Source organism: Gymnoscopelus microlampas, assembly GCF_963454915.1.
Source record: "Gymnoscopelus microlampas genome assembly, chromosome: 12".
Taxonomy (NCBI): domain Eukaryota; kingdom Metazoa; phylum Chordata; class Actinopteri; order Myctophiformes; family Myctophidae; genus Gymnoscopelus; species Gymnoscopelus microlampas.
The window spans coordinates 20,926,320-21,070,498 of NC_139949.1; the positions used below are offsets into that span (position 1 = coordinate 20,926,320).

The 144,179-nt window shown below is 42.0% G+C and overlaps 5 protein-coding genes across 9 annotated transcripts; all 5 read left to right on the forward strand.

Moving 5' to 3' along the window:
• Positions 1–11,906: 11,906 nt before the first annotated feature.
• myo7ab (myosin VIIAb) lies at positions 11,907–57,980 on the forward strand (the record flags this gene model as incomplete). The annotated part of the gene is made up of 47 exons (XM_084074213.1): positions 11,907–11,924; positions 12,354–12,467; positions 13,298–13,450; positions 16,185–16,369; positions 16,593–16,714; positions 17,192–17,334; positions 17,597–17,710; positions 18,862–19,015; positions 21,125–21,201; positions 21,507–21,626; positions 21,734–21,876; positions 22,470–22,680; positions 22,995–23,130; positions 23,667–23,773; positions 25,985–26,122; positions 26,348–26,506; positions 26,631–26,723; positions 27,420–27,514; positions 27,960–27,975; positions 28,515–28,733; positions 29,350–29,667; positions 30,180–30,383; positions 30,560–30,736; positions 30,853–30,942; positions 31,067–31,194; positions 32,091–32,217; positions 32,950–33,069; positions 33,554–33,727; positions 34,546–34,773; positions 35,122–35,292; positions 35,716–35,833; positions 36,366–36,492; positions 36,712–36,881; positions 38,392–38,579; positions 43,732–43,856; positions 44,299–44,476; positions 44,813–44,955; positions 45,535–45,690; positions 46,264–46,369; positions 52,610–52,723; positions 53,461–53,548; positions 53,725–53,831; positions 54,238–54,420; positions 54,824–54,940; positions 55,157–55,240; positions 55,836–55,955; positions 57,888–57,980. 47 exons carry the CDS (start codon positions 11,907–11,909, stop codon positions 57,978–57,980), a joined length of 6,471 nt encoding a protein of 2,156 aa, XP_083930339.1.
• Positions 57,981–60,704: 2,724 nt separating this feature from the next.
• LOC311056818 (UDP-glucuronosyltransferase 2C1-like) lies at positions 60,705–71,472 on the forward strand. 2 transcript variants are annotated; one of them, XM_084073641.1, is made up of 3 exons: positions 60,718–60,768; positions 62,002–62,091; positions 69,423–71,471. In XM_084073641.1, exon 3 carries the CDS (start codon positions 69,434–69,436, stop codon positions 71,018–71,020), a length of 1,587 nt encoding a protein of 528 aa, XP_083929767.1. In that variant the 5' UTR covers positions 60,718–60,768; positions 62,002–62,091; positions 69,423–69,433; the 3' UTR covers positions 71,021–71,471. The 2 variants fall into 2 exon arrangements, with proteins under 2 accessions (XP_083929768.1, XP_083929767.1); XM_084073642.1 differs by lacking the exon at positions 62,002–62,091 and having other exon boundaries at positions 60,705–60,768; positions 69,423–71,472.
• Positions 60,730–68,454, forward strand: LOC311056819 (UDP-glucuronosyltransferase 2A1-like). 4 transcript variants are annotated; one of them, XM_084073646.1, is made up of 2 exons: positions 60,730–60,768; positions 66,468–68,454. In XM_084073646.1, exon 2 carries the CDS (start codon positions 66,485–66,487, stop codon positions 68,063–68,065), a length of 1,581 nt encoding a protein of 526 aa, XP_083929772.1. In that variant the 5' UTR covers positions 60,730–60,768; positions 66,468–66,484; the 3' UTR covers positions 68,066–68,454. The 4 variants fall into 4 exon arrangements, with proteins under 4 accessions (XP_083929772.1, XP_083929770.1, XP_083929769.1 ...); XM_084073644.1 differs by lacking the exon at positions 60,730–60,768 and adding an exon at positions 62,030–62,091; XM_084073643.1 differs by lacking the exon at positions 60,730–60,768 and adding an exon at positions 62,048–62,091 and having other exon boundaries at positions 66,460–68,454.
• Positions 71,473–74,513: 3,041 nt separating the features above from the next.
• LOC311056665 (centromere/kinetochore protein zw10 homolog) lies at positions 74,514–89,807 on the forward strand. The gene is made up of 16 exons (XM_084073460.1): positions 74,514–74,719; positions 76,032–76,166; positions 77,332–77,433; positions 78,239–78,316; positions 78,485–78,644; positions 78,944–79,099; positions 79,262–79,459; positions 79,989–80,125; positions 81,490–81,672; positions 82,191–82,423; positions 82,921–82,992; positions 83,086–83,252; positions 84,731–84,861; positions 85,977–86,108; positions 86,501–86,703; positions 88,982–89,807. The coding sequence occupies exons 1-16, from the start codon at positions 74,615–74,617 to the stop codon at positions 89,100–89,102; spliced, it is 2,313 nt and encodes a 770-aa protein (XP_083929586.1). The 5' UTR covers positions 74,514–74,614; the 3' UTR covers positions 89,103–89,807.
• Positions 89,808–93,784: 3,977 nt separating this feature from the next.
• On the forward strand, positions 93,785–96,104 carry LOC311057263 (G protein-activated inward rectifier potassium channel 3-like; the record flags this gene model as incomplete). The annotated part of the gene is made up of 3 exons (XM_084074214.1): positions 93,785–93,955; positions 94,162–95,356; positions 95,902–96,104. 3 exons carry the CDS (start codon positions 93,785–93,787, stop codon positions 96,102–96,104), a joined length of 1,569 nt encoding a protein of 522 aa, XP_083930340.1.
• Between the last annotated feature and the right edge of the window lie 48,075 nt (positions 96,105–144,179).

Consider the following 144,179-nt stretch of genomic DNA (forward strand, 5'->3'; position numbering starts at 1 on the left):
ACCCCTGTTACGTGTTTTTTTAAAACATGTGTTTTTAAATACTGACAGTCAAAACTAACATTAAATTATTGTGGACAGATAAATGATATTGTAACTGTTTGATGGTTAAATACAAATCACTAGTTGAAAATTGGCGAAGAGGGGAAAATAAATAATTCCTGTGTCTTGTAGAGGTAATCAGGAAAGGAAGTGATAACAGCTGTGCACGAGTTTGCAGTTGGCATCATAGATACCCAGGAGGGGATGTCCAAAGGGGCAGCATTTGATCTGACCTTTTATTAGCTTAAAACAGAGGGGAACCACTGGCCCCACAAACTGGTCACTCTAGAGCAGTGGTTTTCAACCCTTTTCATATCAAGTGTAGTGACTGTCTTGGGGCATAATTCACCACGGGCTCTTTAAGAGAGTGGGGGGTCTGATTAGACACAATACTGAACAGGTAGCCTGGGCAGCATTCCATTTTCGGGTATATGATCCGGTCGGAAAAAAAGAAAAAGTGGCCGGATAGGCAGAACCGGAAAGACGTCTCACCCCAAAATAGGTCCGTGCTAATAAAATCCTTGATACGGCATTGTTTAGCTTATTTTTTAAATGTAAATGTGCGTGCACTATCCGGAGACTATTTAGCGTCGGTATTATCCCACGGGGAAATTCTATTCCATTTAAACCGCAAAACCGGATAGGCAGAACCGGAAAGAGGATTCTTTTTTCTTTTTTTTTTCAGTAGGCGTGGTCTAGACCGGATCATATGTTGTCTTCTGGAACGCAGACCAGGCTTTCCTCCGAGGTGGAAAGACTGGTGATGCGAGGTTACTGAACAGGTGTGTGTTGTTGCGTTGTCAAGATGAGTGAGTGTGTGAAATAAACGGGACACGTTGTTCTGCGTGCCCAAAGAGAGAAGTTGCAGTACGTTCCTTCTTGCAATTCCTACATTGACCCCGACATTCGTCTACTAGACGTTTCTACTAGTGACAGTGACAGCACGTAACTATGGCGACGGCCGCTCCTGTTAAATTACCGGAGTTTTGGGAAGCTTCTCCCGCGACCTGGTTTGCACCAGTCTATGGTTTGCACAGGCGGAAGCTCAGTTCGCGTTGCGGAACGTTACCGACGACGCTACTAAGTATTATCATGCCCAAAGAGAGAAGTTACAGTACGTTCCTTCTTGCAATTCCTACACTACACAAGGACCATTATTTATTCAGCATTTGAGCTACGGACCACGGTCCATTTGGTTTCATTTTACGCTCTCAAATTAAAGTTAAAGATCTATTTTGTGCAATAACACAAAAGCCATATAACAATTGTAACAAAAAGTAATATTGTAACCTAACATTACTTTGTATCGAAAGTAATGGATATTAAAAAGTAAATGAACACTATATTACAACAGATAAGATAATATAGGAAACTACAAAGCTTGACATAAATTTAGCATTTCCATATCTTTCTACAGTCCATTATATTAACTATTAGGTCTAAGTAATTTGCACATCTTCATTCAGTTATGCTAAACACATCATTGGTTTACACACCACTGAAAAAAAGAAATATAATATGGAATTGGAGGTTTCGGCCCGACATCGATGATATACTCAGTGGACTTACCGTAAGATATACTGTATGTATTGTATAGAGCCCAACAATTTCATTTACAAATGTTAGCTCAAATATATATATTCAAAGATTTGCACACATTTTCAAGTTTTTTCAAAAACAGCAGATCTACAAGCTCATAGCACAGAAAGAAATCTAAAATGACATGCGTTCCCGGATTGAATGGGTTAAAGTACAGTATCAGACATGCAAAAGTGTCACTTTTCAGCTACAGTCACCTTTTTGAACCCAAATAGGACAATTGTGTGACACCTGACCCGAAAGAAAACAACATGTTGTCACCTTTTTCACCTCGGAGCTGTTTGCATGCCTGCAGTATAATGATTTAAATAAATATATTCTAAATAAATCTAAATAAAAGGCAGCGGCAAACAAATGTTTTTAGCTTTGATTTAAAAGAAGTGAGCATGAATGCTACTTATCCATGTTTAGTTCTGGTTTTGGGGACAGAAAGCTGTCCTGTCCTAGATCAGTGGTTCTCAACCTACAGTATGGGTCGGAAGTCTCGGGACCCCACATGATTTTTTGGGGAGGTCGCCAGATGACAGTGAAGTGACAATTGAATTACTTTTAATATCTTTTTATTACAAAAAAAAAGAAACAATACCAAAAAGACCTGTATCAAAAGTAATCAACAAACTATACTATAAAAACTGGTCAAAACATTGGTCAAATTGTCAAATGATACAAGAATGAGGTAAAAATTGTGAAGGCGTTGCGAGGCGTTGTGAGCTTGTAAATCGGCTATTTTCACAATATTTACGTATCTGTGGAGCCGAGTCAAACTAGATGTAATCCCTCAACTACAATTCCAAGTGATTGTAAGGGTGGGGGGTCCCCAGTTTAAATATGATTATTTTGTGGCCTGAACAGGTTGAGAACCACTGTCCTAGAACTAGATGACCTGAGAGGTCTGGATTGTTCATCCTGTAGTAGTGCAAGATACATTAATGTATTTTGGCCCTAAACCATTCAGTGCTTTATAAACCAACAGTAGTATTTTGAAATAAGTTATTTGACAGACAGTGTCCCTTGTGTACATCTAAGAACTGGAGTGATATGGTCCACTTTCTTGGTATTTGTAACTGGACTCAAGCAACAGTGTTCTGAATCAAACACAGTTGTCTGATATAGATTGTTTAGTGAGACCTGTAAAGATTTTTCATATCTTGCTAAAACATAATTCCTTTAATCCTTGATATATAGTCTTACAGTGATAGTAATCTGACTTTGTAATTGTGTTAAAGATTGCTAGTAAAATTCAGGTCTGAGTCCATGACTTCAATTTTGAAAAAAGGAACTCTGCATGTAATATTTTGTCCAGAAAGTCCCACCCAGTTTCCAGGCTGTAGTGTGTCGAATACAGCACTGAGATCTAATAAGACTGCCACTGTCTGTATTTAAGTGGATGTCACTGAAGACTTTAACAAGAGCAGTCTCAGTGCTGTGATCAGACTCTGTTTAAGCCCCGGGCAATGTTACATGCATCTGTGTGAATCAGTCATGAACTCATGAACTTTCTTGTGGGAATACAGCCACATACACATGTGAACAGGGCCGAAATTGTATCACATTTGACTTGCAATTTGTTTGTACTATTGCACTCTTCTCCTTTAATAAATAATCCAGAATAAAACTCACAACAATAAAATATAAATGCACAATAAAGTGCTGGGTGCGTAATTACTGTGAGTCCTATCTGAACTAATTGTTTGTCGACTACGCCACTTTTGTTATAGAGGGAAGTCCCCTTTGAATACACTTTAACTTCTTCTTCAGGCTTTCACAGGTTCGAGGTTAACTGGTAAGTTTCAATACTTTTGGTTTTGAGAATACAACACTGGCATGAGAATATCCCTTTAAGAAACTGGACACGAATACAGTGTATCAAAAAAAAGTAAGTCATATTTATTGGGTCCCTAATACATTGGCTTCTGTGCCTTAAAAACAATCAAATAAACACTATACTAATAAAACCTATATAAACATACAAAACACAATTAATCTACACAACAACTATAAAATAAATTATAAAGTTGTGCAAATTACGCGGGGCTTAATCACAAGGGTTCCTTAGCATGGGGGGTTTCTGTGCAACAAATACTTTTCAAGTAAAGTGCTGTGCCAATAAAGTGCTTCAAGATACTCAACACGGTTTGTTCAGGGGTAATGCTGCATGTCCATATATGGGGGTAAGATGGGAAAGGGTTTGAGGCCAGTCGTCTTCGTCTTCTCTCTTCTTTCTCTCCGCCTGCAATTATAGAGATCTAGACCAGTTCACTGTGCATTTACACGATACATTTGCGTTGTCTCAGGCAGTGGTTATACAGGGATTCAACGTTGCTTGTTCGAATACTCACTCGCCAGCCAGGTTTTTACACCTGGCGCTGAGTTGGTTGCGTATGCAACGTTATCGCCACTTTCCAGTCTCAGCGCTTCTTATATGGTCTGGTCTCACTCGTCTCTCATATGGTCTGGTCTCACTCGCCTCTTCCTCCCCTTCGGTTCGATCGCTTTCTCCTCTTGGTTTCTCCTTTGAATGTAGGCACACCTCGGCTTCCAAACTCCTAGGTGGCTGGTATGTCTACTTCATCTATGCACTCCTCTACTCCGTGTCTCGGCACAACCTTCCCCTCTGCTGTCCTTCTCCTCACTGACGCCTCTGTCACTTGGGTGCTCTGTTCTTTCTTTCAAACGGTCCCGCCTCCGCTTTTGTACCTGCCAAACCACACCTCCCTCTTCTTTCATTTGTCCGTGGTGACAGTCTGTCTGGGGACATTGGCCATGACCGTGGCCTTGGGCGTGACCGCGTGACTGCCGCTCTGCCACTCAATGTCTCTCAATACATGTGACCAGGGGATCATGGGGAAAACAATTATAAACAATACAGTGCGTAATAATTGTTAGTACAAAAATAATAAGATGGTGGGGTTAAATGAGGCAATTATACACATTAAGCACCAATAAAAACAAATTACAAAAGTTTTAAGAACCCCTCATTTCACCCTTGTCACATTCCCCCCTACTTTTTCGTTGGCAGTCCCTGGCAACTGGTTCTAAACGTCATGCCCATACCTCTCAGGTGGCTGTCCTTGGTTCGCTCTTCCAGAGCGCCGCGGACCTTCAGGTTCCCTAGGACCGGGGAAAAACCCTACATAAGGCGGCCATATTGGTCCCACCGGTTCGGCTACTGGGGCAGGTTCGGGGCTCTCCATCGGTGACCTGGGGGCTATACACACTTTTAATGCATTCCTATGGATCGTTCTATCTCGCCCTCCTTTTTCAGGTCGGATCCTGTATACTAGGCCCGCATCCCCCACCCTCTCCAATACCACAAAAGGTTCTGGGTCCCACCATGGGCCCAGTTTACCTTGTCCCTGTCGGTTCCGGTTTCGTACCCACACCCTCTCTCCAGGTAACAATGGTGGCATACCGGCTCGGCGGTCATAGACCTGTTTACGCTGTCCTGCTATATGCACCATTTTTTTCTCGGCTGTCCTATACGCTGTGGCCATTCGTTTCTGGTGATCTTGCACCCAATCTCCCACTCCCATTCGATTTTGTGACAACGGTACTCCTAATGTTACATCTACCGGACGCCTCAGGTGGCGACCAAACATTAAGTACGCAGGCGCATAACCTGTCGCACCATGTTCAGTATTGTTATAAGCGTGTACTAACTCAGGTAAGTGTTCATTCCATCTGCCTTGGCGATCAGTATCTAGAGAGCGCAACATGTTTAACAGTGTTTGATTAAACCTCTCCACCCCCCCATTACCAGCTGGGTGGTAAGGGGTGGTGCGACTCTTAGTAATACCGTATGTACACAATTGCTGCATTAATTCGGATTCAAAATTCGGGCCTCGGTCCGAATGGAAACGAGCCGGGCAACCGAATGGCTGAATAATATGTGTCCAAAGCGCACGGACAGTCGTGGGCGCAGTTTGGTCACGCGTTGGAATAGCCCAACTGTACCTGGTGAATAAATCGGTTGCTACAAGAATATTCTGCCATGCGTCATTCGGCCTACCTAATGTGAGAAAATCAATAGCCACTACCTCCATAGGATACGATACTTCGAATGGCTGTAAGGGGGCCCTGGGCTCTATCCTGTCTTTCAGTAGGCTGCAGGCAACACAACCTCGCTGGAACTGTCGCACCGCCCCCTCCATGCCCGGCCAGTAGAACCGGCGCCGAAGCTGCGCCAAAGTCCGGTCCACTCCGGCGTGTGCCGAGGCCTCATGGAGTCCTTTCCACACCTCCTCTCGTCGCGCCCCTGGACAAACAAGCTGTAAGTAACATTCTTGTGTATGCTGATCAATCACTTGCCTATACAACACATTGTCTCTGATGCGCAACCGGTCCCACTGTCGTAACATTTGCCTGGCTTCCCGTGACCAACTCCTCTTCTCCATAAGGGTAGGCAGTTTCCTCCGCTCTACGCAACTCTTCACCATCTGGATGTCCGGATCTCGATCCTGTGTTCCCCGCCACTCAGCTCCAGCCCACCCGTCCTCTCTCTCCACCGGTGCCAACTCCACTACGGCCACTCCTACAGGTTGAACAGGGAACCTAGACAGGGCATCTGCGTTCGCATTGCTTTTTCCAGGTCGGTACTTTATATCATAGGTGAATGATGCTAGCTGGGCTGCCCAGCGCTGTTCCACCGCGCCTAGTCGAGCTGTTTGAAGATGCGCAACAGGATTGTTATCTGTATAAATCGTAAAATGAGCGCCAGTTAAGTAATCTTTAAATTTTTCGGTCACTGCCCATTTAAGTGCCAAGAGTTCTAATTTAAAGGAGCTATAATTTGCATCATTTTGTTCGGTAGGGTGTAGACTTCGGCTGGCGTAGGCGATTACTCGCTCCTGGCCATCTTGGACCTGTGCCAGAACGGCGCCGAGCCCGCGGCCACTCGCATCAGTATACACTACAAACGGTCGGTCATAATCTGCATAAGCCAGTATTGGAGCCTGCGTAAGGGCAGTTTTAAGAGCATCAAACGAGTTTTGGCATTCAGGGGACCACTCTATTTTACACTGATGGGACTTCACATCATTCGGGACTCCGATCAACAAACTATTTAACGGCCTAGCTATGGCAGCAAATGAGGACACGAAGCGGCGATAATAACCAGCCAGACCTAGAAAAGCGCGGACCTCGCGGACAGTCGAGGGTGGGGTCCAGTCTCTTACCGCAGCCAACTTTTCAGGGTCCGGGCGCACTCCCTCTTTGTCTACAACGTGGCCCAAGAACTTTACCTCCGGTTGGAGAAGCTTGCATTTATCGAGGCGCAGTTTCAATCCGTGTCTCCACAGCCGCTCGAAAACCTGGTCAAGGTGCTGCATGTGAGAGGAAAAGTCAGGTGAATATACAATAATGTCATCGAGGTACACTAATAATGACTCTGTCACCTGGCCACTCAAGCATCGCTGCATTAATCTTTGGAAGGTCGCGGGGGCGTTACATAAACCGAACGGCATACGTTGGAACTCGAACAGTCCTAAAGGGGTGGTAAACGCTGTCTTTTCTCGATCCCGAGGGTCCATACCCACCTGCCAATAACCGCTGGCCAGGTCGAGTGTGGAGAACCACTGAGCCTTGGTCAGGCTTGTTAAAGTCTCTTCAATCCGAGGTAAAGGGAAGGCATCTTTGTGCGTCACGGCATTCAGTTTACGGTAGTCGACACAGAAACGCCAGCTGCCATCTTTCTTCTTCACCAGGACAATGGGCGCTGCGCAGGGACTGCAACTCTCTTTTATCACTCCCTTGTCCAGCATGTCACTCAATAAGGTCTTCATTTCTCTATACATGGAGGGCGGCAGCGGTCGGTGCCTCTCGCGGATGGGTGCCGCGTCTCCAGTTGGTATTTGGTGTTGCACCACGTCCGTCTGCCCAAAATCTTCATTATGGACTGCAAACACCTTCTTCCATTTACACATCATCGCATGCAGCTCTTCTCTCTGCTGGTCAGGTAGGTCATCTCGCCGGGTCAACGCCTCCATCTCCTCAGGTAAGGTCTTCACGGGTCCCTCGTCTTCGATGCTCACCAGGGACACTTCCACGGCTCCGTCGGTTCCTAGGGACAGGTTCAGGTCTCGTCGTCCACGGACGTCGGCCTCCTCCACTGGATATAGCTTCCCTAACTTTTGATGTCTGCCCACGGTCACGCTATACGCGTGGGGGTTGCAGATGCGCACGGGGACTCGGCCATTACGCACGGTGACCAACGCTCGGGCCACTCCCAGATCAGTTCCTTCCGGCATGGCCTCCATCAGGGCCTCGTATTCGGCTCCATTTGGACCTTTCCAGGCACGGCCCCATACTACTAACTCACTGCGGGCGGGGACTCGGATTCTCCGTCGGCCGACAGGCCACACATAGCCCAATGCTCCGTCTTCGTGGGTCACTGCCTCCACTCTCCTACAGGCGGCGAATGCTTTTTTCCATGGTGTCCTCTCCTGTTGGCATGGAAACACAGACCTCCCAGAGAGTTTAAATAATGCATGCCACACTGCGTGGACTACGTTCATCCCAATGATCAGCGGCTCAATACAATGTTCATCTTTTACAATTACGATTCCTCTTCCCGGTATTTTCAGTCCTTCTAATTCTAAATCGAATATGGCATAGCCAGAATAGGGTAGATCAAGGCCGTTTGCTGCCCGTAGGCTAAACACCAGAGGCCCATTTTCCATTTTATCTTGCGAGAACTTTTCGTTAAACAAACTCTGCTGCATCAATGTGACTTGAGACCCCGTATCTAATAAACCCCTCATTTGGACTCCCCCCATTGTTATCCCAATTGTCGGACATTCCCCCACAAACACTTCATTGGCCCTTAACTTTTTTTGTGAACGTTGCACCTCTGCCCCCCGGACCTCGGCGACAGGGCGTACTAGTTTAACTGACTTCGGTCGGATCTACAGAATCTCGCTATATGACCCGCCTGTCTACACTGGCTACATATCGGCCTACCTCCTTCATCCCATTCGTAGCGCTGAGAGGCCGTATACCGTCGCTCAGGTGGCGGTGGAGTGCGCGCTCGTGCGTCATTGGTGCCAGTGCGGAGGAGCGGTCTGATTTCTTTCATGAGTTCCTGCGTGAATCCTTGCATTTGAGTTTTTACGTCGTCCATGATTTCCTGTTTTAATTTTTCTCTCCAAGCAGGGTCCTGAGAAGGGTAAAGCAAAGCAAAGCAAAGTTTGTTGTTTACCCAGGGTGTCGGACTAAGCACGAAGCTTGTTTCCAGCCGGACCCTGCATGGAAGCCTTGCTCAAGGGCTATTCAGCGGTGATTCATGATTGATGTGATGAATTGGGGAATCGAACTAGGGACCTTCCGGTATCAAGGCCGCCCCTCTAACCACTAGGCCACCGCTGCCTTAGTAGGGGGTAGGGGACAGAAATAGGATTAACAGCGTGGCACGTTATTTCAGTAGTTCCATGTTCAGCAGCTAACAGGTAGGCTTCTTCGCGTAAAGCAGCAAAATCTTCATCTGGGTGTCGTCGAGCATATATTTTTAAGGCTTGGCCCAGGGGGCCCTCAGCTAAACCCATAACAAACTGATCACGAAGAATGGCTTCGGAGGGAGCGGTGCTTGGGTCGTGCTGCCGCAGCCCACAAAACAGCTCTCTAAGTCTCAGGGTGTAAGTTTGTACATTCTCTCCTGCGCGCTGTGCGCACCGATAGAATAGTGAGCGCATTTCTGCGACAGAGACAGTTTCTTTATATAAAGCATCTAAGTATTTAAAAACTTTTGCCACTGTGTCGCGTTCGCCCTCCTCAACCACACTAATCTGCCGTTTAGCTTCGTTGGTTAGCGTTTTAATTATAATAGCAACTTTCCTGATTTCTGGTAGTTCCTGGGTACTTAATAATCCTCTAATCTGGTCTTTCCATTCCCTATATTTACTCTCGCCTTCTGTTCCACCAAAGGTGGGTAACCATGGGGCACCGGGATACACCGCCATCATCATCATTCTGAATCCGTAAAGCAAAAAACAAAAAGCAACAAAAACAACAAAACAGTACAGTTTCTCTTAAGGGTATTCTCATGTGTTTGTTCTCAACCAGTCCTGCCGACTACGCCAAATATGTGAACAGGGCCGAAATTGTATCACATTTGACTTGCAATTTGTTTGTACTATTGCACTCTTCTCCTTTAATAAATAATCCAGAATAAAACTCACAACAATAAAATATAAATGCACAATAAAGTGCTGGGTGCGTAATTACTGTGAGTCCTATCTGAACTAATTGTTTGTCGACTACGCCACTTTTGTTATAGAGGGAAGTCCCCTTTGAATACACTTTAACTTCTTCTTCAGGCTTTCACAGGTTCGAGGTTAACTGGTAAGTTTCAATACTTTTGGTTTTGAGAATACAACACTGGCATGAGAATATCCCTTTAAGAAACTGGACACGAATACAGTGTATCAAAAAAAAGTAAGTCATATTTATTGGGTCCCTAATACATTGGCTTCTGTGCCTTAAAAACAATCAAATAAACACTATACTAATAAAACCTATATAAACATACAAAACACAATTAATCTACACAACAACTATAAAATAAATTATAAAGTTGTGCAAATTACGCGGGGCTTAATCACAAGGGTTCCTTAGCATGGGGGGTTTCTGTGCAACAAATACTTTTCAAGTAAAGTGCTGTGCCAATAAAGTGCTTCAAGATACTCAACACGGTTTGTTCAGGGGTAATGCTGCATGTCCATATATGGGGGTAAGATGGGAAAGGGTTTGAGGCCAGTCGTCTTCGTCTTCTCTCTTCTTTCTCTCCGCCTGCAATTATAGAGATCTAGACCAGTTCACTGTGCATTTACACGATACATTTGCGTTGTCTCAGGCAGTGGTTATACAGGGATTCAACGTTGCTTGTTCGAATACTCACTCGCCAGCCAGGTTTTTACACCTGGCGCTGAGTTGGTTGCGTATGCAACGTTATCGCCACTTTCCAGTCTCAGCGCTTCTTATATGGTCTGGTCTCACTCGTCTCTCATATGGTCTGGTCTCACTCGCCTCTTCCTCCCCTTCGGTTCGATCGCTTTCTCCTCTTGGTTTCTCCTTTGAATGTAGGCACACCTCGGCTTCCAAACTCCTAGGTGGCTGGTATGTCTACTTCATCTATGCACTCCTCTACTCCGTGTCTCGGCACAACCTTCCCCTCTGCTGTCCTTCTCCTCACTGACGCCTCTGTCACTTGGGTGCTCTGTTCTTTCTTTCAAACGGTCCCGCCTCCGCTTTTGTACCTGCCAAACCACACCTCCCTCTTCTTTCATTTGTCCGTGGTGACAGTCTGTCTGGGGACATTGGCCATGACCGTGGCCTTGGGCGTGACCGCGTGACTGCCGCTCTGCCACTCAATGTCTCTCAATACATGTGACCAGGGGATCATGGGGAAAACAATTATAAACAATACAGTGCGTAATAATTGTTAGTACAAAAATAATAAGATGGTGGGGTTAAATGAGGCAATTATACACATTAAGCACCAATAAAAACAAATTACAAAAGTTTTAAGAACCCCTCATTTCACCCTTGTCACACACACATACTGGAATTAGGTTAAAAGATCCAGATGGCCTGTCCCTCTACCTGCCTCTTTGACTATCTCTCTGACTCTAGGGGCTGGCTGTTGGCCCTTTGAGTTCCTTCACAGTTATAGTCTGGGGTTACACCATCTGGAGCTGAAGCCTGATTCATACTTTTGCTGTGTGCCGGTGTCGCGCACCAAAAATAGAAGATCTAAACAAGCTTGTAGATCTATATTCGGTGCGTGACATGATGCACAACCAATTGTAACTCAGGCTTAACAAAGACAGCCCACCGCCTTTCTTCTTAGCACTTATCCCTGTCTGGTCGTAAATGTCTGGTACCTTTTAGCCTTGGCTGTTGGATTAGGATGATTCAATAACCACTAAAACCCTAGCATCCCTATTCTGGGGTGAACATTTCCGAACATAACAGAACTACAACCTCACAGTCACAACGCATCACAGCGTGATGCATTGTGAGTTTGTAGATCGTCTAGAGTTGTTATTGAGGGAGAAAAGGAGGGGGCCAATTACGGAGCCCTGGGGAACTCCGGTCTAGTGTTTAAGTGGTTAAGGCAATCAATAGCTATACTTCAATACCACTCTTCACTTGCTGTGTGGTCTGAATTCTTTATTTTGATCTCATAGACTATTCAGTTGCTTGTTTTCCAACTCCTCCAATTCAGGTTCCTACATGGTGACCTCTATGTCCTGGAATCAACCAGACACTGAACCATGGTCATTCTGCAACAGGTATGAAATGATCCCTATAATGTTAATGTAGTGTTTGTGGGAACAAGCTGCTTTACTTGTGTAGGTTAACACTGGCGCTAGTTAGCAAAACAACAACTTAATGTTGTGCAACCAATTGTGTATTTAACTCTGAGCTTGCAGTGTAGGCACCCCCCCATCCCCTCGCCATCTCCCCAGCACATACCCTATAGATAACCGTAACAGCCAAGAATGATCATTGTGCCCCTAAGCCTAAGAAATCAAATAATTGGCAGAACCTGGCTGCTTTGTTTACATTCGTTTGTGAGCTAAATGTGTGATTTTGCTAGAACAACACAGAGCTAAATGAGAAACAAAGACTTTGTGGCTCCTACTTACAGTTTAGTAGTACAGTATTTTAGTGTGCTTGTGCAATACCCTAACTTACCCTGGACTGTGTCTGACATCCAGGGAGACTATGTCTGGCTGGACCTCAAAACGGGCCGAGAGTTTGAGGTCCCCGTGGGAGCTGTGGTCAAACTGTGTGAGTCTGGACAGATCCAAGTGCTGGATGATGAGGGCAGGGTAAGTCCAGAACAGAACAGAGAGAACACTTTGTCCAATTATTTAAATCCTTCGCTGTTGCCACGTGGTTTTCCATACAACTGACTTCTTCTTTGCCATGCGGCTGCATCTTCATTGCAGTCACACAAAGATGTAGTCAGTGTTGATTTTGTCGACTAAAACTATGACCAAAACTGTCTGTTGACTACCTTTTTTCACATACGAAAACAAAATAAAAACAAAATAAAAACTAAGCTATGATGGCTGAAACTATGACTAAATCTACTGACAATTTCGTCAAATAAAAACTAGACTAAAATGTTTGGGAGGAACTATAGTGGAGAAGAGATCCAGTAGAACTAAGACAACTCATCATGGGTGTGCGCGTGTCACAGACTGAAAATAGTTGATCTACAATTCTGTGAGCTTGTAGATCGGCTATTTTCGGTATGCAGCTACTGTAAGTGAAAATCTTTTCGATACCATCACGGCCCGCCAAAAATACATTTTAGTCGACTAAATCAAGATTAAGTCGACTAAAAGTAAAACATTTCAGGTGACTAAAATATAACTAAAACAAAACAGAATTTTATTCAAAAGACTATGACTAAAACTAAATAAAGATTTGCTGTCAAAATCAACACTGGGTGTAGTCTGCATATACTCTACCATACAGACTAGTTAAAATTATATTTTATTCATTAAAATAATGATAATTATTGATTACAGCTTTAAGCCTAAATGATATGCCATTACTAAAAATAACTTTAACAATGTTAGTATAAGTGATACCGTCATGCGACAAAGTATAAATTAGTTTGCATGCTGATGAGTTTCCTTCCATCATACAGGAGCACTGGATCTCCCCCCAGAATGCCACCAACATCAAGCCCATGCACCCGACCTCCATCCACGGCGTTGAGGACATGATCCGCCTGGGGGACCTCAACGAAGCCGGCATCCTGCGCAACCTACTCATCCGCTACAATGAGAGAACCATCTATGTTAGTTCCCCCCCGTCACACCATCCATTACAACACACCAAAAAGTTACACAGTAAAATCCTCAATGTTAAATTAACTCCGAGAGGGGACAAATGGAATCAAATGGAATGGAGGATGGACGGATAAATTAACACTGAGGATTTTGCCGTGTGGAGCTTCAGTGGCGTGCACAGACATTTTGAGGGGCAGGTGCTCAAGTACATTATACTTTTTTTTGTTTACTTGGTCTGCTCTTTTTTCCCTCTACACCTATACCTCTTTGCCAAAAATACCCGATCTACAAGCCCACAACGCCTCGCAGCGCGAGGCGTTGTGGGCTTGTAGATCTGCTATTTTTGGCTAAAGTTCTCCTCAGAAAAGGGATGCTAGGTTTCGAGTGGTTATGGTAAAAAGAAAAATCATATCACACAAAGATTTGGCGGACCCCCTGTAGTAACTCTGAGGACCCCCTGTTGAAGACCCCTGCTGTAAACTGAAAAAAGGGCACTTCTGGTCAAGAGGGCAAAGGGCAGGTGCTCTAGCACCACCTAGAGTCTATCTGTGCACGTCCCTGGAGCTAGGAGGCAGATAGAGTCATACAGCAAAGTGTAAAGTATCGTGCGAGAGATTATCTGAGCTGTAATCAAATACATGGTTTTGCTAGTGGAATTATTTCATTATTACTTCTCTTTGACCTACACGTTTCTTTGCCATTGGTTCTTCACTCTGCAGTGCTGAGGCAAACTGAAATGATCTGAGTCATGCTGTGCCAGTCTTGACACACATCTAAGCTGGCTGAAACACCACATAGGTCAAAGGGGATTTTCTGCAGCAGCATACTGTAATGCAGCTACTGCTTGGTTGGTTGACACTGCAATGTGAGAGGCTTATGCCTAAGTTACACTTCGTTGTACGAATTAACACATTTTTGGCATAGCCATGGGATGAAGTATAAAATATAAAGGTGTGCTTAGTGGAGCACAAATCTCTGCCAGAAGTCACGCCCCAGATAATAACACTTACTGTACACTGTCACGTTAAACACTAGCTCAGTCAGTGACCTTGTAGCCTCGATCTCCAGGCTTTTATTTTTTAGTTTTGCTCAAAAATAAGAGCCTGGATCAGCCTGTTGACGTTCCTGGAATAGGAAGTGTTTAATTTCCCCAACCAACCAGAGTGCAGTGGGCGTCGTTCCAAATGTTGTGACGTCAGGGCTCTCAATGCTGCACATTGGGGAGGAGGAGGGGCGCGGGGCGGGTGGGGGCTGACGGACAGATAGGTGAACCAATAGGATCCGGCGGAATTTTTCTCCAGAGATTTTGAACCCGCCCTCTAGACATTATATCAGAATCGCTAGGGCAGCCTAGTGACCTTGTGGTTAAAGTGTCCGCCCTGAGGTTTGGAAGTTGGGGTTCAATCCCCGGCCGGGTCATACCAAAGACTATAAAGGTAGGACTAAACGCCTCCCTGCTTGGCACTCAGCATCAAGGGTTGGACTCGGGGTAAGTCCCTGCGACATACTAGTGTCATGTCCAGGGGCAGAGCGTGTACTGAGGGATGTCCTTGGACATCAAGCCGCCTCACGCTGCAGAAGCAGGTGGGCTCCTGACCTATGTTCCACATGGCTCGGCAAGGCTTACTTACTTACTGTCACAATAATGTCAACAAACGTTTTAGCTATCCAGCCTTCATCACCAGATACTTCACCACAACAATTTTCGTCTAACTGAGAGATGTGCTGAAAAATATAATTTTTAAATGCATGCATTATCAAGTTTGATGTGTTGGCATTTAAGCATGGAGCCTTCTTTTGCTGGAAGGATTGGACCTCTGTAATTGGTTGTTAGATCCCATACACTGGACAGACAGCTTGCGCCTGATTGGCTACTTCCACTCCACAGCATCGTGGACATGTATCCCATAGCCTGGAGGGATGGTGGGTCTGAATGATGAATTCACAAAAATAACATAGTTGTCATTGATTTTAAAACACATTCTGGAATTGTGTCCCTTGGCCTGCTGGCAGTGTGCACAAAATAGTATATTAATTTATGAGATTAGCTGTGGACACGCGCACGCACACACACACACACACACACACACACACACACACACACACACACACACACACACACACACACAGGGGTGAAAACGTAACTTCTGTCGTGCCTTAAGCCTGGCAGAGATGAATAGATATCAGTCTCTAGGAAAATTGTGCTCTCATTGTTTCCTCCATACTCCCTCTCTCCATATAGACTAATTGTGGTGGAAGGGTGAGTATAGAACTCGGCTCGACATCGCTTGGCTCGACAAAGAAAATACTAACATAACATTGTGCAGACGGAAGCTAAACATTATATATTATTATTGTTAGCAGCTGCTGCAATGCTAGCTCTTCTTTCTTCATCACTAATTAACTGTAATCTTTGCTATAGCTAATACTCAGGGCTTAATGTTTGTTCCAGCTTGTTAAGTGGTCTTTGACAATCAATGTGAACATACAGTATGATCATTTTGAAACCCAACTCTGAAATCAAAATGAAATATCTGTGCTAATTATTGTAGGGAATGCTGTGGGGAATATTGATTTGAGACAAATTACAAATTGTAATACATCATAGTTTGATCAATTAAACATGCCTTGAATTGACCTTCCTTTTACCTTGTTAGTGATTGCTAATGGAATGTACAGTATAATCTTTCATACTCCAATCTATCAAACTATACAACATTATTTGTGCAAAATTCCTTGCAGACATACACAGGCTCTATCCTGGTGGCTGTCAATCCCTACCAGCTATTACCTATCTACACAGCAGACCAGATCCGACTCTACACCAATAAGAAGATTGGGGAGCTGCCACCACACATATTTGCCATAGCGGACAATTGCTACTTCAACATGAAGAGAAATATGAAGGATCAATGCTGTATTATCAGGTAAGGTATGTTTGTCCTCTAGTGTTTGTGTGTCTGTGCAATATTTTGCATGTGTATATGTATTATGCACATATAGGCTCTAGTGCAGCCTGACAGCGAGTCAATCTCTTCCTGTTTCCTGTCCTATCTTCGCTGTACTAATTGCTGAAAAGACCCCAACTATATATCATGCATGTGTGGAGAGCCCTACAGTACAGTAGTCTTTGACTGTTCTGTGTGACAGTGGTGAGTCTGGAGCAGGGAAGACGGAAAGTACCAAGCTAATACTCCAGTTCCTAGCAGCCATCAGTGGACAACACTCCTGGATAGAACAGCAAGTCCTGGAAGCCAACCCCATCCTGGAAGGTCAGACCAATACACCACACACTCTGCTACAATCATAGCCGCGGGTAGAGGTTTTGATTATGGGGGTGTGGGGCGCAAGCACCCAACCCACAGCTATGCTATATTCCCTCCTTTTTGTGGCTTATGTTTATGACAAAGCATGACCTTAGAATAAGGTTCTGTCTGCATCTGTCCAAATGGTTTTGAGATATTGAGCTTCAAACTTTGGACATTATATAGGGTCTATGCAGATACATAAATAAATAGATACATACAGTACTTACAAAATACAAAATGTCAGTTCCAGCCTATCATTTTAAGGTATTGATGTACTGTAGCTGCATAGCCATTAACATGCGGTAGAACAAGTGTCAAATGGTGAAGTCAAACAAGAATAGTTTGAAACAACTGGACTTACTAACCAGCTCTGTCTGCAGTCTCTGCACCAACGTGTTTCCCATTATTCACAGAGTGGATACTTTTTTCTCATTCAACCAGCATTTGGCAATGCCAAGACCATTCGTAATGACAACTCCAGTCGCTTTGGGAAGTACATTGACATCCACTTCAACAAGCGTGGGGCAATTGAAGGAGCCAAGATAGAACAGTACCTGTTGGAGAAATCTCGAGTCTGTCGACAGGTAATAGCTTACACTAATAGGCCTAAACCATCATCACAATTCACTATGCTATGTGCTCTCTCCCAGAGAATGTGTCACTTTCAGCATATCTATTTGACGAGTTGGTTGAACAATTTGGGTTACTGCTCAAGGCAAATTAATAACAGTACAACAACATGTTAATAACAATAGTATAGATTAGTAAAAGTTATGATGATGATCTGTAACTAGTCATCTTACAAATTTTAATTGTCCTTCCTTCCCTGGAATGTCTTTGTTTCAGGCTCCAGATGAAAGGAACTACCATATATTCTACTGCATGCTGAAGGGAATGGCCCCAGAGCTGAAGACCAAGCTGTGCCTGGGTCTGGCCACTGACTACTCCTACCTCACTATGGTGTGTGTGTGTGTGTGTGTGTGTGTGTGTGTGGGAGCAATTAGGGGTTCAGCGTCTTGCTCAAGGACGCTTCGACACTAACTCTGGGGGAGCCCCCCAGCCCGGGATCGAACTGGGAACCTTGCGGTTTCCAGTTCACTCTACCCGGCCACTCTACCCCTGAGCCACTGTGTGTGTGTGTGTGGCCCCTGAATGGCCCCTGGCCAAGGAAGGTATTAGACTTCTGGAATTCAGGCAGGTCTACTCTGCTGTAGTAATTATGTGGTAGTGCAATAGTGCAATTGTGTGTACTGCATGTGTACATTATTTCATGTGTGTGTGTGTGTGTGTGTGTGTGTGTGTGTGTGTGTGTGTGTGTGTGTGTGTGTGTGTGTGTGTGTGTGTGTGTGTGTGTGTGTGTGTGTGTGTGTGTGTGTGTGTGTGTGCGCGCACAGGCGAGAATGGCGGTACGGCTGCACAGAAGCGCCGGTGTTGTTTTTGTAACATCAACAACCACACCCGTTGTAACTACCATCGTCAATGTAGTAGGTGCAGTGGATGCATTTGCAACTTCTGTGGACTATGTAACTTGCATACAAGAAGGCACTATTCACGGGTGGAATCTACCAGCCTGATGGCCCCTCCCGGTTAACAGCTACAGGGAAGAGAGGCAATAGACCCGGCGGCCTTCCAGCGGTATGTCCGTCCACTGTCGGAATAGCAATGGGTGGACTTACAGGCCGATGAGAACAACAACAGAGAGCACTTTAACACCAATTAGCAGTGCAATACTAAGAACTTTGTTTCCTCTGGTGATCCAGCCTAGGACATACCCGGACTGGTTGTTGGAGGGTTTCGACAACTTGGGATGCTCAAAGACTAAGCAGAAAGGCTGGCAAAGTAATGTGCTGTCTCTGCTGTAATTGACGCCGCTACTTGTGCCCATGGAGTGCTGAGTGACATGCGTGTTGTATCATGAGGACATATCCATGAGTTTGTGAATGTAACCTTTACTGCACCAATAATATTAGTGTGTGTGTGTGTGTGTGTGTGTGTGTGTGTGTGTGTGTGTGTGTGTGTGTGTGTGTGTGTGTGTGTGTGTGTGTGTGTGTGTGTGTGTGTGTGTGTGTGTGTGTGTGTGTGTGTGTGTGTGTGTGTGTGCGCGCGCTCAGGGTAACTGTACCCAGTGTGATGGCCGGGATGATCTGAGTGACTACTCCAGCATCCAGTCTGCCATGAAGGTCCTTATGTTCACTGCGATAGAAAACTGGGAAATATCCAAGCTGCTGGCTGCCATCTTGCAAATGGGCAACCTCCGCTTTGAGGGTGAGTTAACAGTCCAGTGATTTTCAAAGACTAAACAAAAATAATCATACGAAATTCAAATTCAGTTCATGAGATTATTATGCCAGTTTAACCACTTCCAACCTGTGTCCATATTTTGGCCATTTTGGGCAATTGTCAATTCTTTTTTTTCCCCTTCCAGATGCTATCGCTATTTGGGGGTCCTTGGTATGGAAAAATGTTAGGCCTGTACAGTTCTGAGAAAACTATTTAAACTGCAGGAATTACCGGTACTTCTGATTAGGCTGAAATAGTTGATGTAGCCAGCCAAGTGATTTGTTTACTCTACCTACCCAGATGCAGAGAATCATTTTTAAAGAAAGGTATCTCACTACTCTTTTTTAAGGGAAGAAAACACATTGCTAAACATTTGGACACATGTTTTGTAATTGGTATCATATGATGCAACAAAATAACATTAGTAGCATTTTATTTAATGATGGTTCAACAGTGATTGCCCAGGGCAAGCAGTGAACTGTTAAGGGACTGTAGCTTAGCTAGGCATGATTTCATATAATAACAATAAAGGATTTTATTTATAACGCACTTTACATTTTGTGTAAGTGCTAGAATAAGCATTTTTTATTCAAATTTTGCATAAAAAAATCATCACACCACTATAAAAGATCTATGAAACAGAAACAAAACATTTAAAACATGACCGCATAAAGCCTAAAACCAGTGTAGCTAAAAAATGCTTTAGTCCTCTCTTAAAAGAATCAACCGACTGTGGTGCTCTCAGGTGGGCAGGGAGGGCATTCCACAGTTGTACTGTATACTGTACAAAGTCACCGCTATGCTTCTCCAGTTTTTCAAGAAATTGTTTATTCTGAACATGTGATTGATAATTCCTCTGTGGCAATACGGCATACATGTAGCATTCCTCAATATCAAAGTGACCTCTATAGCTGCAATGCTTAACACTGAACAAGCTTCAACAGCTTGTCAATTTAGTGGTGGTGTGATTGTATGGATGATGATGGTGATACTGATTATAGATCTGATTGTGCTGGTATTGATTATAGATCTGATTGTGCTGGTATTGATTATAGATCTGATTGTGCTGGTATTGATTATAGAACTGATTGTGGTGGTGTTGATTATAAAACTGATTGTGGTGGTGTTGATTATAGAATGTGTTGTGGTGATAATGATGGTGGTGATATTGATTTCAGTGATAATGATGGTGGTGATGTGGATTGTAGAAATGATGGTGATGGTAATAGTACAGTTCACACAAATAATAATATCAAGAACATCAGGAACCCAAATTAGGGAAATACATGATTATCCTGCGCACATGATTGTGTAAACAGGTCTGTGGAGCCAACAGGTTAGTGAGTTTCTCACTTGAACCCAAAGCTCCATGGAGGCCTAATCAAAGTCCCTTAATAAACTGGCAGCTTTCCATAACCTCATTGTAATTGCTCAGGCTGTGGCAGAATTACAACTGACTCAGGTCAACTACTGTATATAGGGTTTAAGTGGTTAAAAAGTGGGTTCCTTCCACGCGCTACGTCCAACCAGGGAAACTCCCCCTGTCAGATGACAAGAAGGTCAGTTGGCTCTCATGCATTAAAGGAGGCATGAGCTCGGCCCTGGCCTCCCTAGGCTGGTGAGGGGAGTGTAGCGCCCAGGATCACTTAGAGAATTGGCACCGGGTGAAAAATAAGGGTTACAAAATCGTGGGATAAAAACTTTAGAAAAAGAAAAAAAGTGGGTTGGACCATTTTGGATATGACGCCTGTGTTAAATCTAGACCTAGAAGCTTAAAAGGTTCCATATTTTAGCATTTTTCTGGTTATTTTCTGATCATTTCAAATACACCTGGAAGTAAAAAGGGTCTGTTTATGCACAGTAAGCCATACTGTGAAGTATACAATACTTACTTATATGAATCTTTTAAAAAGCTATTAAGGTACAGTAAGTCTTATGGTGTTAGTAAAAGAATATGTCAAAGTGGTTGATTTGGTTATATTGCTTGGTTATTTGGGGGGTTCAGTATTAAGAGGTAACTGATACCGGTACGGCCCTGTCTGTGTCATAATACATTTGATGGAAATGACCATAATGTGCTCTCTCACTCCTCAGCTCGTACGTATGCCAACCTGGATGCCTGCGTGGTGGTCAGATCCCCTGATCTTGCAGCTGCAGCCTCTCTCTTGGAGGTGGGGGCTCAATCTAATATCTGTGTTTGTGGATAAAGGTCTCTTTATTTCTCTATCAACTGTATCTTTTTTCTGGTAACAGTTTTCTTTCCCACCAAATTTATACTTGTAGTTGTCCACCGTGTTGCGGTTGTGCGCTGATCTGCTTTTTTTTGGTGTGCAACACCGAAGCGCAAATAAGTATAAATGGCGCTTCAGTGTTTTATGTTTACTGTGTGAATGTGTGGCATTACTGTATGTGTTTGAGCATTTTATTTTGTTGTGTTTTCCTAATTTCCTATTATTGTGTTGATTCTGCGCTGTAGGTGGAGCCTAAAGACGTAATGGTGTGTCTGACCAAGCGCACCCTGATCACGCGAGGAGAGAGCGTTGTTACACCTCTGAGTGTCAGACAGGGCCTTGATGTCAGGGACGCCTTTGTCAAGGTGAACCTTTGGCTCCTACACCACAACACGATATCTGACCTCTCAGGGCGGGTCAGAGACAGGATTTGTGTCTCGGGTCCTTATCCACTTTCACTTTAATCTCCTAGGGGATCTACGGCAGGTTGTTTGTTTGGATCGTGGAGAAGATCAATGCAGCCATATACAGGCCACCGTCCTTCGAGAGTAGTGTAATACGTCAGTCTATTGGCCTGCTGGATATCTTTGGCTTTGAGAACTTCACTGTCAACAGGTCAGTACTGACTGTTGACTGACTGCTGTTGACAACAGCAATTATAGGTTTGCGTTTAACCACTTAAACCCCAGCATCGGTATTGTGGGGAAAGCTTTAGCTGAAAATAGCAGATCGGCAAGCTCACAACGCGACGTGTTGTGAGCTAAAGCTTTCCCCACAATTGAATTCATGGATTTATTTATTTTTTGTCGCATTCCTAAGCCAATAATTTGATGACCGGCAGCGGTTCCGGTAGGAGACACAAAGAGTCTCCTTTGTGTCTCCTACCGGAACCGCTGGTCATCAAATTATTATTATTAATGCGACAAAAACTAAAAAATATCCATTAATTCAAGTCTCGATAACAGTTCTATGTAAATTTTGAATGGATGTGGAAAGGCCGGGAGTCCTTTGATGTCAGTCAGTTGAGGGGTGAGAGCTGTGTTATTAAAAAGTACATATTGATTATTTAAAAATGTAGGAATTAGCTTCTTAAGTGACACATCTCCAGATCTCCAAAATACGCTCTATGGATAGCATTGTAAGGTATTCAGAGGATTGTACTAATGTAATTTTTTTCATGCCGTTGTTCCGTCTGTCTCTCCGCAAAGTTTTGAGCAACTGTGCATCAACTTTGCCAACGAGAACCTGCAGCAGTTCTTTGTGCGTCACGTCTTCAAGCTGGAACAGGAGGAGTACAACCTGGAGGACATCAACTGGCAGCACATCGAATTCACTGACAACCAAGAGGCTCTGGACATGATCGCCAACAAACCCATGAACATCATATCCCTCATTGATGAGGAGAGCAAGTTCCCCAAGGTACTGTAATGTTCAGCAGGAGATCCACACAAAACCTCTGACTCCAACATTTACATTTATCCCTTTAACCCATTTAGACCTGGAACACCTTTGTGTAACTTAGCTTTTGCTATATTTGTATAGCAAAAAAAAAAGTTTTTCAGAAAACTTAGTACAGTATATATATAGTACAGTATATATATATAGTTAAAATCTAAAATTACACAGATGCTTTCCCGGTTTTAATGGGATATTATTCGTGTTTATGAAATTGATATTAGTCTACTGAAATCAATATTCAGTAGATTAATGATCTCTGTGTTTGTTGTTTCCAGGGAACCGATGCCACCATGTTATACAAGCTCAACTCTCAGCACAAGCTCAACACCAACTACATCCCGCCAAAGCATAACTACGAGACCCAGTTTGGTATCCAGCACTTTGCTGGGGTGGTGCACTATGAGGCCAGAGGTACCATTTCCCTTTAGTACTGTATGTTGTTGCATTATAGTATACCACATAAAACAGGATATAAACCTTTATTGATCTCCGGATGGAAAGTCAGGTGTCAAAGCAGCAACAGTAGTGAGAATGAACACAGGAGAGGTACTGGTACAGTAAGAGTAAGAGTCGAGAACCAAGATAAATGAGAATAAAGAAAAAGATAAAATAATGAGCTTAGATATTGGCCCTAGATATCTGCACTGGGTCCCTGTAGGCCTACATTATGTAGTCTCAATAAATCAAAATGTACAGTACAATATAAAATAATAAATATAAATGAATATACATCTATCATCTATTTGAATATATGAATGAATATACAATATGTAGACTTTCAGGAATGGTTGTATGGATAATGTCAAAAATATTGTTTAAAACAAAGTATGAAATAGCAACCATGACCAGTCAGTCCCAAGGTCAGGTCAGCAGCCAAGGCAAAACTATTTTTATAATGTTAATTGGTCAATCCTGTATGTCTTCTTGTATTTCCCCTCTGTGTCCAGGCTTCCTGGAGAAGAACAGAGACAGTCTCCACACCGACATCATCCAGCTGGTGCATTCCTCAAAGAACAGGTTCATTAAACAGATCTTCCAGGCTGATGTTGCTATGGTGAGAACAAGTCCACTGGGAACTTGACATTTTCACAGTTCACCTTGAGATATATTCTTCCCCAGAGAAGCGAAGAGTGCTACTGTTTCAGTAGTGAAACTGAGAAAGATGACGTTCAAATATTGTTTAGACAAAGGTGATCAATTAAGTTACCCTTGGGAACCAACGGAGATAGGCTCCTGTTTCTGTTGCTTGAGGGGGCTTGATGTACAAGTACTGTACATCCCCCAGCCATGATGTACTAGTACAGAGAGCCAAGTAGGGAGGCATTGGGTACCATTTTTAGTCTTTGGTGTGACTCGGCCGGGGGTTTGAACCCCAACCTCCCAATCTCAGGGCGGGCTCTCTAACTGCAAGGCAACTGAGCTGGAGTTTTTTTCCCTTTCCATTGTTTAGAGACTATGAACTAATAATGTTGTAGACCATCTGACCTGGTTAACCACTCAAATACAAGTAAGACGCGCAAACGCTGGAAGCGAACGCAGCTCGAAAATATTGTGTATTTACGGACTGTGTGTGTGTGTGTGTGTGTGTGTGTGTGTGTGTGTGTGTGTGTTTTGACTGTAGCTGCACTCTGGCGCACTCTGTGGGTTGCACACAGGCAGTGCAGGCAGTGCACACATACTGCACACACACAGACAGAGCCACAAGCCGAGCAGAGTTTCATAGTAGGCTCCACTTGGGCGGAGCGCCTCCTTCCGCGTTCGCAATTATATTCTGTACTTAGTTGACCCGGGTTGCCCAAGGCTTTATACTACACTGAGACAGACATAACCATAAACAAACCTCATACGCCAATAAATAGGCATATATGGATATCCGGTTGTCCAGAACCACAGATCCGACCGCTGCGCACATACAGATGGTCATGTGCATATATTGTATGGGACCGACTGACTTCAAACTCGGCTTGGGCATCGGCAAGGACTCGAGGGAGTGCGGTGCCTGTACAAGTCTGTCAGTCAGTCACTGTTCTTTGCTGTTGTGGATGTGGAGTAATATTGGCACAACAATATGTTTTGTGACCTGTTCAATGTGCACCTTCCAGGGTCGCTGTCTCTAGTAATATTGTGACTGGTGGCTTTAAACTCCCATTAGCTTCTCTGGCAGAGAAGCTAATCTCTGTCTGAACATGGGATCAGGTTTACTAACAGCGCTCCCCTACTCTCAATCTCCTCTCTTCTTCTTCTCACATGCCTTCAGTTTCTGTGTGGCTATCAGCCCAGCACCCCTACTTTCAAGGTAAACAAAGCTTATAGAAATGTGTCATCTAGCTGTCACCGTCCATCCCTGTGTGTGTGCTTTACTTCAGTGTTTAATACAATTGCTTCATCTTAAAAAAGCTGAAGTATCCCCCTCCTCGGTTCTGCACCTTTGTTCCTCTGCACTATACTGTAGTTTTCCTGAGACAATTTACTGGCCATAAATTATTCTGGATACATTTTGTACTAGCAGAATAGGACAGCAATTACGTTTCAGTTCTTTTGTTTTGTCTTTTGAAGTACTGAGGGAAAACAATTTGTATTCAATTTGAAACTCGCATTCTGTGAAAACGGGCTCTGAATGAAATGTTTTTTTTATTTTCACTACTGTGTCATTGTTGTTTTGTATCTTTTGTGTTGACTTTTCAAGTCGTGTTGCTGTGTATTAATAACGGTAATAATTATGTAATTAGCCGACTGTATCTGCTGATCTGTATCTTAACATCTGTAAATGTTGGACCTGTAAATGTTGATTTGGATACACTTGGACACTGCTGGAGTTGCAAATCCACATAAGGGCCCATTTGGTACCAACACTATCAATCATTTAGCTGGGGACCCCCGGGAACCGCCCCAAGGACCCTTGTGAGGTTCCTGTACCCTATGTTGAGAACCAGTGGCCTACCTCCCCAGCTGCATTATAATAGTATTCGACTGGCAATTGTGTTGTACTGTAAGCCATAATTTAAAAACAATAGATTGTATGCACATCTATAAGACAAAATTATGATACAATTCCTACAAAATTAAGTTGTCTAATTGTCGTTTTTAGCTATAGTTCCAAGAATTTCCACCGGTGACTGTAGGACAACTTGCATGAGACAAGAAAACACCTTGAACCTTGTTGAAATGTAGTCGGCTGTCCTCTATGGTTCTGTTTGACTGGGTATGCATGTACACGTGATAACATATGGTGTGTGTGTGCATGTGCGTGCGTGCGTGCATTCAGGGTGTTGAGACTAGGAAGCGTTCTCCTACACTGAGCAGCCAGTTCAAGCGCTCCCTGGAGATGCTGATGAGGACGCTCAGTGTGTGTCAGCCATTCTTCGTTCGCTGCATAAAACCAAACGAGTTCAAGAAACCATTGGTGAGTGCCTTGTGTGTGTGTAGAGTAGCACTGTAGCTTATATTAGCCAAACACCATTATAGTGCACTACAGTATATACTATCCTTTACAACTGTGTGTGTGTGTGTGTGTGTGTGTGTGTGTGTGTGTGTGTGTGTGTGTGTGTGTGTGTGTGTGTGTGTGTGTGTGTGTGTGTGTGTGTGTGTGTGTGTGTGCGTGCGTGCGTGTGTGTCTCTCTCTGTGTAGTTGTTTGACAGGGAGCTATGTGTTCGTCAGCTACGTTACTCTGGCATGATGGAGACCATCAGGATACGGCGTGCAGGATATCCCATCCGCTACACTTTCGGAGAGTTTGTTGACCGCTACCGCGTCCTCGTGCCTGGGGTGGCACCCGCCCATATACAGGTGAGCAGCACCTGATGCAGCCATTCCAAAGCAAATACCTTCTAGGAACAACATACTTGACTTGATGTTGCAGATTTTTGATCATTCTCCTTACTTGTTGGTTTGATTATTATTCTACTACCAGGAGGATCTAAGAGGTACTTGTCAGCGGATAGTCTTGGCCAGGCTGGGGAAACATGATGACTGGCAGATTGGCAAGACCAAGATTTTCCTCAAGGTTAGTGTCGCTATTCCTAAATTAAGGTTTGTGTAATTGCACAGATGTACGGAAATCTGGAGGAGGTCCATAAGATTGTTGAGAATAGCTTGGGAAACTGAGAATTAGTCCTGTGTTTAATAGCAATGACATTATATAGGCTAGAGACTGTAGATCGGTTGGCTATATATTGTTGTTGCATGGCAATAGATTGACAGTTAATTGATCAATTTGAACAAAGCAAAGGCAAGGAAAGTGTATTTGTATAATGTCATACACTAAACAATTAAATTGGCTTTACATAAGGAACACAAAACATTTAAAGAGAAATAAATACTAGAAGAATTAAAAAATAATGTCAAAATGAAAAAGGTTAAAGTTCATTTATAGTTTAACTTTTTCTACTCCGTTAAGTTGCACAATATGAGCAATAAATGAATTTAAGAATTTATCCACCTTAAAATTGGTTTTGTTTTTCCCAAACTATTTTGAGGTCCAAGACCCTGGACCTTTGGGAAACCAAACCTCCTCTGAACCGGGCTTATAGCCTGACTTATACTTTGTCTTACGATGGTGTCGCCCACCGAAAATCTACAAGTGATCTTGTGTGTGCTTGTAGATCTGGTATTTCCGGAGAGCAATGCCATCATGCGACAGAGTATAAATTAGACATGAGAGTGTTGACATGATGTGTACTGTACCTGTGTCTCTCGTCAGGATCACCATGACATGCAGCTGGAGATAGAGAGGGACAAGGCCATTACTGACAAGGTCATCCTCATCCAGAAGGCAGTACGAGGACTCAGAGAGAGGTGAGGGACAGACAAACAAGTTGACATCTACTGTGCTTCTCTTAGTCTGTCTGCAGCTACCTTTCAATCAAAGTAGACTTAATCATAAAGTGCTGTGACACAAATTAAGAGAGTTAATAGAAATTCAGTTGATTGCTTTTTGAATTTGCGAAATTATGATCAGACAGTAGCTCACAATACTTTATAATGTAGTAATTACTGAGTACTTGCTTAACTTAAATAATGCTTAAATAATGTGTGTGTGTGTGTGTGTGTGTGTGTGTGTGTGTGTGTGTGTGTGTGTGTGTGTGTGTGTGTGTGTGTGTGTGTGTGTGTGTGTGTGTGTGTGTGTGTGTGTGTGTGTGTGTGTGTGTGTGTGTCACCAACTGCTGTCCAGGACACACTACCTCCGACTAAGGAGGGCTGTGACACTCATTCAGAACATGTGGAGGGGTTATCGATGCAGGAAGAACTACCACACCGTAAGTTTAGCATCCTGGTCCATTAAAAGTTCTCCTCCATAAACCTCACCATGTTGCTTTCATGTTTCCTTGGAAACACATTATTTGTATACAGTGAAGACAGAGGAGTTTATATCATGGCCTCAGAAAATACACTCTTCTAATTGGCTGACAGGTGTCATGCTGAAAGTGTCATCTGAATGCAGAATTTTGAAATGTTTAGCATGTGAACTCAAATGTGATTTTGTATTTCCTTGAGCTACTTTGTACTGCACTGTAAACAATATTTAACATTGTATGATGTCTCGTCGGGTGGAAAACAAAACTGTTACTTTTCAGGATTCAAAATCAAAAGTAGCAAATCTACAAGCTCAAAACGCGTCGCTTTGCGTCACGTTTCGAGGTTATAGATCTGCTACTTTTGATGTTTTTTTGTGACGTTGTAGCATGATCAAGTAGGGCGTTAATATGCGAAAGAAACACAAAAAGTTAGAATATGTAGATAGGAGGTTTCTGTCCGACAGCGACTATATGTTTCCTCTTCCTCCTCTCCTCTCCAGATGCAGGTGGGCTTCTTGCGCCTCCAGGCTCTCGTCAGGTCAAGGAAGCTGTACAGGATGTACCAGGTCGCCCGGCTGCGTATCTCTCTCATCCAGGCCCGTTGCCGTGGTTTCCTCGTGCGGCAGACATTTTGGCGTCATCGCCGTGCCGTGGTGTCCATCCAGGCCTACACCAGAGGCATGATCGCCAGGCGCCAGTGCCAGAGGCTCAGGGTAGAGGTAAACACTCATTATTGTTGCTTTAGTCAGCATCATTCCTACTTGCGATGAACATGGGCATTGTACCTTTTGACATGTAAGGACATTTTCTCTCAGTGGGAAATCAATACTATCAATACTTAGATCTCTATCTAACCCCCATCCCACCTCTATGGCCTGTCACAATTATTACATAATCGCCTAATGACAATTATTTAAGATAATCACAATTATTTTGTATAATCGTCATAATCGTTTCCATGTTGAAAAATGCCCATACATTTTCAAACATTTTCCAAAAATAGCAAAATAGCTGATCTAGAGCTTACAACGCGCCACTTCGTGACGCGTTGTAAGCTCTAGATCAGCTATTTCTGCTATTGTAATTTTTTGGGAAAGTATACAATTACCAAATATGTCAGTAATTTCTTTGTATATTTAAGCAATCTTTTATTATAAAGCCTAAAAAGCAAATAGAAATTACGTTTTTATTATGTTCCAATGCCAAAAACACAATTAAATCGTTCGCAATCATTTATGTGACAATGAATCTCCAACTTAAATGTTTAATCGTGACAGCCCTACCTCTATGACTCTCTCTTAAATATTTCCCCGCCCACCCGTCCGTCCCCGACAGCGCCAGCGCCGCCTGGAGGCCGAGCGCCAGCGGCTGACGGAGGAGGAGCAGCTGAGGAACCAGATGACGGCGCGGCGGGCCAAGGCCGAGGCCGAGAGGAAGCACCAGGAGCGCCTGGTCCAGCTGGCCCTGCAGCAGGAGGAGAGGGACAGGGAGGAGAAGCAGGAGACACAGAGGAAGAAGGAGCTGTTGGAGCAGATGGAGCGGGAGAAGGAGCAGCCCGTGGACCACTCGGACATGGTGGACCGCATGTTCGGCTTCCTGGGGACCACGGGGCCGCTGCCCAACCAGGAGGGACAAGCCCCGGCCGGGTTTGAGGTGAGGGACTGGGGAGGTGGTGATGCCCACTTTAGTTTAAACGTTTAACCCATTAAGACCTGAGGCCAAAGAAGAGATATGTATTTGGCCGCGGACCCCCATCTGAAATGTTTTGTGCCAGGGACCCCCAGAAGAGAAGAAGAACACTTTCATGATGTTTCCAAAAAATAAAAAAATAGCACATTTGTGTCACTTCGTGCGTCACTTCGTGTCGCATGTGACGCACTGTGAGCTTGTATCTACTATTATCTACTATTTTTGAGAACCACTGTTCTAAAACCACTGTTCTAAAACCAGTTAGCAACAGTTTTCTGTTCTTATATAGCTAAAATCTAAAATGACACAGATGCTTTTTAATTGGTTAAAACTGTGGTTTGTTCAACCAGGACTCAAGATGTCATTTAAAATGTAAATTACATCTTGATTTTTTGGTTGAACAAATGATAACATGTGAACGGACCATCATTTTGAAGTTTGTTTCTGTTGGACTGACATATTTGGTGACCAATCAGGACCTGGAGATTGCACGTGAGGAGCCAGAGGAGGACGTGGCGAACGAGGCTCGACCTTTGCCTGAGGAGGAAGATGAGGATCTCTCAGAGTACACCTTCTCCAAGTTTTCTGCCACCTATTTCCAGGGGGTGTCCACATGCACCTATATCAGAAGACCCCTGAAACAGCCCCTGCTTTTCCACGAAGATGAGGGAGACCAGCTTGTGAGTTGCACCTTTGAACCTGACTCTGAAGCCTTCCTTAACCAGAGCCTCCAACATTAGACACGGATGTAAATCACAGCAAAATAGATGGAATTTGGATTTGGAGGCATCTTAAAAGGGTTTCAGATTCATCCTACTCTAAAATCTCTAAATACTGCACCTCTCCCCCCCTCCAGGCTGCATTAGCTGTGTGGATCACAGTGCTGAGGTTCATGGGTGACCTTCCAGAGCCTAAGTACGAGGTTACCATTAATGACGGCAGTGAGAAGATCCCTGTCATGACCAAAATCTATGAAACTCTGGGCAAGAGGACCTACAAGAGAGAGCTGCAAGAGCTGCAGGTCGAAGAGGAGGTAAGAGACGAGTGAATGTTTATTCTAGGGGACTGTTGTTCTTTGTGTGTTTGTTTTGCTCCAAAATGGGACGATGACACTGTCACCCACATTCCTGTGATTCTGTCTGTCTACAGAACACCGCCATAGACAACCAGAAGAGGAACAGTGTCAGACACAAGCTAGTGTCCCTCACCCTCAAGAGGAAGTCCAAGATCGCGGAGGAGGTGAGACTTGCACAGCAGCACTCTCAAACTCTCTCCACCGTATTGATTAGACACTCACCTCTTGCTGAGCATTTCAGGTAATGCTCCATTTGCTTCAGTTTTTCTCTCTCTCATGGTGCATTAGGTCACTAGACGGCTGACAGAGGTGGACTACGCTCTTCAGGGGAACAGCATGCTGGAGGAGCGGCCCACCTCAAACCTGGAGAAGCTCCATTTCATCATCGGCAATGGCATCCTAAGGCCTGCCCTCAGGTGAACTATGCCGTACCGAGGTGTAACGTTTTTTAACCTCCTTCCCTCGCTGGTTAAGCATGACATTTGACGGAGCCTCCCCTCCTGAGTTTTCCCTTTAGTTGTGTTTCCCTCCCTCTTCTCCGTACTGTAGTAGCCAATCATCCGTACGGTACCTACACCAGATACCAAATGTCAAGTGCAAACCCTGCGCTCACCTACTGTACATCTCTTGTTCTACATTTGTCCATTCCCGGAAATGACCGACTATGCCGTTTTGACCTTGACCTTGATGGTGATCTTGACCTTTGACCTTTTTGACCGTAAACGTAATCATTTATTCAGGTCAGCAGACGGAACATTCCAACAAAATGTCATGACAATACGCCCAGTTGCCATGGGCTTTGACCTTGTTTGTGACCGTGACCTTTTCAAACCAAAAGTTAACCGCTTTCAACCTGGGGTCCCTATTTTGGGCATGTCCTTACAGATGAATATTTAAAAAACTCTCAACCATCGTGATGCGCCACGTTGTGAGCTTGTAGATTGGCTACAGTATTTTCACACTTTTGGAAATAGAGCTAAAGTGGTAGCCTGACACTCAGCCAGAATTTTCATTTCGTTTCACTCCATTATTCACTTTGTTTTGAATGGCCGTGGCTAGCGATTCAGGGGCTGGAGCCAGGCTACTAAAGTGGTTAACTATTTATTCAGGGCAGCGGCAGCCTACTCCCACCAAGTGTCATGATAATCTGCCCAGCCATTCTCAGTGTTATTAGGTTCAAACATCTCAAGATAACAAGTGTTACAGTGGTATTTACGCTACTGTTGCTGCAAAGGGCCTGTTCTTATCCTTAGTACTTGATCGATGTGGTGTATTATACTGTTGTCTGCTGTGATCTGTCTGTTTCTCACAGGGATGAGATCTACTGTCAGATCTGTAAGCAGCTCACTCAGAATTCATCCAAGAGCAGCCATGCCCGAGGCTGGATCCTGCTCTCACTCTGTGTGGGCTGTTTTGCACCCTCTGAAAAGTTTGTCAAGGTAAGTACCATAACTCAGCTCAAATGGGCAATGCACTCAAATCATTACTATCTATCATGTTTGTCTTCATAATCTACACCTATCTATGCATCATTCAGTATGATGGTAGCACCAACCATTAGATATAGAAAAGGTCCTTATCCACACAGGGGCTCTTAAAGTGTGAGGCATGCCTCCCTAGCGAGGCACCATATTTTGTGCAGCAACTGTTATGACATTTGGTATAATCTTTAAATCTTTGGAGAAATCCAGCATACAAACACGGAGCATTTCTCATTTTCAGATTCTTTACGTTCTGCTCTCCTTCTGAACATTGGCAGGGACACAACGTGATGCAGTGTAGCAAACAAAAAATTTGAGTTAGCAGTTGAAAGTGGCACGTTGTTGTTTTTTTTTCTTTTTCAAGGAAGCCTTGTTTGACCTAACCTCTCTCTCTCTCTCTCTCTCTCTCTCTCTCTCTCTCTCTCTCTCTCTCTCTCTCTCTCTCTCTCTCTCTCTCTCTCTCTCTCTCTATCTCTGTTATCATTTAACCCCTATTATATCCTTCATTAACTGGGGTCCCTCAGGGTCCCCTCCTTTTTTCCTCTACACCAAATCTCTTAAAAATAGCTGATCTACAAGCTCACAATACCTATTGTATTTCATCAGCTTGATGTAAAGTTTTAGGCTCAGTGTTGAGCTAAGTTATTATTTTTTTTTTTGTAACTGTCAACTTGTTCTATCTTTCACCAGTATTTACGGACATTCATGCACAGTGGTCCACCGGGCTATGCTCCATTCTGTGAGGAGAGGTTGAGGAGGACATTTGTCAACCGCACAAGGACCCAGCCTCCATCCTGGCTGGAGCTGCAGGTACAGAACAAAAGCACATGGAATAAAATCTAGAATTTAACTCTGAGAGTGTACAAAAGCAACAAAATGGACCCATAAGGGTCCATTTGTTTACATTTGTGCACAAATGGACTACATTTACATTGAGGATTGTACTGTCCAGACACACACCGTCCATTAACAATAGCCAGTCGTCAAGTCCAAATTCACAAGCAAGCATTAGGCATTACAAATGAATGAGTACAGATCAATTATTTTCATATGTACTTTACTGTACACTTGTGGACGTCTTTTAAATTGAGCAATTTCTGTTATTTAAAATCTACAAAAGCAAGCAGTTTATTCAGTTCCTGTGTCCCGTTCCTTGTAACAGTGCTCTATAAAACAGTAAACTATTTTTTATTATGACAAATACAAAACATGCTAGGCCCAAGAATCATCTTACTGTAAAACGTATCAAAATATTTCCTTCACAGATTTGATTTTCTTTGATTTTCTTTGCCAGGCTACTAAGTCTAAGAAGCCCATCATGTTACCTGTGACGTTTATGGACGGTACCACCAAGACCCTCCTGACAGACTCCGCCACTACAGCCAGTGAACTTTGCAATGCTCTGGCAGACAAGATCAGCCTCCGTGACCGCTTTGGATTCTCTCTATACATCGCCCTGTTTGACAAGGTATGAAGCCTGATTTATACATTCATGTTGCAATGCAACTTGTTGCTTGTAGCTCGGCTATATTTTGGCACGTGACACCGCAGCAATCAATGAATTAAGCATAAGAAATGCATTTCACATTATTGTCTGTGTCGTGTTGTGCACATACTGTATGTGACCCAGTGTGAAATTGGTGTACTGTTGCAGGACCAGTGTAGGACTGATAAAAAAAAGTCTAATCTGATTTCGGTTAAAACAAAATGTTAAATAAACTTGGCAGAGTGTGTGGTGGTACAGTATTCTTTCTTTCTCATAAGATCTCTTTGTGACAACTGGAATACTGGGAGAGAGAAACCCTGTGTGGTATCAGATCAGCCTAATGCGTGAATGAATTAAAGAATGAATGAGTAGTACAACAAAATCTGTTGTTTTATGTAAGATTATTGAACGTTTTAATTGAATATTATCAATGCTACTCTTGTAGTCCTGTTGGCTATAGTGCCTAAAATCGAATTCCAGCTGACCGTGCAGCGCATGTTCCACACTTGCTCTAGCCACCACAATAGTGTCCCTCCCCTATTGTCACACGGCCAGCCACAAAGATGCCTATACCTATCTAGTCTACTCATGAAAATAAGTGATTTTTCCTAGGAAAAAACTAATGTATCAATTTGAGGGTCCTTGGCATGAAGAAGTTTGCTGATTTTAGAGGGCATTTGTAGAATCGGCCTCGGGTCTTAATGGGTATAATCTACAGAAAAAAACAAAACGGCAAATGAGAGCTTGCATAAAGAAAAATAATATATAAATGAATGCATGTAACATCTGCCCTGTGCCAGGTGTCGTCGCTGGGCAGCGGCAGTGACCACGTGATGGACGCCGTGTCCCAGTGTGAGCAGTATGCCAAGGAACAGGGAGCCCAGGAGAGGAACGCCCCCTGGAGGCTGTTCTTCAGGAAGGAGATCTTCACACCCTGGCACAGCCCTGCCGAGGACTCTGTGGCCACCAACCTGGTTTACCAGCAGGTTGTCCGAGGGGTCAAGTTTGGAGAGTACCGCTGTGAAAAGGTAAGCAATGTGTGTCTGGTGTATGGTGCTTGGAGAGGGTGGAGGAGGAGTGCTTTTTTTTTGCCAGTTTGCCAGTTTATTTTATTTTAACTAAAGCTAATAAAACTAGAATTGGAAATACATTTTAGTTAACTTAAAAAACAACAACAAGAGAGGCTTTTTAAAAAAAATAAAGAAAACGATAACTAACTGAAACGGTTTTGTGTGTTTGCAAAACAAACTGAAATGAACTAAAATCATAGAATACAATTGTGCTTAGTTTTAGTCTTTGTAAAAAAAATTATAATAACCTCGCTGAGTGCCCAGTTCTAAATGAGTTTTGTATGTGTCTCTCTCTGTGTCTATCAGGAGGAGGACCTTGCAGAGCTGGCCTCTCAGCAGTATTATGTGGACTATGGTTGTGAGATGCTGCAGGACCGCCTGCTCACTCTCATCCCCTCCTACATCCCAGACAGAGAGATCACCTCAGCCAGGACTGCTGAGAAGTGGGCCCAGCTCATCATCAACACCCACAAAAAGGTATCTGTTTATAAAACAAAAGACATTTAAGCCAATTAACTGTCTTTTGGATTTTGCTTTTGAGCAAATTGGTTCTCAACCTGGGGTCTGGGGACCCCCAGGGGCCCTTGAGGGGGTTCCAGGGGGTCCACAGGTAAATGCTTGATAGTTAGGATCCAAAAGGGCCCATATGAGTCTGTAAGAATGCCCAAAGGGTCTACATGTGTACACTCTCCGAGTTAAATAATTAACACTGAGTGACTTCACAGAGATTTTAAAGTTATATACAAAATGATCAAACACATTTCCTTGAAATTAAAAAAGGTTTAAAATCACTATTGTAGCTTTGCTACAGTATGTCAGGGTAAAGCGTTAACAAAATGTTAACTTGTATGTATTAGTATAGAGTAGACTTTCTCTAACTAACCACCACTAATGAATCAGGGGGTGTACACCAAGAAGAGGTTCGACAGACAGAAGGTGAAGGAGGACATTGTGGACTTTGCTCGTTTCAAGTGGCCTTTACTCTTCTCACGTTTCTTCGAAGCCTTCAAATTCTCAGGTGAGTCAAACTGAGGTGCTTAGTAGGCTGTTAATCACTTAAACCCTGTATACCAGCGGTTCCCAACCTTTTATGGATCAGGGCCTACTTGAAAATCTTGAAATTGTTGGCGGCCCACCCGTCTGACCACTATACGTGTATCGGCTGCCGTGTTAAGTGGTCAGGTGGGTGGGCCGCATGCATTTTCAGAGTATGTTTATTTGAATGATCAATCAGTCAATTGTATTCCTGCATGTAACCCTATATGAAAACACATTTTCCAAGGTTTAAAAAAAGAAAAAGCCATGTAATTTTTTTCAATATTAATCTTATATTATCATTAAAATCTTATTTTTTTCACAAGTATTAGAGGTCCCACTTGCAACAACCTCGCAGCCCACTAGTAGGGCCCTGGCCCACAGGTTGGGAATCGCTGCTGTATACTTTGTTGACCGTGTTCCCCCGGGGGCAGTCAAATCATCCAGTTTATTGTTAAACTGCTCTCTTTTTGCTGTTGCTGATGGATGCTGTATTGTGACTGTCTGTGCCACAGGGCCCAGTCTGCCCAAGAATGATGTGATAGTGGCAGTAAACTGGACCGGTGTTTACTTTGTGGACGAACAGGAGCAGGTTCTTCTGGAACTCTCTTTCCCAGAACTCACTGCTGTGTCCAGTAGCAGGTATTGTACAGTGTTTCACATCACTGAAGAAACAGTGGCAATGAAAGTGCTTATTTGGTACAGTAGATATTCTGCACAGTATATGACATAAACACGTACATGCAAACACATGTAGATACCGTAGCTAAACATCTATGTACATGCTGTGCGGTATAGATACAGGTGCAGGTATTAGATGATTTCATATTTACATCTTATAAACCATAACTGTCCTTACAGAGGGGGTAAACTCCAGGGCCAGAGTTTTACCCTGGCCACCGTGAAAGGAGACGAATACACCTTCACCTCCAACAACGCAGAGGACATCCGGGACCTTGTGGTGGCATTCCTAGAGGGTCTGAGGAAGAGGTCCAAGTACGTGGTGGCTCTGACAGACTGCCCTAACCCTGGTAAGATTCACGGATCATTTCATTGAACAAAAACAAGGGCAACCTTTGTGAGTTAACTGGTATCTAAAAATAATAGAGCTGGGCTAACCCTGGTACACTGTGGTGTAAGCCTTACAGGGGTTTTCAACTGGTGGTCCGTGAAGGTACTGTATTGCATGTGGTCCCTGAACATGCATTAGTAATGTAGGAAAGATGTGAAGATGTTCCTTTTTTTCTCTCTTTTTTAATGTTTCCTCTAGTTGAGAAATGCACTGAATGACCTGGTGATCCTATGATGATTAGATCAGATATAAGAACTGGGTTATGGGAAAAAACACACCACCCCGGCAATTTTACTCTATGGATATGAAGCATCGAATGAAGGTGGAAATGTACAAATTTACCCAAAGAAAATTTTACAATTGATGGACTATTGTTTAAACATATTCTAATACATTTAACAAAGGTATTCTATTTATTTGTTTACATTTTAAAACATTTCCCCTTGAACCACCGCCTGCTAGCCCTAATTACGCCATTGGTTGAGAAACAGCTGGGATGCATAGCCATGGAATGCATATCAAGTGTTTCCAGAATAACTAATCTTAGTCCTTATCCCCACCCAACACAACAGTGGTCCCCAGGTTGATTCTTATTCAGGGAGGTGTTGGTCCCTTGGTCACAATCAGTTGAAAACACCTGATGTAAGCAACACAGCTGTAGCTCATAAAATGTACATTTAAATCAGCAGGTTCAGGTTCAGATTTTGGAGTGCTTGGTTGCGGAACTAAAATAAGGACCCATGCAGCAAGACTTTACCCAGAGAACAGCAAAACTATTCACTATTCACTATTTCTTTGTATTTATTTTTATTCGGCATAGGTTGTAGTAGGGTAGTAGTAGCAAAAGCAGATTAAGTAAGACTCATGCCTTTTTCTTTTCTTACATACAATAACAAACAGTACAATAAGAAACAATTCACACCAAACATAACGTTTAACACACAATAAAGGTACAAGGCTGGTTCAGTTTTAGACAACACTCAACACTCAACTCTCCCCATATTTCCTCCCTCCCTCATGGGTCTTTAGTCACCGTTCATTTCGCCACATGGACAAAAAAAAAATCCTAAAAAAAGAAAAACATTACGTTAAATCAGCGGGATTCACTATATTCACTAAAATTCACTATTTCTACCCCAATTGATTAGTTGTTTTATTTAAAAGCCTGTCCAGTAAATAAAAACATGTAAAACCTGAGGGTACATTATTCAAATGTGTATGGACTGGAGGAGGTTTAGGGAAAACATAACCATATAAAATAATAAAAGCTTCCTTTTATTGGTTGATTGATATTTTTGAAAAACATATATGCCTGTACAGTAGATACACAGATATGGAATTATTAACTTTAGGTAATGGGTCTTATCTCCCATAATGGCTATACACAATACAGTATATCATTTCAGGGGAGGAAAAAAACTCTCTCTGAAGCATTATGTGGCACATTTGTCAATTCCATCTGTTACCAGAGGCAGAATCCACGTTCCTCAGTTTCTCCAAGGGTGACCTGATCATTCTGGATGAGCACACTGGGGAGCATGTGATGAACTCAGGCTGGGCTCACGGCCTCAATGACAGGACCAAGCTGAGAGGGGACTTTCCTGCTGACTGTGTCTATGTGCTGCCAACCGTCACCAGGCCGCAGTATGACATAGTGGTGAGTATGAACTTTGTATTGAAAACGTTAAATCCATAATGTATACAGAAAATTACAAAACTCCAACCCTGAACAAGGGCAACCATTCCTCGACCACCATGACCACGTTTTCTTTTTTTCAACAAGACACAGAAGGTTTAAAGTCAGTGGTTTCAACATCCTGGATACATGACTGTTGGTGCCTCCGATGATTCCATTTATCTCGCTGAACTGAGTGATCAAACTGCCTCTAGATATCTCTCATGACAGCTTTACCATGTGCCTTTATTAAGGGGCCTGATTGACATGCTGACCACTTATTTCAAGCCACACACAGACCATAGCATGGACTGCTCCTCACTCCACCTCTCTTTTCAGAACTTTCTCCGTTCATTGGAGAGCTCCAGCTTAGTGGTAATGTTCATACTGTATGAGGAATCAACTCATGCATCTGTTAATAATGTTACAAAACGACAGTATGCACAGAGTCCAAAGATTGCAATAATTCTTCATTGTCCTCTAGCTATCCTATATTAAACTTGCCTTGTGGGTGGACGGTGGATGGTGGATGGTGGACGGTGGCCGGTGGACGGTGGACATCCTAAACGTAACATGCCCACATATGGAGACTTTCAATTCAATTTCAATTCCAACTTTATTCCAGACACACAGGGGGTCCATAGAGTACATACAAATCATCAACATCACACAATAAATTAAATACAAAATAAACTAGAAAAAGTGCTCCTCGGAGCACAAGTCTCCGCCAGCAGACTTGTGTTGGGAATGTTGGGAATGTTCTAATTCTTATGTTCTAATCTCACCACTCAAACAGAGAGCGTCTCCTTTCAAACCCCAATGGTTCTATTGAGCCCCCCGCCCACAGGAGTGGCCCAATTCTCTCACAACTTGCTACAAAAATCGCTCATGCAAAACTATATAATCTCCTACCTTTCATTTTCCACCTTCACATGTGTCTCCTTTTCTAATAATCAAAAAGTGCTATATATTTCATCTCGCAATTTACTTCCGGATGGTTCGTTTTGCACCTTTTTTGCCACATCGGTCACGGGAAAGAAATAAGCGCTGCCGTGGTCTATGGAAACGAGCCCAAAAGTGCACCCAAATGAGCCCAACATCGCTTACACACAAAGCAGACCTGGCACCCCATTTCAACGTCACAGCAACATGCAGCCAATCAGCGTCGACGGCAACGCAGCCTACGCCAATCATGTGTGAGAGATCTACAAGCTATGGGGCAGAGACGCCGTGTGCCATGCACCGTATCTTAGCAACAACGAAAGCGCTCACTCTCATTGGTCGTGTCACGCTAAGAGCAGTTCCCAGACAATGGCATCTCAGAGAGCTTGCTGTAGTGTCTATATATCTATGGCTGTAGCCATCAGTCAGTCGCAGCGACGACGGACAGGGCGCTGTGATCGTTGGCATGTAGCTAACGCTAACGTGGTTGTCATGCCTGCAGCGGCTGTGCAATCACTTTGTCAACAATGCACGTTCGTGCGGTAACTGTTATTATTGCTGCTCCGTTAGTCCATTGTAGATGGTGTATGTTGTCTGTGTCTTCTGGTGTAGCTCCACAGCAAGTAACTAACGTAATGGCAGGACCGCCCCGTGCAACGCACGTTTAGGCTGCATTATGGTCATGTAGTAATTTCAGATCATTTCGGTCCGATTAGGGCAGTGGCTACCCCCCCCCCCCCCCCCCTTAATCAGATTTGAACTGGGGACCCCCCCAATTTTGTTTGACTCCGTTCCACAAGTCAATATTGTGAAAATGGCAGATCTACAAGCTCACAACGCCTCACGTTGAGAGGCGTTGTAAGCTTGTAGATCTGCCATTTTCAACATGTTTGCCTCTCTCTTAAATTATTTGACACTGTGGCCAATGTTTTATAGTATAGTTTGTTGACTACTTTTGTTGCAGTAATGGTCTTTTCCTTTACTTTAGCTTTTTTATTGTCTCCGCCAGGCCGAAAGGGATGGCGCGAGAGTATGTTTACCCCCTGTCCGTCCGACGGTCTGTGGATAGCTAATCTCCCGCATCATTGGCTTGATCGCAGCGCTACTGTGCACACACACTCCCTGGATGCCAATTCAGAACCTCTGCCCCATTTCTTTCACATGGCCCTGTTATAGTGCCACCAGGAGGCCGCTTCTTGCAAACCACATTTTCTCACAGTACTGCTACATATTTTGTCCTAACATCACGCAAATCGATACACAGTATCTCTATAGTCATTAAAAAAAACACTCTTTCAGATTTTTCATTTTCCATCCTGATTGACTAAAAATGGCTTCCAAAGTTTCCAGGACTGCTCCGTTTTGACCAAAATGCCTCAAATTATGAACACAGCATGCACTTTCCGTGCAACTTCGCACCCACATTCCCACTATGCCCAGCAAGACATTCCACTTGAGATTTCTCTAATCAGCCTCATGGTGGCGCTAGAACAGTCCAATTTGTGTTTTTACCTATACCTGCACCAATCTGTGGTACAACTTTGTATGTGCACTCTCTAGAGGTCAAGGAAAAACCTTTCCCCTGCATTTCTCACATCTACCTTTTATAGCTCCACCAGGAGGCCGCCTTATGTACAACATATTTCTTTACATTACTCCTTCCGATTTTAGCTACATTTCACGCAAATCGGTACACATGATCTCTATAGTCATGTGATCAAGACGGATCTGTTTAATCTTTCATATTCCATCCCGATTGGCTAAGATTCACATCTAAAGTTTGCAGGAGTGGCCCGTTTAGAACAAAATGCCGCAAATCATGAATGCAGCGTCCGATTGCGGTCAACTTCGCACGCACATTCACACTATGTTGAGGAACAACTGCTACCATTTTAACATTGGCCTGTGGGGGGTCCCCACCGACAGGTTGAGAACCACTGTATTAGGGGAGAGTCAGTGAGAGCTGGATAAACGAGGTAAAATGTGTCAAAAGGGGTTTGTACGGCTGGGAGAGGAGATACTGTGTCTTTTGGACAAACAGCAGCGTGGTGCTAATGTTTGTTGTGTGAAGCAGCTTAATGTCAGAGTGTTTGTGTTGGAGCGCCTCAGTGCGGCTGCAGAGTTCATGTGCAACCTCTTCCAGAGAGAGATAGAGACACTAGAAACTCTGCTGGAGACAAAAAAAACACTGCTGGGCATTGACTTTCATATGGACATTGATCTACACACTGCAGGTATGTCTGTTACACACACAACATCAAACTACACACTACAGGAATGATGCAGCGTTTGCATTCCAGCCAGCATGCCAGCGTAGTTCCCATATGGTTTCAAGGTGGGCTAAACCATATGGACCCCATGTCAGCAATGTCAGCGGGATCCACTTCAGTCCCAACTGGGATGCCCTTGTGGGACATACGTGTGTTCTACCTGGGCCTTAGGTGGGCCCCACCTAGGCAATTCTATGTGGGGCCGAGGTGGGTCTTAACTGCGATGCCCATGCGGGCTATAAGTAGCTTCTACCTGGCCCTTAGGTGGGCCCCAACTAGCCACGTTTATGTGGGACCAAGGCGGGTCCTAACTGGGTTTGCCCATGCAAGCTTCAACTGGGTTCTACCTGGGCCCTAGGTGTACCCTAACCAACCAGAGTGCAGTGCCCATCACTCCAAATGTTGTGACGTCAGGGCTCTCAATACTGCACATTGGTGGAGGAGGAGGGGCCGCAGGGCAACCGCACACATCGCTGAACCAATGGTAGCCCACGGATGTTTCCTCTGCTCTGGAGATTTACAATCTGCCCCTCTATGCCACATATCATCCGCGCTACAGGGTCTTCACTGACTGGCCCTCATGACGCTACGCCACTTATATGCGCTGCCAAGTGGTCGCGGGCGCTACGTGGGCGTGGCCGCGGGCTAGACGCGAGCCCCCGCGTAGACGCGAGCCCCCGCGTAGCGGGGGCGAGCTTCTAGTTCTTACAAAAAATAGAACATGTTACTGTGTCATAGTAACATGACACAAGTGTCCTATCCGTCCTGTCTGTATAAGTGTCCTATCCGTCCTGTCTGTATAAGTGTCCTATCCGTCCTGTCTGTATAAGTGTCCTATCCGTCCTGTCTATGTAAGTGTCCTATCCGTCCTGTCTGTGTAAGTGTCCTATCTGTCCTGTCTGTGTAAGTGTCCTATCCAATTGTTACAGTATCCGCCATTTCTCAGCCATTTCGTGATTATTCCTGTCTTACCTCACTTTGAAAGAAGCTAAGACTCTTTCAAAGTGACACATGTATTTATAGGCCGCTATACGTCACTAGCCAATCAGATCACACTATTTCACCGTATTGTCACGTGTCACGTGAGGCTTGACCAATGTTAGCTTGGCCGAGGGGGGGGGGACGGAAAGTGAAAACAATGTCTCCTGGCGGAGACAATAAAAAACATAAATAGAGGCTGACTCTCCAGTGTTTACGCAGCCTGAGCGGCATGGACATCTTCATGTCACAAACGTAACATGCCCATGTTATATCAGAATCAACTTTATTGTCACATCACTCCACACTATCCACGCTCATGGCTGACCTCAAAGTACAATTGGTCTTAGAATTCTATCCCTACCAACTTGCCCCCAGAGAGTCAAACAACGCACTCCCTCAGTGAGCTCCTGAGAAGGAGTACCTTGGTAGTGGCATCCTCTGCCTCCACCCCTCCTTTTCCTGTAAACATACCTTTTGCTGCTACTGGAGCTTTTACCGTTATGTAATGTATTATATATTGTATATGTCTTGCTGATGAATTGAGTACAAGGGACCACAATGGAAACACAGAGTGATGTACCGAGGGGAGAGTCAGTTAGATCAGTGATAAATCTGCAAATGCCATACTGCATATGAAGTACGCTGATGTCATCACTATGACCTGATAGTACTGGTGTTATAGACTGGGCTGGACTCCATATTAGCACATGCTTCACACAGAACTCCATAGCAAATAGACGGGCACAGCAGGTCTTTGACAATGAGTACAGCGGGTATGGCATAACCTTGTGGGACATGCGTTCCCAACTTGCACGTCCCGACTTGCATTATCCCCACCTTGAGTGGTCCCCAAGTACTGCCTGACAGGTGGAACTCTCCAGGAAGTTGTTGTTTTCTTTCCCACTCTATTGTTTGTTTCTAACTTGCTCTTTCTGTCCAAGACTCTAGTAAGCATGACCCCAGACCAGAGGAAAGAGTCCGTTGGCTTGTCTCAGCTGGTCCTGACTGACAAGGAAGACATGGTCAAACCCTACACCCTGGAAGAGTTCTCCTATGACTACTTCAGGTGCCAGTCCTGTTCACAGCAAATATGTGTTTAACATAATCATCTGCACGTTAACTGTATAAAAAACATAGTTCCATGAGCCAGGGCTGAGCAATTAACCTAAAATATATATTGAAACAGATTTTTAGAACAAATAACCTACTTAGTCTTGCACATGTAGGTTCATTGAATAATTGAGAAGCAGTTCTTTTTAACAAATTTTAACAAATCCACACAAAGATATTCTAATAGATTTTTTATAATCTACCAAATTGATTAGTCTGATTAATCACTGCAAACATTTTGAAAATGGCTGATCCTCAAGCTCACAATGCATGTGAGCTTGTAGATATGCTATTATTTTTTTTTGACAAAAGGTTTAAATAATTGTGATTTTGATATAAAGTCATATCGCTCTACCTCATCTGTTGTCTGTGCTCTTACATCTCTTCTCTCACTCCAGGCCCCCTCCTAAGAGCACTCTGAGCAGGGTGATGATCACCAAGACCAAGGGAAAGGAGCGCCTGTGGAGCTGCACCAGAGAGCCTCTCAAACAACCTTTACTCAAGAAGGTCCTGATCCATGAAGAGCTCGCCCAGGAAGCCTGTTCGGCATCCAATGATATCCTTTCATATACGCGTGTGCTTGTGTGTGTGTGTGTGTGTGTGTGTGTGTGTGTGTGTGTGTGCTTGTGTGTGTGCTTGTGTGTGTGTGTGTGTGTGTGTGTGTGTGTGTGTGTGTGTGTGTGTGTGTGTGTGTGTGTGTGTGTGTGTGTGTGTGTGTGTGTGTGTGCGCGCGCGCGCGCGTGCGTGCGTGCGTGCGTGCGTGCGTGCGTGTTTTTACATTCATGCAGGTACAGTGAGCAGAAGGGTTGGGAGCATAAGCATGGTGCTTTATTTCTATTTCTAAGTAAATACTACGAATGTCTGGGGTTTCTCTGTTACTGGTCCTTGACCATGGCTGTACCTGTGATGAAGTATATGGGGGACTACCCGTCCAAACGCCTGCGGTCGCTCTCTGAGCTCACTGACCAGATCTTTGAAGGAGCCTTGAAGGCTGAGCCCCTCAAAGATGAGATCTTCTGTCAGATCCTCAAACAGCTTACTGATAATCATGTCAAGTAAGTGTGAGCAGGCACACACATGTAACATACGCACATGAAGACATGTAACATAAACTGAACAAAAACTTTGTTAAGGCAAAAGAAATAAGACAAATAGCATACATATACATCACACACATATAACCAATAAATCAATCCAACAAAAATGATGTGTCTTAAGGCCAGACCGCACCAATGCAACTACTGTCGTCACAACTCCTTGCTACAAAACAGTTTTAAGGCCAGTCCACACCAATGCAACTCCTTGCAACTGCCATTGGGGATAATGGTTGCGAGTAGTTGCATGTTGCAAGGAGTTGCATTGGTGTGGACTGGCCTTTGAGACAAGACACAAAAATACTAATTCATTAATATAAATTACTTTCCAAAGCTGTATTTTGAGCTGAGGAAATGTGAAAATTATGCTCACACGTGTGTGTGTGTGTGTGTGTGTGTGTGTGTGTGTGTGTGTGTGTGTGTGTGTGTGTGTGTGTGTGTGTGTGTGTGTGTGTGTGTGTGTGTGTGTGTGTGTGTGTGTGTGTGTGTGTGTGTGTGTGTGTGTGAGTGTGAGACGTGTGTATTCGTACATTGATGCAGGTACAGTGAGGAGAAGGGTTGGGAGCTACTGTGGCTGTGCACAGGCCTGTTTCCTCCCAGTAACATCCTGCTGCCTCATGTCCAGAAGTTTCTACAGGCCAAGAAACACCATCCACTAGCTCCAGACTGCATGCAGCGGCTGCAGAAGGCCTTAAGGTACTACTACATGTTCTCTTTGTCTCGCTCTTTTATTCGTCTCATTCATCTATACTACAATTCACAGAATCACTGTGTCTGTCTGTGTGTCGCACAAAAGCTGTCCCTGGCATTACTCGGACAGCGTCCGTCCGTCCGTCCGTCCGTCCAACCGTCCTGTCTCAAACTTGGCCTGTGTGTCTATATATAAACCAGAGGTGTGCAGAGCGGAATGGCTGGACATACCAACGGTTTCCGAGAACCGACAAATCACAAATATCTGTATCTGTTGGCCCACGGGTCTGAGAAAGAAGCAGAAATTCTCAGTGTGTTTGGGATATTGTATGCATCTGCTTCGCTGATTGGTCAACCAAAACCGTCGGCTTCACGGACTGGCGTCACGTCACATCACGTTTGTGCCGCTAAGCCAGTATAAGTTCCTGATTGTCTGAGCCGGCCCGGCGGTGATTTGTAAAGTGCCTTTTTTTCTACCTCTCTCTATTAGAGACTGAAACTGCTGTTTCAGTCTTATCTTTCTTTCAAAGTTTCTCTTTTCATTGCGGCTAATCCACTGATCTGTGATCTGCGCTGCAGAAATGGATCCAGGAAGTACCCTCCACACCTGGTTGAGGTGGAGGCCATACAACACAAGACCACGCAAATCTTTCACAAAGTGTACTTCCCTGACGACGCAGACGAGGTGAGCCCCCTCATAAACACAGTGAAATCCTTCATCTTAATTCAACTGGTACATTTGGTTCCACTTCAGAGTTAAATTATCACTAAGGATTTGACTGTGAACCCTCTCAGTGCAGGATTTCAGTACAAACACAGGCCCAATTATTATTATTTATTTTTTTGAAATTAAAGAAATTAAGAGGGTTAAGAGTGATATAATTTCTAAATGTATTGATTGTGTAATAATCTGTGACCTAATAACAAAACTTGTCCACTTAGCATAGATTTACCTCAAATATTTGTACTGCATTTTCTAACCTAATACAATGTTGTGGTGTTTATTTTCCCTAGACACTGTGGGACACTGATCAAGGCCAAGACACAGATAGGCAGGGTACAAGCCCAATTAAGGGTTTTTATTCAACCTCCTAGCTCAGAGAGCTCTTGTTATTACGTTATTTGGCAAACTTAAATCATAATAGGGAAATCAACATAAATTCCTCCCAGGTCTGGGGACATTTTCCATTCACATTCACATTTGGTGTTTAAAGCTCGATCCATCAGGTTGCCTATGAAAATAAAAGAGACATTCTTTTAGTTCTCAAATTCACACACAAAGTCATTTAACGGTGTAGGGAATTTAATGTGGGATCTCACTCACCGCCCGAAAGCACCTGTCCAGTCACCAGGAGAGCCAGTGGAGAATGAGGCAGAGTGGCTGCGCTTTTAAATGTTTGTGGGCCACACCTAACTGGCCAGCGCAGGTGTGCGGAGTTGGGGCTGATTCATGATGAGGACAGGTAGGTACCGCCCCTCTATGACGTGTCCCAGGCTGCGCTGCTGTCTGTCTGGCCTCTCTCTGCCTCTCTCCCACTGCTTCTCCCTGGTGAGGTGCTTACCTGTCGGGCGGCGCCCTAGTGAGACTCCACATATCCCCCCCCTAAGCCCACCGCCTGTGCCGGGGGCTTCATTTCCTTCCTCCTCATACATCCTGGACAGGGCGTCTGCGTGCGGGATGTCCTTTCCAGGCCGGTGCTCCACCCTAAAGTTGTAGTCCTGGAGTTCCAAGAACCAGCGCGTCACCCTCGCGTTCCTGTCCTTGTTTGTCGCCATCCACTTCAATGGTGCGTGATCTGTAATGAGAGTGAAAGTGCGTCCCCATAGATAGTAGCGGAGGTGGTGTATGGCCCACTTCACCGCCAAACATTCTTTTTCAACTGTTGCATAGTTTTTCTCGTGGTCTAACAGCTTCCTGCTCACATACGTCACTGGGTGTTCCTCGCCATCGATGACCTGGGCGAGGACCGCTCCAAGCCCGGTGCCGGACGCGTCCGTGTGCAGGAGGAACGGCTGGCTGAAGTCGGGGGCCTTCAACACCGGCTCCTCACAGAGTGCGCTCTTCAGCCGCTGAAACGCCGTCTCCGTTTCGTCCGTCCAGGTTACGTGGTGCGGTAGTTTCTGTCTGGTTAACTCATACAGCGGGGCTGCAACAGTAGAGTAATTGTTAATAAACTTCTGATAATATGATATTAGTCCGAGAAACGACTTTACTTGTTTTTTCGTAGTGGGACGGGGCCAGTCCCGGACGCGCTCCACCTTGCGCGTCTGTGGCTTCACACAGCCCCGGCCAATCGTGTAGCCGAGGTAGTCGGTCTCGGTCAGCCCGAGACGGCACTTCTTGGCGTTGGCGGTCAGCCCGGCGCGTCTGAGGGCCTCGATTACTGCGTCTAGGTGCTGTAGGTGTCGGCCCCAGTCGCAGCTGTGTATGACGATGTCGTCCAGGTAGGCTGCGGCGTAGGCGCGGTGCGGCCGCAGGATTCGGTCCATGAGCCGCTGGAACGTGGCGGGGGCCCCGTGTACGCCGAACGGCAGCACCGTGTACTGGTAGAGGCCCTCGGGTGTGGAGAAGGCCGTCTTTGCTTTGGCCCGGTCCGTCAGTGGTACCTGCCAGTACCCCTTGGTCAGGTCGAGGGTGCTGACGAACCGGGCCGGGCCGAGGCGCTCGATGAGCTCATCGACGCGCGGCATCGGATAGGCGTCGAACGTGGAAACGTCATTCAGCTTCCTGAAATCGTTGCAGAACCGCAGGGAGCCGTCTGGCTTGGGGACGATAACAATGGGGCTGGACCAGGGGCTGTACGACTCCTCGATGACGCCGAGCTCCAACATCTTGGCCACCTCTTCTTTAATCGCCACCCGTCTAGCTTCTGGAATCCGGTAGGGCCGTTGGCGCACCACTTTCCCTGGCGTGGTGTGTATGTCATGCCGTATGGCGTTCGTCCGTCCAGGCAGGTCGGAGAATACGTCTCGGCTCCGTCCCAGCAGCTCCTTGACGTCCTGGCTCTGCGCGGGGGAGAGGTCCTCTCCGAGGGGGACCGGGGGCAGGCTCGGCGGGGCGGACGTGGCGAGTAGGGCGGGTAGGGACAGCGGCGGCGTGGCGTTCCATTTCTTCAATATGTTGATGTGGTATATCTGGTGGCCCTTCCTCCGGCCGGGCTGTGCCACCTTATAGTCGACGGGCCCCATCTTCTCGACCACCTCATACGGCCCTTGCCATTTGGCGAGGAATTTGCACTCGCTGCTGGGAACGAGGACCAACACCTTCTCCCCCACCTGGAGCTCACGGAGAGTGGCGCCCCGGTTGTACGTGCGCGCCTGGTCCCGCTGCGCCTGCTCCATATGCTCACGCACCAGGGGCCAGATCGCCTTGGCCCTGGCCTGGAGGCGCTCAATGTGGTCCACGACGCTGCGGTGGGGGGAGGGTTGACTCTCCCAGGTCTCCTTGGCGATGTCGAGCAATCCACGGGGTCTCCTGCCGTACACCAGTTCGAAGGGGGAGAACCCCGTGGACGCCTGCGGCACTTCCCTGATGGCAAACAGTACAAAAAGGGATCAACTGGTCCCAGTCTTTCCCATCAACAGTGGTTAGTTTTTTCAACATTTTCTTTAGTGTCTGATTAAATCTCTCCACGAGACCGTCAGTCTGAGGGTGATATACAGAGGTGCGTATACGTTTCACTTTTAGCCATTTGTACAGCAGCGTCATAACCCTCGACATAAAACACGTGCCTTGATCAGTAAGGACCTCCTCGGCTATCCCCACCCGGCTAAACATCATCATAAGTTCGTGGGCCACGGCTTTGGCCGAGGCGGTCCGTAGGGGAATGGCCTCTGGATATCGAGTGGCATAATCAAGAATTACCAGAATGTAGCGGTGTCCGCGGCCGGACTTTGGCAGCGGGCCCACGATGTCCATGGCGAGACGTGAGAATGGCGTGCTGATGATGGGTAGCGGGACCAGTGGGTTGTGGAACGTGGGTCTGGGGGCGGACTTCTGACACTCCGGGCAGCCCTTGCAAAAATCTTCCACGGCCCGCTTAACACCGGGCCAGTAGAAGCGGGCTAGAATGCGCTCGTGTGTCTTTTTCACCCCCAGGTGAGCACCCAACTGGTGCGTGTGTGCTAGGTACAGGACTCGTGACACATATGATTTAGGCACAAGCAGTTGTTCTAACGTTTCCCCCCCCTCGTCTACCACTCCTCTATACAATAGTCCATTTTTAACAAGAAAGTACGGGGGCTTTAGTGTACTCACCCCGTCACATTTCTTCCCATCAATGGCGGCGACACTCTGACGCGCCATCTCCAGCGTGGGATCGCACCACTGGGCGGTGGCGTACTCCCCCCCCCTCGGGGTTTCGGGCGACTCGGGCCTGGGGAATTCGGCGAACGGGTCGGGGTCGCTCGCCGCAGTCGAGACGGCGCGGCCTGGCGGAGAATGGACCTCCTCTTCTCCTGCGCTCGCCTCCTCGTCGTCCGCTGCTGGGGCGCCTGGAGCCTCTTCTGGCGAGGCGCCGCTCTCGGAGCCGGGGGAGGTGGGCCGAAACGCCGGGCAGGCGTGTAGTGGAGCTGGGGGTCCGCTGCGCTCTGCGCGGCGGCGTCGTCGGTGGGGCGGCTTCTTTTGCAGGCCGGGCTTCCAGTACCGCTCGAATAGGACGCAGTCCACGCCGATCAACAGCGGCACGGGGAGGTTCGGCACCACCCCCGCTGGCACCACGGCGTCTCCCCGTGGTGTCTGGACCCGCAGCTGCGTCACCGGGTAGTGGCGGACGTCGCCGTGTACACACGACACGGGCACGGTGGCGGTGGAGAGGCGGCCTGCCAGGTCGGCGCGGACCAGGGTGACGGCGCTGCCCGAGTCGAGGAGCGCGTGGGCGTCAGCGCCGTCTATCTTCACCGGCAGTCGGGCGTGGCGTCGAGGTCCAGTACCGGTGTGCAGGCAGGGGCGAGCCGGGTCGGAGCTGGCGGCGGTTCCCATTGACACGTCGCGGTCTCGGTCGGGGCAGGACCAGGAAATGTGGTCGGCTTGGCCACATACGTAGCAGCGTCTCTGCTGGGCGCCCCGGCCGGGGCCCTCGGCGACGGCCGCGTCGGTGCGGTTGGTGGACGGCGGTGGCGGCTGGGCCCTCCGGCGGTCACGGCTGGGTTTTTCGTCTGGCGCCGTCTTGGGTGCGTCAGCGCGCGTGGACCTCATCATCTCAACGCTGACTTGGTGATTTTCCAACAGAGCTACGAGGGCCTCCAGTGAGGTTGGGCTCACCTGCGAGGCGTAGCGGCGTGCGTCGGGCGGCAGGGATCGGATGCATCTGTCAATGACGATTCGGTCGATTATGGGTGGCTCTCCTCCACTCGTCAGCCAGCTGTGCGTGGTGCGTAACAGGCTCGCTATTTGGGGCCGAGGTGGCTGGGCCGGCTGGTAGGCCCAGTGGTGGAACCGCTGCGCCCGGGCGGGCAGGCTGTAGCCCTGGCTGGCCAATATCGCTTCTTTTAGCTTACGATAGTCTCTGGCATCTGCCATGGTCAGGTCGCGACAAACCCGCTGTGATTCGCCCGTCAGGAAAGGCGCCAGGAGCGAGGCCCACTCTGCTGCCGGCCATCTCTCCCTGGCTGCGGTCCGCTCGAATACCTCAAGATAAGCTTCTATGTCGTCGTCTGGTGACAATTTAGTGAGCACCTCCCGCGGTGCGCGAGTCGTAGAAACATCTCTGGAGATGCGGTCGATTAATTTTTGTACCGCTGCCTGTAAGTCAGTTTGGCTTTTCAGAAGCGCAGTTAAAGCGGTAGAGTGCTCCATGCTGTGGCTTCTTGACGTAGATCAGTGTACCCGTATTCTCCACCATATGTGGGACACTGATCAAGGCCAAGACACAGATAGGCAGGGTACAAGCCCAATTAAGGGTTTTTATTCAACCTCCTAGCTCAGAGAGCTCTTGTTATTACGTTATTTGGCAAACTTAAATCATAATAGGGAAATCAACATAAATTCCTCCCAGGTCTGGGGACATTTTCCATTCACATTCACATTTGGTGTTTAAAGCTCGATCCATCAGGTTGCCTATGAAAATAAAAGAGACATTCTTTTAGTTCTCAAATTCACACACAAAGTCATTTAACGGTGTAGGGAATTTAATGTGGGATCTCACTCACCGCCCGAAAGCACCTGTCCAGTCACCAGGAGAGCCAGTGGAGAATGAGGCAGAGTGGCTGCGCTTTTAAATGTTTGTGGGCCACACCTAACTGGCCAGCGCAGGTGTGCGGAGTTGGGGCTGATTCATGATGAGGACAGGTAGGTACCGCCCCTCTATGACGTGTCCCAGGCTGCGCTGCTGTCTGTCTGGCCTCTCTCTGCCTCTCTCCCACTGCTTCTCCCTGGTGAGGTGCTTACCTGTCGGGCGGCGCCCTAGTGAGACTCCACAACACACATAAGGATAATGCCAGCATCATATTTGATCTTTCTATCAACATACAGTAGCCTACTAAAAGAGCTCATATTCAAACATCATAGAATATAATTGTTGTCTGAAAACCTGTTAAAACAAGTCCCAGAGTTGTTACTGTTGCTTTGGTCACTGTAATTCATAATTGTGATGAACATGACAATGAAATTAAACCAGAACAACTTAATGATGTAACAGCTAGGTTGAAAAGGCATTTGCTGTCACTTGATAAAAAGGTTCTAGGAAAAAGTCAAATGCCCGGCCTAAGACAACTCAATTATGAATTATATTGACCAAAAAGAAACCTCTGGGACTTGTTTTAACAGCTATTTGGTCAACAGTGCAATATGACTAGAACACTAAACATACTTTGTTTTGTCCACTCTTGGGGGTGTTCATAAACTAATGTTGACAATAAGAGTAAAATCCAATTCTGCAGGCCTTATCCTACACAGACTATTCTAAATGAACACATTGTTTTACAGGTGTTTGAGGTGGAGTCAAGCACCAAGGCCAAAGACTTCTGTCACAATATTTCTGGGCGTCTGATGCTCAAGTCCGCTGAGGGCTTTAGCCTCTTTGTCAAGATCACTGACAAGGTAATGTGACTGTATATCAGTCTCTGGTAAAACCTTTTTTTACTGTCCAACCTACAGCATGAACTGCTGTAAAGGACCATACTGGTGTCATTACCTGTGATTGTCAATTCACACTTTGGCCATATATTGTACATAAACAGATAAACATCTGTCATTTCATGTTTTTATTTTTAGATGTTGCATCTGTTAACATTTTCTCCATAGTCATTAACCACAAAGCATACACCATTATTCATTTGTTGGGTCAAGTATTAACTAAATACATCCATTCAATGCATACATACGTTTTTCCAAAGTTCAACCTTGAGTCAGTGTGAAAATGTGTCAGAATTTCTCGGAATTTTAATTTACAGACAAACCTATTTCAAAAAGATTATTTTGTAGCTCTGATCCTCTGTGTTCAGTCACAATTGAATCAATATTGGCTAGTCACTGCGCTGTTAAGAAGACACAACCATTTGAATTTCATTCATAAATCGTATCCCTAGCGTGTTCCAAGAATTAGATTTTCATACCATAGTGAAAAGAATGTAATCCAATGGCTTCCATGAAAATCTAACTGTATGCTTTGGGAAATGGTCGATCATGTATACAGTGAGTCATAGGCAATCGGCTAAACGTCCCAGACCACTGGTATGGTCCTTTAAACATTCAGCTGATATATATAAAATATATAAATTGTATATATATTTTTACTATTTTATTACATGGTAAATCTGTGATCTCTGATTTTCCAGGTCATTAGTGTGCCTGATGGCGATTTCTTCTTCGACTTTGTGAGGCATCTGACTGACTGGATTAAAAAAGCTCGCCATGTTAAAGACGGTAAAGGCTAGACTCTGGTGTTTAGATGGACAGCAGCACTCTCACACTGTGTGTTTGTATCTGTCTGTCTGTCTTTGTGTGAATGGAGTGTTACTGTATACAGCTGAAGGTCAAGACAGACACTCAGTAGGATAAAAAGGATGCTGTTTACTTACTTCCTCTTCTTGTGTCTCAAGGCGTAGTGCCTTCACTGACATACCAGGTGTTCTTTATGAAGAAGCTGTGGACTAACACCGTCCCAGGGAAAGACTCCATGGCGGACTCCATCTTCCACTATTACCAAGTGAGTACAGCACATGACATCTTCTCATCCATTCATCACTTCTAAAATATGTAAATATTAGGACTGGCCCCAAATAATAGAATGTTCAAATTCTCATTCGACAGATTGCTGTTCAAACATACATTTCTATATTCAGATGCTTATTTTTGGTCAATGTGAGTGGCTCTTGATTGAGATAACAATCTCACTGCAAAGAGCCTTGATTCGATTTTTGGTATTCACATTTTTCGGTTGGAAAAGGTGCAGAATATCCTAAGAAAAAGGTATTCAGGACAGCCGTAGGTAAATTTTACACTGTCTCTGGATCCCATCATGTCCTGTGTAGACACATATTATGTACTCGCACAAACACTCTCTCAAACACTCTCTCCCCACAACTCCTTTTCTTCTCTCACTCTTGGAGCAGGAGTTGCCTAAATATCTCCGTGGCTACCACAAGTGTACCAGAGAGGAGGTCTACCAGCTGGGTGCTCTTATCTACAGGGTGAAGTTTGAGGAGGACAAGTCCAACTTCCAGCTTCCCAAAATCCTCAAAGAACTTGTCCCTCAGGATCAGATCCGACATCTCTCTCCTGAAGACTGGAAGAGAGTTAGTGGCAAAACGAAGCTATTTCTCATTAAAAAAACATATTCAGGAAATCCACGGTTTATTAAAAGTCTTAAAATGTATGACATCAGTTTTGCCAAAGAAAATTCTCTAATAATGATGACTGGTTTCGATGTGAAACTGGTCTTACATTTGAACTCACAGTGGTATTAAAAAGGTCTTACATTTAAATTGCTGACACATGCGGATTTGCTGGTATTTTATTTGTAATTTGTGTTATTGACTATATCTAAATGTTTTATTTAATGCTGGACACTGCTTTAAGCCCAAAGACTAGAGATGAAAATGTGCTTTTAGCTACATCTGGAGCAATACATACTTTGATGTTGAACAAAATGTTTATCTTACTGCACTCATCATTTTTCATTGTTTGTGTTGCTTCCAGTCCATCATGTCATTATACAACAAACATTCCGGGAAGAGCCGTGAAGAAGCCAAGCTCGCTTTTCTAAAAATAATTTACAAATGGCCCACCTTTGGCTCTGCGTTCTTTGAAGTCAAGGTAAAGACCCTCCACCCCAATCTTGGGGGATTCTTTGATTTACAACTGAGACAATAACAATTTATCTTTTTTTTTTCACTATGAAAAATCTCTCTACACAAATTCTAGGATAAATACAACATTTTAAGCTGTTATGTGTCTTCTTTTATCACCCAACTGGCATTGTATCCTCCTGTTCACTCTCTTCTATATATTCCTGTTTTCCTCTTTGTGCAGCAAACGACTGATCCAAATTACCCTGAGACCCTCTTGATAGCGATCAACAAACATGGAGTCAGTCTGATTGACCCCAAGTCCAGGGTAGGTCTACCGTATATGAATATATAAAAGCTTAAAAATGTTGTCAACCAAGGAATTGATTACAGAAATTATGCTACCGTCTACCAAATTGTACAATATACTGAACTGTCACTGCAAGCACCCTCGCTGCTGAAGGAACTCAGCCTGTCAAACATGAACGAAACTCGGCCACCAAACATTGTTTGTTGTTGGAGTTTATGTATGCAGAGAAACCACTCACAACCAATCACTTTCCAGTGACCTTCAGTGGTTCACGGAATGGCTGCATAATAATGCAATAAGCTTGAGTGTTTTCAGCCAACTCCATTCCCGCACGGTTGGGAAATGCCACATGGGACTAACATTTTGTTCCTGGTTGACATCTAATGTTAATCTATTTATAAGATTAAAGGGTTGATCAAATGATTTTCTCATTGTCTTTGTTAGTAAATAATAAAGCTATGGAGATGAGATAAACAAATGATCACCCAGCATTGCCCTTCTTGTCCAACCTCAGGCAACACGAATGCCCACGTGATAATCTATAGTATCTGTTCCCAAATAATCCATAAAGTGTTCTCTATGCTCATTCCATGTTCCTATACTTTTTCTATAGGACATCCTGACCACCCACCCGTTCACTAAGATCTCCAACTGGAGCAGTGGCAACACCTACTTTCACATCACCATCGGCAACCTGGTGCGAGGCAGTAAGCTGCTGTGTGAAACTTCTCTGGTGAGCATACAGTGACAGTGTTTCATGAAAGGACTGTCCCTTTTGTACTGTGGCTACTGAACAGATATTACTATCTATGCAGGATGCTTTTAGATTAGATATTGAAAGTTTTATTCCAACATTCGATATTCATAAATATGAAAACCCGAAACTAACTACGAAATCAGCTATAGTATATCACATGGAAATATCTTAACGGCTATTCTTTTAAAATAAAAGTCTTTGCTCTGAAACTGTAGCTGATAAAGTGGCGTCTATAGGAAACCACAAGTAAGGTGAATACGTTTCCAGAAGGAGAGATGACTGTTTAACTTTATTTGGATGCTGTTCACTTTGTAGGCTCTGTCCATATTGGGACCGCTTGCTTCATTCAAATACTGATATCAGTCGTGCAAAATATATGACACAGTTGCTGTGTTCAAGGCTTGTGATGCGCACTACAATGTTAATTTGTATAAATATGACATCATATTATGGATCGGATAATCACAAACACTCCAAGTAAATGGTGAATTTGGTGAAAATGGTGAGTGCCTTTATCGAAAGCACTTTACATTCACCCATGCATGAACACATTCACACCAGCATACATTCATTCCCCTGGAGAAAGCCATGCAAGGCACCAACCTGCTCATCTGGAGCAGTTAGGGGTTCAGTGTCTTGCTCAAGGACACTTTGACACAAAGCCAGGAGATGCATAGGATCGAACCAGGAACCATCCAATTCCCAAGCAGCTGCTCTATCTCCTGAGCCACTGCTGCTCTTAACCCGCCTCAAGTGTACATGTTTACAAAACAAATGCCCAAACACCCTATCAGCTATGACGACGATTAATAAAGAACTATCTACTGTATATCTAATCCAGGTATATAGTTCTTAACATTTTAGTGCTAACTTTTTGTTTAACCCATTCAATCCGGTTAAAAACGCATCTGTGTCATTTTGGATTTATTTTGGCTATTCAAAAATAGCAGATACACAAGCTCATAGCACGGCACAAGTGCCGTGCTATGAACTTGTAGATCTGCTATTTTAGAAGAATCTTGAACATTTGTGCAAATCTTTGAATATAAAGCCGACATTTGTAACTCAAATATTTGTTTCAGGAGATCCCTGGAACAAAAATAATTCACAAAAGTTTGCTTTAAAAAATATATATTCAAAGATTTGCACGATTTAAAAAAAATAAATAGCCAAAGACATCTATAAACTAGAAAATGTGCTCCTCGGAGCACAGGTCTCCGCCAGTTCTGTTCCTGATTAATCCTGTCTTACCTATTTATATTACATATTGTCACGTGTCACTTGACCAATGTTAGCTTGGCTGATGGAAGCTCACTTCAAAAAATATAAATGATTTTTTGAAGTGACACACCTATTTATACGTTTTTATTTCGTCATGCGTCTCGCTAGCCAATCAAAGCACACCCTTTCAACATATTGTCACGTGTCACGTGAAGCTTGACCAATGTTAGCTTGGCGGACACACGGAAGGACGGAGACGAAAACATACTCTCCACCTCTGGCGGAGACAATCACACCCAGTGTGAAGTGAGCGGTGTTATTTAAGGTCATCACAGTGATGGAAGCTCACTTAAAAAAAAAGTATTTTTTTAAAGTGTGTGGTGCTATTTATAGGTTATGAATTTCATCATGCGTCTCGCTAGCCAATCACAATACTGAGCAAATGGGCGACTGTAATTGGTAGTTGGTTGTACAGTAGGTCTAACCAATTGCGTCGAGGGCCATTGTTTTGATCCCGCCCCTTGGGAAACAAAACGTCCTCATGGAAGCACCAGACTCATATCCACGCAGTGATATAGTCTAGCTACGCCAGGCTAGCGTTTCCAGGTCTTAATGGATTAAGAACCTTTCAAATGAATGGACACGCTCGGACATTAATGTCAGTGAATGTCTTGTGATGATCCCCAGGGCTACAAGATGGATGACCTCCTGACCTCCTACATCAGCCAGATGTTGGCTACCATGACCAAACAGCGCAGTTCCCGTGGCAACAGCAAATGAACTGATGCATGGAAACTCGTCGATCTCCCTACTTTCTGATCTTTCCCTGGAGATGGTGGTGTGAATCGATACAGCAGGGTTCATAAACCTGTCCTCTTCTTCCCCCAACACCAGACCACCAAGATGTACAGTGCCATCCATGCGAACATTCTGCGCTTCATATCTGTGAAACATCTACAGCTGGGGTCTTCAACCTTAACTGAGAGAGAGATGAAGTAGGGACCCCCCACTACATCTTGGATTCATGTTAAATGCGTGTTTTCTGACATTTAACCACTTAAACCCTCAATACTTTGTAAACTTGACCTTTGGCTCTGTACTTGGTCTGCTCTTTTTTCCCTGTACCAACCTCTTTGCCGAAAAGAAAAAGTCTAAAAGAAAAAGTGATGTGTTGATGTGCTAAGAGAAATATACTGTACAGACTACAGAGCTGCTTTCTAAGCATCCTTCATATTGATTTACACAACACTTGAGACATGCTGGCTCTTTGAATTGTCCTGCTGACAATTAATTATGATGAATCCCATCTTGATTTATATGTTGACTGGGACACCATAATTCCAAGGTTTTTCCACTTATCACATTAATATGTCCGTCTTAAATTCACCTATTGCCCTTAAATCATGACTTTTCCCCCAGTGTACTAGTGTACATTTAACATGGCAACTGTGATGACTTTAAGCAGTGTCATGTGGTACAGTAATAACTACTCTATAGTGTAAATCAGTGGTCAAAACACTTTCAGTAATGAGACACCCCAAATGCATTGTTCTGTAAACCTATCTACAACTGTAGGCTTCAACTCTGTATACTAATGAGCTGTAAATACTTTGTTCTTTTTTATGGATGAACCATTAACAACGATTTTTTAAAGTGTGATGCAATCTTAGGTAACTTCTATTGCTAATCCAGTTTATTGTTTATCCGAATTTGTACACATCTTCTAGTGATGTTTGAATACATTGAATGAACATTGAACAGATCAAATATATGTGGTTAATGCACCGCCTGGTGTATCATGTCAATACACAATAATAACTGCAACACCCTTGCAAACATCACTTGCTCTGATCACGATGTTCAGGTGGTGAGGAGGAAATGTTCCTATATTACACAAGGATATCTACAACTCCCATCTGCTGGCAATTGGAGTTGAAGCCAATAATAGCTCTCAAGATATCTGATCAATGAGATAGAAGCCATAAGTTTTACTTTTCATAAGTTTTGTTTTGCCAGGTGAGTTTGCTGGTTTCCTTGTTGTAGCTTCTAACAGTTCAGCTTAAACACATCCCTACTTTGGCTTTTGGCTTTTGAATACAAAGAACTTGTATTTAATGGACCTTTAAAAAATATTGTATTCTGATATCGACACCATTCAGTTTCAATCGATTGGATAACTAAATGATAATATTTTAAGTGACTTTACAACCAACACTTCTATAACAGAAAAATAAAATGGACATTTATTTTCCACAATTCCACAATCTCAGACTCATTTTGTAATCTATACCTCAGACATAGTGAAATGTAAAGATTTGAACTGCACTAATGTTCAACAAGCTGCAAACGTCTATCAGTCTCCAGATCTGTTCTCAGCATTCACTCACTATTAGTATTTTTGGAAATACTAGAGATTCAGAGCGAGAAGACAGACATTGTGCCATCATATAATGAGCATTAGTGAGGACCAATTATATTAAGATAAGGATGAAAAGGTTTCTTTGAGATATTAATCGGACCATGTGCACAACTCACTTCTTGGAGGTCATTCAACTGAGACATTCTCTGCTTCATTTTTATAGCCACTAGATGGCAGCAGCAACACAGTGCAATTTCTTACAAAATATGAATTTACTCTGTTGCTATAAACTATTTTGACTTATTATGGCAGCACATGGGGGATATTTTTTGGAAATAAATGTGGAGCAAGGTGGGCTGTCCATTTTTTTATCATAAGGCATGGAGCACCATTGGAATTCAAAACCCATTTAATGTGTTTTATAATAGTTTAAATGTCATTTCAACATGTTTTATAAACTTTATGAAAGTACTGTATTTGGGCATGAAATTACTACGTTGTTTCTTGTCTGCTGATCAAACATCTAATCTCACAATGGCCATAGCAGATTATGCAATTGTTGTACAGTTGTATAGAGTGTGTGTGTGTGTGTGTGTGTGTGTGTGTGTGTGTGTGTGTGTGTGTGTGTGTGTGTGTGTGTGTGTGTGTGTGTGTGTGTGTGTGTGTGCGCGTGTGCATGTGTGTGCGCGTGTGTGTGTGTGTCATCATCTTCCATAAAACATGAATGGTCTCAGAAATGTCATAAAAGCAAAGGTTAATGCCTCAAATCTGTGATTTCTCCAACTGGTTGGCTGTACAGCAGCAACATAGGTTTAGAATGATAATACCTAAACATCATCAATAAACTTTCAGTCATGAGATTTTATTCTGCTTTTTTCCATGTGAAAGCGCTTGGGGGGAGCAGTTAGGGTTTAAGTGTCTTGCACAGGGACTTGCACTTTTACCAATAGGCCGGGGCCAAGGGGTGAACCCCCAACATTCTTCCAACCCCTGCTGAATACCGGATGGCCTCTCTTCCCATTAAGTTACGCCCCACCCAAGGAGGAGGATGTAGTGTATTGTGTAAGTATCCGTAGTTCAGTACGTCAGTACCTTTAGGATTCTAGATATCCTGGAACTGGAGAGGGTTGTTGTTATTTCTGCAGCTGAGCTGTGTCCCACGCCAGTAGCTGCTGCTGGTGAACGTGTCAACATCTGGAGGAAAATCAGGTAAGACACGCACGCACACACGCACGCACGCACGCACGCACGCACGCACACACACACACACACACACACATGCACAAACGCGCACATCGACGTGTATTTAAAATTCAAAGCCCCATCCGTTTGGAATAACCTGTCTAAGTTCACTTAGATCTATCACCTCCCTTCAAGTGTTTAAAGAATCTATTTTCATTCACCTTCTAACACCCTGTTCATGCTTCTAATCATGCTTCTAATCGTTCTTGGCATTTGTTCTTAACACTTGTTATTATAAACCTGTATCAAATGTATTCATTTTCAAAGGTTTTTGTCATATAATCTATTCCCAAACTAAATGAAATTAAATGTTCCCTTGGGTTGCCCACATTTGTGTGCACTAATCAATTATATTGCAAAAGCCTATAACGGATGTTTGCCTTTTGTGTTGGAGCCTCTTTGTAAGCACCTTCTGTTCCTCCAGATTCCTCCGATCTGTCCAGACTTGCAGAGTTTTGCAACAGAGGATTCAGGGGACCCAGATATAAGTAAGTCATGCAATCCAGAGATTATGCTTTTCCCTAAAGAGTTCACTTCTTGGCCATGCTTACTTCCGCTCTGGTCTCTATCTCGGATAGAGACCAGAGAGTCTGTGACTTCCTATAGCAGCCAGCCAGTCAAGATTGTTTTACCAGAGCAGATGTGTTACTGTAACTGTTTTTACTGCAACTATTAACAATGCAAGAAACATTGCAAAATTCATCCTCTAGTAATAGCCCTCTCTAATATTGAGTGTGGCGGTACAGTATGTCTGAACACTGTTTTTGTTTTGATCCAGTGAAGTTTCTAATCTGTAAGAAGAAATAGTTTTATGTGGGACGTTATATTTAATTACAAGATACTCAAATTATAACGTATCATCCTGTACTTTAGCCTACTGCACTGGTTCTCAAAATCTCAACGTGGGGTCCCGGGATCCCCAGGGGTCCTTGGGGGGGTTCCAGAACTTCCAGGGTGTCCCCAGCAAAATGAGTTAATGCATCAAAATCAGTTTAACCACTTTAATATATAGGCTATTTGAAAATAGCCGATATAAAACAATCTAGTAAATCGACTATTTTCAAAAGATCTTGAAAAACAAAAGTGATGCTTTTGTGTGACACTGTATGATCAAGTAGGGCATTCATTTTCGAAAAAACCTTAGAATATGGAGATAAGAGGCAACTGTACTGTACAGTCTAATTTCCATGTCCCCCACAGTTTCACTTTCTCAGCCAGAAGCAGATAACTGACTGGTCAACTTCCACTGTATTACCCTCATCAACATGAACGGACAACTCTTTTAACTGGGTGAGTATAGTATGTGTGTACCATAGAGATGTGTACAGGCATATCATGGTCCCAGGGGATGGCAGTCAGTTGCCACCCACTAGCATTTGCATTTAATCTCAAATTTCTGCATAATTTTCTGGACGTCACGCTCGTCGTCACGCTCTTGTCACCGTGACTCAGCCATAATCATAAGGAGTTCCCAATGCAGCTACATCCAAATATGGAGTGTGTAGTCAATGTGTCGTCATGGCATCAGGCATAAACAAATCAGTCAGCTCCATATATGGGCACATATGGGCATATACTGATGACATCAGGGATTGCCATTAAAGGGCATAAAGGACCCTAGTTCTTTCTGAAATAATGCCTCTGTGTGCGCGCGTGTGTGTGTGTGTATTTGTGTGTGTGTGTGTGTGTGTGTGTGTGTGTGTGTGTGTGTGTGTGTGTGTGTGTGTGTGTGTGTGTGTGTGTGTGTGTGTGTGTGTGTGTGTGTGTGTGTGTGTGTGTGTGTGTGTGTGTGTGTGTGTACACAGAACACCTGTAATTAGTAATTACAGGGGTCACACAACAGAGGCAGACAGGATTGACACTAAACAGATTTGATTTTTTGTAACATAAGAGATTGTTTGTTTAAAGCTTTTATGGCTGTGTAAACAAAGTTCTTGCTAAAACAGCTTTTCTACACATGGGTGGTTTGCATTGCTTCAGTGGTTGTTAAGTTGAACAAAATGTTCCAGTTCCATAATGGCTTCTGGTTATTATATTTGTGGTAACATAACATACATTGGTAAACATTACAGCAATCATCAATCAAAAATGTTAAGTCAATACAAGTAATGAGTAATTGCCATAGATTTGAGAATTTGCAGTTCCCCTGCGTGAAGCTGGAACTTAATTTCCCACATGGGAAAAAGCCTACTCATGTTACCAGAGTGCAAGACGTTTTGTATTTGAAATCCATTGCATAACTCATTTTGTTTCACTCTATTATTCAGTCTGAAAACCCTCTGCAGCCGTTTTCTGAGGTGGGGGCGTGGCCAAAGTTGGACTCTTTGGCGATTGGTTCATACTGGATTATCCCGATTCGTCGTACAGATTTTCAACCGAGAAACCCCCGCCTACAACACCATCACCAGACCCTGAATGCGAGGCAAGCGATTCAGGGGGTGGAGCCAGGCTAGTACACTACTGTACATTTCGGCGCTGTCTGGTAGAAACCTCTTATCTCACCTTTTGTGTTTTTTTTTCATAAATGAATGCCCTATGAGATCATACTACAGCGTCACACAAAAGCATAAAAAGTAGCAGATCTACAAGTTCAAAACATGGTGCGAAGCTACCCGTTTTGAGCTTTTTGAATTTGAATCCTGAAAATTAACTGTTTTGGAAATATGAGGTTTCCACCTGACAGAGACGATTTACAATTTGGGCTTTACCTCTTATCTATAGTGACCTACAGATTGGGGTAAGGGTCATTAACCCTTGTCAATAAGCAACAGGGTAAGAGGTCAAGTGTATGACTTGAAAGAGATTTGTGTTTATTGCATACCGTAAACGACCTCTCTAGTTGTCACCTTACATTTCATTACATTCTTGATAAAGGAGGAATTGGTGGTGACTGTGAATACACACAGCACAAGATGGGACATTGTTCAATCCAATGTCAACTTTCCCCTACATGTCATGTATATCTTACTTTTTGTAAGGTATGTAAACATGTATTTGTCTTTGAATCTCGACGTGTTACTCTAGATAAATAATGTAATTCAAATATAATAATAATAATAATGATAATAGCTTGAATTTATATAGCGCCTTTCATGAACCCATGGACGCTTTACATCAACAACAATGAACAACCAACAAACAAACAACCAAACAAACAACCAAACAAAACAACTATTTGTTCAAGGCAGCCTTAAAAGAGTCCAGTGTTGGAGCACGGCGAATCTCCATTGGGAGAGAGTTCCACAGGGTGGGGGCTGTCACACTGAAGGCTCTGTCCCCAAAGGTTCGCTTGTTTGTTTGGGAGAGAGGAGGTCCAAGTCTGTGTACCGCAGGTTGCTCTGCAACCACCTTTAACTTTATTGTCATTCGGATTTTGCGCACAGCAGATCGACATTACGTTGAATCCTGCTCATGAATGTAACTGAGAATACTATTACAAAAATAGTAATAGTATGAATAATAATAAGGGTAATAATAATAATAATAAGGGTAATAATAATAATAATAATAATATAATATAATAATAATAATGATAATAACATACTCAGTCTAAACAATGCTTGGGTGTATTGCACACACTGAATGGAATTTTTAAAAATTGCACAAAGTGAATAATATCTGAATAAAAAAATTGTACATCACAGGCTAAAAGCAACTAGTCCAGCACAGTGCGTGTGTGTGTGTGTGTGTGTGTGTGTGTGTGTGTGTGTGTGTGTGTGTGTGTGTGTGTGTGTGTGTGTGTGTGTGTGTGTGTGTGTGTGTGTGTGTGTGTGTGTGTGTGTGTGTGTGTGTCGTTGTCAAGTCACAACATGAAACGTCATACTGTATATTTGATCTGTAACTCACTATCTGATGTGGCTTGATTGCCAAAGATTAAAGGTCAAGGAAGGACACATTTTTTGCGTCCTCCTTTTTGCACTAAAATATGCTCAACAAGTGGAAACATTCTTTCCCCCTGCATTATTTCCTACAGTATGTTGCAATGTATATGTGAAAATATTTCCAAATACAAATGCTGAATGAAACACATTGTATCTAGTTGCTGAGTTAGTCACTACTCTCAGTTCCTCAAATATCCTCAGCTCTGTTCCTCCACCGTTCACTGTATAACGTGTGTGTGTGTGTGTGTGTGTGTGTGTGTGTGTGTGTGTGTGTGCAAGCGTGCGTGCGTGCGTGCGTGCGTGAGAAAATACCTTACAATAGCGTTGTGTTTCATTGCTGTACCTGTGAGCTTTGGACCCGGCCAGCACACAGATATTATGTTACATGAGCTTGAAACTGCTTGTTTTTTCGTCATTATATAGGCCAAGGGAGGTGCTTGTTTATACCTTTCTTTTGGCATCAGTCTTTCCACAAATGTACTGCGGTGGTGGATTGTATATGGATTTTGGTAAGTGTTAACGGGAATATTTCCTTTATTTTGAAGGTACAGAAATGTGTCGTTGATTGATTGATTGAATACTTCATTAGTCAGAAATGTAAACAGCATGTGGTACAGTTAGAAAGTAAGGCTAGAAGGATAACACAAAAAAGTCCTGGGGACTAGTTTCCGTTGTGGTCCTATGTGTCAGATGCCCTGGTGAAAATGCTTCTTATGAACTCCTGTGAACTAATGATGAAGGGCTAACTATATACGCACATCGACAGTGGGTGCTGTGTTAAAAGTAGAACATAGTTTAAGGATATAACCCGCACACCCAGCTAACAGTACATGTATGGTTTAGAATTCTTTATTTAGCACAAGACCAGACAAGGTCTCAATCCATAGTGGATCTTTGTCAGGTAAATTAAAACCACCTGTTCAGTTGTTCCATTAATATAGACTCTTCGCCTGGCAGCCTGTTGTATGTCACCCCACTCATCACTATTCCTATGGGCTGTGATTGACTAGGTGAAAATAGACAAACATGAAATGATGAATGTAAGTATATGAGAATACTCTCACATACCCACTGTTAAAACAATAATGGCATATCTAGCTATATGGACTATTATAAGCTTACATAGTTCAGTTTATAATGAAAATATGTACAAACTACTGTAGGAAACTCGCACAGAATTGCCCAAAGGATTGGAATTTCTTAAGAAAAACAGATATACTTCTTAGCTTAGATAACTTTCTCAAGAAGTGTCTCATTTTACAAACCATGTGTTACTTTTCCTCTAACATTCACTATGCAACTCCTGTGAACTAATGACATTGTTAAAATATAGGTGCAGTTGAGATGTTTTTCTTATGTTTTATATATTTCATATTCAGTTTTAGAACATTCAATAGATATTTCTATTAACGTTTTTGCCATGTCGCCCAGCAGGTCATTATTGTAAATGAGAATTGTTTTTTGATGTACTTAACCTGGTTAAATTAAGGCTAAATTAATGTCTCATAATTTCTTTTTGAGACAGGTTTTTATTTCCCTATACTGTACATAGATTGTTTTGTTAATAGTTGAATCTTTAAGTTTCACTCAGGACAACTTAGCAAAAAGATTGTTTTATCCCATTTGATCCAGGAGCACCTCTGACACCTTTAACTACCTGTATCTCCTGTGAGCAACTGGTTGTATTGTTTTGTCACATTTATGATGTTATTTGAAATGAACTATACATAAATCAATAATGGCAACAATTTGTTAATTATTGTTTGTATATTTTTAGGACTCTAGGAGGACTGAATTTGAAGATGTGTCATCCATCGAACTTCATCTTTGCACTGCTGTTGTTCCCGCTGGCATGTGTATCTGGGGGCAAAATCCTGGTGTTCCCTTTGGATGGGAGTCATTGGGTGAACATGAAAGTACTCATTGAAGAGCTGTACTTAAAAGGCCATGATATAACCGTGGTTCGGGCGTCCAATAGTTGGTACATCAAAGAAATGTCCCCTTTCTACACCTCTGTCACGGCTCCTAACAATGGAGGATTTGATGAGGAGTTCTTTGGAGACCTAATTCTTCGACAGCTACGAGCACGAAGGCAAGGAATGAGCTTTTGGTCTCAAATTCGTATGGAACGAGAGAGTCACACACACTTCTCGCTCTTACACAAGAGTAACGCTGAAATGATTGCTCAAATATTTGAAGACGAGAAATTAATGCAGTCTTTCCTAGATGCTGACTATGACTTAGTTCTCACTGACCCTGGTGTCGGTGGGGGGACAATGCTTGCTCGCAGACTGCAAGTTCCTCTTGTTTACAATGTCAGGTGGACAGTTCAAGGTGAAGCTCATTTTGTCATTGCCCCCTCACCTCTGTCATATATTCCATTCACTGCCACAGAGTTGACCGACAAGATGAGTTTCCGACAGAGGGTCATGAATTTTGTTGCGTACGTTCTTGGAATGTACACAATGTCACAAATCACTGAAGTTCATTACAGACCAGTAGTTGAACATTATTTCGGCCCTGATGTAAATTATGATGCATTTTTCCAAGATGCTGACATATATCTCATGAGAAACGATTTTGTCTTTGAATTTCCCCGTCCTACTATGCCAAATGTGGTCTACATGGGTGGATTTCAATGCAAGCCCGCCAACCCTCTCCCAAAGGACCTGGAGGAATTTGTACAGAGCTCCGGTGAGCATGGAGTTGTTATGATGTCCTTAGGCACCTTAGTGGGAGAACTACCTGTGGACATAACCGAAGACATTGCTGCAGCTTTTGCCCAGCTGCCCCAGAAGGTTATTTGGAGGCACACTGGACAAAGACCGGCCACCTTAGGCAACAACACCCTATTGGTCAAATGGTTGCCACAGAAGGATCTCTTAGCACACCCCAAAACCAGAGTCTTTGTTGCACACGGAGGAACCAACGGGGTTCAAGAGGCAATTTACCATGGAGTTCCAATAGTTGGACTTCCTTTGGCTTTTGATCAACGTGACAACCTCTCCAGAATTAGAGCAAAGGGAGCGGCTACGATGGTGGACATTGGCACGATGGACAGAGACATTTTTGCAGATGCATTGAATGCAGTTCTCCATGACCCCACATACAGCGAAACCATGCAGAAGCTCTCAAGGCTGCACAGAGACCAGCCCATGAAAGCACTGGACCGGGCAGTATTCTGGATAGAGTATGTTATAAGAAATAAAGGAGCCCCTCATCTGCGGACACATTCCAACAAACTGTCCTGGTTTGCTTACCACTCTGTTGACGTGATCGCTACTTTGCTGACAGTTGTGTTGGTTGTGGCATTTACTTGTATTTCAATTCTGAGACGCTTGTGGAGGAAATTGTTTGTGAAGAAACATGTTAAAAATGAATAGCATATGCTTGGATGTATACAATATTACACATATATTATGTGACATTGCCATTGAAAATGTTTCCTTTTCCCCTTTTTTTCTTTTCATTTGAAAGTAGAGGATTGGCGCAATCATTTGCTTATTGACCCATGTCTTTTGGAACTACTGCGTATAGAAGTATATATTTTCGGACAAATTAAAGATCCTATATTTTAGAGATTTTTTAGTAATTTGTGGATAATTCCTGAGTATCTATTAAACACACTATAAAACAATGAAAATATCTCCATTTGTTTTTGGTCAGTTTTTCCTGGATGTCTCTTTCTGCTCTTCTAACTCACGGGCTGTTTTCAGTTGTGACAACTTATCAGTCATTAATATTCATTAGCTGGCTACTGATTGGCCTAAAGTCTCAAACTTGGCACGCGCATCTGCAAGGACCCAAAGGACTGTGGTGCCTGGGGTCAAGTTGTTTGGATAGGCGGTTGTCTAGAACCTCCGATCCGACTGATATGCCCATATATACTACTGTAGGTATATATGGACATCTAGTTGTCCAGAACCGCCGATCAGACCGATATGCCTATGGGCATTTGGGCATATACTGATGACATCAGGGATCTCCATATATGTGCATAAAAGGGACAGGGGCAGACAGACAGACAGACAGACAGACAGACACAGACAGACAGACAGAGAGACAGACACTGAGATCTCCATATATGGGCATGAAAGGGACACATGCAGACAGATGGGTACAACGGGTACTCTGACAACAATTGGTATTGCATAACTGGGTGGGGCATGCATTGCACCTTGCATTGTTCCTGACTTGCATCGTTCCCAAGTAGGTCAGTCTAGTTAGTTGTTAATATTCATTAACTTACTACTGATTGGCATAATTTTTTTGGTGGACCCAAAACTGTATAGTGGACATGTAGCACAAACTCCAATTTATACAGTTCTAGACTGGTGCCCAACTCGGGAACGATGCAAGTCAGATGTTGCTGGCTTGTATTTGTGCAAATAAATGACACATATGTGTGTAGTGTCTCTTCAGTTATGCATATAAAAAATTCAAGATTGCGACCTAAACCTGTGGCATTGATAATTTGTGCTGATTTCTAAAAAGCTCCTTTCAATTTCATGACCCCAAACATCTAGATTTAGCCACTGGAATCACAACCTCAATTATTTGAGACTGTTTTATTTATTTATACTGTACAGTACATGGATAGCTAATGGGTGAAACATTCAGTTTCACTATGACAACCAATGTGGGCTTAGCACAAAAATAATTATTATAATGAACTATACATAAATCAGTAATGGCAACAATTTGTTAACTATTGTTTGTATATTTTTTTGTTGGCTGTAGGAGGACTGAATATGAAGATGTGTCATCCATCGAACGTCATCTTTGCACTGCTGTTGTTCCTGTTAGCATGTGTATCTGGGGGAAAAATCCTGGTGTTCCCTTTGGATGGGAGTCATTGGGTGAACATGAAAGTCCTCATTGAAGAGTTGCACTTAAAAGGCCATGATATCACCGTGGTTCGGCCATCCAATAGTTGGTACATCAAAGAAGTGTCCCCTTTCTACACCTTTGTCACTGTTCCTAACACTGGAGGATTTGAGGAGGAGTTCTTTGGAGGCCTAATTATGCGACAGCTGCATGTACGAAGGCAAGGAATGAGCTTTTGGTCCCAAATTCGCAATGAACGGGATAATTACAAACAGTTCTCGCTCTTACACAAGAGTGTGGCTGAAATGATTGTTCAAATATTTGAAGACAAGAAATTAATGCAGTCTTTCCATGATGCTGACTATGACTTAGTTCTGACTGACCCTGGTGTTGGTGCGGGGACAATGCTTGCTCGCCGACTCCAAGTTCCTCTTGTTTACAATGTCAGGTGGACAGTTCAAGGTGAAGCTCATTTTGTCATTGCCCCCTCACCTTTGTCATATATTCCATTCTCTAGCACAGAGTTCACCGATAAGATGAGTTTTCCACAGAGGGTCACGAATTTCCTCGCTTATGTTTTTGGAACGTACATAATGTCACAAATCACTGAAGTTCATTACAGACCAGTAGTCGAACATTATTTCGGCCCTGATGTAAATTATGATGCATTTTTCCAGGATGCTGACATCTATCTCATGAGAAACGATTTTATCTTTGAATTTCCCCGTCCTACTATGCCAAATGTGGTCTACATGGGTGGATTTCAATGCAAGCCCGCCAACCCTCTGCCAAACGACCTGGAGGAATTTGTGCAGAGCTCCGGCGAGCATGGAGTTGTTATGATGTCCTTAGGCACCTTACTGGGACAACTTCCGGGGGACATAACCGAAGAGATTGCTGCAGCTTTTGCCCAGCTACCTCAGAAGGTTATTTGGAGGCACACTGGACAAAGACCAGCCACCTTAGGTAACAACACCCTATTGGTCAACTGGTTGCCACAGAACGACCTGTTAGCACACCCCAAAACCAGAGTCTTTGTTGCACACGGAGGAACCAACGGGGTTCAAGAGGCAATTTACCATGGAGTTCCAATAGTTGGACTTCCCTTGGTTTTTGATCAACGTGACAACCTGTCCAGAATTAAAGCAAAGGGAGCAGCTACTATGGTGGACATTGCCACGATGGACAGAGACATTTTTGCAGATGCATTGAATGCAGTTCTCCATGACCCCACATACAGCGAAACCATGCAGAAGCTCTCAAGGCTGCACAGAGATCAGCCCATGAAAGCACTGGACCGGGCAGTATTCTGGATAGAGTATGTTATAAGAAATAAAGGAGCCCCTCATCTGCGGACACATTCCAACAAACTGTCCTGGTTTGCTTACCACTCTGTTGACGTGATCGCTACTTTGCTGACAGTTGTGTTGGTTGTGACATTTACTTGTATTTCAATTCTGAGACGCTTATGGGGGAAATTGTTTATGAAGAAACATGTTAAAAATGAGTAGTATATGCTTGGATGTATATTGCAGCCTGTGACAACAACCAGATCGATATTGAAAAGGTTTGCATTTCGTCACTTTGCTAAACTAATGGCCTATGTTATTTTTTGAGGAAAATTATATTTCTGCCTAAGTCAGCTCCTCATGACACTGGCCACCTCTGGTAAAATTGCCCATCTCCTAATTGAAAAGGATCATGCTGTTCCCTCCCCTTTTAGTATAATGGCCTAACTCTCTAGTGTGACTTAGGCCAAAATAGGCATTTTTTTAAAGTCACATGGTTTTGTGACTTAGGCCAAATTATCCCTATTATCCCTATAATTTTCCCTAAGTCAGATTTAATCCTATTTAAACCTATTTAAATCTCTTATGTTACATAACTGACAGACAGTGTTATTTCTATTTTAATAGTCATCATTTTTTATAAACATTTTGGGTGAAATGATTAAGAAATATCATATCGTTTTGTTTTGGATCAGTTTTTTTATTTTTCCTGAAAAACTTAAAAATGTGACATAGGCCATTAGTTTAGCAAGGTGACGATTTGTAGTTTTTTTCATTTGTAAGTAGAGCTACACTTGCTTACCTATCACTTTTGACCTACGTTTTTTGGAACTACAGCTTATAGAAGTATGTTTTTTGGACAAATTAAAGGTCCCATATTTTAGCTTTTTAGTTATTTTTGTATCACTCTATTAAATACACCTGTACAGTTCTTTACACTGAAAATATCTCCATTCATTTTTCATCAGTTTTTCCTGGATGTCTCTTTCTGCTCTTCTAACTCACAGGCCGTATTCAGTTGTAACAGCTTACATTCTTGAAAAGTTTTTTTTTTCACAATTAGATGGATCCCATTATATACAGTTATATATGAGTACGCCTCTACTGTATGTTTGTAATTGACTTTCTACTGTATGTGTGAGCACTGAGCAGCTGGTGCAAAATGCAACACAATTGTTCCACGGGGTCTTACCCTTGAGCCCTCTGGCACGTAGTAAGATCAAACAAAATCTGAACATTCAATATATTTTGAAAACTTCCACTGGTCTTGGTGCTACTCACTCCTGTCCTGCATTCTTCAGAGGTGCCGAAGCGACGCATTCACAGATTGCACCCTGACTGTCAGCAAGAACAATCCGTTGACAACTACATAAAGGGATATTATTATAGTAAGTAGATGGCAGTGCATAAGCCCCTCATGACAAAGACAGATGCACATTTGACAGTAGTGCAAACTGTAGGCACTGGTGGACAAAAAGCAAGGTGAGTCATTTTACTAAGTGAGAGAGCGGTAGCGGTACGGTACAGTCATGAATGCTTGACCCCTACAGTGAAGGCGTTCCTGTGGCTGTGTTATGCTCTGGGGGTACATTCCTGGCATGATTTTGGTCCACCTGTCCCCTTTAGAGGGAATTCGGGTCACTGCAAATCAATGCAAAGTTATTTTGAGTGATCACCTTTATGAAACACTTAGTTCCATCCTGATGGGAATGGCATCTTCCAGACAATGACAATACCCCCATCCACAGGGCACAGGGTCACTGAATGGTTTGATTATTATTAAACTGATGTGAATCATATGCTACCATGTAAGGCCTTCGCAGTCACCAGGTCTCAACCCAATTGAACACAGTGGTGTAAAGTAACTAAGTACATTTACTCAAGAACAATGTGTAGGCATTTTTACTTTACTTGAGTGTTTCCTGTTTTCAATACTTTATACTTCTACTCCACTACATGTTAGAGGCAAATATTGTACTTCTACATTGTAGTATTGATACTTTTACTTAAGTACAACATGTGAGTACTTCTTTCACCACTGATTGAACACCTATGGGAAATTTTGGACTGATGTGTTAGACAGCACTCTCCACCACCATCATCAAAACACCAAATGAGGGAATGTCTTTTGGAAGAATGGTGTTCCATCCCTCCAGTAAATTCCCAGATACTTTCAAGGCGCATTGAAACTGTTCTGGCAGCCTATCACCTTACTAGGCCTCTTTAAATCTTGTGCACTAATGACTGCTGCAGTGAGATTGAAAACCATCACAGACACATTTTGTGAGGTTTGCATGTGGCCCTGTCAAAGATGCCTTTTCCAATTAGTGTCAGAAAGCTTTTTTAGAATGAAATGTGACTAAGACCAAGGAGTTGTATTGATTTATAGACGTTACAATACCACACCTGTTAACACTAATATTAACAGATGTTGTTGTATTTGGGCATAATATAATGCAGTGGTTCTCAAAGTGGGGCCTGGGAACCCCCAGGGGTCCTGGGGGTTTCCAGGTGGTTTGTACACTCTCAAACTTATGTGGGTCCGTGGCCTAATGCAGTGGTTCTCAACCTTTTCAGGCCACAAACCCCCAAAATGATCATATTTGAACTGGGGACCCCCCACCCAGACAAGCACTTGGAATTGTAAGAGTTGAGGCATTACATTTAGTTTGACTCGGCTCCACAGATAAATATTGTGAAAACAATTAACAGATCTACAAGCTCACAATGCCTCGCGTTGAGAGATTTGTTTTGTCTCTTTTTATATTATTTGACAATTCGGCAAAGGTTTTACTCGTTTTTATAGTACTAGACCATACCCGGTCGGCGCAGCGTATCCGTGGGGGGATATGCGCACATGATCTGGCAACCCGGGAGGCATTTCGTCCCATAGCTGGGCAGCCCCGTAACCATGGCGACAGTGTTTGACACAAAAACGCTAATAAGACGCTGAGATTTGATGAAATTGAAAAACGGGCTTCACAGTTAAGTTCAGATGGTAATGGTCAATGGCTGTGTGCAAAATCAGAGCAATTGGTCCAGCCAGTGAGGAGAACCGGGTAGCTTCACCTACCACTACAGAGAGACAAACAGACAGAGGTTACTAGAATTATAGTAGGATAGTTTCCCCCCTTTTTTTTGTGGAAAAGTCATGTGCCGACACAGAGGTTGAGAACCATTGGCCTAATGCATGTTCACCTGTCATGTTAATAGATACTTTTAGCCCTGGATATACCACACACCAAACTGGGGGTCTATGAAATTATAAAGTGTGAGCATCACTGATAGTGATGCATACAAAATTAATGTATCACTGGACTCAGTCAGCCTCCATTCAAACCATAAACCACACCCACAGTAGCAACATCAACCAATCACTGCTCCTCGCGCCTCCTGTGCTGAAAACGAGTTGGGAGCACAACTCTCTGATGTGGCATTGTTTGTCAGCGTTGCCGTGTCCGCTTATTATAAGCGACTTTGGGCTGGCTTGTTTCTAAAGTGTAGTTGCTTATTTGGGCTTGTTTCCTAATGTTGTTTAAACCAGTGGTTCTCAAACCTTTTCATATCAAGGACCCCGTCCCCCAGATGAATAATTATTTGTACTAGTCTAGACCCAACCTGTAAATAGGAGTGCTCATGTGGCTTCTTTTGGGCTTGTTTTCATAGACCTAGTTGCTTATTTCTCTCACAAATCTGGCAACACTGATGTGGTACCTTCTGCCAGCCACTGCACACACAGAGAGCAGAGAACAGAACACAACAACACAACAAGTCTAGTCATTGACTCATTTGAATGAACTTGTTGGACACAACAACATGGCGTCCTTCGTCACAGAGGTCCTGGCCAGCTCTGGGAAGCTGGAGAAAGAAGACTTGTCCACTAAGATAAGCAGGTTGTCACGCAGAGTGGAGGATACCAAGGTAAAGTTAGCATTAGCTAGCTGCTATAGCTAGAAGTAGCTCCAATCGGGTGACGGCAGGGTGCGACTCCAGCGAACGGTGGCTAATATGGTTGATTCTGACCTTTTCCCGCACATCGTATCCAAAAAGTAAAGGTCCTCCCCCCTGCTCTCAGATGTTTTACATTTTAGCGGCCGAGACATTTTTACCGACGGGTTGAAACATGCGTTTAAATCACTTTTTTAGTCAGCCTGTGGCCAGTCAATCCCTGTCCATATGCGGTTGGGAAAACATGGCACAGGCTGACTAAAAAGTGATTTAAACGCTTGTTTCAACCCGTCGGTTACATTTTCTTTACCGCTAAAATGTAAAACATCTGAGAGCAGAGGGGAATACATTCACTTTTAGGATTCGATGTGCGTAAAAATGTAAGAAAAATGAACAATATTGGCCACCGTTTGCCTGTGTCTTACTCTGCTGGCACCCGACGCAGTGGGACCTCCTCTCGGAGCTATACAGTGGAGGGAGAGCTTCCTAATGGGGCTTTAGCTAGTAGAACTGTGATGGTGGTGGTCTTAAAGTCTGAATGTTTGTGTGTAACATGGACCTACCGGTACCATAATACCGTGTTTACGTATGGGAAGGAACAACACAACGAGGCTTTCTGATTTGGCCTCAGAACATCTTGTTGCGTTAGCTCATTAGCGTTAGCCATGCTAACAACATCCAACAAGCTTGGCAAGCTGTCAACAACCAGTGGTGGAAAAAGTACTCAAATGTTCCACTTGTATCAATACTGCAATGTAAAAATACTCTGTTACAAGTAAAAACCCGGAATTCGAAATTTTCTTGAAAAAAGTACAAAAGTAATGGCGTCAAAATGTACAAGTACTAAAAGTATAAGTACTCATTATGCACAATATCCCGTTTTTTTCAAATACTAATAGCCATGGCTGAAGTGGCTAATGTATGTTTTACAAATGAAGTAGTAACTAAAGTTTTCAAATAATTGTAGAGAAGTAAAAGTACAATATGGCCCAGGGACCCTCAGGGTTCCTTGAGGGGGTTACAAAATGACTCTTGAGAGTATACAAATGGAAACAAATGGACCCTTACCAGTCTATTTGCTTCCATTTGTATACATTCAGAAATATGGGGTCCTTGAAATTAAGTGAGAGCCACTGTTATAAGCCAAACATAGTCAAATACCTGCACAGCTTATAAACACAATAAACAGTAAACACTAACTACAATGGCCTCTACAGTCGACTCAGAAAATATGGTCTGACAACATAAACACCTGTTTGAATTGCTTTCCCCTGCATTCCAATAGGAAGAAGTATGTGACATGATCAACAAGAGATATAACGAGTTCCTGCCTAGTCTACAAGGGTCTGAGGATCTCATGGGGCAGGTCAATGATGCTTCCAAAGAAATTGATGTTCTTAAAACTTGCATTGACACTGAGGTAAGTGTTAGTAGTATTACATTGGTAGAAATGTCGTTTGCTAGATGCGTATGAAGAACAAGACATGTGTTGCTCATCAAGTCACATATTTTAAGTACGACTCCATAAATGTACTTTGTAATATTGTGGTGATTTGGCCAGTTCCTAGGCTACAGCATAATACGCTTTGAATAGGAAACACCCCCCTTCACATTTGTGGTATTTTGTTAGTGCTAAAGGGTCTTACTCATGGTGCAAGTGATAATATAAAATTAAAAAGAGTAAATAATTAATTGTGTCTCAATGCAAAACAATTGAAGGCAGAAATCGTGTTTTGGAAAAGGGAGTATTTCTCCTTGACGGTACCTACATTTCCCTGAGGCACATGCCTCTCTGGCTCTGTCTGTCTCTGTCTGTCTCTCTCTCTCTGCCTCTGTCTCTCTCTGCTTAGACACACATTAAATGTGTGTCGAATTGGCAATTCAAAACTCAAGCACACTACTAGTTTGATTACATAATAGGGCTGTCAAATAATCGTTGACTGGGGGGTGGCAAACAATTGTAAAAATGTATATATTCGATTAGTGAGCATGGCTGCCGCACAATGTTTTATAATGTCAATTCAACCAAAGCAGTGCACGATGACGGTCTTTAACAACCGACAAAAGAGGCCATGGATTAAGTGGTTAAGGGCTCCATGAGTCTTCCGCATGACGGTGACATCACTGGCTCATCAGTTTGTACACTGTCTTTATTGTTGCCAACCAGCTTGGAGTATCCATGCTCAAGCGCACTGTCTCTTATGTGGTAGGCTACATGAGTCATTATTGAAATGGGCTACTATTCAAATTTTATGTATGACATAATTTGAGTATGCAATCATTTATTTTTTAAGTCCATTGAACTCTGAGACAACATGAAATAAATATTAGTTAATATTGCCTAAGCTTGTGTTTGACAATTGAGGGCGACTGCCATGTTGTGGATATAACAGTACTGACCAGTTCTAACATTACATGCATTATGTGCACAATCTTCTAAGCAAAATATAATGATAATCAAATATAATTAAAAAATTGGGTACTTTTTTAAGACCGGAAGGCAAATGTTATTTCTGGTCTCAGTTGACAGCCCTATTGCACAGTGTACTGATAATGTGTTTTTATCTGTGTGACCTTGGACACAGGTGCTGAAGAACATCCATGTGAATGTGGCTGAGTATGAGAAGCTCAAGCAGCAGCTGCAGAGAAACACTGTCATTATCACAATGCTGGGACATCTAAAAGAGGTACAATGTGACTTTCCATTAGCCACTTTACACCTCTGACATCACTATTTTGAGCTTGTTATTATAGGCAAACATTCTAACATTGAAGTTTGGGCGATATGCTAAAATATTCCTGTCGGCCCAAAAATCACCGATTGACGATAGCAATAATGTGAGAACAGCTCCCCAGTCCTTTAAGCTCGAGTTATACTTTGCCGTACAGCTGGTCGCGTGCAGATCTACAAAAAAAAAGTGAGCATATCTGAATCTAACAATGAAAAACACCTTGTTTGATTGATAAATCTGTTTGTTTAAGGTCGGCTTTGGTCACACATGGAATTATACAGGCTATGCCCAGTCCCTTCCTGAGATATGACAGATTGATTCTGACCCTGACCTTTTCAACCCAAAACGTAATAATTTCTTCGGTGCCTGAGATATGACAGATTTAATGTAATTTTTATGGTGACCTTGACCATTTCAATCATGTCTTCGGTGCAGCCTCCCCAGCAAGATTAATCAAAACCTACCCATCCGTTCTGAGTTGTTTCGTTTTTTATTTCTCAAGTTTTTTTATTTAGACAGGTAGCGATTGCAAAAGCAAACTTTCAAAATAATATACCTTTCATTGTGAAAAAAACAAGATGATGTTATGCTAACCATCAGTAAGCTAGGTTTCCTTCAGCTTAACTGCTATGCTAACAAGTAAAACCTTCTGCAAAACAAAATCACGCATGCTTAAAATCTGTGATATATTTGTCTGTGTACAGTATGCTACAGTACATGCATACATTCTCACAACTGTCATATTTAACATTTGTCTCAGTTTCACAGTGCAATGGACGATTTTGGCAAATCCCTACAGGAGAAGAACTATGTGAAAGCAGCCAAACACTTAGAAAGGGTAAGAGTTATACTTAAACCTTGCAGCCAAATTTAATTTGGTTTGTAAATACAAATCAACGTTTTCTGAAGCCTTTTCAGTTGAGGCATTGCCTGATTTGTATTTATTGGTTGGGAAATGAATAGACTGAATAGACTTTCCCCATATTTGCTGTTGCACCGTTCCTAGGCAAGAGGCAGTGTGGATGCTCTGAAGACATGGAAGAGTACAGACCTGCCCCTGCTGTGTGCACTCAGCTCTGAGCTGGTTGTTCAGAGAGAGAACTTCATCTACCAGCTGGGGGAGGAGTGGAAGAAATTAGCCAAGTGGAAACTGCCTTCCTCTAAAGGTGAGACCTCCTCCCGAATAACACAGATGATGGTGGTGGTGTTGTTGTTTTTATATACTGTGACTATATTTTCAATATTTTCAAATAAAGCATCCTTTGGAATTTTAATAGGTCATTGAAAGCAGATGGTTTGCATACAATAACATTTCCTTTCTATAACACAAAGACACATTGATTTGAAATGTAGTTATTTGACAGGTAACCATTAGATAAAAAAGTTATAGAATGTTATGTGTGGGAATCCTATTGAAAGGCTCATAATGGTGAGAGTATTGATGTGTTACTGTATCTCATAACAGAGTCGATGGAAATGAACTCCTTTGTGAAGACGGAGCTCCATCTGACTCTGGGATGCAGTAAGGATGAAGAGCAGCAGGGCCCTCCTGCTCTGCTCTGCTATGTTCTTCAAGCTCTAGCCATCCAGGGAGACCTCCAGCACAAGATCAAACTTTTCAGTAAGGCCTAAGAGTTACATAAAGCCCTGATCTAAGTTATTCAAATTTATTATAAAATGTCAAATAATTGCGATTACACGATTATGTAATAATTAATTTGTCACAGGCCTATAATTATCTGAAATACGTTTCCACGTTATTTGTGTTTCACTTGTCCCTCAGGTCAGGTGCTGTTGAAGAACATGCTGAAGCCACTAGTGATGTACCCTTCCCTGATGGTGACTGTAATGGAGCAACAGGGTGAAGGTACGATCTTGGCCTTAGAAAATTCGGAGGAAAGCAACAAGGAGCACTCAAGTCCCTCGCAAGTCTACACCAAGATCCTGTTGGTGCTCAGAACACTGCATTCACACCTGCTAGGTATGGCTTGTTCATGTGTCTCTAATCTAGTCTATTAAATCACTGTACCAAACTCCGGGTCGGGACCCTTTGTTGGTCGCTGACCCTTACTCACGGGTTGTGAGTAAGGGTCAGCGACCAACAAAGGGTCCCGACCCGGATTGTATTTTTTGTAGGAAATACAATTCTTTGTATTTCCTACAAAGAATTGTAAATAAATGTAAAGATGAAAAATCCATTAAAAAATCTCACAACACGTCGCCATATGATGCGTTGTGAGCTTGTACATCTGCTATTTTCACTACTAAATTGGGCTGAAGTGGTTCATTAAGTTTGGGTCCTGGGGAGAGACCAAATGTATCTTTTGGGTCTCGAGATAAAATGTTTGAGAAACACTGTATTTAATTAAATCACCTAATCGATTAGTCAGTCAAATCCTTGACTTTTAGTAAACTAATAATTTCCTTAGTCGATGACGGTCCTAGAAATCCATTATGTTTTGTCCTTGATTGTCAAGAAAGGTTGTGGAATGTCTTTCCTTTTCTCTCAGATGTGTCGGTTGGTGAGAAGAAGCTGTCGGTGATCCTGGGTGAGCTGATCTGGGAGGAAATGTCCCACTGTATCATCCACGAGTGTCTCCTCTACTCCATCCCCACCAACAGCAGCCAGCTGGACAATTACAGTACGGTATGGATAGAACTGCACACCATAACGTTTAGTACAGTGGTCAAACTGTCCCTGCAGCAATAATATCTGGCCTGTCAGATTATTCAAAAATAGCAGATCTACAAGATTGTACGTCTGCTATTTTTGACATTCTTTGAAAAATATTGAAAATGTTTGGAAACTTTTGAATAATGTAGCTTTTTCAACACAAATCGTTTCTTCCCTGGCATAAAACATTGTCATATGGGGGTCTGCGGCCAAATATCTATCAATATGGGAGTGTTTGGCAGTTTGAGCTATAATGTCCAAATAGGGTCCGGTTTCACAGAAAGCATTTTTTTTAGCTGCCAGCACCTTTCTGCCAATGCAATTCTTCAGCGCTCTTGATGTCCAGCATTTCTTGGCGGAGAGCTCAGAAAAAAAAGAATCCCATCCGATGAATGCTTATTAAACATTTATCCATGTTGAAAGGGAATACTAGGTACAGACAATCAAGCAGTGGGTACAATGTGGCGCTGAACGGTGTGAAAAAAGTAGGTGCCTGCTGCTGTGCACATACCTGCAGTCAGTGTTTCAATCTTGTGCTTTTGTGCCTCTGTCTTAGGTTGAAAGATCACTTTGAAGGTGCCATGTTTGTCTCGTGGTGCCACCTAAAATTATATTCCTTGCAAGCAGCCACAACTTTGTTGCAGATAAGACACAGCGGCTTTGCATTGTCAAAGTCATGTAGGATGAACACATATGTGCCCAATTTAAAACATTTAAAAATACATCTGCTATTTTATAATAATATGATGTTGTACGGTGTGACAGGAGGGAGTTATTGTATGTTCTAGCCTGCCATCCAATGCCTTAGAAAATAATTGTGCCGAGGCCAAACTTACTTGCCGACCACTGGTGTAGTAGATAACATATAGGATCACAGGTAAAGAACACTGGCGAATGTCATGTAAGATTAATGTGTATTTGTTTTTCTTGCTGATTTGGATATGCCCAGAGCGCTAGCATGAGGCGTTCATTGACACCCGCAACGTTTGAACCTATCGACCGTTGCTGTGCTTGAACGACGTGTCATCAGCGTTAATTAGCATGAATAGCCTAGCTGAAACAACGGTAAACACCAGGCCGCATATGACCAGACACAACCTGGAGGATCAAACTGATGAAAAGTTCAACTATTTTCTGCTCGAAGCACACAGAGCACTCTGCCAAATAATGCTGGACGTTGGAGAGCGATGCTTGGCCACTGGGAAGAGAAGGGTCTTTACCGTAGACATGCATGGCAGTCAGGCACCGGCAGCTCATAAAACGCTTTCTGTGTGGACATAAAACAGATTGGTGTGTGCTGATGACGTCTTCCTTTGTTTGTTTTGTATATGCTAAAGGTGATCAAGGAGACGGAGGAGTTTGAGAAGTCCCTTAAGGAGATGCAGTACCTGCAAGGTGATTCCACAGAGCTGCTCAAGTATGCAAGAGATGTCAACTGTCACTTTGCCAGCAAGAAGTGCAGGGATGTCATTGTGGCGGCACGCAAACTCATGACCTCCAAGATGCACAACACTGTCAGAGTATGTTTAGTTTGTATACTGTACTTATTTATCAAATCGGCTGTTATCTTGGTTTTGCATGCAAACTGTAGCCATTTGCCCATAGAGGGTGCAAATAATATTACAGTGAGACAGCAACTGTCGATAGTTTCCTTAGCAATTATTCTATTGATTACTTCGACATCCTTTTGATTATTATTCGATTGATTGAATAATCAATCGATTTTTTTTATTTTTTTTATTAAAATACTTTATCGAATCGATGCAAAAAGTCTAATCGATTTTTGTAATCTAAATCGATTTGTCTGATTAAGCCCTATTTTATGCTTCGTTGTACAAGTGTTGCGCACAAATCTACAAGATCACAACGTGTAACGCGAGTTTGTAGATCTAGGTTTGCTATTTTTGCTGTGTTCAAGAAAAGAAAAAAAGATTATAGTATTAAAATCAATTATTCTTTATTTTTCGATTAAATCAATACTATGATCAACTGTTGTATCCCTTTTTACATGTTATGTCATCGTCTCAACCACTGTCAGATCACACCAGATTCCAAGCTGGCCATTCCCAAGCTACCAAAACTAGCTTCAGGCACCAAAATCAAGCAGGAGAAGAAGGTCCCTCCCAGGGATGAGATGAGCCTGGAGAATGCCAAGCAGCTATCGGATAAAACCATGTGTATGCCAGCCTGTCGCATCAGCGAGTCTGTTCAGCAACTCATGGAACTGGCCCTGAACACTCTGTGTGAGGCTGTGGGAAGCTCTTCTTCTTGGTAAGCTATGCTTTTCCACTAGGGCTGGACCATATATCGATATTGTGATATGAGATTAAATATTGATTGCACTGTAGGATATCTTAATATCATGACATAGCATAAGTGTTGTATTTTCCTGCTTTTATATGTATAAAATTGTCAAAAAAAAGAAAATGGGCTATCTACAAACTCGTAAAACGCCACATCATGCTTTTTGAGTTTGTAGATCTGCTATTTTTGCAAAATATTATATTATTGTCACAATATGATATTATCCTCACAATATCGAGGTATTTTGTGGTACTTGATTTTGTCAATATCGCCCAGCCCTATTTTCAACGTCTATGGTTGAAGTGTGAGAAATAAATGTAGATTGGCATGGATAGAAGTCACGGATATCCCTCTTTAAAACAAATAATAGAATACAATTACATCTTTGAGTTTCTATACTCAATATTTTGTAATTTTTTGTCTTTTTTTCAGTGTTAATCCTTCTTTTGTGTTTTTTTTCTCAGTGCCACACAACTATTTTTCACTGTGAGAAACATATTCCAGCTGTTCTACGATGTTGTTCCAACCTATCATAAGTGAGGATCAGTAAATCTACAGTAGTATCATTACTATGAAAAAGGCTATCCCCCAGAGAGTGTCACATTCATTCTTTGTTTTCCCCACTGTAGAGAAAACCTGCTCAAGTTCCCCCACCTGGCAGCCATCCAGCACAACAACTGCATGTACATAGCCCATAACTTGCTGACACTGGGCCACCAGTTCAAGCCCCATCTGCAGCCTCTCAGCGAAGGGGTTGCCACCTTTGTTGACATGGTACCCAGTTTCAGGAGACTTGGTAAATAAACAATGATACGGTTGCTAAATCTGAAAATGAAATTACTTTCTAGCAAAAAGCTTGGGAACAACAAGCGAGAGATTCTTTGAAGTAGTGTAATCGGTTTTGTTTGGGGCATCCCATGACATGTAGATACTTAGTCTTTGCCCTGCTCAAATTGATGTGGAGGTTTTTTTCTTGCTAAAGTGTTTATTTTCAACACAAAATGCCCTAGAATATGATCATAGCTAAGGTATTAGGTGAACATTACTGTAACAATTACAATTTATAGGTGCAATTGAAAAATCTAGACAGTACAAAAATGCACTAAAGAGCTGATGTTTCAGGCCGTCATGACCTGAAGAACATTGAAGAAAGATAGAATTATTATTATTTTAACTGTTGTTTTGTCCGACTTCTTTGATACTGTGCAGCTTCACTTTTTTATTTTATTTCCAGCACTTGTCAACAATTTACCGTACAATGTAGGCATTTAGCAGACACTCTTATCCAGAGCAAAGTGGAAGAACCCTAGTCAACATATGACGGGGTAAATGGTCAATGCATTCTTTAGCAAGTTATCACGCCAACAAAGAGAAATCCACTCATCAAATCAAGCTTTATTTATATAGCACATTTACAAACAGGCAAGCTGAACCAAAGTGCTGTACAGGCAAATTCAAATACATCAATGCAAGAAAACAACAGAGCAAGATCACAAAACATTTGAGAGCAACAAAAGAAGACACTTTAAAAGGCAACATAAAGAGAGGGAAAGGGAAATATGTAAGCATAAAAGTGGAGTTTACATATAGGCTAGGTGCATAAACTAATACATGGAATAAGATAAACGCAAGAACCGTGCAAATTAGATGCTGTTAAAAGCGAGGGAAAAAAGATACGTTTTGAGTTTGGCCTTGAAAGCCCCGATCGATTGGGGGGAACGGATGTGGAGGGGCAGGCTGTTCCAGAGTCGTGGGGCCGTGGCCATGAAAGAGCGGTCACCCCTGGTCTTTTTAAATTTTTGGGTTGGAACCACGAGCAAAAATTGGTCAGCAGACCTCAATTCCCTGGTTGGGACATATGGTTCTACAAGAGCAGAGAGGTAGGATGGAGCCAGCCCATTCAATGATTTGTAAATAAATAAAAACATCTTAAAATCAATTCTAAAATTCACGGGGAGCCAGTGTAGAGAGGCAAGGACAGGGGTGATATGATCACGCCTTCTTGTACCTGTAAGGAGGCGGGCAGCAGCATTTTGTACGAGTTGGAGGCGTCTGAGTGATGTATGATCTAAACCGGTATATAGAGAATTGCAGTAATCTAATCTAGATGAAATGAAGGCATGGATGGCCATCTCCAGTTGGTGGCGAGGGAGGTAGGGCTTAATCCTGGCCAGAAGCCTTAACTGAAAAAAGCTGGTCGGTTTTGTTTGGGGCATCCCATGACATGTCAAAGGCCATCAAAGGATTCTGAAATTCTTCTTGTTGATCTGCCAGGTGCCCAGTGCTTCCTAGCCCAGATGAATGTCCAAAAGGCTGAGATGCTAGAGAGACTATCTACTGCTCGTAACTTCTCTAATCTGGATTATGAGGACAATTACACAGCAGCCAGCAAGGCAGTCAGACAGGTAATGGATGCCATTAATTGCTTATCCACCAACATAAGCTTCCAGTTTTATTTGTAAGCACATTCAAAAGTGTTGGTGATTGTCAGAAAATAAGAGATGGTCATATGTGTTAATTTTCAGACTATTGTTTTATTTTCATCCAGATAATCAAGTTATGATCAAATTGTTGATCCTCACAATAAACTACAATAAATAGTGGGAGCTATTAACAGTGTGCGGACTTGACTTGCGCCTGTACTGATAGAGTGGATGTGCATGCTCTATGTTAATGAAAAATATATATTTAGTCAGTTTTAAGTTGTGTGATTGATTGAATATTATACAACAGGTAGTTCCGACCAAGCAATCTGATTGGTTGAAATAGCTATCTAGCCGTGCTTCAAACCAGCATCATAGCACAGGCCTAATCACATTAATAAATCACTCCGCACTGCAGTCCGTACTGATTAGACCATATATGGCACAGCTGTGCTTGACTTCACGCTGTCCCACGGTAGGAAAACAAACAGCACGGCGAAAATAGCCGATCTACAAGTTCACAACGCGTCGCCAGGTATCGCACGGCGAAAATAGCCGATCTACAAGTTGTCAGCTTGTAGATCAGTTATTTTGGCCATGTGACACGGTCGTACGACGGAGCATATAGCCTACTGTAATTCATTCCACTGCGCAAGCATTGGTAGTTCAGCTGTGTTGATGAGACGGTGCCTCAGGCTCATAGCGCTGCTACAGGGACTATTTAATGTCTCAGTCAAAAACTCTTCTCTTTACAGGGAAACGGATAATAGCGAAACATTTTTATTATGAATTGCTCCACAATATGAATACATTTGGATGTGTTTTGTTGGTAACTGTTGTATAATCGCAATATTACACTCGAGGGTATGCTTTACCTTACATTATTGGCACTTCAGTGATGCTCGCGGAACTCGGCTTCGCCCCAATTTAATGACGGTAAAGCACACCCTCTCGTGTAATATTGCTTAATTACAATCCTGAGACCTCCTGGTAAAACTAATGCCATGCAAAGGACAGCTTTATGTTGTTGGGTATGAATGAATTCAGAATGAGTCAAGCTGCTTGTTGGTGGTGCTGATGGTGATTTTTAATTGCAGGTTATTCACCAATTGAAACAACTGGGCACAGTGTGGCAAGATGTCCTACCAGTCAACATCTACTGTAAAGCTATGGGGAGTCTCCTCAACTCTGCCATCTCAGAAGTCATCGCTAAAATCATGATGCTAGAGGTTATTTTTGTTCTTGTCTCATTTGCTGTTAGATTTATCACCTGCCAATTAATGCCGATCCTAAGGGTGATTTATACTTGGCTTTTCCGCGGTGTCATGCACCAATATAGCTGATCTACAACATCCACACGGCACAGCGTGACGCATTCCGAACTTGTAGATTTGTTATTTTAAGTGCACGACGGTGTATGTGGTTGTGTTTTTCTTGTTATGTGTAGGATAATAATTGCCTAATCGCAATTATTTGAGATAGTCGCAATTATGTTTTATAAATTATAATCATCATAAAATAAATGGCAATTATTTGTAAGACAATTAATCGTCATCTTACATTTGGTAATGGTGACAGAGCTGATCAGAAGAGGTGGTTTAATCTTTGCTGTTGTGCGTAGGATATCTCATCAGAGGACGGAGAGCACCTCCACACTCTGTGTCAGACCATCATTGAGGAAGGTCCTCTGGTCTTCATCCCTCTGGCCGAGGAGAGCAGGAACAAGAAGTACCAGGAGGAGGTGCCCGTCTACGTGAAGAAGTGGGTCACCTTCAAGGAGCTGGTCATCGTGCTGACGGCCAACCTCCAGGAGATTGTCAACAGGTAAGGAGGTGGAAGCTGTTGTAAAACTATTAAGAGCTGAGGCCGATGCTACAAATGCCATCTAAATCAGTAGCTCTCACAATTTCAAGATTTTTCAATTTCTTTTTTCAAAAATAGCAGATGTACAAGCTTGCAGTGCGGCACAAAGTGACACGTTGTGAGCTTGTATATCTGCTGTTTTTGAATAGCCAAAAATCTTTAATGACACGTATGCTTTCCCGGTTGTAATGGGTTATAACTTAAGTCACACTATTTGGGACAATCAGAAGTGGTTTACAGCAGTAGTTCTGTAATGTGTCCGTCATGTGAAGGACCCGCAAATTAATAATAACATCTCAAATATATACAGCGCTTTTCTAAGTACCCTAAGGCGCTTTACATGGGGGGGAGGAGAAAACGACAAAAGAAAATCAACTTCATTAGGGAAAAAAAACTCCAAAAAAGGCTAAGACTATGGAAACTGTTTATGTGTTATGGACCCCCATCAGAAATTCCTTTGTGCCATGGACCCCCATACAAGATTTGTGTATCTAAAAGGGGGGCACGGTGGTGCAGTCGGTAGCACTGTCGCCTCACAGCTAGAAGGTCCTGGGGTCGATTCCTCCGCGTCATCAGTACCCATTCCCTTGGTGGGGTTGGCGAAAGGGCCTCTCTGTGTGGAGTTGCATGTTCTCCCCGTGTCCCCTTAGGGTAGGTACCCTCACAAAAACATGCAGTAATCCTGGTCACTATACTGCCTCCGTCTGGCCAGGGGCGCCTGATGGAGGGGAAAGGAACTGGTTGGAATAACGTGTTCCTTCCACGCGCTACGTCCAACCAGGGAACCTCTCCCCTGTCAGGTGACAAGAAGGTCAGTTGGCTCTCATACATTGAAGGAGGCATGCATGAGCTCATGAGTAAAAAATGGGGTTACAAAATCGTGGGATAAAGATTTAAGAAAAAAAAAAGGGGGGGGGGGGGTGTATCTAAAAGATATTTAAAAAAAAACTCATTTCTTTCTAGATTTATTTGAAAATAGCCGATCTACAAGCTCACAACACGTTGCATCACAGCTCGTTGTGAGCTTGTAGATCGGCTATTTTTAAATAGTTTGAAGTATATAGGTTTAAAGTGTGTAAATTGAGTGGACCCCTGGGGGTCCCCAGACCCCACTTTGAGAAGCTCTGTTTTACAGCACATCAAAAGGCCCCCTGCCTCCCATCCTTCAAAACCGTTCTCATACCGCGACTCTTCAGACTTGCTTTCCCCAGATATAATCGTCTTGTTTTATAAGGTTTATGCTTTCAGACACAATTTATTATTTTACCTAATTAATTGGTTATTACTTTCTTAAGCATTGCCCCACACCCTGTGCAATACTTTGATTTATTTTTGCCACGCATGGCGCTAAGCCAGAAAGTGAATGACTAGAACTAGTTCTCCTTCATGATTCACAATTTAGAATTTTGACCTATGAGCTTCTCTGAGCTGTTTCCAATAGAACCTCCTCCTACCAATCCATTCCCTAATCATTTTCCCAAATTAAACAAATTACTGTATAGAATCACAGACAGATTACTTTTAAAAGCCAAGAAAAAACTATGTGAGTGAGTATGTTAAACAATGTGTCATATTATGCAGAAAGTGAAAAAAGAGGTCTTATAGCTCCACCCTGTGGTACAGTCCTGTATGTCAGTTAGTAACCGGAAGAGTGACTTGGCTGCTGTGATTTTCTTTTTCTCCCTGGATCAATGTGCTGCATGAATGAATACACAGATTTTGTGACACAATCTGACTAGCATCATTATTCACAAACTTGTGATCATTGGTAACTAATGACAATGGTGATCCACAAGGACAGGATATGAGGTAGATCATATTATTAGTTAGTTGGCTGAGTTTGCCAGTTTACCGGCCTCAAATAGAGGCAACTCAGTTTTATGTACGTGAGCAGTGTGGATGCGACAGTTATTAAAGCTAATCAATTTAATCGATAATAAAAAAAAGAATAGATTCTAATAACATTTTCAAAAATATCAAATAGCTGATATTCTACAATGTGATGAAATAAGCACAATGTGAGCTTGTAGATCGGATACTTTTGCACAACACCCCTGTATGCTGCATAAAGTAGGCCGGTGGTCAATCAGACTAATTGATTTAGTTGATTATTAAAATCAGTTGAAGGTCAACTATTTATTTGGTGGGGGATAAACCTAGTCATATTTGTCTGGTTTGTTAATCTATCTACAGTGTGTATGTAGATCAAATGAATTGTCTTTCGTTGCACTGTCTGCAGGTGGGCAGATGGCAAAGGGCCCTTGGCTTTGGAGTTCTCCGGTTCAGAGATGAAGAGCCTGGTCCGTGCCTTGTTTCAGAACACGGAGAGACGAGCTGTTGCTCTAACCAAAATCAAATGAGACACTTTCAACAAAACCAAATAGACACTTCCTTTCAACAAATGACACGGAGATTATACTTGCACCTTTCATTGTGAGAAAATCTATAATTGATGCATCTACCCCACATCTGGGGAAACTTCTGTACAGTTGCTTCTTATTAGTTCGTCAGCAGATTCTCACGAATGTGCGATGCCCAGTTTAGTGTTATGAACTATAAGGACCAATTTACACCAAGATTTGCCATACAGCAAACGACGGTCTGCTTTGCTGTGGCTCTGTGTTTTTTTTCTTCATGAGCAGTTGGTTTTTGATTATAATAAAAAATGTATTGGCTAATACAAATCCATTGCCTGGTGATGTAACAACGTGATCTGGCAAAATTGGTGGAACATTGGTGTTTGCCTGTGTTGCCATGCAACAAGCTCTCCACTCTGGCAAAGGACATAGGAAAACGTCCATTCTTTTCCACATTCTGTAGCAAATCTCAGTGAACTGACCCCAATAATGACACTAGTAATTCCTTTCCAGGATACAAGCTGCAATTGCTCCTATAGAGTCTACAGGGAGGCTTGTTAAAGCTATTGATTATTTAGGCTAATAATAATTATAACACAAACATAGTTTTAAAAAATGTGAAGTTATGTTACACCCCCCATACATAAATAAATATATATATGGTTTTGAATTAGTCATTACAAAATGACATGCCCAGATGAAAGTTCTGTTTATCTCAGTAATATCAGATCTGCTTGGTTCCCACAGCTTGTGAACCAATAGCATTGCTTGTATTTAATTGTACTTGTACAAGCACTTTGTAACATTGTCTGAAGAAAGGTGCTGTATAAATAAACATTATTATTATAGTACACCGTATTTTTGTCATCAGCGATAAGGAGTCTGGTTGCCAGTCAGTTTGGAAATAGTGAGTTTGATGGTAAACACCAAGCAACTTAGCCAAGTGCTCAGTCTGTCCACTGGTGTCAGTGGAGCAGGTGAAGAGCAACATCTAGTGGCTGGATATTGTATAGCTAACATACGGCACCTCTCTTCAACTGAGCTTGGACCTTCAGCTGTGGAGCTCTGGCACCAAGTTGTGTAGTGATAGACCTGTAAGCCATTTTGTGGTTACAGGTTATACATTTAGGAAATTGACCAATTGACCAAAAACAACGCGCTGATCAGCGTGTTCAGTTTTCGGTACACAGCATTGGAGTCAGTCGGCTATGAGGTCAGTATTGTGACATCAATCATGTCCATAAATTGTGCATAATCCAGCCAGGAGATTTGAAAACTGGGTCCTCCACGCAAGTGCAGTCGACCAGTAGTGGTCATACCGTACCACAGGATCTAAATTTCTCAATGGAAGAGCAGGGAGACCAAATATAACCATCGCAATTATGTTAGTTATATAGCATTAACATACTACCATACAGATTGATCAAAATACAATTTTATTCACTTAAAAACGTCCTCATCTTCAATAGACAGGACTAGTGTTGTGGTGTCTTTAAAAAAATCAATCAGATGTCTGCAGTTGATTCAGAATGCTGCATTCCACTGATGCCAGAGGTGAATATCACTACAGTTCTCAGATCTTTACACTGGCTCCCTGTCTGTCAAATAATTTATTTCAAAATGCTACTGTAGGTTATAAAGCATTGGGCCAAAATACAATTCTGATCTTGTGATATCATTCACAACCCATCCAGACCTCAGGTCATCTGGGACCAGGTGTGCTTTCTGTCCCCAGAATCAGAACTAAACGTGAAGAAGCAGCATTCAGTTTTTATGCATGTCATATCTGGGGGAAAAAGCATGTTTTTATTTATCATTTCTTCTGCACTGTAATCTATTTTTTTCTGTTTCACTCTTAATGCTCGATCTCAATGTCTTAATTTAAATTCAATAGGCTTGCTTGCCTATAGAAATATATGCTATATACATATATATATACATGAATGAATGGTTTAAGTGGTTAACACATGCATACAGTATGTGTTAATACTATTTGAATACTGTAATTTTAGGTGGTGCTCCAGGTCTACATGGGTAGACCTGGAGTTGACCTGCATTTTGTGATGTTTGATGTCTGCGTCTAGAACATTTTAATTTAGAGAGGAATAAATCTGTCCTGGTAAAGAAAAGACGCAAGGCAAGGGCAATTACCAAAGAAAATTCCATTGCAATTAGATATTGACATGAAAACAGGCACATTTGAACCTTGAACCTGCCTTGAACCTGCTTTATAACTGATACAGTTAGTTACAGTGTTACATTTTCATGTGAAACAACTGCTATTGATTATTAATATTTTTGATTTAAATTTCTGACGCCCACATGATGCTTCAGCTGTTCTTGCCTGGTTTCTTGTCTCTTGTAAACCTGCAGATAGATTAGGAGCTGACTCTGAGTGTGGTGTATGTGTGTTTACACTGTGCATGTATTTAGTATGTGTGTGTGCAATCAGATGGATGTCGTGGGAGAGAGAGGATGGCGGGGGTCAGAATATATAGTAGCTACCACAGCTTGACTGCCTTGTGCCCTGCCAATGTTGCATGGACATTATGTGTGAACGCCCACACAGCATCAGCTTTTCACATACAAATCTAAGTAAATGCTAACAGTTGATCATCACTCGCTAATTCACATATGGAGGCTGAGGCCCTGACGGCATCCGTTATTTTTCTCCTGAGGTATGATAAGTAATTACCTTGATTCATTCAAGAGACTTTAAGCTTAATTTATACTTTGTCATACAACAGTGTCACTAGATTCTATGTAGCAGTTGATTGAAACTATTTACTGTATGTGCCTGCTCAGAAAAAGAGTATACTCTTATCCTACAATTATTGAAACAGCATATAACATTATAACAATATCATGTTTATAGTTCAAGCGATGCCAATATTGTTTTGGCTCTTTCAATCCTCAAGTACAGCCTCTAATATTCAAATTTGGCTTTTCATATTTGAACAGGTATTCGTTACTTTGATGTGCAAGGGCTAAATCATTTCAAGATATTCAAACTTGGAAACGGTAAATACTTCTATGAGTGAAAAAAAAAAGATAATCCATAGCCCATTGTTCAACCAATGCACATTAAGGTAGTCCTCCTTATTTAGGTTTTAAGCAACATTTTCTTCTGCCTGCTTTCCTATTAAACTCTAGGTTTAATTGGAACACTTTCCTTTCCAATGAAACCCTAGGTTTAATCGAAAAGGGGAATTTAATCATTCCATCCATTTGACATTATGGTCTCTCACAAAAAACACAGTTCACCAGAGCAAAAAATGGAATCTGATCAATTCTAAAAAGAAATCTATTCAGATTCATTCATCCACAAGTAACTGAGGCATGGCTTTGAGAGGGCATCCAAAACTAGCTAACAACTTGTAAAAGTGGTTATATAGTAGCGTATATAAGGGGAACTTAGCACGAAATTATCTAACCTCATCCAGTTGAATTGCTGTCCTTGTTGCTACCTTGTGTGTGATGTAGCACATTAACAGCACCAACATAAACATTAAGAACTGACTGGAGTTAATTTGAGCACATCTGGACAAAAACAATTATGTAGCCTTCCGCCTGGCAAGTAAAGTCATTAATCTCCTCAAATCCATCAGCATGTTCCTGGGTTTTCCCCAGATTAATTTAGAGGATCAGTGATAATCCCTTCATGTGTACAAAGTTTCAGCATGACTTGAGACAGTGAGATAATGATCCACCACATCAGATGGAGACCACATAGTGGACTGAAGAGAAACTAGAAAAAGTGCTCCTCGGAGCACAGGTCTCCGCCAGGTCAGGTACGTTATTCTGGCCTCCTGGTGACGCTATAACAGGCCCATGTGAAAAATTGTGAAAAGCAGAGGTTCTGAATTGGCATCCAGGGAGTGTGTGTGCACAGTTTCGGAGCGACCGGGCCAACGGTGCCGGAGATTAGCTGGTAACACACGGACTGGACGGACGGACGGACACACGCACGGACGGACAGGGGGTAAAACATACTCTCTCGCCATGCCTTTCGGCCTGGCGGAGACAATAAGGCACAGGAAAACATTTGTAGCACCCTTGCTGCCACGTTTATTAACCACATGGAACCCTAGCATCCTTATTCTGGGAGAACATTCAGCAAATACCTGATCTACAAGCTCACAATGGGACAGTGGGACACGTAAGCTTGTAGATAGGCTATTTTCGGCTTTAAGATTTGGTGTAAAGGGAAAAATAAGCTCAATGAAGTAGATAGGGTAAGTGGCTAATGTTTGACTTTTGTATGTTAAAAATGTATCAAGGTGGCTTTTGACAAAGGTTAACAGAACATAGAAGTTGAGCTCTCAGCAAGTATAAAATAAATATGGGAGACCAGACACATTGGAATTTATTTCAGATTTTCAACAACTGCTGTATAGTAACTGTGTGAACTTGTATGGTCGTACATCCTTCATGATCCCATGTGATTACGTACTAAACTTAATTTCTACAAAGCCTCAGTGCAGAAGTAGTACTGATGGAGTGAAGGATTTAAGTTTCCTATATCTCCTCTACAGCTGTTGTTGCCACAACTGAATGACGTAAAGGATCTTTACGATTCAATGACTTCTTGGTTGAAAAAAGGACTGAAGCTTTTGGAGTCGGCGGCATTTTATTCTGTCATCTGAAGCATCTCAGAAATACTCTCCACTACCATGTGCAGCAATATGACGCTCCAAGATACAACGTTTAACAAACACGATGGGCTTAACCCTCTAAACATCGACCCTCGGAGATACTCTGTTCCACCTGCAAAGACTCTCATAGCAAAACATCTCCTGGCATATCTACCAAGACCACTGCCAGAGGCTGTGCTCTACACTCCATACTCTAAGAAGGTACTGTTCACTTGTCTTTTGTACAAACTGTTTACTTTTCAGCTAAGAGAGTGATTGTACTGTGTGTGCATATGCATATGCGTGTGTGTGTGTGTGTGCGTGTGCGTGTGTGTGTGTGGTCTGCATGTAACGGAAAAGCAATACGGAAGTTATGTAAAGTCATGATGTATGATAGTGATGCTTCTGTTTTGTGTTTTTAACTTCAGGTTGCTTCTAAATCAACCACGGTCACTATGATGAGCACAGGACACGCCCCTCTCATCCTCAGCATCAACGGCAGCAATGACACCTGCCCGCCACTCCCATCATCTTCCCTCCAGACCCAGAGTCCTCCTGGCCATCAGTCCTCTCAGGGCCTGACTAATGAAGATGCTCCCTCCTGCCTTTACAATGTTCAAGCACCTCCACCTGAACCTCCAGAGGAGACCCCAAAGCCTCCGCGATCGCACCGTGGCCGCCATCTCAAACGTTTCACCTCCAGATGGGGCTCAACCAGTAGCAACAATGTCCGTGCCAATGGCTTTGCAGAGGGCGGCGAGAAAGCCCACAAGCGACGTTGTAAATTACTAGGTGATGACCAGGGACCTTCACACTGCACCACCAGCAATCAGCGACAGCGTTATGTCACCAAGGATGGCAAGTGCAGGGTCAACCTGGGCCCCATCGAGGACAAGAGTCGCTTCCTGTCAGACATATTCACTACACTGGTGGACCTCCAGTACCGCTGGTTCCTCTTCATCTTCACCATGTGTTACATTGTCACTTGGGTGGCGTTCGCTGCAGTCTACTTTCTGGATGCATGGCTGCGCGGTGACGTGGCTCACGTCCATGACCCACAATGGCTGCGATGTTTTGAAAACGTGGACGGTTTCCTGTCAGCCCTGCTCCTATCGGTGGAAAGCCAGAGGACTATTGGCTACGGCTCCAGGATGGTGACGGCTAACTGCCCAGAAGGCGTGGTGCTCCTCATGGCTCAGTCCATCCTGGGCTCCATCATCGACGCCCTCATGGTGGGCTGCATGTTCGTCAAGATCTCCCGGCCGCAGCAGAGGGCCCAGACGCTGATCTTCAGCAAGCACTGCGTCATATCGGAGCGGGACGAGAAGCTCTGCTTGAACTTCCGCATCGGCGACCTGCGGGCGAGTCACATGGTGGACGCCAAGATCCGCGTCAAGCTGATCAAGTCAAGGCAAACAAAGGAGGGCGAGTTCATTCCGCTCGAGCAGTCCGAGATCAACGTGGGCTACGAGACGGGCGGAGACAGGCTGCTGCTGGTGGAGCCACAGACCATCACCCACTTTATCAACGAGAGCAGCCCCTTCTGGGAGGTGGGGGCGGAGCGTCTGAAGAGGGAGACGTTCGAGATCATTGTCATCCTGGAGGGCATTGTGGAGGCATCAGGTTGGTTGGTCAGGCGCTTTTTTCAGGATCCCGATGAAGGCCAGTACATGCTCCTTCCGACATTCGACAAATCTTCCGGTTCGGAGAGGCTTTTCAAATTTGTTCGGAAAGTCAGGACATCACGGGGTGCACGAGTTCTGAGAAAAAGTTCTGAGACGACCCATCAAAATTTGGAATTATGTTAATTTGTATAGTTATATTATTTCCTCCCTTTACGAAGAAAAGTTTGAATGTCGGAAGGAGCATGTATTGGGCTTAACAAATGGAAGTCCTGGGGGGATGGGTCCACTCCTCTGCTTTTGACGTCCCTCTAGTCATTCATTCTTATTGCCAGTGTGGGGATATGTTTTGTCTGGTCAGACTGAATTCAATACATGCATTTCCTTTTGGGAAATGTCTGATATGTTTGATATTTATGTTTGATAATATCACAATTTAATTTAATTTAAAATGTACAGTATGTTTTAAAAAAAATCTTTAATTTCAAAAAATGCAGACCTACAAGCTCATGTGTTCACAAATGGTTTCCTTCATGTGTGTTGCAGGAATGACATGCCAAGCCAGGACATCCTACACAAAGGATGAGATCCTTTGGGGCCACAGGTTTGAGTCCTGCATTTCTTTGGAGAAAGGGGCATTCCAGGTGGACTACACTTCATTTGACAAAACCTTTGAAGTGCAAATGTCTCCACTCAGTGCACAAGAAAAAGCAGCAAAAGATCAAGATGAGAGTAAACATTTTCCTTGATATAACATTGTCCGTCATGTTTTGTGGATATGCAATCAAAGCTGGCAATAGAGTTTTCATAGCATTAAGTTTAAACAATGTTGATGTATAATATAGCTGTTTCTTTTTTATTTTATCCATATCATCTTATTTTTTATTTTATACACAACATATGAAGTTCTAGGAAATCAAATGTCATCTTGGCATTAATTAATTTGAATTAATAGAAGTATGAAAAATGTAAATAGCTTACCAAACTCAGAAAACAAATCCCCAGTAATGCATTTAAAAAATGTTGCAGAACAATGTGCAGTAATAAAAAGTAATACAAAATTGTAGAGGTTGAAAAGTATTCATTTGAACAAAGCATTGTTTTTAAAGAACGGAAACAACTTCATATGTTGTTGCTTACAGGTTACCTTACCTCAAGTCAATATTGTCAAACAACTATACTTAAGATACGTAAACAGAGAGCTTAGAGGTTAGAATACGCTGGGGTAGGGATAGGGATGCTGGGGTTCAAAGCCACATTGTAAGTAATTATTTGACCTGTAGAGGGTGCAGTTACTCTTTCATAGACATGGAATTACGACAGATAGAATGGTCATGCTAACTGTGCCATGATAATGTACTGCCACTGGTTTCTTATTTTGTTGCCATAACAAAGGGAGCATCATTAATATTATGGCCAATTCATTCAACAAATCTACCATGGAAATGACTGGCGAAATAAAGAACATGTACTCGAAATCTTTACATAAGTATCATTTTGAGGTAATTTTAATTTACATCAGTAGGCTATTTCAATTTATACTTCTGATATTCCAGATTTAGATTATTAGTAGGCTACAAAACATACTTTAACTGCTAATTATGATGTATTATTAAGTAAGTAAGTAAGTAAGTTATTCAAGTCAGCCCCACCTTTACTGAATACAACATTAACCACATTAGCCTTGGCATTCCTACAGTATGTTGGGCATGTCATACTGAAGGCACACATACAAATTCAAGATTGTTCTTAATTCAAGATTAGTTTTTACAAATGTTTTGAAAATAGCAGATCTACAACTACAAGCTCACAATGTGTGTCACAATGTGACACATATTGTGAGCTTGTATATCGGCTACTTTCAAATGTCTTAAGTATAAAATAAATAGGGCTTAAGTCCAGTCCTATGATTGTGAAAAGGCAAAAGGGCCATTTTGCATAATGAGTACTACATTTGGTAAGTACGCTATATTTTGATGGCAATACTTTACTTTTACTCAAGTAAGATTTTTTATACAGGACTTTATACTTTTAACAGAGTATTTCTACATTGTGGTATTGCTACTTTTACTTGAGGAAACTCAAAAACTACTAGATTACCTTGTAGCTCCTGAGAGACACTGCACAGTGCTCCTACTGAAGGAAGCCCAAGTGTACATGTGTACTTGTACTTGTTGAACAATCCTGCTGATTCTGCAACTACAAGAAATCAATGTCACTGAACTAACTGGCACTGTGGCAGTGTGCAGCTGGCTGAATCCAGGAGGAATGAAACCTGAGCGTCAGGATGAGCACTCATAAATTAGCAAGAGGCCAATGCAATTTAAGCAGGTTGTCAGAGAAAAGTTGATCATAATTCAAATGTGTAATGAGCGATGAAAGCCCATTTCAGGGAGATTTTAATAAGTTACAGTGGACTATACAGTGCGCCTTGTAAATGCCTCGGGTGAGAAGATTTGTGAACTATGCCAGAGCAAAAATAAAACCAAATTCATCACAGAATTAATGAGGCAAACACATATTGATCAAAAGCAATGCAAAAAAGTAAGAATTTCACCAGAAAGAGCTGAGGTTATGATGAAGGAAATTGAGGAATTTACACTGTAAAAAAATGGACCATTTACATTTGTAAACTTTCTAAAAGTTTAACTTTTCATTAAAATGTTTATTTTTAATTTTTTTACAGTGTAGATGCATACACAAAAAAAATGACTGCCAATTACAGGGCTGAAGTTCCCAGGCTGTGGTAAAGGCATATTAAAGTAAAGAGCATATTGTTCAGGCCGGTGAAGGATTCATCTAGAACAGTGGTTCACGACCTTTTCTGGATCAGTGCCCACTTGAAAATCTTGATAAGAGTTTGCGGTCTACCCATCTGACCACTTAACACGGCAGCTGAAGTGGTCTGATCATTCAATCGATTGTGTTCCGGCTTGGATTAATGGAAATGAAGTTCCTACTTCTCGGTATCACAATGAAAACAAAAATGTCAAGGTTTCAAAGAAAAAATACCTCTAACCTTTGTACATATTTATTTTATATCAATGTTACATTACCAATACAATCCTAGTGTTTTACCAATTATTTGGAGGCCCACTTGCAATATCCTCAAGACCAGGGGTCATCGCCATGTTGGCTTGTGGTGGAAAACCTGGAGACTGACATTCAGTAACTGGGTCTTATGATCAAAATAAGAACATTATGATGTGTAAAACAAAATCTAAAATTCGCCACGGACGAGGCCAAGTCTTGCCACGGACACATTTGTCTGTGTACGGACATATTGATGACCCCTGCTCAAGGCCCACAGGTTGGGAGCCACTGGTGTACCGGTATTGAATTTGTCTTGCTGATTTATAAAACAGATTGGGCCCCCCCCCCAATGACATCTTGACTTGCATTGTTTATTTTGGACATGCCAGAGGTGATCAGGGAAACGGAGTAGTTGGAGTCTTTTGCCAATTATTTGGGGGCCCATTTACAATACCTTCAGGGCCCACAGGTTGTGAACCCCTGATCTAGAATGTCTTGTAGGGAGAACGTTGTGTAACAATCTCATGGTCTTCTTCTCCCCCAGGCTGTAGCTTTCATTTAAGCATCTCATTGTGAGTCCTGCAACATACATGAGTAAATCACAGAGAATAGAACAACATTTGGAGCAGTCATAGGAAGTAAATAAGTACAATTGCTCAAGCACTACTTTTACTTTGCTTGAGTATTTCCATAATTTGATACTGTATACTTCTGCTACTCCTACGTTTTGCTCCACTGCAATTATTTGCAAGCTTTAGTGACTTTGTAGATTTGTTACAAAACATACAAACAGTAGAACACCAACGTTGAAAATTGTCACACCATCACTAACGTCGGGTATATTTTACCGAATATAATACATTTCATAAAAGATATTTCTCACCAAAATATATTAAAGTACAACAATACATGGCAAATTGAGATACTCTTCTTTAATATTTCAACATACAATTTCACAAAGAAACGAAAAACAGATACCCTATAAAAAAGCTAGAGCTGAAAATGAAATAATATTGCTAAAAAAAATCCTTTGGTCCACCCATTCCTGGGATATGTGAGCCATGTCCAGTGAAGGCACAGTCTTATTGCATCAGATGACCATTGTGGTAGTATGGGATTTTCTTTTACCCTCTAACGTTGGGTGAAAATCACCCAAAGACCTGCCTGTAGGAAAATCAGGGATGGGGGCAGGGAAACAAACCTACCTTCTATGACGTCAGTGAGCATCCTGAAGGTACCCAAGGACCCGCCCACCTCAGACATCAGCAACATTATGAAAATCACATAATTACAATTGTTCGGGTGAAATTCACCCAACGTTAGTGTTCTAGGGTTAAGCAATTAAGCCCTATTTTATACTTTGTCTATTTGAAAATAGCTGATCTACAAGCTCACAACACGTCACACTCGTGAGATCTGCTATTGCTTTTACTTTTGGTATTTAAGTAGCCTGCAGTATATTTTGATGCCAATACGTTTGTACTTTTAACCCAAGTAAAATTCGGAATACTGGACTTTTACAATGTGGTATTGCTACAGTACTTTTACTTGACTAAAAAAAAAAAAAAAAAAAAAAAAAAATCGGAGGAGGCTACTTCTTCCACCCCTGAGTGTAAATCAGAGTGAATAGAACAATGTGTGGAGATCAGATAGCATATAATGGGCTCGTTTGGGATTAGAGAGACGTGGAAATACATCAACACAGGCTGACGTCCTTGAGCTGCTCCTGCCAAGATAAAGCCCAAGACAGAGCAGACAAGGCAGGCTGATATTATGAAGCAATGGCTACAGAATGCCCAAGTAGCTGAAGCAGCGTTGCCAGGTCTGCTTATTATAAGTGACTTTGGGATTGTTTTATGTAAAGTTGCTTGTAAATGTTTTAGTTTTGCTTGTTTCTGAAGTGTAGTTGCTTATTTGGGCTTGACTCCCAATTTTTTGATTATTGTTTAAACCAGTGGTTCTCGTACATTTTCATGTCAAGGACCCCCAAATTAATGTGTATTTGTCCACGGAGCTCCCTCTAAAATTATCATTTGTGCCAGGGACCCCCGAACCAGATTTATGTTGTTAAAATGTTTCAAACAAATTCCACGTTTTGCATTTTATTTTGCAAATGTTTTAAAATAGCAGATCTATAAGCTCACAATGCGCCGCATTTCTAGGCACTGTGAGCTACTGTATGTAAACAAATTATGCTAGGGACCCCCTAGAACCCCTTAAAACGACTCCTGGGGGTCCCGGACCCCACTTTGAGAACCTCCCAGCAACACAAGAACATTACCTTGAGTCAGACTGAGGGCATGCATGACATATTTCTGTCTCTTGTTATTGAGCTTCTGCCTTTATAGGCAACATTATAACAAGGATGACTTTATACTGAATGATTCACAGACAAGGTCACATTGTGAAGTTGGTTGACGACAAATGAGGCACTCAGGATGCACAAACACACATTGCATCTACTAATCTTGGCAAAACCCATTAAGACCATTAAGAGGCCGATTCTACAAATGCCTTCTAAATCAGTATTTCTCACACTTTGAAGATTTTTCAGAAATGTTCAAAAATAGCAGATATACAAGCTTGCAGCGCGGCACGAAGTGATGCACTGTGTGCTTATAGATCTGCTATTTTTGAATAGCCAATGCAAAAATCTAAAATGACAGATGCTTTCCCGTTTTTTTGTTTATTGGATAAAAAAAAACAGATAAACGCAGACAGAACAAAACAACATCAGTCAAACAGTACATATCCATGACACATCTACAATCTGCATACCAGCACAACACCCTCGCTACAGCAAGCCCACCCATCACATGGCTGGGTTCAACCACATGAACCCAGCTTCCCTATTCTGGGGCGAACATTGGGAAAAAATAGCAGGCTTTGCATCACAAACACATTGCGTTCGTTGCGATACTATAGTGAGTCATAGTCCATGGGATAAACATGCCAGACCCCCTTTAAACCAGTGGTTCTCAAACATTTTCATTTCAAGGACCCCCACATGTATATGTATTTGGCTGTGCAACGCCATGTCCCCCATGAGAGAAGATTTGTGTTGTTAGAAATTAAACAATTATTCCAAAATGTTCATAAATCTTCAAGAGTGTTTTAGTTAAGCTTAATGTGAAAATAGACAAAGTATGAAATAGGGTTAGTGGTCAAACTGTTCCTGGTTTTGATGCATGGGGACCCCCCTGGAACCCCCCCCCCCCCCATAAGGTCCCCTGGTGGCCCCCTCGCCTCACTTTGAGAACCACCGCTTGAAACCCTCCCAACAGTACTTAAGCATACACAGCATGCGTGTGTTATGTCTTTGACCTTGGATGTCGTGTCTAATCCCCGTCCTTGTTATGATCAAGAGCCAGTTTGTAACGACTGCATTGAGCCATGCTATACGGGTATATCCCTCCCAAACACATTGTTACGTTTTTATACCAGCAGCGGTTGTGACACTTTTGACATCTGTTCTCTCTTCTCTGCCTGACTCGACAGAACGGCTCATGCAAACCCAGCCTGCTCTGTGTTCCCACAGCTCTCTCATTGACAAACACCACACAGTGTGTGTGTCTGCCTCGGCTACGAGCTGCACACACCATTTAAGGGACTGATATACTTTGTTACACACGTTGCAGTATATACTGTACAGTATATAGTACAGTATATATATATATGCATGTATATACATACATACATACATACATACATACATACATACATACATATAAATTTCAATTTCTGTGCATGACAAAATCAGCTTTTACATGCAGTAGGCCTACACACACTCTCTCACACACACACACACACACACACACACACACACACACACACACACACACACACACACACACGCACTCGCACACATTCATTATTTGAGGGTCGTGCTCAAATGCATGGACATACGGTTATGTCAGACACTAAAGGGAGGAAAAGTAGATGGAGGCAGTTATCTGTCTTTCTGTCAATGATTCTATTTATTATGTTTTATTTCTGACTCATTCTCCCACCTGCATGCATGGATACCTTTTTCTACCTCTCCAACAACGTGTCTATCTCCCTCCCACACTGTGTTGTTCCGTCTACCAATAATCTGCTGTTCTTTACTCCTACAACACAGTCTGCTTAGAACTGCCAGCAAGGAGGAGGAACATGTCACTCATTCTGTCATTCTAATCCAACGCTGGGCCCATGGGTACCACCAGGAGTCCCGAATTGAACCTTTCGAGTCTGTAACTCTTGAGTGTTGCGAATGGAACATCAGAGTAAAAAACAAAACAGAGGATTTTAGTGTAGTGTAGATTACATTTCTAGTAAAATTGTTTTGTTCAGTGATTTTAATTTCAAGGACCCCCAGTTTTATTATGCATTAAGCCACAAATCCCCATTTGATATGTTTTGTTTACGTCCGATTACGTTCCCGATTTACAAATAGTCCTGTGATTCTCTACCTTCTTGATAGTAATCTTAATCAAAAAAAGAATTATCTCCGGGACCCCAATCTACGCTCTAAAATCCTCAGTGTTAATATAACTCAGAGAGCGTACTTACGGGTACATTTCGTTCCGTTTGTACCCTCTCTGAGTTACAGATCTGTAAGGGTCCATTTGGATGGCCCCCGGATCCAACATTGAGAATCACATGAGTTACACTATATAGCAGGGGTCTTCAACAGGGCGTCCGGAACCCCTAGGGGGTCCTCAGAGTTACTACAGGGTGGCCGCCAAATCTTTGGGTGATAGGAACTTATTTTTTCATTTTTCATATTTTTTTCTCCCCGGGGAGAACATGCAAACTCCACACAACACTGATGAAATCCATGAAAAGGTTTAATCTGCAACACAATTTTATACAATATGTAGAGGGGGGGTCCCTGTTTCATCTCTGTCTCAGCTTGGGGATCCTTGGTCTGAAAAGGTTAAAGACCCCTGTTACACAGCATATTACAGTATATTACACTATACTTGCAACAATGTGGCAGTAGTAGTATTGAGCTCCACAGTGAGCACAAAATGGCTAGCGTATTGGCTTTGGCTGTCGCTGTGTTCATTCATTGAACATTGACTAATATTGATTCAAGGCAGTGGCTCGTTTGTCATTTAGCTGTTATCTCATTTCTCTCTCACTACCACAGCAGTCACAAGGAAGGGCTGAATCTGAGACTTCCTCGATCCATTATACCGGGGGTCTTCAACGTTTTTCAGGCCAAGGACCCCTTAGCTGAGAGAGAGATGAAGCAGGGACCCCCCCCCCCCCACACTACATATTGTATAAAATTGTGTTGCAGATTAAACATTCTCATAGATTTCAAAGATAGCCTCATAGACTTGTTTGACAGCACTGTCAATGTGTAGCGTTGAATTGGATTCATCTTAATGTGTGTTTTCAGACATTTAACCACTTGTACTTGGTCTGCTCTTTGCAGACCAAGTACAAGTGGTTGATGTAAAAAAAAAAAAGGACAAGTCAAAAGAACTAGTGCAGCGGTTCCCAACCTTTTCTGGATCAGGGCTCACTTCTAAATCTTGAAAGCGTTCGCGGCCCACCCACCTGACCACTAAGTGGTCAGATAGATGGGCCTTGTGCATTTTCAGGGCATGTTTATTTTAATGATCAATCAATCGATTGTGTTCCGGCTTGGATCAATGGAACCAAGTAGTACACTTTAAAGGGCAAGACCACTTTGGTAGAAGCAATTTGGCAATGTCTATTTACCTTGCCATGCATGATGTAACTCCAAAGGTGGACAAGAAATAAAAAATAATTGCTCCAGTGATTTGACAATGTTAATTCAAAATATGCTCCTCATTAAAAGAGTGACTTTGAGATCTTTTTCACAATACAAAGTCAATAAGGAGCATATTTTAAATTATCAATTTCTAATCAATGGAGCAATTATTTTTTGTGTCTTGACCACCTTTGGAGTTACATCATGGCAAGGTAACTACTGTATACAACCCAAACCTCTACCAAAGTGGTCTTGCCCTTTAAGCTCCTATCGCAATATCGCAATGTAAACATTTTCTTCCAGGTTTTAAAGGGAAAATACCATGACATTTTGTTTCAATATGAATGTTATTATCATTTAAAAAAAATACATGTTTTGCCAATTATTTGGCTGCCCATTTGCAATATCCTCACTTTCGACCAATGGTTCCCAGCCCACAGGTTGGGAATCGCTGAACTACTGGATTGTGGAGAGGAGAGGAGAGGAGAGGAGAGGAGAGGGGAGGGAGAGGAGAGGAGAAAGAAGGGTTTATTAGGTAGGCCTATAACAGACTGAGACTACATTTGAGATCCAACCCATTGGGTTGCAATGTTATCATCCAATCTGGCTGATAAATGAACCTCTTTGAGGGAGGTCTCGCTGTGCAGTCGACAGATTCTAGGGAAGAACAGAAGAGCAAATTAAATTCCTTTTTCCCTTTTAAAGGGACAAGCTGTTCCTCTTAATTTGAAATATTAATAATAAGGAGCACTTTTATAGTAGCTGTATAAAAATAACTTGCCCACAATGTGACGAGTACCTGGTGAATATAACTGAAATTCAAAATGAGCTCCATACTCGTTGTGGTGGAAGAAAATGAAGAGAGCATGTTGCTGATTCAACCATGAGTTTGTGAGTGGTTCGGCCGTGAGTGCGGTCCGGGGATCCCCAGGGGTCCTCGAGGGGGTTCCGGGGGGGTTCCCCAGCAAAATTAGTTAATATAGCATCTAAATCAGTTAACCACTTTAACCTATACAAATAGGCTCACAATGTGTCGTGTTACTTGTAGATCTTGTAGATCTGTTTAAAAAAAATGATGTTAAATAAATGGATTGACATATCCAAAGAGATACAAGCACTCTGGACATATCTTAGGTTCCTAGTTACTTTGCAGATTTAGATCATCAATAGACATTTAGAGTACTTTCACTTTGGCACTGTAAGTATATTCAGAATGAATATTTGGATTTTGAATACAGACCTTTAACCTGTAATAGAGTATTTTTATATTGTGGTCTTGCTACTTTTACTTAAGTAAAAAAAAATGAGTACTGCTTGCACGACTGCTAATCACAATGTAGATGAGTGGAGGTGTTGGGTGGGGGGGGGGCACACTACTGTGTAGGCTGAAACTGACACTTGACTTTGTGCGGCGTGCTTTTTTCAATGTGTTATGTGTGCTCCGTGTGGGTGGGTTGCATGTGCTTTGCTGTCCGGAGGGAATGATAACCAGCCTGCTATATGCAACGCGCGCGTACGCAAACACAACATATTGCGCACACAAACACGCACCTGCCACCACTGCTACACATGCAGCAGCACACACAGGCATGTGCAATGCAATCAAACTCCAACACGTCCTCCTCTGCCTGTAAGCACACACCCCCACTCACACACACACACGCTCGCGCACACGCACACACTCACACACTCACACACACACACACACACACACACACACACACACACACACACACACACACACACACACACACACACACACACACACACACACACACACACACACACACACACACAGAGAGAGAGAGAGCAGAGGGATGGTATCACTCACACATTATGAAACCTTGTATGTCCAAAACCGTCACGTTTCATGAAATAGCACAAAAAAAAACCCTGTGTTCTAATGCAGTGGTTTTCTAAGGACCCCTACATTGATGTTTATTTGGTCTGGTCTTTTTTTAAATCATTTGTGGACCACCGGTATGCCCGGTATGCCAGATGCCCAGTCCACCCCTGGGCATGGCATTATATTATAGGTGAAGAGTGAAGACTTTATGATGTTTCAAAGAAAGAAATATTTTGAAAATAGCAGATCTACAAGCTCACAAATGTGTACACAATTTGAAGACGCAACACATTGTGAGCTGGTAGATTGTCTCCCCCCCCCCCTTTTTTTGCTTAACACTGTAATTTTATACTGTTTGACACAATACAAAATATGGCATTCATTTATGAAGACAAAACTCACATAAAAATATGAAATATGGAGATACAAGGTTTCTGGCCAACGGTATGATCATTACGTCATGAACCCACATCACTCACAATCCCTGTCAACTGGATGTACATACCTCTCTCTCTCTCTCTCTCTCTCTCTCTCTCTCTCTCTCTCTCTCTCTCTCTCTCTCTCTCTCTCTCTCTCTCTCTCTCTCTCTCTCTCTCTCTCTCTCTCTCTCTCTCTCTCTCTCTCTCTCTCTCTCTCTATCTATCTCTTTCTCTCTGTCTCTCTCTCTCTCCGTCTCTCTCCATCTTTCTCTCTCTCGCCCACTCTCTCTCTCTCCATCTCAACCTACCTTCCATACATGTGCAGAGGTGACACATACACACACACACGCACTCACGCACACACACACACACACACACACACACACACACACACACACACACACACACACACGCACACGCACACGCACACGCACACACGCGCGCCCCAGGCAGCATCAGTGAGTGTGTCATGCAGGGGTGGCAGCTATTAAATACATTTCATGGACAGAGATATGACGCTTCCCTCATAGATTGAGGCATAGATTCTCAGGTGCCTGGCTGTAACCGGGGCATGGGTGATTGTATACAGTGTGTGTGTGTGTGTGTGTGTGTGTGTGTGTGTGTGTGTGTGTGTGTGTGTGTGTGTGTTTGGATGTGTGATACAGGATATAAATTATGCTGACAGGCAAACACAAGTCGCTGTCGGATCGAGACCTTGTATGTCCAAAAGACGTTACCTGTACTTTCCTGGAAACAGAACATGTGTTCCAATAGATCCGATGTAGTTATTTATTTGGTATTTGTTAATACTTTTCATTGGGTAAATATTTAGAAAAAACCCACAGACAGACGTAACCACTTTTTTATTAAAATAGCAGATCTACAAGCTCAAAATGCAAGGCATTATTAGCTTGTAGATCGGCTATTTGTGTTACTTGTGCGCGACATTCTAGTACGACAAAGTAGGGCATTAATTTACCAAAAGAAAATACAAACCCATGGGAAACATGGTTGAAACATGGAGGTACAAGGTCTTTCTGCCAGAGTCAGCGGTGCCGGTGACATGTATTATGGCCGTGCTAAATCCCCTTCATGGAGTGTGTGTACATGTACACGCACACATGAACAGTCTGCAAGGTCATCAGTGTGACTCCATCTAAAGGGCCGGCGTGAGGAGAATGACAATGAGGCCACGCTCCAATAGAACGTCTAATGGCCTTTTACTCTACAGTACCATTGCTGTCGGGCAGAAACCACATATCTCCATGTTTTAACTTGTTGTGTTTTTTCGTATATTAACGCCCTACTTGAACACACTACAGCATCACACAAAAGCATCATAAGTAGCAGATCCGCAAGCTCGAAACGCGGCGCGACACGACACGTTTTGAGCTTGTAGATCTGCTACTTTTGCTGCTTTTGAATTTTAATCCTGAAAAGTAACCGTTTTGGACATATGAGGTTTCCACCCGACCGAGACACTATACTGCCAGGACAGTAACTACGTGCGTAGGCTACATATACTTGAGTACTGTACTTGCGTACATTTTTGTTTGCAAGCTTATGACTTTCACTTTCGCTTCGCTACATTTCAAATGAAAATATTGTACATAAGTTTTGACTACTATAATTCTAGGAAGGGACTCTTGGGAACCAAAGTTACAAAAATATATTATGAATTAACCACTAAGCCCTGTTTCAAATATAGTGAAAACTGTCGAGCTACAAGCTGCTATTTTCACTAGTTTTTATTTATTTAAAACATAAAAAAAAAAATATATATATATATATATATATATAATATATATTTTTGGGAAATGTTTTAAATTTCAATACAGCAATGCATTTATATTAAAAAGAAAATGTACATTGTAATTTGTACTTTTGCATATTGGAGTATTTACTTAAGTATAATGTCCATCATCACTACTCCTACCCCCTCTCAGTCAGTCTGCACGTGGGTTTGAGTGTCCATGAAGCACGTGGAGGATCAATTTGATATGCCTTGCGGATTGTACATGTGAACAAACGTGACTGGTAGCTGCAAACAATAATTAGCCTAATAGTATATTGTTGTCGGCAGAAACCTTGTATCTCCATATTTCAACTTTTTATGTTTGTATACATTTTTTGAGAAATGAATGCCCTACTTCGTCATACAAGAGCCTTGCGCAAAAGTGGCTAATATAGATCGACCAAAATAGTCGATCTACAAGCTCACAACGTGCCAAGGTGCTGCTATTTTGAAAGTGAACGTGAAAGTTGTTAAGTCTGTCTGTGGGTTTTATAAATAACAATGACAAGTATTAACAAGTGATTGTGTAAATAATAGCTACATTGGATTCATTGAAACACAGGCTCTGTTTTCCATTTGTTGAAAAGTAACGGTTTTGGACATACAAGGTTTCTGTCCGACAGTGACGATATGCAAGCAAAAAATATAAGAACAAGCCCTCTCATCAGCAATGGAATGGAATCTTAAACTATAGGCTAAACAGAAATTTGAGACACAATATGTAACAGCATCTTTCACAAACTGAGAATTAATGGAGAATATGAACTGATATTATTATGCATGGTAGACATGACGTAATGCAGTGTGACATACAGTAATGGGGTTATAAGAATGTAGAAGTAGTTTTAAATGCACTTCTCAGTCGAGATGGGTAGGTCAGGGATCTAGGAGTCAGACAGAATGTGTGCATAGAATTTGCTAATCAAAATGTATTGTTTATCATGTATAGTGAAACTCTCTTTGTACTTTTTGTACTCTGGCCTTCCGCCAGCTCTTCAAAAGACTTTGAAGAACGGACTGTTTTGTCTCAACTGGATTCCATCACAACATTCAATGCTTTGAAATTAGGGAGTTTGATTTCGACCTTTCCAAACATGCCTAAAGAAGGTCTTTGACTGAGAAGTTGCCTGTTAAAAGTAGCATGATTAGAAAGCGAAGACACTGGGTGTTTCTGAATCCTTGGATTGACCTTTTTAGAACAGAATACCAACGTGTTTACCCCAGGGAATGTGGCGATGACCAGAATGACAATCGTATGACTATACGGCCTATTTTCACCGTTACAGTATCTCAAATAGCCATCATTTTAATAAGGCTGCTAATGACTCTGTCATTTTACAGGACCTTATTTAATTAAAACAAAATGAGTACGGTATTGAATGTGAAAAGCTAATATAGCAGGTGGCTCCTTGAAGATATTCAGCATGTTACCAATATGGATTGTTCTTTTTACAGCTAAGAAGTTACGCTAATTAGTCGATTAATGAATTAATTGGCCAATAAAATCCTATTTAGTTCAGTGGTTCTCAAACTTTTTAATTTCAAGGACCCCCAGTTGGTATGCTTTAGGCCACAGAGCTCCATAACTATGAGACTGTAGGCCTACAAATGGAACCGTAGGCCTAAGGGTCCATTTGGTTCCATTTGTACACTCTCTGAGTTATAGATATAGTTTTATCACAAGTTTGTGGGTGCTTGTAATAATAACAAGGTAAGCAGAGGCAGATCTGATCTGATCATCAGTATGCTATTGAAAAACACAACGCTCCAATGATCAGTTCTAATCTGTGGGCTGGGGCCCACTGGTGGGCAGTAAAGAAATTGCAAGTGGGCCCCCAAATAATTGGCAAAACACTAAGATCTTAATGATAATATAACATTAATATATACAAGTAAAACAGTGTCTATTTTCTTCTTTCAACCCCTGAAAAGTTAGATTTCATTGTGTTACCGATAAATAGGAACATAATAAGTCCCATTGATCCAAACCAAAACACAATCGATTGATTGATCATTATAATAAACATGTCCTGAAAATGCACCCGGCCCACCCATCTGACCACTTAACACGGCAGCCAAAAGACCCGGAAGGATCCATTTGGACCCCTGCATGGTGGTCCCCGGAACGGATGTTGGTGAGCAGCGAACTTAAGGCACGGCCGTCTTCAGGTGAAATGATAGAGTAAATGTATTCTTCAAGCAGACTGCAGGCAGTCAAGCAGACACACACGCACATATGAACTCTAAGACCCTGATAGAAAGCCAGAGTCGATACTCGTTGGCTTGATCATTTTATGCAGTGAAGTGAAATTGAATTTCAGGCTGAGTATCATCTCTAGTGTTGCATGTCCCCCATTCCTCGTCTCTCTACTATCCCATAAAGCTCAAAATGCCCATTATGTTTTTTAAATACATTAATTTAAATATTTAAAAATGTGTCAAACACAAAAAATAGTGGAGGTGGACTACTAATAGTGGACTACTGTGGCCTATTACTGGCAGTGTGCACGAGAAACAAGCTCACACAACTGCTATTTTCAGTGTACGACACCGTCGTGCAACGGAGCATACATTGGGCTTTTCTGCTCCATATTGTGTGGCCTGTTCATTTCACACATAGGCAACAAAGAAGAAAATTGACTTTTCTTTTTTCCTCTCACTCTCTCTTTGTTTAGTTTTTTGTTATTTTTTTTCCCTCTGCTTTACTTTTTTCAGTGTATTTGTATCAGTCAGCACTGTGTCTCATGGGGTGGTTCTCGTGGCCGAGAGAGGATCCTCAGTGGTAGTGTGTTAAAAAAGCATGGGGGTAGGTTGCATCTGATCAATATTTGAGACATCTCCCTGGAGATAGATTACATCGTTTGAAAAAGGAAAAGAATAGTGTAATTGTCTCCGCCAGGCCAGGTGTCCGAAGACCGGAGACTATGTTTTTGCCCCTCTGATCGATCCGTCCGTCCGTCCGTCCGTCCGTCCGTCCGTCTGCAAACAGCTAATCTCTGGCACTGTTTTTCTCAGATAGGCATGAAACTTTGCCCCAAATGTTCTTCTACAGATTTTGTCCAAACCTCACGCAAATCAAGTCTCTTTTATCTCTATGGTCATGTGATCAAGACATATCTGTCCAATCTTTCATTTTCTATCCTGTTTGGCTAAGATTGTTTTCCAAAGTTTGCAGGAGTGGCCCGTTTCGAACAAAATGCCACAAATCATACACGCAAGCAGCGTCCGATTGCCATGAAACTTGCACACACAGTCCCACTAGGCCAACGAACAAATATCACCCTACATTTTTCAAATCATCCTCAAGGTGGCGCTATAATAGGCAGATGAACACTTTGCACTATAGCTCTTGAACCGTAGGTCATAAAATCTAAATTATTTTTCACTATTCCCTGGATTATTACGCAACTCCTCAAATAAGCCACGGCCAGTTCCAACACACATACGTTTTCCACCATGATGCGTTTTTTTTTTTGCTGGCCCACAATAGCCTAAGCTACTTTGCCTGGCGGAGACCTGTGCTCCTAGGAGAAAAAATGTCTAGTTCATCATTTGAATTTGATGAAAATAAGAGTTTTTCTTTCCTCGAAAATCAATTGTTTTGCATATAGGATGCGGATGCAGAAGCTCAGTAACCCAAGAGAGAGGGAGGTGAGCATAAGAATGACCAGAGGTCAGGACATTTTATTATTACATATCCTTTGGTACTCTGCATTTTCAGCTCACACAACCAAAACACGTGGTCATTTTTTATAATGCCCTCGATAAGGTCAGACACCAACAGAAAAACATTGACCGAAAAACAACACAGGAAGGAAACCATTAAAGGACGACTTCACCCATGTTGAACTTATCTTCATATAATTGGTCTTATATCACAGGATATATGGTATAATTCATAATAAATGATATGGTAACATTTTTCTCTGTATGCAAAATGATGACTTTCAAACTGATCATCATGGTTTTTATGCTGTCTTCCCTTTGAAGATAAGCCAGATTCCCTGGCTGGAGGTGCATTTAATGTCGCATCTACTCAGGGGGATACACCACAATTGTGATGTTTTGTTTTTGCACGTTGTTGTTTTTCCATAGCAATGTATTTAAATTGTATCCCATGATGAAATACTTTCGCTGAGCATTTCCCAGAAGAAGTGAAGTGATTTGCCTTTTACCCTCCACCAGGGAAGCAAATGATGGCTTTATTCAGCAGATTACATTGGACGTTGTTAAAAGGAGAATGCTATTCAGTCATGTTATCAGACAGCATAAACAGGATTGTATTGATGTTTTGTAGGTACTGTGAAATGTGTCTGTAGGGTGGTGTCGCAGTGGGTAAGCAGACGCTTTACATAAATTCACGCTCCTGTCAGAGCAGTTAATCTTACAGTGTTTGCAATCTCACAGTGTTTTTGCAGCAAGCGGACTGTGGACTGAATGATGGTGCATACATCACTGGGCTTTCTTTTGTAACACAGCTGGAGCGATCAAGCATTTCATGTTAATGTTGTCTGAAAAGGTAAACAACATCAGTTATTAGTATAAGGATGATTATTTTGGTTAAAACTAATTTATGCAATTTGTACCTTGTGTTTGTTTGTTGCATAACTAGTGTTTCAGTCTTCAGCGTGTCTATTAAAGAGCTGCTGTGCCATGCACACTGCCACAGGCCCTAGTGGGAAAATGTTCCATTTCATATTTTTTATGTCAGTTTATTCAAAGTAAAACAGCATTACGGCAAATAAGTGTTGCTGTCTATTCAATAACAGTTGTGTTTGTCAAGTGTTTTTCATGCTCCACTTTCTCTCACGCACTTCTGTAATAACTCTTTTCACCCATTCTTAACCTTATCTTCGTATAATTGGCATTCACTAATGCTAATTATGAGGTGGCACAATTTCCATCTACTCACTCTGTGTCTCATTGGTGGGCTGTGGACATAGTTCAGAAACCTGCCTACCAGTGACAGCATAGGGATAGGGATTCCAAGCTAATAGAAAGCATTTCTCTTCCTGGAAAATTAGCATGATATAATAGAAGCCATTGTTCAGTGCATTTGCATTAATATAATTACAAATACAATTAAATCTTGTTTGAAATTACTACACTTGTCGACTGATGATGTCACTGTTAGACAGGTTTCTGAACTGTCCACAGCCCTCCTCTGAGAGAGACACAGACTTTTATACATGTATGAAGATAGGTTGAAAATGGGTGAAGTGGTCCTTTATTATATAAAAAGTGTAGACTGTCAATACTTGTTGTTCTAAAGACCGGAAGTGGGCATGGCTTGGCGGGTCAAGGCAGCAGCTCTGAGCCGAGTCTAATGACACCCCACAAGGCCACCTTTAGAGACATTCCAACAACTGGAAGTGGGTGTGGCCGAGGGAGGTCAACTGCCAATAAGTGTGAAAAGTTAATGAGTTATCTCTTGCCCATGACAAATGATTTGTGGTGTTGCGAGTCTCACGTTGGTCAGACCATCCGTCTTACGTCATCATTTTCAGCGACGGTAGTGTCTGAATCACAAGTTAGTATATTGTTGCTGTCGGGCAGAAACCTTGACTAGATACTAGATACTAGATAATTAATGATGCGAAGCCTGCGGAGCTAGTTCAGGCAGACGACTCAAAGGAGCGCATCATCCTGATCAGCTGATCAGTCACATGCTCTCTCCATCTGATTGGGGCGGGCTATTTAAACCTGCCTGCTCACAGCTCATTCTTCTTGCTGCTGCTCTGCCATCTTGCTGCTCTGCTACTGCTGATTTGTACTCGGCTCTAAAGTTTTTTTTGCTCCCACCCCAAACGTTTTCATGTCAGGGACCCCAAAATTAATATGTATTTGGACCCCCATCAGATTTTTTTTTTTGCCAGGGACCCTCCATACAATATTTGTGCTGTTAAAATATTTCAAAAATATGTAGGTCGGCTGCTTCATTAAGCCGATGTATAAAGGGTTATTCTAATTTATTTAGATTTTTTTGGGGGATCCCCAAGGACCCCTGCAGGGGGTCACCAGGTTTCTCTCTCTCTCCTTCTTGCTTTTCAGCTTTGTTGGTATAGCTACACATATTCCATAGTTTGTACTACCTACCCTTGTTACAATAATTGAAACATTAAAAAGTGGTACTTTTTTTGCACAGTAGCATTTTATATAAAAAAAAGCTAATCAGTTTAAAACACATAAACGTGTCAAGGACTTTACTGATGTACTCCCTAAATCGTTTGGTCTTCCTTGTTAACCTTGTTATGTAGGACAAGAGGACAGATTAATACATGTGACAAAAATAGTTCTCAAGTGCCTGCTGTCACCCAAGCCCTGGCTGCTGGCTGGGGACTGCTACTAAAAGAGGCTGCAGCATTGAGGACAGTGATCATGAGCACACATTAAAGCTCGCTGTTCTCGTCATTCTTCACAACGTTGCCGTCAGGCAGAAACCTTGCATCTCCATATTTCATTTTTTTATTTTTATTTAATGCCCTACTTCGTCATACTACCGTGTGTCACACAAAAGTAGCAAAAATAGCAGATCTAAAAGCTCACAATGTGTCACGAATGCTACGCGTTATGAGCTTGTAGATCTGCATTTCTTTTTTTGTGTGAAAGTGGTTTAGTCTGTGTATTGGCGATATTCATTTCAATCACTCTCAGATGCTCTGTATCTGGAGAGAGCACACCTGGGTGCTCATCCACGCAATGGACTATAAGCGTCTTACATCACCTCCATTTGTTCCTGTCTAATGCTTATAGTCTGTTGTACGATGGTGTTGTGCACCAAAAATAGCAAGTCTACAAGCTCACAACGTGTAAGCTTGTATTATTATTATTACAAATCCTTAAGGGGTGCCACAAATGCCACAAATGTCACTGTTGTGTCGCCAAGCAGCGATATTTATGCATCCCTCCTGTAACTGTTCCCAAGTTGGTTTCTTAGATTGGATTGTAGATCGGTTACTTTCGCACAGCTATTTCTACATCAGCTTGTAGATCGGCTACTTACGCTTAGTTTAGCTACTTTCACATTGGATTGTAGATCGGCTATTTCCGTTATTCGGCATATTGATACAGTGGAAAGGGCGTTCGGCTACAATAGCATAAGATGGAGCACCAAGTTGATGTCAAGGCTCAAGGCAGGCCTCAAGCAGGCTCAGAGGGACTGAGGAGGAACGAGTTTGGAGTTGTGACGTTGAAGGAGAAGAGACAACTGCAGCCTACACATCTGACGCCAGAGGTAGCCAGAGAGGAGAAGCTGGGAAAGTAAAAAAGACTTGATGGAGTTAAGTGAAGCACAGAGTTACGCTGATAAGTGTTGAGAATTAATAAACAGTATTTGAGAGAGCATTTCTAGTGTGTGAAACATAATCTGAGCTATTCAATGACTAATAATGTGATGTATCATTGTGATTGTTATAGTTGTAATCCATGTCTAGTTGAAACTAAATGTGTTACTGCTGAAGTTAGACAACAGATAATAGTCAGATCTGCTCTCCGCTTGAATCTGTCGGGGGGGTTCGTCATAACGTGTACGCACTGGCCTACAAGTGGGCGTGCCTTCAGATCAGGAAGCAGGCCGCGCTTTACCCAATCAAATGTAGTGGGTGGGATTTACTGTCTGTGCTCTCGCTTCCCACTGAAAACAAACCGAAACTCATTTAACAATAGCGTCCTCGGAGCAGACAAAACCACGGAAAGATATTCACATTTTAACTTGCAACATGGTGATGGAGGGGAAGCTGAGCACAGTAAAAGTTTGAAAGTTTAAATGTTCAATGCCATAGTATTATTACGACTTTAAATCCAGTTCAAGGTAGTGGGATATTAAGCATTTTAACCTTGAACATTGTCACTTCACATTTGACACAGTGACTTTGAGTGTCAGGAGACTGAGGAGTGAAAGCTATTTTAAGATGATGTAATGGTTTGTAAGGATTGCTAAGAGGCAGGTAATAGGTAGAAGGAATAAAGTGGGTTGAACTACTGACAAGGTCATCAAGCGCTTTAAAGGTGCTGCACAACGGGCACGTGAGAGAATTCCAACCCCAAGGAGGGACGGGGTACTCTGGCAATATTCATGTGAAGTATGGCTTGTCTACAGTTTAAGAACATGGGATAGGAAAAAACTAAATAAAAACGTTTAAAACTATAGGAGTAAAGGTAAAAGGTCAAAATAAAGGGGGAGGGATTAGGTAGGGGATGCGAGTCTGAAAAGGTGGGCAGCAATGCTAATTCCCCTCCCAGTTTCCGTACGGCCGTCTGCAACCCACGACTTACAGTACACAGCCCTGGCAAGACCTGGCAGAGATATGCGCTCTGTGGAGCGCCCTTTCCTAGTTATGTACTATTTTAGGGGTACGGCACCATCGTACGTTGAATTAGTATGAATCATCCTCAAGTACCAGACTGTAGCTCTCCAGTCCAAGAGGATTCCCCTCCCTTAAAACTTTCTCATTTTAAATTAATTGTTTTTTTTCCTCCTCAGCTCTCAGTATCACTGCAGTACAACAACAGAATGCATAAATGACAAAAGAAATGTGCCTAATACAAGTGGAAGTGAGCATATAATGGCGAGGGGTTTCTTTTATTATTTCATTATCACGTTTATATTGCAAGCACTCTTCTTCTGGTCTGGTCATTGGCATTTGGCACGTTTCAGTTGGAGCCAGAGCTGTTGCTTTTGTAGGATATCTGTGATTCATTGTACCAAAAAGCTGAAGCTTATTGGTTGAACAAACTAAATGTTATGCCAAACTTAGTATACCGGGGTAGAACGGGGTTACTGGAGTGAAAAATGCACCTTTCATGAAGTAGTATAGGTTCCTTTCAAGACGTACCCCCCACCCCACCCCACCCCTCCACTTAGAGTAACAGGTGCACTTCAGGGACCATGAATTGGACCAGCTCCCATGTGAAGTTGGAAATATGCCATTCCAGTTTCCCAGAACAAAAAAGAGGAGCCTCAGGGTAGATAGCAAGTAAAGAAGGGAATAAGATTCTGTAGTATAGAGACTAGTGGTAGTTGGGCTATTAAAAAAAAAAGGATCCTTTCATGGCCTCCTCTGCACTAAGCTAAGAATATCCCTGTGGGTGGGTTGGGTCGTCTTTAACAGTCTGCATGTGGTTGTCAAGTGGGAGGCGGTGGATGGACGGGCATGAATCATTCGCCTCAACAAATACAGTAGTGATGAGAGAAGTTACTCTGAAGAGTTTGACTATAGAGAAAATGTAATTTGCCGATGAGTATTGATCTTGAAATCCCTTACATTGTCAGAGGTACAGGTACTTACTCCATTTCGGCAGCACTCGCCACGTAATTACATAGTTACACACAATTCAGACCAATGAGCCACCAATTACCCCAATAGTGTTGTATTGCAGGCTGGTGAGCACCTTCACACAAGCAGTTTTGGTTGAAGCATCTTAACGCCTCGACCGTATTTATTGAGGAAGGAAGTTGATTTGTTTTCTTCCTGAAATTGTAGGCTATATCTAGCGGTCTTTCTTTAACCACATGAACCCTAGCATCCGTGTTCTGGGGAGAACATTGGGCGAAACTGGCAGATCTATAAACTCACAGCTTGTTGAACAGCTAGCCTATTTTTGTAGAGAGAGAAAGGGGTCTGCTAGCCCTGGGGTAGTGGGGGAAAAAACAGACTGTTTACAAGGCACAGTGTACCAAAAAACAACAACTGAGAATGTGTACTCCCAAATAGCTTGCTTTTATGTGTGTGCAGTACTGTGGAGGTAAAAGGTTTTTCATCCAAATTCTTTGAGCAAGAAGGTCTAGGGAGTTGCTAAATGCTGAATAATTTCCCTGTCCATTTATAATTATATTATACCTCATGAAAGAAAAAAAAAGTTCATTTTCCATTGCAACTGTGCTCTTTCCTGCAAGCCAGTGGCAGTAATTACGTAAGTGCCTTTGACTCTGTCAGGACTCAATGGACTTAGGGAGCTTTTATCTCCCTCTCCAGGGTTTGAGTTATAATCTGAGCTTTGTTGGGGTCTCTGAAATAACTAACGTTAGGGGCATAGATAGATAAATAAATAAATAATAGACTAAGGGCTCAGACAGACAGAGAGAGAGAGAGAGAGAGAGAGAGAGAGAGAGTCCTCTGTTCATTGCATCTCTCACGCACATACGCACGCAGGCACGCAGGCACGCGCACGCAGACGCACGCAGACGCACACGCACACACACACACACACACACACACACACACACACACACACACACACACACACACACACACACACACACACACACACACACACACACACACACACACACACACACAAACAAACACAAACAAACAGCAACCCACTACTTGCAACACTTGAAGTAGATGGCAACAACAATAATGAGAAACTGCCAGAGATGTCTGCGACTAGGCTACTTTCTATCAATATAACTTATCAGAAAGAGAGATAATGTGCAGCCATTCTATCATTCCCAAGAGAATGATAGTGAGTTTTGTTCTTTTGGAAAACGTGTTTCTTTTAACCGATCTCCTTCTAGGCTAAATAAGGCTAAACTTTACACAAATACATCGTTTGAGATTAAACTAATGGTTGCTAATGCACTGTATTAGTGACCACCCACTCATGCATCCTTTCATGGGAGTTCAGACCCCTCCTGGAAGCTCAACTCCTTCTGCCTTTAGTGCCTACTAACATAACTCAAACCTGTCCTTCATTTTGTTGGGAGGAAAGGGGGGAATCCATGCATCTGCTTTTGATAAGTCTTTATCAAGTGTAGACTGTATCAAACGGAAACAGGAGAAACGAAAAATAGCCGATCTACAAGCTCATTGTGAGCTTGTAGATCTGCTATTTTCAGAGGATTTTTATACATTTGAAAACTTGTGAAATGGAACCTTCCGCAAAATGAGTACTTTTACTTTTGGTACTTAAAGTATATTTTGATGCCAATACTTTTGTACTTTTGCTCAAGTACATTTTTTATACCGAACTTGACTATTTCTATAATAGGGTATTGATACTTTTACATAAGTAAACATGTGAGTACTTCATGCTCACTTCATTTTGGTAACCATTTTGGTAACTATTTTGGTAACCAAATAGGCCTGTAGCCTTAGCCATTAAATAAAGATTGTTCACAAGTCTTTGTGAACCCAATATAAGGCTCCAGATCAGCTTCTCTTCTCAAGTCTCAATCTTTGAGGGGCGAGTCTGAGTCGAGTCTCAAGTTGCATGTATGGAGACTTGAGTGCGACTCGAGTCAGAGTCTCTAACTCGAGTCCCCATCTCTGATATATATGTATGTGTGTGCGTGCGTGTGTGTGTGTGTCTTGCTGAAATATTTCCTCGTTTGCATCATAGACGGGAAGTGTGTTGTCACACCGTACCTCAGGTCTGACAAAAAAAGAGATGCCTCCTTGAGATAAAATGCTAGGCTAAATGGTGCAGCACCTTTATCCAAAGCACTTTACAATGTGCATAACATTCACCCACCAGAGGCAATCATGATGCAAGACACCAACTTGCTCATCGGGAGCAGTTAGGGGCTCAGTGTCTTGCTCAACACATCGAACTAGGAACCTTCCGCTTCTCTACCACCTGAGCCAATGCCGCCCTATAGCTCTGGGTGAAGACTGACAATCAATCAATCAATCAATCAATCAATCAATCAATCAATCAATCAATCAATCAATCAATCAATCAATCAATCAATCACACTTTACAGTTACAAGTGAGTAGGGAGGAGAGAATAGAAATATAGAAGGAACACAAAGTGCATAATAATAGAAGCAGGTTTAAAATCAGTATCATGTGTATAAAAGTCTTAGATAAATATATAGAGAGTCATAGATAATTACATAAAAGGAACATCAAGTATAAAACTATTAGTGATTAGTGATGAGATACTAATTTAGAAATGTACTGTTATGATCCTAATGGCAACTGGTCATTTGATTGAATCTTGCAAGAGAACAAGATGACCCTAAAGGCAGTACATGTCACACCACATTCTGAAGTCGATTAAACACTCACAGAGCCACTTCATGCGATCCAAAGATATGTGAGTCATGATGACTGATACAGAAGTATGCAAGATAGAGACACAAGTTTGATGTTCTAACAAGCAGATGACAGTTGTACTACAACACTGACATCCTGAATACTTGGGCCTGAAGTATCTTGAAAAAGGAAAGCAAATCTGAACCACGTATATCTATTTTTTATTCAGCTTAAGAATGAGTAAGTACAGTATAGTTATAAGGTTATGTACAGATACTGGGACGTGGAGCAAGCCTTGTGTGCAAACCCCCCCCCCCCAAAAAAAAACAGAAGACCATTCTCGAAAAATTAAGGAACAAAGGATTTGGTTACTCTTTCCTTGCTGGCCAGTCATTGTTATTGACTTAAAACAGATTACACAATTATAACTGATTGTGAGCAGCTTCCTGTGTGTTCATTGAAAAGGCTGGACTCTGGAGAGAGGCGGCTATGCAAGAATGAACATAACAAGCTTTAAAAAAAGAACATTGAGTCCACATCACTGTTTACTTTCAATCTCACTAAAAATCATTCTTTATGGACTTTGGACGCTGAACAGTGATGTGGATTTCTACGTCCTTTTTTCATGTACAGTGCACAGTAGAATCCTCAGTGTTTATATTAAGTCTGAGAGTATGCAAAATGTAACCAAATGAACCCATTAATAATGAGGTTTAATCTGACTAAAACTCACTGTTAATGGAAGCTGGACAGTGATGTGGATTTCTATGTTATTTTTTTCATGTACAATACACTAATCCTCAGTGTTTATATTAACTCTGAGATTGTACAAATGTAACTAAATGGACCCGCAAGTGCCCATTTGGTTACATTTGTACACTCTCTGAGTTACAAATGGATAAATTAACATGAGGATTTTATGTCCTCTGTCTGGCATCTGTGTCTGGCATCTGTTTGGGATATCTTTCCATAAAAGAAGCTTTCACAATGAGATATGTTTGGTCCTTGAAGCAGGTATAGAGAGGTTGTGTTATTTGTATACTTTTATGACCGTAAAGGGTAAGTATCACTTCTATCTATAAAAAAAACAAGGTTGTCACTGGAAAGGTGTGCACACTGGAGTTACGAATGAACGAGGGTCATGAATTACACTGTACAGGTCTTCACAACCATCCAACACAGCCTTGAAACAGGCACAATGTCATTGTCGCTATATATTACAAATAGAAAAGCAATACGGTTGCCAGCCAAAAGCTACAGATCTTTACCGTATTCAGTGTGCAGTCTTATTGTATGAATTTAATACATCTTGGTTTAGTGAGCTGTGAGCATTTTTCTGCCACTCGTCTGCAAGAGCCGAGCACTCAAAAACAAACGGTAACCTTCTAATACTGTAATTACTGTCTTATTATGCCCACTAAATACCTGCAATTAGCCTCTAATTTACAGGCTGCAAATTAAAAGCTGATAAACAAACTTGCTTAGCATAACTTTGACTGTTTAGTGTAGTTAATGGTGTGCACACTTATGATGGTCAAAGAACTGTAGCTAAGGGACATATTTGCATAGTGATGAGTTCAGTTGAGAGTTTGAATACCAACATGAATACATGAATCATACTAAAGACATTGTATATACCCTAGCATCCTTCTTCTGGGGCAAACATTAAGAGCAAATATCTACAAGTTCACAACAAGCTCGCAATGCAATGTGACTTGCGTGATGTGATCTAGCTTGTAAATCAGCTAGATCTCCACCGAAGAGATTTGGTGTAATCTAGAATAGAGCCCTAGGAAACCCCCGTCAACTAACTGATGAAATTTACAATTGAGGCATTTAGCAGACGCTCTAATCCAGAGCTACTATGAAGGGCAAGATCAGGTAAGAACTCTAGCATGGACCAACAGGGTAAGTGGTCAAGTAATTAGTGCTAATAATTAAAGTGCTACAAAGTAATTAGGATAGCAGGTGCATCAAACCTAGCATTTGTCTGAATAACATACACAAGCCATGCATCAGTGGAGATCGCAGATATTCAACTTCCTTTCAAATTTGACTTCATTTTCAGCAATTATTTCCATATTTCTGCCCTTTGCAATATGTGATGTACATTTTCCATCGTTTCCTTCCCTTCACTGTTTGTGTGACTTATTCGTGGCCCTTGCTCAAGGAGGGTGAAGCAAGTTTAGAAACAACACGATAATATTAACATGCCCATTTTGAGGTCCTTAACCACTTAAACCCTACAGTATATACTTAGTTGACCGGAATCTCCCAAGGGGTCTGTACTAGGCTCCCTCCTGTTTCCGTTTGATACAAAATATCTTGTGACACATTGTGAGCCTGCACATCGGCTATTTTCACCACAGGACACTAGGGTTCATGTGGTTATGGGATGAAGACTGTAATTATGAGGAGGATTGCATGATTTAAAGAGCTAGTGCCATGTTTTTGCACTTTTTCTGTTTTTCATGTGTCTATGAGGTTGATAGAACTTCATTAAGGCCCCCGCTGGTGGTTTTATGGTGTTTCATGTCTTCTCTGACAATTTGGAGTTTTTTCCTGGAGGCTGAAATCTTGAGGGTCAAACGTGCCAATTGAGAAACAGCCCTTTAGTGACATCACAGAGCCCCCAAAAAACATACCGTCCCCCTCATTATCATAACACAACAGGTGTGGGCATGAGGAGGAGGAGGGACTAGGACAGGTGGGTGGTGCTAAGGTGGTGGAGGAGGTGCTAAGGTGAGAACCAGGCATACTTAATGAACTGGAGACGTGTCCACATAAACTTTTTTTTTTAAACAATTTCTGTACACTTTTTTTTTTTGAAAAAAATCCTTACATAATAATAATACCTTAGGATCAGGTTTTAGGGTTGAAAAATATCATGGCACTCCATCTTTAAAATAATAATAATAATAATCAAGAATGTGGGGCAGGTCCAGCTTATTCAGGTCATATCTACTGTAATGTGAAAGATATGACCCAATTATTGAAGTGTCCTTGAATCACTTCAAACCATTAGGATTGTTATTTTACCATAACATCTCAGCGTAAATAAATGCCAACAAAGTGCATGGATTAGCAAGCACATCCTTCATGTGTCTGTGTCAAACTGGTCTGAAGATAGTTTGGCAATAACATGTAATATGTTATTGCGGTCAAATCTGTTGCTATAATAATAGAATTACCAGTAGACATGTTTATATTGTCTCCCAGGAGAACCCAATACAAGTCTGCAGATCAGCTTCTCTTCTAACAGGGCCAACCCATAGTCATAGAGTGCATTACACTGCTAAAACACTGAGGTTATTTAAAGGTAGGGTAAGTGATTTGCTTTTGTTAAAATAAGTGTTAAATAGCTCTATATTCTAATAGTACTCATTGCCATAGAGTGTTCAGTAAAAGGAGTCTCCCATGTGTCTCCAGCTCTTTATTAAACAGAAAAAGTATTTTCAGTGCTCTCTCCTGATTGGCTTAAATGCTGTCACCTACCTGAAAATGTATTTATATTCTGTTTACTAAAGAGCTGGAGAGACCCATGTGACCGAACAAACGCTATGTAGCAATGATTACTATCAGAATATAGTACTTTAACCTTTTAACAACAAAAAGAAAAGAAAATATATATGTATATATATATATATACTTACCCTACCTTTAAAGCTACCATCTGGAACTTATTTTAATGAATACATTTTTATTTCACCAATCTGTTAGGGTAGAGTATGTAAATACAATATTACTAGTACATCTGCAGTGGTTGGAAGTGGTCTCCACTCCCTACTCTTCCACTGAGACATTTAGACCCAGTTGTCGGGTAGGACACCTACCGGTAAATAGGCCTACTGCCTGAAGCTCATAAGCGCTCTGTCTTCTCTCAGCGGAAGAAAGTTGGTCTCTTAAGCAGGAAACCCAGTTTGGAATCCCAGGTAGAACATAAAGGTTATGGATTGCAGCTTTAAAGCTAACGTGATTGTGCTCAACTGACTTCTAGCCACATACTTCATGATGCCTTCCCTGCTTCCTCCCTAAATAAGGAAGGATCACATCAGTTAACGATGCCTCCTCTTTTAATGACATTTTCTGTTGTTGAATATTCTGGTGATATATTTAGTGCATTTTTACTCTAAGGATTTGAAGAAAAAAAATTGATAGAACAAACCTTCCAGAATCTTCAGCATGCATAACCAAATATTTTAATGTTCACAAAGAAGTCATCTTTATCTGCCAGAGAGATAAGAAGAATAGTGACAAAGTCCATAATTACAATTTTATAGACATGCTCTTACTGCAGGCAGTTTAGCTCAGCCGATGATTATTCATTGATCAATCAGAGTTTATACATAATTTGGAGGAGAGCAGATGATCAGTCCTATTATAATTCCCTGTCAGTCACCCCTGTGGCCCTTCCACTTTTAGTTAATTCACTTGAAGTTAAACTCTTAGCAAAGAGGAACAATTCTTCTCTGGAGATGCTTCAGAGCAGCAGGAGAGCTGGGGGGATTGAGGCCAAACTCTTTGTAGGATGTTGAGCCTTGCTTCAGCATCCAAACGAGCATTCTTTGTACTTCTCCATTTCCTTTATTTTTGCTATCTGTCAAGTGTCCACCTTAACATTGCAACACATCAACACATCACAAATACAATCATACAGACTTAATTTCAGTTCATATGGTTCCACCTGTAAGATCATGCAGATTACATTTCTACATTAATAAACTTCAATTCACTGCCTGCATGATGAATAATGTCCCCTTAACATTGAACTCATAACTAATTTCATAACATCTGAGTTTAAGGTACTTTTCCATTATTGGATAAGATGTTTCCTGGTTTTATTAGCTCTGTTAAAGTGTACCAACTCGTCATAGTTACAAGACAGGCTGTAATAAACATGAATTAATTTAATTTCATTAACCTTTATTTATCCAGAGAGGAACTTTGAGAGCGAGCTCTCTTTACAAGGACGCCCTGATAACAACATGTACAACAATACAAATGTAATACATATAATGAAAAACAATAAAAACATAAATAAAGAGCTACATAAAGCAGGTGCAGTCCCTTGCATCGTAAAGAAGTAGCATGGTCAGTATCATGTCAGTATCATGTCATTATCATAGTCAGTATCGTGTGACCACGGGGGCCTTACACGTGATAGGGCCTGACATGTGACGTGGCTGTGACAGGGCCTGACATCTCTCTCTCTCCTGATTTCCCCTCTGTCGCTGCAACTATGTGAATAAAGCATGGAAGTCTTTAAAAAACATCCAAGAATAAAACACAAAGTCCAGGACTTATTTCCTCCCTCAAACAAACATAAATATGACAATCCACATATGTGGCAGTCATAGCTATAATTAATTAAGCCATTTTACATAATAAAACATCACACCATGATATTGAATATAATAATTGAAATACAATTCATTGTCATAGTCATTAATTCTTATCACAGCCACATGATCAGTGGTCACACCCAAACCCATCCATTGTTGTAGTTTCCTTTCTGTGAGCTCTGTGGTTACTCTCCCTCAATTGTTAAATCTAATCTACCATAATATACTCCCCATCTCTACCTACCTTTTCTATTTCACCCAGAACTCCATTTATTTCCTGTTCAAATGTGCTTCTTCTATCTGAGTGATTTTTCCATTTTCTACTCCCTCATCTGGTTTAATTTTCCCTTGCTCTGCTCTCACAGGCTTCCCATGCAGAGTGATCCTATCACACTCCATTCTATTCCATTCCATGTTAATCTCCATGGCCTATTCTCCATTCTCTGCTGAGGCCTCCCCTCATTCCTCCGAAATCTGTTGTATGGGTGTGAAGGCTCTGGAATCCCCATTCCTTAACAATATGGATCTGATATTGCATGAAAGGCCAACACAGATACTTTCACCCATTTTCCTGAGTCCATTGTTGTACAGGGAAAGTTGCAAGAGGCCTTTAAATCGAAATTTCTAAATGCATGGTATTACCTCTGAATAGTGGAAAACTGCTTTGCCAGCACAACAAAGGTAAGGAAACGTAATGGAATACATTTCTGCAAAATGTGTTTGTGGAATGCCATTACAGTGAACTTTTCATTTAGAAGATTGCAAGAAAATGGAAAATTGTCATTCCGTCATCTACGGCTGGTGAAATGAAATGTCTCAGCATAATGGAGCATCCCCGCATAGTATTCACTGTTTTATATTTCAAAAGTGTCCAGTTTTCTTGACACTTCACATTTTGAGTGACATTCTAAAATTCATATTCATAATCAAAATGGCAATCACCATTCTCGGAAGAGAAAACCCATAATTTCCCGCTCTGTAAAATGCATAACCCAGCCTCCCCACAAGTGAACGAGTGCAGACATATATAGTACAGTGGTAAAAAAAAAGAGAGAATGGTCTGACTGAAAGCCATCCTATAATGACTTCAGTAGCCTACTGAAAAACTGTGTCTTACTGTACTAATCTAGTATGCAGTATTATGCTTATTGCCAACTCAGCAGGGTCTGTTAGTTACATTTACGTTATGTTTCCAGGGCTTATTGTATTAACACCTCAGGCAAGACGATGTAATGAAAGTATATTCAGCTAATAGCAAACTAAATGTCTTTACATATTAAGTATTTTCCTAATGATATATTATAGATCAAAATCCCTTATGCATTGATGATGATTATGCAAGGAGCAGTTCACCCATTTTCAACCTTATCTTCATATCCTCACTAATGCTCATTATAAGATGACACCATTTCTGTCTCCTCACTCTGCGTCTCATTGGTGGGCTATGGACAGTTCAGAAACCTGTCTACCAATGACATCATCGATAGAGATTCAGAGCTAATAGAAACTACAGCCTTTCTCTTCCCGGATAATTGGCCTGCTGAAATAGAAGCTGTGTGTTCTTGGCAATAAATGCAGCAATAAATGTTTGTATAAAGTTTGAATAATATTTTTAAATGACCAAACCTGCCTACCGATGATGTCACTGGTAGGCAGGTTTCGGAATGGTCCACAGCCCTCTTCTGAGACACAGAGTGAGTAAACAGAAATTATGCCATCTTATAATGAGCATTAGTGTGTGTGTGTGTGTGTGTGTGTGTGTGTGTGTGTGTGTGTGTGTGTGTGTGTGTGTGTGTGTGTGTGTGTGCGTGCGTGCGTGCGTGCGTGCGTGCGTGCGTGCGTGCGCGCGCGCGCATGTGTGTGTGTGTGCGTGTGTAGGAGTGATAAGCAAAAACACATTTATATTACCACATTATTGACAATAAAGTAATCTTCTTCATCTTCTTTTAGCATAAAACAACAGTGAAATGCCCTTCACTGTCAAAACTGTCTGCCAGCTTTTCCTTTTGTTTTATGGCACAATCCACAACAATGTGGTGTTTATTGCTTGCAGTGAGGCAGCACAAGGATCTGTTAACAGTGTCATTTACTGTGTTGCCATGACCAGTTCATTTACCTCCCAAATCCTCCCTTCCACTCAGAGAAAATGAGATCGCACCTGTATTGTTTATCTGTGTCTCAATGGCCACTAGGGCAATGACTCAGACTGAGGAGAGAGAGAGAGAGAGAGAGAGAGAGAGAGAGAGAGAGAGAGAGAGAGAGAGAGAGAGAGAGAGAGAGAGAGAGAGAGAGAGTGTGTGTGTGTGTGTGTGTGTGTGTGTGTGTGTGTGTGTGTGTGTGTGTGTGTGTGTGTGTGTGGTGAGAGAGAGAGAGAGAGAGAGAGAGAGAGAGAGAGAGAGAGAGAGAGAGAGAGAGAGAGAGAGAGAGAGAGAGAGAGAGAGAGAGAGAGAGAGAGAGAGTGTGTGTGTGTGTGTGTGTGTGTGTGTGTGTGTGTGTGTGTGTGTGTGTGTGTGTGTGTGTGTGTGTGAGAGAGAGAGAGAGAGAGAGAGAGAGAGAGAGAGAGAGAGAGAGAGAGAGAGAGAGAGAGAGAGAGAGAGAGAGAGAGAGTGTGTGTGTGTGTGTGTGTGTGTGTGTGTGTGTGTGTGTGTGTGTGTGTGTGTGTGTGTGTGTGTGTGTGTGTGCGTGTGCGTGTGCGTGTGTGTGTGCGTGTGTGTGCGTAGGTGCGTGTGTGTGCGCGTGCGCATCATCGGTGCATTGGTGCCTGTAATTGCAATTTGTATTAATCAGTTGATGCCCATTCAAGCTGAAAATGAGAAGCCCAATACCATGGGAATCCTTTGATGGTTAGAGCTCCACTGTTGACATGGTTTATCAGTGGCCACCAGTCTAACAATGGCAGGAAATAACCGGGAGAGATATTCAGTAGTCACAAATGGTAAGAGACTCTGGGTGTATACGGGACAGGGTAGCAATTCTCTATCGTGGACCAACAGAAACTCCCCCAGAGGAGGAACTCAAGGGTCCACTGGACACTGGATGGGCAGTCAGTCAGGAGGAGTGAGCCCACATGGAGGACCTGAACAGATGCTGCCGGAGATTTAGAGCCAGTTGTGTGGACCCTTACCAGAACCCTGGAGTCTGTGTCTCCATTCCTCCAAGGCCAGCGTAACAGATTGAAGATCCCGGTTGTCAAGGTAGTTTCTCTCAGGCGCAGTGGTGGATATAGTACTCAAATTTCTTACTAAAAAAAAACAAACATTTTTAACATTATCAGATGCTCGTAGAGGCCACTGGGTGTGTTGAAAGGGGAAATCTTCCTCCTTCTCCCACACACCCAGTGGGACTCAGGACAGTGATACTGCCTGATTCCCTTCTCTTATGCTTACAAGATTGTTGGCATTCCACAGGTAAAGCCTAGAAAAGCTTCTTTCTTTTTTTTAATACAGCAGCGTGGGCCTCCTTTATTTTGTTCATGGCTGCTGTTTCAGGACAAGACAGGGTATAAAGCCCACTCCAGGGTGGAGTGGAACCGAGAACAAGGTCAATGGCAGAATCCTAGGATGGTGAAGAGGAAACACAGTAGGCCTGCATTCCTTTTTACTGAACACCTCACTCTGGTCAGCGTACTCAGGAAGTAACTGAGAAAGGTCAGGGAAATTCTGTATGGGATGGGATTTGGAATGACCAGAGGGTGCTTGAGGTGGTTCAGGAGAAACAGTCTACTCAGGAAAAGTCGGTTTTGGGAAGAAGGCAGGAAACTGGACAGGAAGAGCCCTACTGCGCCAATTTACATGATAAATGATAAATTGAATGATAAATTCTAAATGATAAAACAAATAGTCTATGTAGTCAAATGTCCCCTTTCCAGCTTACAATTTGTAATGTACAAAGAATATTCACCACCAAATGGTGAGATTAACAACATTCAATACGTCAATAAGTCTATGACTGGCAGGTTTTCTTCGTAATATGCAGAGTGCAAACAGAGGTGTGTTGAAGGACCAGCAACTGGCAGGGAATAACTCCTTTCTACAGTCTCTGCTATCACCGTCTTGAGCTGAAATACAGCTAAACAATTGTTTGCAGCATGTTTGATTAGCAGAAACACGCCTTTGTAGCCAGCACATAAATATTGAGCCACGTACAGTTCATTTGTTACGTTGTTTTTTTTTTTGCACATTGTTGCCATCCTGATTTGATGTAATGAGTTGGTTTAGCATAATGACTAGGCTTTGGGAAATAGGAGTGATAAGGTAATACTGATACAAAAAAAAATGTCAAAAAAACAATAGGGTAAAACTAACTGCATTCATTTCTACCATGGCAAAAAAAGAAGAGAAAGAAAGAAAGAAAATAATCAATTTTACGCAACACAACACTTAAATAGATTTATACCTCAGCCACTATCCTACTTCCACTATGCTAGAAGATGAAGCTGCCTTTGACACTACACAAGGGCCTAGAAAACAATTAGCAACACCCACAAGCTCATGAGTCATTGCTGATTGCCATGGCAGGCTAAATACCACTTGTGATGCCCGATTCGTACTTTTTTCGTATGACGGTGTCGCAGACCGAAAATATCAAATCTACAAGCTCACAGAGTCCTGCGTCCGCAATACGCTGTGAGCTTGTAGATTTGCTATTTTCGGTACATGAATAAAGCATTAACACACCCCACACCCCACCGCCATGTCCACTCTTGTCTCTTCTTGTGCCAGCTGTGCACTGAATTCCAACACTCCCTGATGAATGTTGGCAGCGGATCATTTATATCTGTGTGTCTGTTGAAACTGTGTTCACATTTAATCAGTTTTATGTTTGGCACTCTTTGGAATTCGTCCTAATGTTTCTTCCGTCATTGTTTTACGCACTGTGTGAAGCACTGTGGAACCTAAAGAAGTGCTGTTAATAAAGCTTTACTTCTTACTTACAGGTTGCATCCAGTCTGCATCCGTATAGACCCGTGGCGTGTACGTTTTTGTGCCAGATATATTTTCACCCTATATCAATTTAATGCTAACAATCATCATCATCATCATAACTCATTAACATGCAGCACATATATAACAGTTGACTGGCAGTCTTGAGTCTACTGTAAGTGATAGTCTCAAAAAGCCCAGGATATACATGGTATTTTATATTCAATTGCCTTCACCTGATAAGGGAAAGGAATATCCCTTTCTCTTTCTCATTTTCTCCCCTATCACTCACAACATATCTTGATCTTGAATCCCCATCCTTCAATCCTTCTGTACATACGTGGTTAGAGGAAATAGCTAAATATATGATCTTACTGATTGCTGAGTGCTATTTATCAGTCTCAAGACATTCGAGAAATCCTTGTGACACTTGCGGGCATTGCTGAAGGACGAATAGCGGATGATTTGCATTTCAATGTTCTGATGCTTAACAGTGATTTGCATTTATTTTAACCATAGACCTCTTTTTACACATTTGGGCTATTTTCATTCCAAAATAGTTTGCACAACCCTTATCAAGAAATTTGCCATGACAATTGTGTTTGCTCCCTGAATGTGAAGTTTCATTCAAAGAGCTTCAGTGCATATTTTATAGTTTCAATCCCGCAAGCGATCATTTCACTTTTTTTCTTGACCAGAGTTTTTAAAGATCAATTGGATAGACTTAAACAGAATACTTAAAAATAGTTGAAGACATAACAACACATTTTCTCTCACCTTCACTCATTGTGGCAAAATAACAGATGGCAAAAAATTATTGTGTGCTTCAGCTTGTTGAAAATTAATACAGTAAGTGACATAAATGATTACATACGCCTCCCAAAAAAAAGAAAAAAATTGTTGTGCATTACATTACTGTATATTACATTTGTTAATTCAAACTAAGTGACTAGCATTATGGACACTAAGATAATGGATGCTTCTCCTGTGACGGTCCAGGCTGTCTGACTCTGAATATGTGGTTTTCTGCCTGTTCCTGTCTCCAAGTCCAAGCTCCATGTCTGCTGGTCTGCCTCTTTGTCAGGCATGCCATGCATACTGTAGCTCCAATGGCTTGGTTTGAATCCCTGCTTCCTCGGGTATTTCTAACAGCACCATCAAGAGCATCCTGATTCTTGGTTGGTTTGCATCACTGCCTGGTATGGGAACTTCAGTCAAGGGGGGCCTTGACTGAAAAGCTGGATGGCCCAGTGCATCGTAGGACGTGAGCTTCCCTCCCTCCAGGGAATATGTAGACATGGCTGAGAGGATCATCAAGGACACTCACCACCCCAGCTAAAATCTGTTCACGCAGCTACTTCGCCCACAGCCAGGCAATCGCTGTATCAAAAGCCGTAACACCAGATTTCTGAACAGTTTCCAGCTGGCTTCCATCAAACCGTTGAGCATCTTGATATTTTCCTTTAAACCATGCACCTTTGTACATATCTGTTATTACATCTGCTGCTAACTGGCTCATTCCACTATTTGTAACCCATACACCTTGTGCAAATGATATATCATGCAACTATGTACGTATGTCACATTGCTCATATTGACATCTGATCTTTATCTATTTCTTGCCACCTTTCTTGAAATTGCAATAATGGAACTTGCCTCAGAGTCTGCCTGCTTGTCTTTCTCCCTGATTGCAGATTGGCTGCACCTGAATGAATTGCAATATACAGCACTCCCTGAAAGGAATGTGTGCGGTTGTATATGTGACTCCACATTAATAACAATATAATTCTTCAATTTCTCCATTAAGCCTGTGTAACATAAATTGAAGGATTTTGTAAAGCACAAATAACAGGAAATCAAAACAAATCTGTACTCGAGATCTATAGAAACAAACATAATTTTCTGATATAGAAGTGACAAATAATGCTGTGGGAACAAGTCGCTTATGAGAAAATAACCACAGAATTGGATGCTGTCTCGACAACAAGCAGGGCTATTTACCCCTGAAGTGCATAATTTTCTCATAACTGACTTGCATTATTGCAAAATAAATTGTTACGTTAGGAAAGTCTTTCATGGTTCTCATCCATCCATCCATCCATCCATTCATCCATTCAGTCAGTCAGTCAGTCAGTCAATGTAACATATTATACTTATCACCAGGTGCACTAAATAAGAAATGGACATGGGTTAGAAGTAGCCTGGTAAACCCTCCCTCCGGAAATCTCATTTCCATCTGAAATCAAATGGAAATGAGATTTCCGGAGGGAGGGTTTACCAGGCTAGGTTAGAAGTACATTGTACAGTAAGTAGTATGGTGCATACCTGTTAGCTGTTAACAATTATACACATCTGTTCCATCTGTTTTCTTGTAAAAAAAACCATTTTAGATAATTACATATTTGACCTACTGCTCTGTTATTTATCACATACCCAGCCTTTATTTACCTTGGGTGAGGGAGGGAGTGGTGAATGGACAAAGAGGGCGAGAAGAACTACTATCAGCCCTTGGGCTGACACACAGTAATAGCTGACCAATCAACACAAGCTACAGTGCTGAACTGTCAGTGAGTAGCCTCAGTGCAGAAGCACAACATGGCCGTCAGAGTTGCTGCGTTCATCAAATGCTATTTTCTCCTTATGACTTTATGTGACTAAATAAGGCTATGGGTATGTGATTAACAATGTATCACGCAGCAACCAATCTCAGGCAACAATGAATGCCCGGATGATAATCTATTTGAATGAGAGCGTACATTTTTTTGTACATATTTATTTTTTAACGAGAGCTTATCCATCTTTATATTGTTCCTGTAGCCTATCTGTATTCCTCACCATGTTTGCTCTTTGTGTATCCTGTACCCGTTTAGAAATATTTTTAGCTGCACTTTAAAGGCTAAATCATTCTTTGCAATCACATCATCGCCTCTGGCAGAGATACTATGTGACAAGTCACAAACTGCTTTGCAGAAATAAAGTGGCGAAGGCCTGTAGGGTAATATTTTTAATCAACTTCCAAGAAGTTTTATTATGTTGGATCCAATTTTTATTTCCAGGCGCCAGCCAAGTCTTTCTAGGCCTCGTTCAAAAGAGAATGCACTCCAAAAATAGAAGTGAACATTCACCACACTTTTCAGAGATCCAGAAAGTCATCTTTCAACCAAATCAATCACTCAATCAATCAATCAATCAACCAAAAAGGTTTTTGGTTTCATGCTGTTTTCTCTTCATTTTACAACATTTGCATCACATTCAAACAAAGTGTTTGCATGAAGCTTTAAACAACCCACAAAATAACTATGGGTAACGCACAGCTTTATATTGCATTATATTGCATTGATTTATCCTTATTGTTTATTTGTAGATTTAAGGCTTTCAGTTATTCTGTTTACTGTAAACTGAAACAAATAGCTATTTTGAAAAGCAACTTTTGGTGTGTTGAAAGTTGTAAATGTGTGGTTCAAGGAGAAATGATTACTGTGACAATGCATGTTAAGAATGTGATTTAGATGCATGTTGTTTAGACAGATGCTAGGTTCATTGTTTATCAGGTATCCTAGCCTCTACATTTGTTCTGCACTCTATTTATGTGATTTGACCTGTCTATTAAAGGGGGGAAAGTACAAACTTTGGCTTTTACCTTTATCTAATCTTTCATTGAAGACCACGCAAGTGAACAGATTGAGTAAGAACCACTGTGGTGCAGTGGTTTAGATACAGGGCTTGTAACCAGAAGGTTCACAGTTCAAAACCAACTAGGATATTTCCCCAACTTTTACCTGACTCTTGCACCTTTATCTAATCTTTCAGTGAAGAATGTGCAAGAGACCTAAAAAAGTATCAACCATGGTGGAGCAGTGGTTAAGATACAGGCCTTGCACACAGATGGTCCTGAGTTCAAAACCAGCAAGGACATCTTTCCAAATTTTACCGGGGGCTTTTACCTTTATCTAATCTTTTACTGAATACCACGCAAGTTAACTAAATAATAAGAGCCTCTGTGGTGCAGTGGTTTAGATACAGGGCTTGCAACCAGAAGGTTCCCGGTTCAAATTCAATTAGGACATTTTCCCAACTTTTATCTGACTCTTGTGGTCTATATCTAATCTTTCAGTGAACAGCCTGCAACAGACCAGAGAAACTATGAACCATGGTGGAGCAGTGGATAGGATACAGGCCTTGCACACAGAATATTCTGAGTTCAAATCCAACAAGGAAAATTTTCCAACTTTTACGTGGCTGTTTCACCTTTATCTAACCTTTCAATGAAGAACATGCAAGTGAACAGAATTAGGATGAATTACAGTGGTGCAGTGATTGAGATACAGGGCTTTTAACCAGAAGCTTGCTTGTTCAAATCCAACAAGGACATTTTTTGAACTTTTACCTGACTCCTGCACCTTTATCTAATCTTTTAGTGAACAACACGCAAGTGACCAAAGTCAGTAAGAATCACTGTGGTGCAGTGGTTAAGTTACAGGGCGTACAACCGGAAGGTTCCCAGTTCAAATCCAATTTGGACATTTTTCCAACTTTTACCTGACTATTGCACCTTCAAATCCCACACATGCTGATTTGCCATTTCCAGGATTTGATTTCCAGGATTTGACCCAAAAGAGTCTTGAGTCGAACCAATTACTCCCGCGGAGACATCAATTTTCTCTTTTGGGCCTTGAGTCCCAAGACTCAAGGCCCAAAAGAGAAATTTGATGTGTCAACGGGAGTAATTGGTTCGACTCAAGACCCAAAAGAAGGTGAACTGACTGTAATGATTCAAAATGTCATATATAGAATAGAAACCCCATTCAAACTTTAAAATGTTCATCCTAATATGGACATGTTTGCCTGAAAAAGGATCTTTGAAATGTTTCATAGTTTTAGAATTGTATACTCCTTTAAAAGTTCAGAGATTTATAATAGAGGTCGATGGACAATTTTGGGACCTCAAAAAACACTTTCACCTAGAAACTCCATTCACAGTTCAAAAATTCCACCTTACTGTGGACATGGGTCAGGGGATCTTAGTATAATCTCACATTCTATTCCAATTCACTTTTTAAACAATTATTTTACTGATTTTCCTTTCAGACCCCAAATTAGATATTGCTAAATTTTTCAAATATTCACTTCCAATTTGAAGCTCAGATTATACTAAGATCCCCCGGGCCTGTGAAGGTATCTTAGTATAATCTGAGATTCAATTTGAATTCACTTCTCAAGTCTATCTTACTGATTTTCATTTCAGAACCTAAATATAACATTGCTTGTTTCTGTCTGCTTCTGTGATGTGTAGCCCCTAGAGGGTAGCAGTGAGTACAGAGTGACGTCTTGAGTGAGACTCCCATTTAAGAGGATTCTGAACAGGCAGTTAGCAGGTCAGTAAACTGTGGGTCCTCAACACTGCTGGTAGTGTGTTGAGAGGAGGAGGTTTGCATGCTGACCTGCTAACTCTGTAAGCCTGTTTGTTTGTTTGTTTTGTATCCTCGCTTTTATTGTTGTTTTATTTCATATGTCTACAATGAAGAAATGTTTTTATGTTGTCAGGTCTGTTCCACTGCACTGTTGGCGTGCCGGTCCATTTGTTTGGGGTGTGGCTGCTTTTGGGTATATATATATATGGGCATTTAAGAGAAGAAATGTGAGTATATGTATGTGCAAAGGTGAACAAGGATTTATATATGTGCGGTAGTTTGTTTCTGTATAACACTGTTTAAACTTTCATGTATGTCATTGCTCAACAGATACAGGTGGAGACGGGGCCTGTTCTGTGTGTTGTATAACCTGAGAGGGAGGTTTTTGCCTGTGTGACACCACTGTGCATACACTTAAGAGCTATATGGTAAGGTATTCCTTTTATTGGTTTGCCTATTGTGATATTTTGTGGAGGGCATTAGTGCATTTTATTATATTGTGTTGATGTGATCTGATATCATGCCATGTGTATTTTGTATACTGACTAATGTGCTTTTTGTCATTATTGTAGATCTACCTTATGAACAAGCGGCAGTTGTTGGACCGCTGTTCCTTTCCCTTTTGATTTATGTTTTCTTTATTTTAGTTTTGTACCAGTCTTTTCCCAGTATATTTGTTCCAACACTTTTTTAACCATTTCTATTGATGCAAATAAATTAAAGTACCAATTTGTAAACTTTTCTATAATAAAATACTTGCTATTTTTATAACCTACACTTTGTCTGCCTTACATTTATTTAGCGGGGTAACAGATGTATGTCCTGTAATGTACTTTGTGTAATGTATTGTGTATGTCCTGCCTGTATCTTGAACGGTGACGTCATGGACACAAAGCAAATTTCGGTGAAAGCTGACAATAAAGTTGTATCGTATCGTATCGTATCGTATCGTATTGCTTTTCTATCCCACCAAAAAATCAGGAAAATGCTCAATTTTTCTGATATTCTGCTTAGTATTTTGGCTTCTTTTGATTTGGGACTGACACTGAGAAAAGCTCAAAATAGTTTTTCATCCCAGAATAAAAATCAAAGAATGTCTTTGCCATTTTTCCAATTTTCTAGCCTACCCAAAACAATCAGGAAAATGTTTCGTTTCGGTAAAATTTATTTTACCGAAACGAAAGTTAAATCCGAAAAAATCACTCAGTGTGGAGGCCAAAATCGTCCCCCAAAAAACCTGTTAGGAGTACGTTTCAGGCAATTTAGAGTTGATTGGTAAATTTATTTTACCGAAACGAAAGTTAAATCCGAAAAAATCACTAAGTGTGGAGGCCAAAATCGTCCCCCCAAAAACCTGTTAGGAGTACTCCTAACAGGTTTTTAGAGTTGATTGGTAATTTTCGTTTCGGTAAAATTTATTTTACCGAAACGAAAGTTAAATCCGAAAAAATCACTAAATGTGCAGGCCAAAATCGTCCCCCCAAAAACCTGTTAGGAGTACGTTTTAGGCCATTTAGAGTTGATTGGTAGTACTTTGTAGTGACTTTTTTGGTCCCTAACAGTCATCGAGCTCTGGACTTAGTAAATTTATTTTTTCACCATTGTGTCACTACCGAAACGAAAGTTTGTCACTACCGAAACGAAAGTTAAATCCGAAAAAATCACTAAGTGTGGAGGCCAAAATCGTCCCCCCAAAAACCTGTTAGGAGTACGTTTCAGGCAATTTAGAGTTGATTGGTAATTTTCGTTTCGGTAAAATTTATTTTACCGAAACGAAAGTTAAATCCGAAAAAATCACTAAGTGTGGAGGCCAAAATCGTCCCCCCAAAAACCTGTTAGGAGTACGTTTCAGGCAATTTAGAGTTGATTGGTAAATTTATTTTACCGAAACGAAAGTTAAATCCGAAAAAAAACATTAAGTGTGGAGGCCAAAATCGTCCCCCCAAAAACCTGTTAGGAGTACGTTTCAGGCAATTTGGAGCTGATTGGTAATTTTCGTTTCGGTAAAATGTACGAAAGTTAAATCCGAAAAAATCACTAAGTGTGCAGGCCAAAATCGTCCCCCCAAAAACCTGTTAGGAGTACGTTTTAGGCAATTTAGAGTTGATTGGTAGTACTTTGTAGTGACTTTTTTTGGTCCCTAACAGTCATCGAGCTCTGGACTTAGTAAATTTGTTTTTTCACCATTGTGTCACTACCGAAACAAAAGTTTGTCACTACCGAAACAAAAGTTAAATCCGAAAAAATCAGTAAGTGTGGAGGCCAAAATCGTCCCCCCAAAAACCTGTTAGGAGTACGTTTCAGGCAATTTAGAGTTGATTGGTAATTTTCGTTTCGGTAAAATCTATTTTACCGAAACGAAAATTACCAGTCAGTTAATCAACTCTAAATTGCCTGAAACGGCAATTTAGAGTTGATTGGTAATTTTCGTTTCTGTAAAATTTTACAGAAACGAAAATTACCAATCAACTCTAAATTGCCAGAAACGTACTCCTAACAGGTTTTTGGGGGGACGATTTTGGCCTCCACACTTAGTGATTTTTTCGGATTTAACTTTTGTTTCGGTAAAATACATTTTACCGAAACGAAAATTACCAATCAACTCTAAATTGCCTGAAACGTACTCCTAACAGGTTTTTGGGGGGACGATTTTGGCCTCCACAATTAGTGATTTTTTCGGATTTAACTTTCGTTTCGGTAAAATACATTTTACCGAAACGAAAATTACCAATCAACTCTAAATTGCCTGAAACGTACTCCTAACAGGTTTTTGGGGGGATGATTTTGGCCTCCACACTTAGGGCGCGCTCCCACCGCACTTTTATTTTACCTCTGGAGCAGAATCTGCCAATGCTTTGTCAATGCAAATGCGTGGATTCACGCAAGAGCAGATTTTTCCGCTTGTCGCGCAGACCTTGCGTTTATCCGCTCTACACGAAGAAGCATAAAACTGCTGGAGGCAGGAGCTGATTTTCCCCCTCTGTCCAATCGGGTGAGTCGAAGGCGGACCGTCCCAAGACTCAGGAAGCAATATGGTGCTCTCAGTGGACCAACTGGTTGTAGCTGTTGCATCTCACCCAGTACTTTATGATTTGTGCACTTGGGGTTCGTACATCTACATACACATTCAGATTTAAAATATAAAGTGCTTACCCCTTGGCCACGGATTTTACAATCATATACGGGCCCTCAGAAGTACCCGTATCTTCTGTATTGTTCAATAAAAAGCATTTTAATCCGATTGGTGGCCATTTCCCCATAGAGTTATAATGTACTAACAGTGCAATACACCTCTCAACCGCTAGGGTCGCGCAGTTGAAAGCATACGGAGAAAATGACCACTGATTGGATTAAAATGCTTTTTATTTATATAAATTTAATACGGAAGATACGGATACTTATGAGGGCCCGTACATGATTGTAACATCCGTGGCCATGGGGTAAGTACTTTATATTTGAAATTTGAATGTGTATATAGATGTACGAACCCCTAGTGTGAAAGTGCAAAGACATTTTTTGTCTAGTGGCTAGTGTCTAGTGGCGGTGCGGGCTACGGGGACGGTCTTGAATGTGAGTGACAGGTGCGTCACAGCGTTTTTTTAGAATCCGCTGGCTGCAAAAAACTGTGGCCGCGCACACCCTGCGTTTAACAGCGGCCAGCCAACTTTTGGTGAGAGCGCGCCCTTAGTGATTTTTTCGCATTTAACTTTCGTTTCGGTAAAATAAATTTTACCGAAAGGACAATTACCAATCAACTCTAAATTGCCTGAAACGTACTCCTAACAGGTTTTTGGGGGGACGATTTTGGCCTCCACACTTAGTGATTTTTTCGGATTTAACTTTCGTTTTGGTAAAATAAATTTTACCGAAACGAAAATTACCAATCAACTCTAAATTGCCTGAAACGTACTCCTAACAGGTTTTTGGGGGGACGATTTTGGCCTCCACAATTAGTGATTTTTCCGAAACGAAACATTTTCCTGATTTTTTTGGGTAGGCTAGAAAATTGGAAAAATGGCAAAGACATTCTTTGATTTTTATTCTGGGATGAAAGATTTGGAAAAAAGAGCTTTTCTCAGTGTCAGTCCCAAATCAAAAGAAGCCAAAATACTAAGCAGAATATCAGAAAAATGGAGCATTTTCCTGATTTTTTGGTGGGATAGAAAATTGAAAAAATGAAGCAATACGATACGTTACAATACGATACAACTTTATTGTCAGCTTTCACCGAAATTTGCTTTGTGTCCATGACGTCACCGTTCAAGATACAGGCAGGACATACACAATACATTACACAAAGTACATTACAGCACATACATCACAGAAGCAGACAGAAACAAGCAATGTTTTATTTAGGTTCTGAAACGAAAATCAGTAAGATAGACTTGAGAAGTGAATTCGAATTGAATCTCAGATTATACTAAAATACCTTCACAGGCCCGGGGGATCTTAGTATAATCTGAGCTTCAAATTGGAAGTGAATATTTGAAAAATTGAGCGATATCTAATTCGGGGTCTGAAAGGAAAATCAGTAAAATAATTGTTTAAAAAGTGAATTGGACTGAAATGTGAGATTATACTAAGATCCCCTGACCGACATGCATGCTTGAGATTTTTTCTTTGAAATCATTTGTAGTTTTGGATATATTTAACTTTAAGCGCCCAAATGCATTGTCAATGCGGCAATGGACATTTAAAGGCAGGCTTACAACTACATACTTACGCCTAGTAACCTCATTCATACTTTAAAATGTTCATCTTACTGTGGACATGTTTGCCTGAAAAGGAATCTTTGATATGTTGCATAGTTTTAGAATTGTACTCATTTAAAAGTTCAGAGATTTATAATGGAGGCAGATGGAAGGTTTTGGGACCTCAAAAAAACACTTTCACCTAGAACTCCATTCACAGATCAAACATTCCACCTTACTGTGGACATGCATCCTTGAGATGTTTTACTTTGAAATGATTTGTAGTTTTTGAAATATTTAACTTTAAGAGCCCAATGCATTGTCAATGGCAATGGACATTTAACTATAGAGTTCAAAGCTTGTAAGTCACCCTGGATAAGAGTGTTTGCTAAATGCCTAAATTGTCAATGGTAATTGTAATTACATAAACTAACATTCCACTGGAGAGTGTAGGACAAGGTGTGTTTTGTTAAAATGTGCCAGTTTATGAACGGTAGCCTACTTGACTTAATTGGTACAGGGAGTTTGTGAAATTGCATTATTTATGCTGTGATAGCCTAGTTTATTTGTTCCAAACAGTCAAGATAGAATACTACATCTGTGGTAATACTTGGGCCCGGGACATAAAAAAGTAGTCTTGATCTGTTGATAAAGAAGACAAGCATATAAAATTGGCAGTGTTAAATACCCACAGACCTAGGAGGTCTAAATGAGTCTGTGCTGTAACCCTGACCTGGACTATGTGGATGACATCCGCCTGCTATCTGACCACGTGGAGCAGGCACAGGAGCTCTTGACCAGAGTCGTGACAGTGTGCCAAGTTTGGCTGAACGCCAAGGAAACGGAGGTTATCACCTACAACATCCTCCCGGACCATCCTCCTCCAACAACTGCATGAGGGGTATCAAGAAGACTCACCCCAAAACCAACTCACCTCAGAGGTAGGAATACTCACCCCGGAAGACTCACCCCAGAGGTAGGAATACTCACCCCCAAGCTTTTCGGGGGTAGGAACACTCACCCCATGACCTGAGAAAACTCACCTCGGATCACCCCAATGTTTAAAAAAAGGTAGATCTACCGGCTTGTGAGCTTTCCATTTTCACAGAATGCTTTCATAATGTGAGCTTTCCATTTTCACAGAATGCTTTCATATTGATGTTTAATCCATATCTGGATTAAATTCTTTCTTTGAAGGTATAGAATTACCAAATGATGTTGTTCAATTACATTTAGCTAATTAAAGTGCTTTAAATACAAGGTAGATTTCATCAAAAAAGTGAACATTCCAATGTGTATAATGCAAACAAATACTAACTTAACAAAGAAAAATGAAGAAAAACTCCAGTGAAGGTAAAACACAGGTATAATGTTTTGTTTTCTGTGTGAACACATTTGTGAACACGGGGTGAGTGTTCCGAGGTGAGTTTTCTCAGGTCCTGGGGTGAGTTTACCCACCCCCCGGGGTGAGTGTTCCTACCCCCGGGGTGAGTATTCCTTTTTCAGTTGAGGTGAGTTTGTCTTGAGGTGAGTCTTCTTGTATTCATTGGTTCGACTCAAGACCCAAAAGAAGGTGAACTGACTGTAATGATTCAAAATGTCATATATAGAATAGAAACCCCATTCAAACTTTAAAATGTTCATCTTACTGTGGACATGTTTGCCTGAAAGGGAATCTTTGAAATGTTTAATAGTTTTAGAATTGTACTCCTTTAAAAGTTCAGAGATTTAGAATGGAGGCGGGTGGAAGGTTTTGGGACCTCAAAAAAACACTTTCACCTAGAAACTCCATTCACAGTTCAAAAATTCCCCCTTACTGTGGACATGCATCCTTGAGATGTTTTACCTTTTAAAGATTTGTAGTTTTTGAAATATTTAACTTTAAGCGCCTAATGCATTGTCAATGGCAATGGATATTTAAAGGGAAAAGGGTACAAAGTTTTGAAGGCTAAGTTAACAGAATAAGTCAGAACCTCTGTGGTGCAGTGGTTTAGATACAGGACCTGCAACCAGAAGGTTACCGGTTCAAATCCAACCAGGACAGGTTTCCAACAAATACCTGACTCTTGCACCTTTATCTGATCTTTCAGTGAAGAGCGTGTAAGACACCATAGAAAGTATGTACCATGATGGAGCAGTGGTTAAGATTCAGGCCTTACACACTGAAGGTCCTGAGTTCAAATCTCGCAAGGACATCTTTCTAACTTTTACCTGGGGCTTTTACCTTTATATAATCTTTCAGACAAATTCCACGCAAGTCAACAGAACATGTAAGGACCTCTGTGGTGCAGTGGTTGAGATACAGGACTTGCAACCAGAAGATTCCTGGTTCAAATCCAACTGGCACACTTTTTTTTTCTTTCCCAAGACTCAAGACCCAAAAAAGTCTTGAGTCGAACATATTACTCCCGCGGAGACATCAAATTTCTCTTTTGGGCCAAGACTCAAAGCCCAAAAGAGAAATTTGATGTCTCCGCGGGAGTAATTGGTTCGACTCAAGACCCAAAAGAAGGTGAACTGACTGTAATGATTCAAAATGTCATATATAGAATAGAAACCCCATTCAAACTTTAAAATGTTCATCTTACTGTGGACATGTTTGCCTGAAAGGGAATCTTTGAAATGTTTAATAGTTTTAGAATTGTACTCCTTTAAAAGTTCAGAGATTTATAATGGAGGTCGATGGACGAATTTGGGACCTCAAAAAAACACTTTCACCTAGAAACTCCATTCACAGTTCAAAAATTCCACCTTACTGTGGACATGCATGCTTGAGATTTTTTCTTTTGAAATCATTTGTAGTTTTGGAGATATTTAACTTTAAGCGCCCCATTCATTGTCGATGCGGCAATGGACATTTAAAGGCAGGCTTACAACTACATACTTACGCCTAGTAACCTCATTCATACTTTAAAATGTTCATCTTACTCTGGACATGTTTGCCTGAAAAGGAATCTTTGAAATGTTGCATAGTTTTAGAATTGTACTCCTTTAAAAGTTCAGAGATTTAGAATGGAGGCGGATGGAAGGTAAGGGTTAGGGTATAGGGACCTAAAAAAAACACGTTCACCAGGAAACTCCATTCACAGTTCAAAAATTCCACCTTACTGTGGACATGCATGCTTGAGATTTTTTCTTATGAAATCATTTGTAGTTTTGGAGATATTTAACTTTAAGCGCCCCATTCATTGTCGATGTGGCAATGGACATTTAAAGGCATGCTTACAACTACATACTTACGCCTAGTAACCTCATTCATACTTTAAAATGTTCGTCTTACTCTGGACATGTTTGCCTGAAAAGGAATCTTTGAAATGTTTAATAGTTTTAGAATTGTACTCCTTTAAAAGTTCAGAGATTTATAATGGAGGTCGATGGACGAATTTGGGACCTCAAAAAAACACTTTCACCTAGAAACTCCATTCACAGTTCAAAAATTCCACCTTACTGTGGACATGCATGCTTGAGATTTTTTCTTTTGAAATCATTTGTAGTTTTGGAGATATTTAACTTTAAGCGCCCAATTCATTGTCGTTGCGGCAATGGACATTTAAAGGCAGGCTTACAACTACATACTTACGCCTAGTAACCTCATTCATACTTTAAAATGTTCGTCTTACTCTGGACATGTTTGCCTGAAAAGGAATCTTTGAAA

Coding starts and splice junctions, on each gene's coding strand:
- LOC311056819 (XM_084073646.1), top strand. CDS start 66,485: ATGTGTCATCCATCGAACTTCATCTTTGCACTGCTGTTGTTCCCGCTG.
- LOC311056818 (XM_084073642.1), top strand. CDS start 69,434: ATGAAGATGTGTCATCCATCGAACGTCATCTTTGCACTGCTGTTGTTC.
- LOC311056665 (XM_084073460.1), top strand. CDS start 74,615: ATGGCGTCCTTCGTCACAGAGGTCCTGGCCAGCTCTGGGAAGCTGGAG. Junction 77,434..78,238: donor TGCTGGGACATCTAAAAGAG/GTACAATGTGAC, acceptor CATTTGTCTCAG/TTTCACAGTGCAATGGACGA. Junction 79,460..79,988: donor ACTGCATTCACACCTGCTAG/GTATGGCTTGTT, acceptor CTTTTCTCTCAG/ATGTGTCGGTTGGTGAGAAG.